Raw genomic sequence first — 126470 nt, 5'->3', positions numbered from 1 at the left:
GGGCATTGTCGTGCATCAAGACGAAGTTTCGCTAACAAATCCCGCGTAAGGAACAACGTGGTCAAGGAAAATGTCAGTTATGTATCGATCGGCTGTAAGCCCTCCTCTTATGTCCTTCCCCGAGCACGAAAAGTCCAAAGATATACCAGCCCACATCATGCAAGAGCAACTGCGTCGTCTCAGCGAAACAGCACTGCGCAAATCGCTCGTCTGGACGCCCGGTAGACCCGGCCTCTCCTGTCACTGCCATGTAGGCACATTCTGCATTCGTAAGTGAACAAGACCAATGTCATTGTGCAACGGTCTGCTGGGCTGCAGGCAATTTCGGGCCCGAGGCAGGTCGTTTTGAAGTGAGGTTAGCTTCCCTCAAACGTCTTCTTACTGACAGTCACCTCCCGAAAACGTTTCCTGCTGCACATCAACGCCCGTCAGGTGCCGGTTTTGCTATGAGACGCTAGTTTATCTCTGAAGTATACCGTTAGTCTCTGAATAAAGGCTCCAGTCTCTTGAAACCTGTACCTACCCTTGATTCAGAAGACTGGCTCAAGTGCTGAGCAGCGACTGTATCGCTGACTGAGGCCTTGTTGTAAGAGGGCAACAACTTGAGCAGCTTCTTCAGGCAGTATTCATAGATTATATTCAGTACCTATAGTTTTGTCTAACCAATTAATGAAATTCCTGGAGATGTGTACAGGTCAAGAATAAGTTCAGGACAGGATAAAACCTCGAGAAGAGTCGAGTTTGATGCCAATGAGATCAGCGATAGGCCTGTCTCACTCCACATGTAGATATTGAAAACGTAAGTAGGCCACCCGGCAGCCACATCGGTGTGGCTATGCAGTATCCACGAATGCTCTCTAGCGAGCAGTGAGGCACGCGCGACCTTTTTCCGTCACCTACTTCACAAAAATGGAGAAACAAAACTAAGTAGGTCATTGTGGTCTAAATTTAATTTTAAGGCTTCATAAAGACACTAAAAGTTAATCTTTTTTAAAGTAGTTACTATTATTATTATGAAATTACCATTAATGAACGGTACCTATTAGGTATACTAAGTAGGTTTAATGGTCGTGTTTCGTTTTTCATTCTTAAACCAAGATCCGATCACGAAAAATTGTATTACGCCTAAAGAGGTGAGCAAGTCTTGCTCGCGTCATGATTCTGTTCAAGCTCATACTTTTTACCAGATTTTGCACTATTTCAATAAACGGGTGAACGTGTTCTCTACTTTACTTTCTTGAATAAATACTCATAATCACAATATAGTGATAAAAATAATTATTATTAATGCAGATGGTGAGGATGATATCCTAATTTGTGTCGTGCGAAGATGGTATATAGCGGCAGGAATCAGGTGAAATAGCTCTTCGGAACACTCCGTGATAAATGCGGTAGAAGACACAATGAATTCGAACAGCAGAGTGACTTCTACAAGTTATTTGAATTAAGTTCTAGATAATATGCAGAAGGGCACGGAATGAACCCCTACTCCAAACGTCTGCTGCGTCGAGGTTGTTTTTATGCTTTTATCTATAGTCGTATTTGGCGTAACATAAGCTCACAGATAGGTATATAATTTACATATGTAAGTACTATAAAAACACTAAACAGTTCTTCGACATTTGTTTGAAGACAACATGATGAATCACAACAGATAAAAGACATACTTACCTACTTGCGAAACCTGAATTGAAGGTAATTGGAACCACGAATTCCTACATATTATTGATCATATCGTAACATAAGAATTATGCTTAAACTTGTTTGCATATTTCTAGCTGACTTGGCAAACATTATTATGCTGTATAAAAATTAAGTAGCTAGGTACCCCGCGCCCATTCATTGTATGAATAATTGTGATAGGTAATGAAATGTCATTGGCTGAATTATTTGTAATGCGTAAAATGGTTTATCTAATTCAAAAAATATAGGTTCCGGATAAGCACTCACCAACATATCCGACCGGTTCAGTAATTTTTCGCAGTAAGTACCTAAAACAGAACAAAAAACTGGCTTCAATTTATTAGTAGGATGTCTGTGTTTGTGAGCGGGCCTCCTACTACAGGCATTTCATGCATAAAAGAAGATCCTAACAATGATGTTGTATCATGTATGTTTTTATTTTCAAGCATAAGACAATTTTCATTTATTCTCTGTAAGTGATACAAGAAAATACTCAAATAATATAGAAATAGCTGCCAGCGTTTGGGTTTTTAGTAGCCTTATTGAGGTGTGAAGATAGTAGGTACTTTGTACATTATATACCAGTGTCTCTACACCAAATGGCACAAAGATTTAAGGCTCACTGAGACCGACATATTTGCGACGTTAGCTGTCTTTGGCAGTCAAAGCAGCAGCCCTAGCACCAACTGTTGAACTTGGACATGAGAAGGAGCCAGAGTGTTGACGAAAGTCGCGCCCCACACCAGCTAAACCCGTGCCCAAGCCACCAAGATCATTCATTAAATTAAATTTAAAATAGCCCATAAAAGAATGCTGGGAGATTTTCTTGCGCCGCTTAATCCCTCTCAGAGTGCCATTTGTTTCCGAAGCGGTGGTATTGTTAGAAATGACATCAACAATACTTCTAAAGGAATCAATTTTAAGAAAATAAAGGCCTTTTATGGCTTTCAAATTAAATTGGTTTCGCTAATAGCCTAAACACATGTTCGGATTTGGTATGGCCGGATCATCGCACGGTCCGGAGGCCACCTTGCGCCAATTGGTCCGGCGTCAAACACGGTTCAGTCCGTTAATAATAATAATTTTCTGTAATGGGCAATGTGCCCATACCATCGAATATAGTCCGCTACCGGACCGCGTTCGTTCAGCCGTATCAAATGCGACCATTTGTTTAAGCTTTAATGAGTCTGACCTATTAACCCAATAGGTACATTCATTAATAAGTATTAACAGCCATTTAGGTTTACAAAACTAGCGTCGTAATACCTAATTCAGAAACTCTAAATGATATCTTTTATGTTTTAGTCTATTGAATAAATTTGGGTTAACATCCATCCGTAACTTCCATTAATTAAGGAAGTTACAACAAACTTAAGATAATGGAATGCATATATATAAAATAAAAAAAAACTTATCAGTTCGGTGGATTGTATTGACAATGGAACACTTAGGATTGTTCTTAAGGTAGGTGATAATAATTATAAAATCGAAAAAAAAAAAAGAAAAAACAAAAGCAACTCTAATTGGGTATTTGACACAATATTAATTCTAAATTAATAAACTATCATGTATCTACACTTTCAAAATTTCAAATTCAAATAATTTTTATTCAAAAAAGAATTCAAAATCACTTATTGAACGTCAAAAACTACCAACCATTCAAAATAGACTGCCTCAGACCTGAGAAGAACGGGCGCAAGAAACTTAGCGGGCTTTTTTTTTATAAAAATATGGTTGACAATGTAATATCGTACAATAAACATTAATAATTAAAGAGCCTGAGGGTGCCCGCTTCATTCCTATAACAACATCAGTGACCTAACAGTAACGATCATTTTGATAAGTTTGAAATGAAAAATTAGTTCGTATTGCTGTGTCCAGTTCAAAAAGTATAATATGCATGTTACCTATTGTTGACAGTATTCTGATAGTGGGCTGTGGCAGCGTTCAGTTCCCACCAAACTTCAAATTCGGGGCTGCTATATCTTCGTACCAGGCTGAAGGCGCTTGGAATGAAGATGGTAATATCTTTATCCTTTTTACACACGTCATCATCCGGAAGACGTCCACTGCTGGACAAAGGCATCCCCCAAAGATTTCCACGACGATCGATCCTGCACTGCCCTCATCCAACGTATTCCGACGATCTTGACCAGATTGTCGGCACACACGTACGCGCAAGAAATTAATCAATTTTTGTGAGTTTGCTAATAATCTAGTCGTAAGCCTTCGGAAGGACCTAGCCTCTGCAACACAGGGTATCCTTCCGCAGAGAGTAGGGCATACAACTTTCTGTAACCATATATTTTCAGACTTGATTAAATGATTATTAGGAATACATAGAACATTGATATAAAAAAAAAAATAAAGCCTAATGCCAAGCGTGGCTGACTGTTTACGACTTCTTAATGAAAATCGGCTACTGGAGCCATATTATATTCGCTGTATTTTTCTATCTTGCAGTATCTTCGTTAGATATTGTCTTCTCACTCGCTAACTTTGTTTATATGCTAGTATATTGTCAATTGCTGTTGGGACAATAAAGTCCTCGAATGGCGACCATGTACCGGAAGACGTAGTGTTGGTAGTCCTCTTACAAGATGGACCGACGATCTGGTTAAGATCACCGGCGGAATACGTTGGATGAGGGTAGCGCAGGACCGATCATCGTAGAGATTTTTGGGGGAGGACCTTGTACAGCAGCGGACATCTTCCGACTGATATGGCGATGATATTGTAAATGTATGTTCCAAACCAAATTTTGCAATATCAAATCCGACATTACATTGTATGTTTCTGACTTAATTTGTTAATATTTCTAGCACTTTATGGTAAAATAAACTTAATTGGCTGCCTACATACATACAAGATGAATCATGACCGCTGGTCTGTGGATTGCTCATTTAAAAATAATTCCAGGTAAGGGCGAAAGCATGTGGGACAACTTTGTGCACAAAATGCCAAGCCCAATAGCTGATAACGCGACTGGAGATGTAGCTGCTGACTCCTACCATCTGTGGAAAGAAGACGTTAGGATTGCTTCGGAGTTAGGCCTGGATTACTATCGGTAATAATATTGTTACGTGTTAGGACTGCCAGGTCCGGAATACACCAGTATAATTTCGCAAATACTAAATAACATGTGTACATATCGCAGCAGTCAGTAATTTACTTCTTACTACGTACCAATAACTTATTACACCCTAATACTCATTATCAATAATAACGATGTTAATACCAAACTTATACCAAGATAATTTATACGTCTAGACGTAGAGATAGTAGATACTCTTTCTTCTAGACATCCAATGAAAACAGGCCAGGTCTGTTACTTTAGTATGCGTGTCAAGCTGCGTTCCACTCGCAATTTTATGTCACTCTGTGTTAGTGTCCATGCATTGGTAAATTTTTTTTTTATATGAGAGGGGGCAAACGGGCAAGAGGCTCACGGGATGGGGAGAGGTGAGGTAACCGCCCATGGACATCCGCAACAACAGGTGTGTCAAGAAATGCGTTGCCGGCCTTTAAGGTAGGAGTATGTTTTTTTCTTGAAGGTCCCTAAGTCGTATCTGTTCGGGAAGACCGCTGGCGGTAGTTGATTCCACAAAGTGACTGTGCGAGGCAAGAAATTTCGGACAAAACGCGCGGTTGTGGAATGCCAGACGTCTACGTGATGCGGATGGTACTTCGCACGTAATGTCCGGTGGTGGAATTCGGCCGCTGGAATCAACCCGAACAGCTCCTCTGAGCACTCCCCGTGATAAATGCGGTAGAAGATGCAGAGAGAACCCACATCTCTACGCAATGCTAGAGAATCAAGCCGGTCAGAGATGACTTGATCGTCGATGATTCGAGCCGCTCTTCGTTGTATGCGGTCAGATGGAAGAAGCTGGTACTGGGGAGCACCCGCCCAGAGGTGAGAACAGTACTCCATGTGAGGCCAAATTTGCGCCTTATAAAGTTGCAGGCGGTGGCTTTTAGGAACACAGAACTGAAAATCTGTAACCATTTGGATATGTTCGAGGAGCCGTTCAGTCTCTGCGTTACCACTATGGGACCTATACAGGCATGCGTAGATTCGCGGATGGTCATCGCAGTCTACACGCAGCCAGATGACGGATAGGATCCTTCAAGAAAACTCAGGCGTCGAGAACAGACATCCTCCCTGACGTAAACGCACATGCCAGCCCGTGGTATAAAGGAGTGTTCCAAATTATACCCCGGGTATGAATGGTGAGATGAATCAGCCAGGGAGTATATCTGTGTCTCGTTTAAAAAGAGCAGGGCCGGCTTCGCCGTCTCCAGATGAAAGTGGACGGCATTTAAATTTGAGCGAAGCCCCCTCATGTTGCAAAAGTCCACAGCGAGTGTTGAGGAGGGTGGTTTGAGCCTCCTGCTCGGTTTGCCCCGAGTCAGCGCAGATTTGCCCCCTCAAGAATACGCGGGACAGCCTGGGCAACCACTATTAGGTACAGGCCCTAATTGTGGACGCCCAGGGACGGATTCTTCAGGGCTGCATAGCCTGGTACCGTCCTGGAGTAATCTATTTTTAGTCCGTGCTGCCATTTGTATTTGGGAGGGGGGGTGTAGGCATCCGGATACGCCACTCACCGGACGAAACACTGCGGCATAGCCGCTATTTGACGCCGGTTTCGAGTGGAGGAGTGGTATTTCTCCGGGCGTGCCGGCCCAATTCGGTTGTGTTCGTGAGGACCCAACATGGCACTACCACTCCTAAAATTACACGTAATTCCAAATTTTTTTCGACGTTTTCACAGTTGTCCATTATATCTAGACGTACAAGCGATCTAAGCCTATACCTATGTCAGACATACATACCTACTTTTATTTTCCAGGTTCTCAATCAGTTGGCCTCGAATTCTCCCGAACGGCTTGCCAAATGAAATCAATGAAGCAGGAGTCGAGTACTACAATAATTTGATAAATGGTCTTCTAGAAGCGGGCATTGAGCCTGTGGTGACTCTGTATCATTGGGATCTACCGACAATGTTTCAGGATTTTGGTAAGTATTCTTCTTTCCTTATTGCACTGTCAAAGTGGTTTCCTGAAGATGACTGCCGCAGAGCAAAAAGTGCTGATACCTCCGAACATACATATCTGTAACATCAGAGCTTTACTCAGTCCCATTTATAAACAAGGGGATAAAGGGGACGTAAGCCAATTTAATGTAGTGAGTAAAGTTGATAATAAATTAAAATTATAGAAGACCTAAATCATATTGTATATGGTCAAAAACTTACTTGAATTAAACCCGAAAAAACAATATATATGAAATTAGAAGTATCATCATCAAGTACACATAATATTATCATTAATCAATCGTAATTTTTTTATAAATAACAAAATACTGTCGTGCGTGCTGGACAACATTTAAGCACACGCTGTTTTTTTTATTAGATTTTAACAACATGACATATCTCAATTTCAGGTGGATGGATGAACCCTTTGATAGCAGACTGGTTCGGTGACTACTCCAGAGTAGTGTTTGCTCTGTTCGGTGATAGAGTCAAAACGTGGCTAACAATTAATGAGCCATTGATTATTTGTGAAATGAGTTACGGCGCGGGAGTGATGGCCCCTGCTATTAAGGAAGATAAAATAGCGCCTTATATATGCAATAAAAATATACTGTTAGCTCATGCGAAGGCTTATAGAGTGTATGATCGGGAGTTCCGAAAGTTTTATGGAGGTAAGGCACGCAAAAAATTTTTTTTTCTAACGCTCAACAAAGCGCAGGTCCGGTGACACATAGACTATTTTTCTTTTTATTTTATGAAAATAAAGAACGAGACGAGCAGGACGTTCAGCTGATGGTAATTGATACGCCCTGCCCATTACAATGCAGTCATGATTATTGAAAAACCCCAAAAATTCTGAGCGGTACTACAACTGCGCTCGTCACCTTGAGACATAAGATGTTAAGTCTCATTTGCCCAGTAATTTCACTAGCTACGGCGCCCTTCAGACTGAAACACAGTAATGCTTACACATTACTATTTTATGGTAGAAATAGGCGCCGTTGTGGTACCCATAATCTAGCTGGCATCCTGTGCAAAGAAGCCTGGTGTATATCATCAGATATTATTGATATCATCTCTCGTCTGATGCGCCCCAAACCATTTCTCCGCGCGCAACGCAGAACTACTCAAATTGCCTAGAATCTGCGAACCACTCGGTCATTTGTTTATAGACATCGCTTCATTTCTTTTCATATAGCAAACGGTGAAGATGCTTACGTGATGGAACGTGGTGAGGCCACGCTTCCACACGAGTGCCAAGGGACGCGTTAGCTGCCTTTAAGGTGGGAGTATGCTCTATTCTTTAAGATCCAGTCTTGGATCCAGGGAGTGTTCCGAAGAGCTGTTTCACTTGATTCCGCAAACCTCGCACAACGCGCTGCGAACGAAACAGTGCAAGAATAGGCGCGACATCGAACTTATCTTATTTACCTCTGATTGGTCTAAATCTAGTTATACACTGATTCAAGGCAAGCAGACATCAGCCATTTCAAATATATAGTATTTTAAGTTGTAATCATTTTAGTCGGTTGCTAATTAAATACCATGTATATTATTATGTTCACTTTTCTCATCAGGACGTGTATCCATTGCAAATAACATTGCCTGGTTTGAGCCACTCACTCCCGCGGACACTTATTTGGCAGAAATGGCAATGCAAAATGCAGTAAGTAAATGCAACAAAATCCATAAGTTACCTTGCAAAGACCATAACATTTTATAATCGACAAACAACATGTTATTTATAAAAAGCTACTATAGCTACAAAGGAATTAAGAATCTCCTCCTATTTTTGGAGTCGGTTGTATAAACATCTTAGTAACACAAAATCTACCCAATATATGGTGCGCTGATCTATGACATCCTGATACCAAAGTTGTAACCAAATAGCGGTAAGACAACAGAAGCGTTTTTGATTGGTTATCATTTTTTTCAAAGGTTTCTCTCTAAAGGTTGATGCATCCAGTATACGATAATTTATATTTTTACAGGTTATTAATCTTTATTACTTTTTATTAAATATTTGACATTATTTAAACACGACTCAATGGATGCAGCACCTTACAAACTAATTTGTTAAATTTATTACAACAATTGTAAAACACTATATTTCTTTGCAAATAGTGGCCGTTGAGTTTCTTGTAAGTTCTTCTCTCGAGCTCTACTTTTTCCGAACATATGGTTGATTCAGTAATTTTAAAGAAATATTTATAGTGACGAGTTTAAGCCTAATTGAATAAAGTTTATTTGACTTTCACGAAATTAGTTAAGCTTTATTAGAGCTCAAAAATAAATATTAGGATAGTTTCTTGTGCCTTTTCTTCATCCCCAAAGCGCCAGATGTTTCTAAAGCGGTGGCAGCGAAACAACACGTCGAAAAGAATTCTGAAGGATTCAATTTTAAGAAAATAAATGACATTGCTTTTAAATTATTACATTGCTGTATTATTAACATTCACAGGCCGGACGATATGCACATGCCATTTTCTCCAGACAAGGGGGCTGGCCACCAGAGATAGAGAAGTTAATGTTTGAGACGAGTATCCGTGAAGGGTACAGTTCTTCCAGACTCCCAAAGTTCACGCGGGCTGAAAAGGTTTTCGTCAGAGGTAATTATTATTGTACTTGGTAGAGCAAAAGGAGTATTGTACTAGACCAAAGTTATGTTGAATTATTCCAATGCCCACAGTAGTAGTGGAGATATGGAGGACTCTTGGAAAGTTGTCGACCAATGCCCGGAAGGATATGATTTAAGACTGAAAGATTCAAGAAGACGAAGTCTCAAGATTACGCGTACAAAACTAAATTAACCCATTATTTCAAAACTCTGCCCTTAATGCCTCAGCTAGTATTGGAATATTAGGTCTCGAGCGATAGCCAATGTCAATTGTCTTCTGAGTGGTAAAGAAAATAGAAAGTCCGTCCTCAAAAAGGAAAATAGGAAGAGACGATACTTCAAGAACGCCCTTTAAGGACGGTAACTACCCGGGCTTTAAATATCGCTGCACTGAGTGATTTTATCCTATTTATAACGAAGAAAGTTCCGAAGACATGTTTGACCTGATTCCATCGCTCAATTAATTCCTGCACAACGCATTTTCTAAAGAACTTCCTTACAACAATACTATGGAATGAAATTCTTTGGCCACTACCCCTTTGCAGGTCGATACACTAAAAAAAACGCAACAGTCACCTAAATAACCGAAAATGCTCATGAGATTCCTCTGGTCTCTTGTGTAGCAAAGGAGTATCGCCCATTTCTGTACCATCAAAAATACATATTGATTAGAAAAAAAATTATTAAATTTTCAGGCACTGCAGATTTTTTTGGTCTCAACTACTACACGGGAAGAACTGTTAGAAAAGCTGAGCCCGGTGAAGAGGTTGGACCATGGTTTAGTTCAGGTTACAAAGAGATTAATGCGATCATGGAAGTACCAAATGATGCTTACTCAAGCTCTTCTGCGGTAATTCCAGTAAGTAGGACAACCTAGAAGTTTATCGCAGGGAGTTATTTTGCTTTTTACTTTAAATAGTGATACCGTAGATAGATGATAGACACCAGAGGTACCTACCAAAGAGGTGGGAAGAGATTACTGGCTTCCGTTTGCTCTGAATTGCATCTGCTCGTAACGTCGTCATAGGGCGGTCGTTAACTACCCTAAGATATGTCCTTGCGATGGCTGGTCCATGCGTCATGCTCGTCAACGGACCCTGCTTGTGGTTCCTGGTAGGTCCTGTTTTCGGCTATTTTTTTATATTGAAAATAGGTATACCATTTTAAGTTATTAGTTAAAATGTATAATTGCTCACGGAATACCTTTACTTATTTGCGGTGTATCATTATGTTTTGATTGGCTTTTTATGCGTACATTGTATAAAATATAATGTTATAAATAAATACTGAAGCTGTAAATATAGAAATATATATTTACAGTATTTTTCATTATATTGTTGTATCTCTTAAATAAGAGAGTAGCAATAAGTTTCTTGCCACTTCTTCTAAATATAGCTCAACTTTTCCGAAATAGTGGTATTTAGAAGTGTCATTTCAACATAGTTAATAAATGTTTTTTTTTTCCTTGCTAGGGTTTAGACTTCCTGGGTTCTTCCAAAAGCATTAAATTTAGCGTAAAAAAAAACAATATTATTATCAAGAACAACGATATCAAAATAATAATATGTATTATAAAGAGGTAATATTCTGAAATATGGCATCTGTATGTGGTATCTGTATGAATTTCAAAACAAGAACATTTTCGTTTACGCGCGTTCCACACTACCAGAACGTCGCGCGCCGTAAAAAAAAAAGTAGGTTATTCGAATCCCCGCCATTTTTCTTCGATATTTTTATTGTTTTGTTTACAAAAAATGAGCGATTCATTTTAAACGCTGCAAAAGAACATTATATTCGAGTGAATTTTAATTATTGCACTATACTAAATGTAAATTACTACTAAAGTAAATAATTGTTTCATTTATACTTAGTTTATTTGTATATAATCAGTAATAAATGATATTAGGTTACTACTAGGACTGGTGTTTTAATGTTAGCGGAAAGCTTATAGTAAGAATAGTAATGTTCCAGAATCTTTTAGAGGATTCATATTCTGGGTGTAGATAAAGTCTTGTATGCAACTGTTGATAATTAGGTATTAAAACACTCATGTTATATTAGTATCACATTCGTGTTTTAATACCCCTTATTACACAACAGTTGCATAAAATAAGTATTTTAGATTGAGAGGAATGAAAACTTTTTCTTTTGGCATTCTTAATAATATGTCATCCTACCTTTTCATGAACGAATAAAATAAGAAGATGAGCTCAAACAAACTCATCTCCTATATTAAAACTCATATGATTAATTCCAGGTTTACTCCAAAGGTCTCCGCTCATTATTATGCTGGATAAAGAAGGCATACGGGAATGTCCAGATCTTGATCACGGAGAATGGTTTCCCTGGTAGTAATTCAGGACTCAATGACTATGATAGGATTAAATTTATGAAGGAGCATTTAGAACAGGTAAGTGAAAAAGACAGTAAATAAACCCAACTTGTTACTGCAATCTCGTTAAAAAAATTAAAAGCAAGTGGGAATGATATGTCAATCCCAATAGTGCTGGGAGAATACAACGATCATAATAAAATGCTGCAACTTCGTAAATAGCGCAATACAAGTAACAGTTATTTTAAGTATGTACATCTGATGCTGTCATGAAACTAAAAAAGTACAAAGTAAACATATTTTGCAAGCTGAACAAAACAAAAATCCTCCCGATACTTAAAAGATTCCTTTATGAACGACCACACTGTGCCAAAAGAGTTGTGACTGGCGGTTCATACTCGTATTGAAGTGCTTCTCCCCACGTGGATTTATAGAAGTAAGAAGTGGCAGAAAAAGCATAAATGCAGAATTAACCCAGTTGAGATGCAATCACTGCTTAGTATGTATCGGGTGAGACTGATTGATAGAATCTCGAATGTCATGGCAAGGATTGACAAACGAATGCTGTAATGGTTTGGACATATGAAGCGAATGAGTGAAGAAATAATGACGAATTAAATATGTGTCCCAGAATATATGAGACATGGGCAAATGGGAATGACTTTGGTCTATGAGCTTTCAGATAAGCAAAGATGGAGTGATGAGGCTACATGAATGATGGGCATGGAATCCTAAACATGCATATTTTTACGTATCCATACATGCACAATACACACAGTTTGCAAATATGAATCCCTATGACATGCTCCGACTTAAATCCCATAAGCGCTTGGTGTCCCGCAAGGCTGCGTGCTATCCCCTACACTGTTTCTTCTACATATCAATGATATGCTGCAAATCAGCAGTATTCATTGCTTTGTAGACGACCGCTAAGGGTATGCTTCCTACACTGGCCGTGCCTACATGTCCCGGAATTCCGTCGACGAGAACCGGAACAAACTTGTGTCTGAAGTCGAGACTATTGTCGAGGCTTTGCTTGTGCTTTTTTCAAATTATGGTCTTGACGACAACGCAGCGGTAGTCGTTTCCAAAATAGGAGTGACGTTTAAAGCAATCAAATAACCATACTGTGAAGTCGTGAACGCACCCCTGCTAGAAGCTTGGACAATTATTTCTCGACTCCTGTCTAACTCAGTGGTCCGCAACTATGTTGTACCTTCTGTATATAGTCAGTGAAACGAACGGGAAAAAGTTAATTTCTACTTATTTGCAAATGCTGCGTTTTAATTCCTTAATCTTGTTTACCATACCACGGATGTTAAGTGACCAACGCCGCACAAACTAAAACTGCGCGAGGTTAGAAAATAACGCGTCTTTTTAAAGTACCCATGTTGTATCGTCCTGGTAACACCCCGTAACTGTAACTAAGCACTTGAAACACTTCCAATAATATTTTGAACCTACCAAAAATTTTATATTTCAGGTCAGTTTGGCAATACACGAAGACGGTGTCAATGTGATAGGTTATACATTTTGGTCATTATTTGACAATTTGGAATGGTTGGATGGATACACGTAAGATTCTTGCTTTTTTCTCCTAGATTTTTGGTATTATTACTATTACGTACTAGCTGACCCGACAGACGTTGTTCTGTTCATAATAAAAAAACCCTTGCGGGTGGAATTTTGGAAAATCCTTAGCTGACCTCTACTCGGTGAAAAGAATATTCCTACCAAATTTCAAGTCTTTAGCTCTAGTGGTTCCAGAGATATCGCGATGAGTGACTATATACTTGGAAATCTCTTATATATATAGATTGAACTTCGGAAATGGATTGTCTTGATACATATCACAAACTTTCAAGGATTGGCCTTAAGATTTGAATGGTCAGGGCGAATGTGAGACGGATCGGAAATTAAAGATTTGCGGGCTAACTCGTCATGCAAAATGTTCAGTAAGTAGTTGCTTCAGATCTGAAGAATTGCTATTATTGCTGCATTGATCTCTTGACATCGATCAATTTATTTGTCCATGTTGCCCATGAAGTATAATTGTTAAAAATTTAAGCTGTGCATCTTCGAGAGGTTGCAGCGATCCAATACGATGGTGAATCTGTCCTTATATCTACAATATCAAAAGCAAAACCCGTAGTACTGATTTATAAACACTTTTTTTAGAATTAGCATACACAATACATAGGAATAAGTATAGTACGTATGTTATTCTTTTACTGTATTGTGTGTAAGTATATAAATAAATAAATACCTTGAATGTTGGATTAAATCCTCGTTCTTAGATGTCTGCCCCAAATGAGGTCATTTGGAAACAAACATTGTATTTTTGAGTGTTTTCTAGAACATGGCAGCACAATTCTTGCGTTTCTCCGCAGAATACTCGCAAACAACGTCCATCGGCCCAAAGCGAAAGCTAGTATGCAAGCAGTACTACAGTACAGTATAAGTACTGCAATAGTATCGAAACGCTGCTCGATTCTAATCAGTACTTCATAAACTTCTTCTTGTGCGTCGAAAATTATCTATAAGTTGTTGATCTCTGAGGTTTTACTGGACGATTTCGTATTGCCAGCCGATTCGTTTTACGGGCTGCTACGCTTTGCTCTTGTGATTCATTGCACGAAGACGATCCATACTAACGCGGTTCTTTTCACCTGCAATTTCTTGTTCTTCTTCAGTCCTTTCATTCGCAATATTTCGAATCCTAGTTGCATTACGTCTTTGTCGGGAATAATTTGATCGTCTTGGTCGTGACATTGTTAATGATAATATCAGCAGAATAAGCTAATAGAAACTCGAAACAAACACAGCAACCGGTCAACTTGAATAACATGACGTGCACTGTCAGTTGTATTTTATAACTCATGTAGCGTGAAACTAACAAAAAACTTTATTGAATTCTTTCTATTCTCGAGATGTCATTAAAATGTCAATCCATACAAAATGTATCAGAAAATATTTTTTTTTATAATAATATTTTTTCGTATTTTTTTTTGATATTTTATGACTTATTATCCTATGTCCGTCTCCTGGCTCTAAGCTACCTCCTCACCAATTTTCAGCCATATCGGTAAAGCCGTTCTTGACTTATAAATAGTGTAACTAACACGACTTTCTTTTATATATATCGATGAGTTAACAATTTTATTCGGGAGCTATGTTGTATATATATGCTATTTTGATTTTTTACACTTTTACCTTACTTTTACCCGGAAGAGGTCACTCGTCGAATCCAACTGGCATAGGCGGTGTTCGGGAAGCTCCCCGTAAAATCGTGCCAAATACCACAGTGTCTTCAGACAAAGGTTTTCAACAAGTGTGTGTGTTGCCAGTGATGACTTACGGTACGCAGACGTGGTCGCTAACTATGGGGTTTATGAGTTGCTCAGCGGGCAATGGAGAGGGCTATACTCGGAGTTTCCATAGGAGATTGAATTAGAAATGAGGAGATCCGTAGGAGAACCAAAGTCACCAACATAGCTCAAATGATTGCGAAACTGAAGTGGCAGTGGGCAGGGCACATAGTTCGACGGACACATGGCATTTGAGGCCGTAAAGTCTTCGAATGGAGACCACGTACCGGGTGACGTAGTGTTGGATCTAAGATCTGGTCAAGATCGCCGAAATACGTTGGAGGGGGAGATGAGAATTTTATAATTATTATATTTTGTTATTTTTCTGATATGCAACACTCAATAAATGCCGTTTAACTTATATCCATTTAAATTACTGTTTTAACCATAAGAGATATAATGTGAGATGTGATGTGTGATCGAGCTTGCTTTCATTTTCAGAATAAGATTCGGCCTCTACCAAGTAGACTTCAATGATCCTGAACGAAATAGGGTTGCCAGACTTTCTGCCCAGTTCTACAAATGCGTGATTATACAGCACAGTGTTGATGTGCCTGAGACTTGCTTCAATCCTGACACTAGAGCCAGAAGACAGACATCACTTCCCTCGTTGCCAAACTTGTCAAGAACCATCAGCAATGACACAAAAGATCTCAAGAAGGAAAGAAATATTTGAAGAAGACTCTATTAGACTGAGTATTCAAGTTTTAAAAGATGATAATAAATAATATTTACCAAATAATATTTCATTAGTTTGTAATAACCTTTTTTAACCCAATTCAATTTCATCCATTCGATTTAACGTATCCATGGCTGGTCCTTCTGTCATGATCGGTTTTTAAAAGCGTCAGTGGCGCTATTGGTTGACTAACGTCCGTTCCCAATATACTATCTACAGATAGAGGTAAATTACTACCATTTACTTTCAGTAATTAGCTTTCAATAATCTAAAGCTGTCCCAATATAACCGATAAGTCATTCTAATCGCCTTATATTGGGACGCGTGAATTGCAATTTCCATACAAACTTCTATCTCTGGTAAGCTAAACGTCCTCCCATTGACACGTGTGTAATAAGGTGAGTTAGCGACGATAAGTTTATTGGGGCAAAAAAGTCAACGTTAATTACGATATTTATCTCAAGTAGGAAATAGACTGAATATTGGGAACAGCCGTTAGGAATATTATTGTTTTTACCAGTATTAATTTAATCAAAGTAATACCGAAATACATAATGCGCAACGCTACATCAAGGAACTGCTAAATCCTCATGAACAATCAGAGTTAGCTGTTACAGGAAGTGCAGCTGTATTTATGGACGACGATGCTCGAGCACACTGAGTGGGCGATATAGACGCTCACTTAAGTGAAGAAGATCTGCCATTTAGATTCATCATCATCATCATTTCAGCCGGAAGACGTCCTCTGCTGTACAAAGGCCTCCCCCAAAGATCACCATGACGATCAGTCCTGCGCTGCGCTGCCCTAATCCAACCTATTCCGGCGATCTTGACCAGATCGTCGGTCTATCTTGTGGAGGCTTACCCACACTACGCCTTACGGTACGTGGTCGCCATTCGAGGACCTTACTGCCCCAACGGCCAACTGTCCGTCGAGCTATGTGCACTGCCACTTCAGTTTCGCAATCATTTTGGGCTATGTCGGTGAGTTTGGTTCTTCTACGGATCTCCTCATTTCTGATTCGATCTTGTAGGGAAACTCCGAGCATAGCCCTCTCCATTGCCCGCTTAGCAACAATTTAGATTGGACAGGACGAAATACCAACCTCAGTTAGAATCTATTGTGCTTTCTAAAACGAAGTAACATGTTTCGTCATGCTGACTAAAATGGCGTTGTTTGCTGCGTCGTGTACCGGGTCGTCTCCTTCCCTCAAATATGTGCGAAGGGAACAAAAGCTGGTCCATCTGCTTGGGGTGCCAGGTCGACCTGTTGTAGTTAAAATCAGGGTATTTCTCGGATGCCATTACTAAGACAGTCATAAGGATCATTATGTTCACGAAGCATCCTTAGACAAACAATGAATTCAAGCTCTAAAGGTTGGTGCATCCAATATACAATAATTTATGGTATTTAAAACGCTTTTAAGTAAAAAAATTCATATATTGGATGCAGCACCTTACATTCTAATTTGTTATGTATTTTATCTACGCCGATGCTTAAAATCCTCTATTAAAGATTCTGAAACAGTTAGCTTATTGCCAACATTAAAACACCCAATGTTCTCATAACCATTACACCATTCAAAAGAGTGTTGTACTGAATTTCATAACAACACTCCTATTATTTTTTTCATTCTCTTCATGCTCAGAGTTTTAACAGACAGCCACATTCTTATTGGTCGATACAGGGCATCTGTATGAATTTCAAAAAAAGAACATTTTGGTTTACGCGCGTTCCACACTACCAGAACGTCGCGCGCCGTAAAAAAAAAGTAGGTTATTCGAATCCCCGCCATTTTTCTTCGATATTTTTATTGTTTTGTTTACAAAAAAAAAATCCAAAAGAACACAATATTCAAATGAATTTTAATTATTGCACTATACAAAATGTAAATTACTACTAAAATAAATAATTCTTTCATTAATACTTAGTTTATTTGTATATAATCAGGTATTAAAACACTCATGTGATAATAGTTTCACATGAGTGTTTTAATAGCTAATTATCAACAGTTGCATACAACTTTACCTACACCCAGAATATGAATCCTCTAAAAGATTCTGAAACAGTTAGCTTACTGCTAACATTCAAACAGCCAGTCCTAGTAGTAACCTAATATCATCCATAACTGATTATATACAAATAAACTAAGTATTAATGAAATAATTATTTATTTTAGTAGTAATTTACATTTTGTATATTGCAATTACTAACATTTACTTGAATATTATGTTCTTTTGCAGCGTTTAAAATATCCGGCGGTGTGCTGTCAAAACTTGAATCGCTCATTTTTTCAAGAAAAATGGCGGGGTTTCGAATAACCTACTTTTTTTACGGCGCGCCACGTTCTGGTAGTGTGGAACGCGCGTAAACGAAAATGTTTTTTCTTTGAAATTCATACAGATACCACGCACCGAGCAATAAGAATGTGGCTGTTTGTTGAAACTCTTTGCGCATGACGGGATCGAAAAAAAAAAAAAACATAGGAGTGTTGTTATGAAATTCAGTAGAAAAAGGGCGGGAAACTTAAGATCGGTCGCACGTAATTTTAATAATTTTTCATTTTATTTTTAATTTCATGTAAATATTTAGATATTTTGATCAGATAAGTTGTAGTTTGTATATATTTTAGTAGTTAGTTTTTTTTAAAGTGTTAATTTATGTAAATTTCATCCTATTGGTAAGTCTTCTTTTCTTCACTTTTCTATAATATGATGGACCCCCCGGATGATCCTGGGGGGACAGCCCCTGATATAGGTCATGTAGTGACAATTTCTAATAATGACGAAGGTAGCACTATGGATACAGATGGTTCTGTGTCTCAGACATCTAGTGGCCGTAAAAGAGTGTCAGCTCGACCCAGAATATGCAGACACTGTAATAAAAGACGACGAAAACATCGTGGTGATAAGAAAGATATTAAGGAAAGTGATTGCAAATGTGTAGACATTACTGACAAACAAAATCTTTCCAAAGTCGATTCCTGCAATAATTCTTCTATAGTAGTAGAGACAATACAAAAAAATAACACAGACACTCCACAACAGCCACAGCCCCCTGTTGCAAGGCTGTTATATAACTCATTAGATGCTGCTCCTTTTGTTGTACACATTCAGAAACAGTATTCATCTCCCGATGATAATGTTACTTTACATCCAGTTACATTTGGTCGTTTTCTCAAAAGAAATTCTATTAAAAATATTGTGAATGGAAGTTTAAAAAGGATAGGCCGGAATAGGTTATCTATTTCTTTTTCTAAGTACCAAGATGCAAATGACTTTGTTGAAAACAAAAATTTAGAAAATGAAAAATATAAGGCTTTTATTCCATCATTTTCTGTGAGTAGAATAGGAATAGTCAGAGGAGTACCAGCTGAGTGGTCTGAAGAGGAAATAAAAGATAATGTTTCTGTTCCTATTGGCTGAAAGATGATGATTGATGGACAAAACAATCTTAAATGTACTGAGTCTGTGGTATTCACTTTTGATGGACAGTTTTTGCCTAAACGAGTATATATGTGCTACACTTCTCTTACTGTAGACTTGTATATATATCCTACTATTCAATGCTACAATTGTTGTCGGTTTGGTCATGTGAAATCTCAATGCAGATCTAAACCAAGATGTTTTAGATGTGGTCAAGGACATAGTGGTTATAACTGCTCTGTTCAAGATAATTTTATATCTTGTTGTTTATGTAAAGGTTCCCATATTGCAACTGATAAAAAATGTTTAGAATATGAAAGACAAAGAGCTATAAAGGAATCAATGGCTAAAAACTGTATTTCCTATTCAGAAGCTTCAAAGATACATCCATCTGTCTCTCGAATTTCATATGCAGATACATTACTCTCATCACCTAACATCACTCCTAATACTTTTCCAACCCAGCATCAACATTCAACACCTAAAGCTATAAACAATACTTCATATAAAAAAACTGTTTTTGTTAAACCAAAGCCTCCACCTACACTTAGCAAAGGATATGACAAATCTGCTCACCAAGAAATTTTAAGGGATTTTAATATTCCCCAACCCTCTAATGGATGTGCATTAATTAACAAAGAAAATGAAAATCCTTTGGAATCCTCAGTAATTGATTTAATTATTTCTCTTATAAAATCTCTTAGTCAATCGAATGAATTTTCACCGTCCAACGCTGCCTTATTAGTTTCTGCAATTACTCAAATTTATAAACCAAATAATGGACAAAGTTGTTCAATGGAATTGTCAAAGCATCACTCCTAAAAAAAGTGATCTTATTTATTTATTAAATAAATATAAACCTTATATCTGTGCTCTTCAAGAGACATGGTTGAAACCAGGACCTTTATTTAAGATTCGTGGTTATTCATGTCTCAGAGAAGATCGTGTGGATGGGCATGGCGGAGTAGCCATGCTTGTGAAACACCCTCTTTCCTTTTCTCTCTTCTCTATTCCTTCTCACAGTAATGATTTTTCTATTATTGCTGCTTTAGTTGAAAATATCTGTTATGTATCTATTTATATACCTCATCCTTCTTCTGCAATCTTAAATGAAATTAAAGATATTATTTCCATTCTTCCGAAGCCTTTTATGATCCTTGGTGATTTTAACTGTCGCCATGAATCCTGGGGTTACTTATCTTCTAATAGTTATGGTAACACATTAATAGATATATTTGATTCAGTGAATTTGTGTATATTAAATGATGGTCGTCCAACACGACGTTCTCATCCTGACGAGGGCCCAAGTGCTCCAGATATAACAGTCACTACACCTAATCTTGCTTCTTCTTTGTCCTGGGATCCATTACGATCTACTTTTGGTAGTGATCACTTCCCACTATTATTATCATTTCCAACCTGCAATAATAACAATAAAGTATTACATAATACTTATTCTCCTCGTTTAAAATATAAGCTTAATGATGTTGATTGGGATTTATATAAAGATCTAATAAAAAACAAAATTATTACACTTCCAAAAATTAATCCAGGTACAGAATCTCAGTGCGCAGATTATTTAGCAAGAATCTTTATTGAGGTTGCCAATGAGATATTTCCAAGTAAAAATAGCTCTTTGGGTTTTATTCCTTCTCCTCCTTGGTGGGATAACGAATGTACAGAGGCAGTAAAGAGAAGAAAATATGCTGAAATTACATACTGTCAATGCTCCACTGATGAGAATTTTGAAATTCTTACAAAGAGTATCTCAGAAACTTCAAAATTTCTAAAGAAAAAGAAATTTGATGGCTGGAAAAATTTCTGCTATTCAATATCACCTGATGTCAAACCATCTCTTGTATAGCAAAATATAAGAAGGTTTAGATCTGCATACAAAGATTCATCTCCAAAATCAATCCCTTTTCATTTAGTTAATAGCTTTTTAGATAAATTGGCTCCACCTTTCGTTCCTGAAGACTTAATAATTGGTTACCCTGTAATAAATATAAATAATGATAACTGTTTTGGTTTAAACAGTATATTTTCTCTCACTGAACTAAAAGGTGTATTGTCTCATGTTAAGGATTCTGCTCCTGGACTGGACGGTATTCCGTATTCCTTTATCTCTCATTTAGATGATGATGCTTTATTTTATTATTTATCTCTTATAAATTCCATAGTGACATCTGGTAACATCCCCTCCACGTGGAAACGTCAAGAAATAATTCCCGTACTGAAACCTAATAGGTGTTCTTCAGACCATTCTGCCTATCGCCCAATCGCACTTACTTCTGTTTTGATGAAAATTACAGAACATCTTATAAAAAATCGTTTAGAATGGTTTGTTGAGCATAACGGTCTATTATGTGAATCCCAATTCGGTTTCAGACGTGGGAAAAGTACTATTGATAGCTTAAGTATATTCATTTCTGATATTCAATTATCATTTTCAAATAATAAATCAGTAATAGCTGCGTTCTTAGATATAAATTGTGCCTATGATAATGTCGTTATAAGTATTTTAAAGAGTAAGCTTTTACAACTTAATATACCTCTGCTATTAACAAATTTTATCATAAACATGCTTTCCGAAAGATACATAATCCTGAAACTAGATGACAGGAATTCAATTACTCGACTTGTTTCAAAGGGCCTCACCCAGGGATCAGTACTTAGCCCAATATTGTATAATATTTATACACACGATTTAAAATCATCACTTAATAGTGTAAATGTTCTTCAGTATGCTGATGATCTATTAATTTACTGTCGTGATATTTCTATTGAAAAAGCTAGTTCTTCTATAACACAACCGCTGATAAATTTAAAAACTTGGTTGGACTTAAATGGCCTTGATCTATCACCTGAAAAAAGTACAATAGTTTTATTCACGAGATCAAGAACTCCTCCTCCTATTTCTATTTTATTTTATGAGGGTTATCAGATTCCAGTTAAAGATAATGTTAAGTTTTTGGGAATTGTCTTAGATTCGAAACTAACTGGTATCCCACATTGTGATTACCTAAATGCTAAATGTGAGCGTACTCTTAATATTTTAAGATGTCTGTCAGGTGTTTGGTGGGGTGCGCACCCTTTTTGCATGAAATTGTTATATAATGCTCTTATAAGAAGTATATTAGATTATGATACATTCTTGCTGGAGCCTGGTAGTGTTAAGGAATTTAAAAAACTAGATCTCATACAGTCCAAAGCTTTACGAGTAGTTTCTGGTGCTATGCGGTCAAGTCCTATCAATGCTCTTCAAGTAGAATGTGGTGATCCTCCACTACATCTACGTCGTCAATATTTAGCAGACAAATTTATATTCCGATCTTTTCAGTTTCTTAACCACTCTCTTTATAACAAACTTCAGAAACTTTCTCATTATATAGATTCATCTGCATATTGGTCAAATAAAAAACCACCTTATCTAATCAATAGTTTTAAGAAATTTATCAAAATAAAAGCTCCTATTCATCGATCCATTAATCATCCTCTTTTCAGTACTAGCTTTGAAGCATAAATGTTGCTTCCAGAAATTAATTTTAACTCAGATTTAAATAAGCACGATATTAGTACAAATTTTTCGTTTAATCTTCTTAAAAATACTGTTTGGGTTGATTACCATCATATTTACACAGACGTGTCTAAACATTCCTCCTCGGATCCCGTTGGTGTAGGTGTCTATCACGCTCAATTTAAAATATCACAGAAAATTAAACTACCTCCGGAAACATCGGTGTTTACTGGGGAATGTTATGGTATTTTTAAGGCTATTGAATATATTATTCTATTTAAACTTCCAAAAACAATAATTTTCTCTGATTCAAAAAGTGCCTTACAGTCTCTCAATAGGTTCCCATTTAAATCAAAAAACATTTCTTCTGTTGTCATAGAATTAAGAAATCTATTAAATAAATGCAATCACTTTGGTCTTTCTGTGTTGTTTGTATGGATCCCCAGCCATAGCGACATTCCTGGTAATATAAAAGCAGACCAACTAGCTAATGAAGCCGTGGTCGATGGCGACATTTTCCCTTATAAAGTTTTTTGCCAGGATCTAGGTGCTCTTCCTATAGTTCACCTTCAGTATTGTTGGAATAGACTTTGGACTGAAACTGGGCAATCAAAAGGCAGGAAATATTTTAACCTTCAGCCACTTATTTCATTTAAACCATGGTTTTTCCGTGCCAAATGCAATAAGTTAGTATGTTCTTCTATCATAAGAATGCGTTTGGGTCATGTTTGCACTCCTGTTCATCTTAACAGATTAGGCATTGTATCTACTGACATGTGTGAATGTGAATCCGATAAATGTGATCTAGATCACATTTTCTTTTCATGTTCTCTATACGACCGCTCCTCATTCCTGAATGATCTAATATCTCTTAATGTTCCTTTTCCTACCTGTATATCCTCTCTAATTATGTATCCATGTAAATTTTATAAAATATTGTCATCTTTCATTCTTCAGAATCATATCAAAGTTTAAATATTTGTAATGTTGTGTAAGTAGCAAGTATATATGTATATTTATGAAATTTTTAATATCCGTTTCAATCCTCTTTCTACTTATCTGATCCTTTTTCGTGTTCCGTATCCTTTTTTAACTTAGTTTCCCAATCTTTTAATTTACGTTATTGGCAAAAAGTAAACGCTATTGCCAAAAGAAGAAAAAAAAAAATTCAGTACAACATTACAACACTCGTTTGGATGATGTAATGGTTATTACGACATTGGGTTTTTAATGTTGGTAATAAACTCATCTGTTTCAGAATGTTTAATAGAGGATTTAAAGCATGCTCAGTGATTGTGGATAATCAAAGATGCAGAGTTCCTTTATATGGAATTAATTCTATATGTCACGTCATATAAATTGTTTTTAAAGTGAAACTTTTATTACAATATCGTCTCAAACATTTTCGTCTGTGTGTTGCATGTCGCGTGACGGTCAGGCGGTGCCTATAGTTCGCAGCGGCTGACCGTGAAGTGTATAGACTATTACTAATTTGTGCCAATGCTCCACGTTATTTTGTTTGTTTTTGGCAGTGTGTAATGTAAATGTTGTTTGTCAGTGCTTAATGTAAATGTTGTTATTTATTATTTCCCATAATCATTCCAATTTTCCAAGCATAAAATTAAGATTGATAAAGCGATCTTTATACCCTTAAATGTTATTTCAAAAATTTTTAGTTAAATGTCTATATGTGAAAAAAAGTTTCACTTTTACCGTGGTTTCATAAAACCACAAAATCCTTTTTTTTATTTATACAAGAAGAGGCAAACGGGCAAGAGGCTCACGTGATGGGGAGAGGTGAGGCAACCGCCCATGGACATCCGCAACAACAGGTGTCAAGAGATGCGTTGCTGGCCTTTATAGTCTATTAAGGCGTTGAGTAAGCAGAAAACACGCAAACATGGTGTTTTTAGACAAGTTTTGTGGTGAAAGTTTCGAGCTATGAACACTATTTAATCCTGTTACACAAATCCTTAAGTCTTATTTGTAGGTTGCTAATGCTTGCTGTTGGTTATAGTTAACATTGCCGAGCCTTTTTGAACTACCACTTTTCTTTGAAGTTAAACAAGTTTTTTGGCATGGATTGACGCATTTTTTGGTACATCTCTCAGAAAAGTTATTCTTATAGCTTGTACTTTTTTGTGTAGATTCATTTATTCAGATTAGTAGTGAATAACGAGGATTGTAAGCATATAAACTGTTTTCCACCCAAAAATTTTGGAAATATTGGCTTTGTTACATAGATGGCGGGCCGGCAGCCGTGAACTCATATCGCTCAAGGTCGCTGGCATTTAGCGTCGCTCGCCTTAAGGCTGATGACCGAGCCAACGGCCTTGAGGAATCGAGCTGAGCTGGGTTACCTATCTCGCACAAGATGCACATAGTTTTTAGAAGCATTTTTAATTAATTACATATATAATACTATTTTCTTTACAACTATACGTACAAAACAGTGTCATGTTAAATACCAAGTATGTGTGTACAATTAATAAATTTTCGTACAATTTTTATCTAGATTGAATGATAAGCATGGCTGCAACTGTATAAGTCAATGGTATACCTATTGGTAATTTATTTTTGGTGTATGAATGAATTATCGTCTCATATTCTGTAGATATACAATTATTTTTTATAAAAATATAAGCTTTATATAAACCGCCAAGAAATGGTTTCAATTATGTGCTATTTTGACGATTTCTTGGGATAGCAGCTTTTACTAATAAATATAAATAAATTAACTATCTAATCGGTCATAGTTGTCTTGTACCCATACAGGCTATGCCTAGTTTAGGGCAAGATAATTTGTGTAAAATTGTGTAAATCTTAAATCTCTCTTTAAAAATGTGTCAATTATATTTTGTGTAAGATCTTTATTGTATGGAGAAATAAGCAGATATTTTAATTGTTGTTTAAAATAAATATGTTTTAAAAAAGCTTACTACTTACAATAAACGTCCTTTTGATATTCGGTTAAAATTATTAAGCAGTTATTGCATAAGTCATAAACTTAATGCCTAAAGATGAGACAATTGTAAAGATTACGAGTCTAGACCTTGAATGTGTGTTATTTAAATAATACATTGAGCTCTGTCGCCCTTTTCACGGCCGCCACAAAAGTATTTGGTGGAAAAAGAATCCTTGACTTAATTAGTTTGATTAACCAGAGTTTAGTTAATCAGCACATAATAATTATGTCTTATCACCTGTGAAGCCGGCATTTAAAACTTACTTTGATATGGATAATGTTTGTTTGACATTATTGTTGGTAAAGTGGCTTTAATACAGGTTAGGTTAGCCCTATTTCACTGCTACTGTTGTGATCAATAACGTTAATAATAGACAAATCACGTCGTAGTAAAACAAATCCAGAATATGGAAAATGCCAGAAATTACTATACACTGCAGCATTTATTCTGTTTAAATATTCTTGGTCATTATTATTATTTTTTGGCTTGATGGAGCATCCTTTTTAGATTTCACCAATGTATATTAATCAACTCCTTTATTTATGAATGAATGAAAACTTTATTAATAACAAAAACAAACCACACAGAATAATACAACTAAAAAAGACTTAGAGGTAAAAAAAAATAATTAAAAACTTATAGCATAAAAATATACAAATGATAAAAAAATAAACAAATGTATGCATTATATTATAGTGATTATCTTAATTTAAAAGTACTGTGTAGCAGTTATTGTTATCAAAAGGAACTGACGCAGCGTCATGCTGCATTAGAATAATACCAACACAGCGCTGATTTTCAGCAGCCCCCAGGTGACCCATTGAGTAACTACTTTTTATTAAAGGTTCCATAATATTATTTTTAAAGATGATAATTTGAAATTAGGTTCTACTTGTTCAGAATATTACATAAATATACATACATACATAAATATTAAAATAATAGCAATTTTAGAAATATTTGCAGAAACAAACTAAAACTTCGATCCCATTATGTTATATTAATAAGATATATCTTATAATGTAGGACTTATGCACATAATTTGTGAGCAGATACTTAATAATTCAAATAGACATAAGGATGAGATTTTTAACTTTTTACTGGAAAGTTCCAACAGTCTTAAGACTGCGAAACGGTGGTGGTATATCATTCCAGCACTTTTGAAGCGGGTGTCGTGAATGAACAAGGTCTTGATCAGAAACTAAGCACTTTTTAACTGCTGATATCATCATCTGCTGATCAGATCATCATACCGCAAAGAACACTGTATCTAAAACAAAAAAGACTCACACAATATATACAAAGGGTTAGTTGGTTAAAAGACAAACAAACTGAAGTTTTATGAATGAACATAAAATATAAACAAAAGGGGAATTAACAAAGTAAAGTAAGGATCTGAAATCAGTGGGGCGAGGGATATGCGTAGGAAGGAGATCATAAAGACAAGAGAGTCGAGGGAAAGAAAAAAAGATGTGATTAGAAGATCCTTCATCAAGTCCACACTCACAAAGAGAGCTGTCTCTTATATGCAGCTTAGCCATATGAACGGGGGTACACGCATGCCCTAGCCTTAATCTACAGATTGTACTTGAAACGCGTTTATGTGTATCTTTGAAATTGCAAAACCAAGGACGAGTAGGAATTGAGGATTGAACATCAGCGTAGTATTTCCCTTTAGAAGAACTAGTCTTTTGCCAATACATTTTCCAGGATGATAAAAGTCGCTGATCTGTAGATCATTGGGATAAACTGTGTAGTGGTCCATACTTCCCGTTTTTGTTGCATCTTTGGCGCAAAGGTAGACCGTTTCGTTGCCTTGAATACCACTATGGTCAGGAACCCAGGCGAGAACAACTTGAATATTTTTAGAGTGACAGCGGAATAGGGCATATTTTATTTTTAATATGTAGGGAAATTTATGTTTCGATTTAAATTGGTAAGTTGCGATAGCCCGTAGACAACTCTTAGAATCAGTGAGAATAACAGATTTATCTACCTTATGGGACTCAATAAAAATCAAAGCTTCCAGGATAGCTATAGCTTCGCCAGAGAATACTGATGGTTGGGAATCCATACAGCCGCACCAACACAGCCAAGGTCGGACAACTTGGAAGCATCAATGTAAATGTGGACCCAATCAGGCTAATGTTTAGCTCATCAAGAAATAAAATCACTATTCCGAAATAATAGATATCATCATCATCATCAGCCGGAAGACGTCCACTGCTGGACAAAGGCCTCCCCCAAAGATCTCCACGACGATCGGTCCTGCGCTGCCCTCATTCAACGTATTCAGGCGATCTTAACCAGATCGTCGGCCAATCTTGTGGGGGGGCCTACCGACACTGCGTCTTCCGGTACGTGATCGCCATTCGAAGACTTCACTGCCCCAACGGCCAACTGTCCGTCAAACTATGTGCCCTACCCACTGCCACTTCAGTTTCGCAATCATTTGGGCTATGTCGGTGACTTTGGTTCTCCAACATGAACAAAAAAACATGTTAACTTTTGCCTCTCAATATATTCTTGATAATGTTATATATTTACATAGGCACTATGTAACATAATGATTCTGATGAAATTTGGTACAGTGATAGACTAGAGCTTGGGAAAGGACATAGGCCACATTTTATCCCGGAAAAATCCATGGTTCCCGCGGAATTTGTAAAAAATTTAAATTCACGTCGATGAGCTTTAACTATACCAATGGTAAGTTTACATTGCGATAGCTAGTAGAAATCTTCGGAATGAGATTCATATAATATTATGTTGGCAACGGGAACCGGAACTGGAATAGGACATCTAAATATATACATATAAATTACGTGTCACGTTGTTTGTCCGCGATGGACTGCTAAAATTAACGGATTTTAATGGGGATTACTTCATGGAGTGCAGTTTCGTCCAATTTGAGAGACAGGATAGTTTTTATTTTGATTTGGGACCCATAATTATTTTTATTTTCAATATTTGTTTTGTATAGACGCATGTGACGCACTGTTTGACAGTTTCGCTGTGAAACAATTTCATTATAACAACAGGGAGCATATTATGTTACGAAATAATTCTTGATGTTATGAAATATTATTGATAATTTCATAAAAAACAGTTATTATTTATTATGTACAGAACAACGTCTGTCGGGTCAGCTGGTAGTTAAAAAATATATGAATAATGATTTTTTCTATAATAACAGAAATTTCGTAATTGTTTGAAATTTTGGAAAAAAATCTCATTTATTTATGTTTAAAACGGCTTACCTCTTTGTTTGTAAAACGTATCTACCTATATTCAATACTTCAAATCATTAGTAGAGAATCCTAGCAATTCGATTCGAATTCAAAACTGATCGAAGCAATATTCCGTTTTTTTTTCCTACTTTACTTTTTTGTGTACCATTCTGATGTGTAGATCCTACGGTGTAATCCGTTTATTATATATTTTGATTTTTATTATGAAAATTAGGGACAAGACGAGCCCGACGTTCAGCTGATGGTAATTGATACGCCCTGCCCATTATAATGCAGTGCCGCCCAGGATTCTTGCTGCGCTCGTCACCTTGAGACATAAGTTGTTAAGTCTCATTTTCCCAGTAATTTCACTAGCTACGGCGCCCTTCAGACCGAAACACAGTAATGCGTACACATTACTGCTTCACGGCAGAAATAGACGACGTTGTGGTACCCATAATCTTGCCGGCATCCTGTGCAAAGGAGCCTCCCACTGGTAAGATTGCTGTTTGATAATTACAAAAACGACATTGCTATCATATTAACGCTAAACGCTAGAGCCTGTGGAATGAGGAAACAATTTTATTTATACTCGTACAAAGAATGCGATTAATGCATGTATGTGTTAATTAAAGATCAATTAACATTTAACATTCGGTTTTTTTAAATAATTACATATTGATGTTGTTCGGTTTGCAATGAGGAGATAATATATCAAAGTAGATTTTATTGGACTTTATAGAGCTTATGTCAATATTGTGTTTGCACACTTATATCGAGGTGAATTCCACGATCTTTTTTTTAGGTCAAACTAGGGCTTAGATTCTAATTTCACCTTCGCACGACACGCCACAAATTAGGATATCATCCCCACCATCTGGATGTGTGGCGGTCCTCCACAGTGCGGTTTTCAAGGAGCTTTCTTCCTCGTACTACTAAGCTGTGGAATGAGCTTCCTTGTGCGGTGTTTCCGGGACGATACGACATGGGTACCTTCAAAAAAAGCGCGTACACCTTCCTTAAAGGCCGGCAACGCTCTTGTGATTCCTCTGGTATTGCAAGAGAATGTGGGCGGCGGTGATCACTTAACACCAGGTGACCCGTACGCTCGTTTGTCCTCCTATTCTATAAAAAAAAAGACATGGTCATGAAAATCTCTGTCACACACGTGAATTTTTCACGATTATTCTCACTTGAACTTAATTATTATAAGTATTTATCATAATAACTATGGGCCTTATGAGGAAGCACATTGTTGCTAAGAGGGCAATGGAGAGGGCTATGCTCGGAGTTTCCCTGCCAGATCGAATAAGAAATTAGGAGATCCATAAGAGAACCAAAGTTACACAGTGGGCAGGGCATAAAGCTCGCAGACAGATGGCCATTGGGGCAGCAAAGTCCTCGAATGGCGACCACGGATCTGATAACGCAGTATTGGTAGGCCCCCCACTAGATGGACTGACGATCTGGTCAAAGACACGTTGGATGAGGGCAGCGCAGGACGGATCGTCATTTTGATTATTGGGGGAGGCCTTTGTCCAGCAGTGGGCATCTTCCGGATGAAATGATGATGAACACACATGCGATAATTTATGCCTCGGACCTGTGAAGAACAGACGCAAGAAACTCAGCGGGTATCTTCTGTTTTTTTTTTATAAATTTACGCTACAGTAAAATTTACTTTTTAAATATCCCGAGGGCGGTCGCTCCATGCCCAGTCGGTGGTATCATTACGAAATTTATTTAATTTATAGTAATTTTTACGGCATAACAGTCTTCTAACAATTCAAGTCATTCTATGCAATTTCCAGGATTATCTTGTAAAGGCATATAGATCGCCCAATAAAAGACTTACTATCTGGACTTAGCCGAGTAGTAGGCATAACAACATATCATATACATAGTAAAATTAACAAAATAAAAATAGGATGTCATGAAAATTATTAAAATAGCATTATTGGAATTGAAATTAGGATCACCCCAATCCCAACAATGATTTTCAGTAGGTACCTACCAATTCGACCTGTTGACAGTGGCCGTAGACAATACGGTTATTTTTTTTTTATGGTTCTTGAAAGAGATCGTCTCCAAAATAGTAGATATTATGATCTCGTGTTTGCATCATTAATTTCACAGTTCTAGAAAATTCACTTATGTGCCTATGTAAATATATAACATTATCAAGAATATATTGAGAGGCAAAAGTTAACATGTTTTTTTGTTCACTTTAAAAGAACTTTAAAAAATAGAATATATTCATGTCTTGAATACCCCTATATAGTACCCCCTGTAGTATCACCAGCAATGCAGCTCTTGCAGGAAAGTCCCAACAGCCTTCTTGATGACCACGAAACTGTCTCAATGTCGTCAATGTCTAAAAGATTCTGAAACAGTTAGCTTACGGCTAACATTCAAACAGCCAGTCCTAGTAGTAACCTAATATCATCCATAACTGATTATATACAAATAAACTAAGTATTAATGAAAGAATTATTTATTTTAGTAGTAATTTACATTTTGTATATTGCAATTATTAACATTCACTTGAATATTATGTTCTTTTGCAGCGTTTAAAATATCCGGCGGTGTGCTGTCAAAACTTGAATCGCTCATTTTTTCAAGAAAAATGGCGGGGTTTCGAATAACCTACTTTTTTTACGGCGCGCCACGTTCTGGTAGTGTGGAACGCGCGTAAACGAAAATGTTCTTTCTTTGAAATTCATACAGATACCACGCACCGAGCAATAAGATTGTGGCTGTTTGTTGAAACTCTTTGCGCATGACGGGATCGAAAAAAAAAACATAGGAGTGTTGTTATGAAATTCAGTACAACATTACAACACACTTTTGGATGATGTAATGGTTATTACGACATTGGGTTTTTAATGTTGGTAATAAACTATCTGTTTCAGAATCTTTAATAGAGGATTTAAAGCATGCTCAGTGGTTGTGGATAATCAAAGATGCAGAGTTCCTTTATATGGAATTAATTCTATATGTCACGTCACATAAATTGTTTTTAAAGTGAAACTTTTATTACAATATCGTCTCAAACTTTTTCGTCTGTGTGTTGCATGTCGCGTGACGGTCAGGCGGTGCCTATAGTTCGCAGCGGCTGACCGTTAAGTGTATAGACTATTACTAATTTGTGCCAATGCTCCACGTTATTTTGTATGTTTTTGGCAGTGTGTAATGTAAATGTTGTTTGTCAGTGTTTAATATAAATGTTGTTATTTATTATTTCCCATAATCATTCCAATTTTCCAAGCATAAAATTAAGATTGATAAAGCGATTTTTATACCCTTAAATGTTATTTCAAAAATTTTTAGTTAAATGTCTATATGTGAAAAAAAGTTTCACTTTTACCGTGGTTTCATAAAACCACAAAATCCTTTTTTTATTTATACAAGAAGAGGCAAACGGGCAAGAGGCTCACGTGATGGGGAGAGGTGAGGCAACCGCCCATGGACATCCGCAACAACAGGTGTCAAGAGATGCGTTGCTGGCCTTTATAGTCTATTAAGGCGTTGAGTAAGCAGAAAACACGCAAACATGGTGTTTTTAGACAAGTTTTGTGGTGAAAGTTTCGAGCTATGAACACTATTTAATCCTGTTACACAAATCCTTAAGTCTTATTTGTAGGTTGCTAATGCTTGCTGTTGGTTATAGTTAACATTGCCGAGCCTTTTTGAACTACCACTTTTCTTTGAAGTTAAACAAGTTTTTTGGCATGGATTGACGCATTTTTTGGTACATCTCTCAGAAAAGTTATTCTTATAGCTTGTACTTTTTTGTGTAGATTCATTTATTCAGATTAGTAGTGAATAACGAGGATTGTAAGCATATAAACTGTTTTCCACCCAAAAATTTTGGAAATATTGGCTTTGTTACATAGATGGCGGGCCGGCAGCCGTGAACTCATATCGCTCAAGGTCGCTGGCATTTAGCGTCGCTCGCCTTAAGGCTGATGACCGAGCCAACGGCCTTGAGGAATCGAGCTGAGCTGGGTTACCTATCTCGCACAAGATGCACATAGTTTTTAGAAGCATTTTTAATTAATTACATATATAATACTATTTTCTTTACAACTATACGTACAAAACAGTGTCATGTTAAATACCAAGTATGTGTGTACAATTAATAAATTTTCGTACAATTTTTATCTAGATTGAATGATAAGCATGGCTGCAACTGTATAAGTCAATGGTATACCTATTGGTAATTTATTTTTGGTGTATGAATGAATTATCGTCTCATATTCTGTAGATATACAATTATTTTTTATAAAAATATAAGCTTTATATAAACCGCCAAGAAATGGTTTCAATTATGTGCTATTTTGACGATTTCTTGGGATAGCAGCTTTTACTAATAAATATAAATAAATTAACTATCTAATCGGTCATAGTTGTCTTGTACCCATACAGGCTATGCCTAGTTTAGGGCAAGATAATTTGTGTAAAATTGTGTAAATCTTAAATCTCTCTTTAAAAATGTGTCAATTATATTTTGTGTAAGATCTTTATTGTATGGAGAAATAAGCAGATATTTTAATTGTTGTTTAAAATAAATATGTTTTAAAAAAGCTTACTACTTACAATAAACGTCCTTTTGATATTCGGTTAAAATTATTAAGCAGATGAGACAATTGTAAAGATTACGAGTCTAGACCTTGAATGTGTGTTATTTAAATAATACATTGAGCTCTGTCGCCCTTTTCACGGCCGCCACAAAAGTATTTGGTGGAAAAAGAATCCTTGACTTAATTAGTTTGATTAACCAGAGTTTAGTTAATCAGCACATAATAATTATGTCTTATCACCTGTGAAGCCGGCATTTAAAACTTACTTTGATATGGATAATGTTTGTTTGACATTATTGTTGGTAAAGTGGCTTTAATACAGGTTAGGTTAGCCCTATTTCACTGCTACTGTTGTGATCAATAACGTTAATAATAGACAAATCACGTCGTAGTAAAACAAATCCAGAATATGGAAAATGCCAGAAATTACTATACACTGCAGCATTTATTCTGTTTAAATATTCTTGGTCATTATTATTATTTTTATTATTTTTTGGCTTGATGGAGCATCCTTTTTAGATTTCACCAATGTATATTAATCAACTCCTTTATTTATGAATGAATGAAAACTTTATTAATAACAAAAACAAACCACACAGAATAATACAACTAAAAAAGACTTAGAGGTAAAAAAAAATAATTAAAAACTTATAGCATAAAAATATACAAATGATAAAAAAATAAACAAATGTATGCATTATATTATAGTGATTATCTTAATTTAAAAGTACTGTGTAGCAGTTATTGTTATCAAAAGGAACTGACGCAGCGTCATGCTGCATTAGAATAATACCAACACAGCGCTGATTTTCAGCAGCCCCCAGGTGACCCATTGAGTAACTTTTTATTAAAGGTTCCATAATATTATTTTTAAAGATGATAATTTGAAATTAGGTTCTACTTGTTCAGAATATTACATAAATATACATACATACATAAATATTAAAATAATAGCAATTTTCACACTCACAAAGAGAGCTGTCTCTTATATGCAGCTTAGCCATATGAACGGGGGTACACGCATGCCCTAGCCTAAGGCTAAAGATTAATCTACAGATTGTACTTGAATGTACGCGTTTATGTGTATCTTTGAAATTGCAAAACCAAGGACGAGTAGGAATTGAGGATTGAACATCAGCGTAGTATTTCCCTTTAGAAGAACTAGTCTTTTGCCAATACATTTTCCAGGATGATAAAAGTCGCTGATCTGTAGATCATTGGGATAAACTGTGTAGTGGTCCATACTTCCCGTTTTTGTTGCATCTTTGGCGCAAAGGTAGACCGTTTCGTTGCCTTGAATACCACTATGGTCAGGAACCCAGGCGAGAACAACTTGAATATTTTTAGAGTGACAGCGAAATAGGGCATATTTTATTTTTAATATGTAGGGAAATTTATGTTTCGATTTAAATTGGTTAGTTGCGATAGCCCGTAGACAACTCTTAGAATCAGTGAGAATAACAGATTTATCTACCTTATGGGACTCAATAAAAATCAAAGCTTCCAGGATAGCTATAGCTTCGCCAGAGAATACTGATGCTGGGGGGGGGGGGGGATTTATAATTTAAAATAACATTGTATTTGGGAATCTATACAGCCGCACCAACACAGCCAAGGTCGGACAACTTTGAAGCATCAATGTAAATGTGGACCCAATCAGGCCAAAGTTTAGCTCATCAAGAAATAAAATCACTATTCCGAAATAATAGATATCATCATCATCATCAGCCGGAAGACGTCCACTGCTGGACAAAGGCCTCCCCCAAAGATCTCCACGACGATCGGTCCTGCGCTGCCCTCATTCAACGTATTCAGGCGATCTTAACCAGATCGTCGGCCAATCTTGTGGGGGGGCCTACCGACACTGCGTCTTCCGGTACGTGATCGCCATTCGAAGACTTCACTGCCCCAACGGCCAACTGTCCGTCAAACTATGTGCCCTACCCACTGCCACTTCAGTTTCGCAATCATTTGGGCTATGTCGGTGACTTTGGTTCTCCAACATGAACAAAAAAACATGTTAACTTTTGCCTCTCAATATATTCTTGATAATGTTATATATTTACATAGGCACTATGTAACATAATGATTCTGATGAAATTTGGTACAGTGATAGACTAGAGCTTGGGAAAGGACATAGGCCACATTTTATCCCGGAAAAATCCATGGTTCCCGCGGAATTTGTAAAAAATTTAAATTCACGTCGATGAGCTTTAACTATACCAATGGTAAGTTTACATTGCGATAGCTAGTAGAAATCTTCGGAATGAGATTCATATAATATTATGTTGGCAACGGGAACCGGAACTGGAATAGGACATCTAAATATATACATATAAATTACGTGTCACGTTGTTTGTCCGCGATGGACTGCTAAAATTAACGGATTTTAATGGGGATTACTTCATGGAGTGCAGTTTCGTCCAATTTGAGAGACAGGATAGTTTTTATTTTGATTTGGGACCCATAATTATTTTTATTTTCAATATTTGTTTTGTATAGACGCATGTGACGCACTGTTTGACAGTTTCGCTGTGAAACAATTTCATTATAACAACAGGGAGCATATTATGTTACGAAATAATTCTTGATGTTATGAAATATTATTGATAATTTCATAAAAAAACAGTTATTATTTATTATGTACAGAACAACGTCTGTCGGGTCAGCTGGTAGTTAAAAAATATATGAATAATGATTATTTCTATAATAACAGAAATTTCGTAATTGTTTGAAATTTTGGAAAAAAATCTCATTTATTTATGTTTAAAACGGCTTACCTCTTTGTTTGTAAAACGTATCTACCTATATTCAATACTTCAAATCATTAGTAGAGAATCCTAGCAATTCGATTCGAATTCAAAACTGATCGAAGCAATATTCCGTTTTTTTTTCCTACTTTACTTTTTTGTGTACCATTCTGATGTGTAGATCCTACGGTGTAATCCGTTTATTATATATTTTGATTTTTATTATGAAAATTAGGGACAAGACGAGCCCGACGTTCAGCTGATGGTAATTGATACGCCCTGCCCATTATAATGCAGTGCCGCCCAGGATTCTTGCTGCGCTCGTCACCTTGAGACATAAGTTGTTAAGTCTCATTTTCCCAGTAATTTCACTAGCTACGGCGCCCTTCAGACCGAAACACAGTAATGCGTACACATTACTGCTTCACGGCAGAAATAGACGACGTTGTGGTACCCATAATCTTGCCGGCATCCTGTGCAAAGGAGCCTCCCACTGGTAAGATTGCTGTTTGATAATTACAAAAACGACATTGCTATCATATTAACGCTAAACGCTAGAGCCTGTGGAATGAGGAAACAATTTTATTTATACTCGTACAAAGAATGCGATTAATGCATGTATGTGTTAATTAAATATCAATTAACATTTAACATTCGGTTTTTTTAAATAATTACATATTGATGTTGTTCGGTTTGCAATGAGGAGATAATATATCAAAGTAGATTTTATTGGACTTTATAGAGCTTGTGTCAATATTGTGTTTGCACACTTATATCGAGGTGAATTCCACGATCTTTTTTGAGGTCAAACTAGGGCTTAGATTTTAATTCCACCTTCGCACGACACGCCACAAATTAGGATATCATCCCCACCATCTGGATGTGTGGCGATCCTCCACAGTGCGGTTTTCAAGGAGCTTTCTTCCTCGTACTACTAAGCTGTGGAATGAGCTTCCTTGTGCGGTGTTTCCGGGACGATACGACATGGGTACCTTCAAAAAAAGCGCGTACACCTTCCTTAAAGGCCGGCAACGCTCTTGTGATTCTTCTGGTGTTGCAAGAGAATGTGGGCGGCGGTGATCACTTAACACCAGGTGACCCGTACGCTCGTTTGTCCTCCTATTCTATATAAAAAAAAGACATGGTCATGAAAATCTCTGTCACACACATTTTTCACGATTATTCTCACTTGAACTAAATTATTATAAGTATTTATTATAATAACTATGGGCCTTATGAGGAAGCACATTGTTGCTAAGAGGGCAATGGAGAGGGCTATGCTTGGAGTTTCCCTGCCAGATCGAATAAGAAATTAGGAGATCCATAAGAGAACCAAAGTTACACAGTGGGCAGGGCATAAAGCTCGCAGACAGATGGCCATTGGGGCAGCAAAGTCCTCGAATGGCGACCACGGACCTGATAACGCAGTGTTGGTAGGCCCCCCACTAGATGGACTGACGATCTGGTCAAAGACACGTTGGATGAGGGCAGCGCAGGACGGATCGTCATGGCGTTTATTGGGGGAGGCCTTTGTCCAGCAGTGGGCATCTTCCGGATGAAATGATGATGAACACACATGCGATAATTTATGCCTCGGACCTGTGAAGAACAGACGCAAGAAACTCAGCGGGTATCTTCAGTTTTTTTTATAAATTTACGCTACAGTAAAATTTACTTTTTAAATATCCCGAGGGCGGTCGCTCCATGCCCAGTCGGTGGAAATTTATTTAATTTATAGTAATGTTTACGGCATAACAGTCTTCTAACAGTTCAAGTCATTTTATGCAATTTCTAGGATTATCTTGTAAAGGCATATAGATCGCCCAATAAAAGACTTACTATCTGGACTTAGCCGAGTAGTAGGCATAACAACATATCATATACATAGTAAAATTAACAAAATAAAAATAGGATGTCATGAAAATTATTAAAATAGCATTATTGGAATTGAAATTAGGATCACCCCAATCCCAACAATGATTTTCAATAGGTACCTACCAATTCGACCTGTTGACAGTGGCCGTAGACAATACGGTTATTTTTTTTTATGGTTCTTGAAAGAGATCGTCTCCAAAATAGTAGATATTATGATCTCGTGTTTGCATCATTAATTTCACAGTTCTAGAAAATTCACTTATGTGCCTATGTAAATATATAACATTATCAAGAATATATTGAGAGGCAAAAGTTAACATGTTTTTTTGTTCATGTTGGAGAACCAAAGTCACCGACATAGCCCAAATGATTACGAAACTGAAGTGGCAGTGGGCAGGGCACATAGTTCGACGGACAGATGGCGGTGAAGCCCAAATGATTACGAAACTGAAGTGGCAGTGGGCAGAGCACATAGTTCGACGGACAGATGGCGGTGAAGCCCAAATGATTACGAAACTGAAGTGGCAGTGGGCAGAGCACATAGTTCGACGGACAGATGGCGGTGAAGCCCAAATGATTACGAAACTGAAGTGGCAGTGGGCAGAGCACATAGTTCGACGGACAGATGGCGGTGAAGCCCAAATGATTACGAAACTGAAGTGGCAGTGGGCAGAGCACATAGTTCGACGGACAGATGGCGGTGAAGCCCAAATGATTACGAAACTGAAGTGGCAGTGGGCAGAGCACATAGTTCGACGGACAGATGGCGGTGAAGCCCAAATGATTACGAAACTGAAGTGGCAGTGGGCAGAGCACATAGTTCGACGGACAGATGGCGGTGAAGCCCAAATGATTACGAAACTGAAGTGGCAGTGGGCAGAGCACATAGTTCGACGGACAGATGGCGGTGAAGCCCAAATGATTACGAAACTGAAGTGGCAGTGGGCAGAGCACATAGTTCGACGGACAGATGGCGGTGAAGCCCAAATGATTACGAAACTGAAGTGGCAGTGGGCAGAGCACATAGTTCGACGGACAGATGGCGGTGAAGCCCAAATGATTACGAAACTGAAGTGGCAGTGGGCAGAGCACATAGTTCGACGGACAGATGGCGGTGAAGCCCAAATGATTACGAAACTGAAGTGGCAGTGGGCAGAGCACATAGTTCGACGGACAGATGGCGGTGAAGCCCAAATGATTACGAAACTGAAGTGGCAGTGGGCAGAGCACATAGTTCGACGGACAGATGGCGGTGAAGCCCAAATGATTACGAAACTGAAGTGGCAGTGGGCAGAGCACATAGTTCGACGGACAGATGGCGGTGAAGCCCAAATGATTACGAAACTGAAGTGGCAGTGGGCAGAGCACATAGTTCGACGGACAGATGGCGGTGAAGCCCAAATGATTACGAAACTGAAGTGGCAGTGGGCAGAGCACATAGTTCGACGGACAGATGGCGGTGAAGCCCAAATGATTACGAAACTGAAGTGGCAGTGGGCAGAGCACATAGTTCGACGGACAGATGGCGGTGAAGCCCAAATGATTACGAAACTGAAGTGGCAGTGGGCAGAGCACATAGTTCGACGGACAGATGGCGGTGAAGCCCAAATGATTACGAAACTGAAGTGGCAGTGGGCAGAGCACATAGTTCGACGGACAGATGGCGGTGAAGCCCAAATGATTACGAAACTGAAGTGGCAGTGGGCAGGGCACATAGTTCGACGGACAGATGGCCGTTGGGGCCGTGAAGTCTTCGAATGGCGATCAAGTACCGTTATTCTTCTTATTACCGATTATTCTTCTTTAACGTAACAAAAGGCATAAACTACATTTATTTTCTCAAAATTCATTCCTTTCGATTTCTTTTGATGTCATTTCTAATATATTAGATACTACTACCGCTTCGGAAACAAATGGCGCTCTGAGAGAGAAGAAACGGCGCAAGAATCTCTCCCAGATTTCTTATTTGTTTGCGCTCTTTTTAATAAAATATATAATATTGTACTGTCATTGTTATTGCTATAAAATTATCATAATCAAGTCCTAGGCTGTCCGATCACTTAGATAATCAGCTGTGGAGTAGTAGTAGTACTTACGACAGAGCCATTTTTTAATAAAACATTTAAATTTATTTATACATAATGCCTGAATAGTGGCTGGGACTTTATTATAAAAGTGTATCCATTTACCCTTAAAGCTATAATGTATAAATAAAACAAAATTCCTTAAAAATATATTCTTCGTACAAATTGTCTTCTTGACCAGCTAACGTCAGGGTGTCAAATTGGCGTGATGGTATATGCCCGCGTCGTTAAAATTCATTTTGATATTTTTTCCCTTACGCGCCAAAAGGAAGTACTTATTAAGAACTTTAAAAAATAGAATATATTCATGTCTTGAATACCCCCTATATAGTACCCCCTGTAGTATCACCAGCAATGCAGCTCTTGCAGGAAAGTCCCAACAGCCTTCTTGATGACCACGAAACCGTCTCAATGTCGTGGCCTTTCCGGCTTCTGACAGTTTACATCTAATTACGAATTCAGTTTCGTGACAGATTGAATTATTGACTGTATTTCTTTGATTGCTCATTGAAAAGCCATGAATAATGACAACTTAAGTAATTTTATATTTAAATAATTATTGAGAATTTATTCGTCACAGATTGCTATTTTAAAGTGATACCCCTCACTTCTGGGATTAAATAAACAGATTTAATTTGCACCAACATTTATGTACGATGCGGTACTGGAACTCGCACTTCTCGGATTCCGTTCGAACGGTTCTTACCAACTGAGCCAAACATCCGAGTGACGCATCGATAGTACATGTCGGTATGTCTTGTTCAACTCTCAGGTTGTGGCTCCATCTACAGGATCTATTTTACAGTTGATAACCTGCTCAACCCCAATAATTGCATATTAGTGAAATTGACTTAATATGTCGCTCTTTCAAATCGAAACAATTTGTTATTTTAAATTTAAGTGATTCTTCTAGGAATAAATATACAAATTGAATTTGTGCTCCGGGGGCTTAAAAAAATTAAGGGTGTCGTAAGAGTCGACTAAGAGTATTTACTAGTAGGAGGCTCCTTTGCACAGGATGCCGAGCAGATTATGGGTACCTCAACGGCGCCTTTTTCGGTCTGAAGGGCGCCGTAGCTAGTGAAATTACTGTTAGTAATGGGCAAACTAGACTAAAAATCTTATGTCTTAAGGTGACGAGCGCAATTTTACTGCCGCTCAGAATTTTTGGGTTTTTCAAGAATCCTGAGTGGCACTACAATTGATAAGATTGTAATGAGCAGGGCGTATTAATTACCTTTTCTCTTGTCGTACTTTAGTGTCATAAAAAAACCTAGCAGGAATCCTGTCAAATCGCATAGAAACAAAGACAATTAACCTAACTCAATCAAATGCAAATAATTCCCATGTTTGTGTGAACGACTAGACATTACCATGTTAATAATATCAATATACAATGTAGTTGATTAATTGAGTTATTTCCTGTATAGTTAGGAATCAGTTATTACTAATGGATGATACTAATGTAACAGAATGCTGTCTTACTTTTCAAATGACTTCAAAAAAGCTTGGCAGTCTCTAGTCATCAGGAGTGTTTGTAATCGCCTCTTTTGCGTGCGATTTTGTCCCACTTTAAACGGCCAGATTTCGTTCAAACTTCGTAGATTTATCGAGGACCGATGACAATACATTAATTTGATAAAATAATGGTTGTGTTATGTGGTGCCGATCAGAATCCTGAGTGAATCTACATTGTAATGGACAGGGCCTATCAATAACCAACAACTGAACGTCATATTCGTCTCGTCCTTTTTTGTCATAAAAACGACTCCTATGTGGTAAAGACAACTATAACATAAATGACTTTGTTAATGATACTACAGATTAAGAATGAAGCGACCGCCCTCAGGCTATTAAATTAGTAATTTTAAGTTCTTAATTAATTAAATTAGTAATTTTAAGTGATAAAATTTTCTTCTTGTTCTTCTCGGGTCTGATTTTATCGTCGGCTTATATTTTCGAACGGTTGGTAGATTGTGACGTCCAATAATTGATTTAAAAGGTCCTATTTTGAATAAAAATTTATGAATTAGAGTTCGAATATTAATATATAATTTTTATATAGATACCTATTGTATTACATGCATAACCCATTATGTTTAGATAACTTATAATTCTAGATACAGTCTCTTGCTCTTAGGAAACCGATAAAAACAGGCCAGGAATATAAGTTTAGTGTTCGTGACAAGCAACGTCTTACACTCGCGATTTGTATGGCACTTTCTGTAAGTGTGCTAAAGTGAAGGATCTCAATAGAAGAAATTTGATCACTGATCATAATTGACCCACCATCATTTGTGCCCTGTTCTAAACTCCAGATGGATCATTTTGTATGATACTCAGAATACATAAAATGCATTTAAAATATAGACATAAATTACTCAAAACAGTCTTTCTGATATAGACATGGTGTACTTTTGAGAAGCGAAGATGGTTTCATGGCATTAAGGACTAGGTATGCTGTGCATTTGATTTATAAATCAATTGGATCATTTCAAAATTATGATGTTTGCATTTTGCTATCTGATAACTTTAATTGCTTTTCTTCTAGATATTATTATATTTCTTTTGAGCAACGAAAATGGTTTCAAGTCATGTAAGGCAAGACGTAGGTATGTTGTTCATTTGGTTTTGTGTTTGTATAAATCAATAGAATCATTTTAAAATGATGATATTTGCATGAAACAGATCAAATAATGCGTATTTTATCAAAAATATCAATATAGTTTACCCAAAACCGTCTTTCTGATCACTTAAATTGCTTTTCTTCTATACATGGTGTACTTCTGTGAGAGTGTATTTGGTTTTGTGTTTATTTAAATCAATAGGATCATTTTAAAATGACGACATTTGCATGAACTAGATCGAATAATGTGTATTCTATTAAAAATATCGATATAGCTTACCCCAAACAATCTTTCTGATAACTTAAATTATTATTTTTCTATACATGGTGTTCTTTTGAGCAATGACTGTTACTGAAACTGATTGTGTTGTTTTGTGTTTGTATAAATCAATAGGATCATTTTAAAATGATGTTTGCATGAAATAGATCAAATAATGTGTAAATAAAAATATCGATATAATTTACCCCAAACAGTCTTTCTGATAACTTTAATTGCTTTTCTTCTACACATGGTGTTCTTTTGAGCAACGACTGTTACTGATACTGATTGTGTTGTTTTGTGTTTGTTTAAATCAATAGGACCATTATAAAATGATGATGTTTGCATGAAACAGATCAAATAATGTGTATTGTATCAAAATATCGATATAGTTTACCCAAAACAGTCTTTCTGATAACTTTAATTGCTTTTCTTCTATACATGTTGTACTTTTGAGCAACGGAAATGGTTTCAAGGCATGTTTGGTTTTATATTTTTATAAATCAATAGAAACATTTTAAAATGACGACGTTTGCATGAAAGGTTACATAGATTATTATGCCTCAGTGTTGTCAGAATATGTTCGAAAAACAGGGACGAACCTTTGTTCAAAATGATAAAATTTTCAATACCAGTTTAAAAATTTGCCTTACACCAGTACAAAAATTGTGATATTTTAAACGACACATGAAGAAAGCGACCCTTTAATAGGGACAGCTTAGTTTAGTTTATTTAGCTTTAAGTTAAAGTAGAATAACTTATTAAGCTAAGTTAAGGCGAAGGGTAAACAGAAAACATGCAAACAAGATGTTTTTAGACAAGTTTTGTGGTGAAAATATAGGATTTGGAGCTATGAACACTACTTTATCCTGCTACACATAACCCTTTAGTATTACTTGTTGGTTGCTAATGCTTATTGTTGGTTAAAGTTAGCATTCCAGAGCTATTATGAACTACCAGTTTCCTTTGCAGTTAAACAAGTTTTTTTTTGACTTAATGCATTTGTTTAGTATACTACCATCATGAAAATTGTTCTTATAGATTTTACTTTTTTATGTAGGTACATTTATTCAGATTAGTAATCAATACTGAGGATTGTAAGCAATTAAGCAGTTTGCGCCTGTTAAAATGTTACATTTTCGACCCAAGAATATTGAAAATATTGGCTTTGTTACATAGGAGCCGTGAACTCATATCGCTCAAGGTCGCCGGCATTTAGTGTCGCCTTAAGGCTAGATTCTTATACAAGTGGGGCAACATTATAATAACCATATTTTTATGTTATCTTGAGAAAAAAAAAGTTTGGTCGAAATCAAATCAAAATCACTTTATTCATGTAGATAACGGAAATAACAATTATGAATGTAAAAAAAAAATATTTTTTCTTATTGACTCTACTGCTACTTCGTAAAGCGTTGAGCTAATGAGAAGAAGTTGCAAGAAAATCATTGCCACTCTTTTAAATCAAGATTTACATTTTCATCGTTTTACAAAATCGTTTTGTAAAGTATTTAAATATATAAGATATTTACTAATATATCGATTGATACACAAACCATATAAAAAGAAATGGATTTGTAAACTTTTGGTTCAAAAATACTTTATGTATTGTTTAATAGGTACATGTGTTCCAAAGAGCTGTTTAACCTGATTCCTGCCGCCGAATTCCACCTTCGCACGACACGCCACAAGGTAGGATATCATCCCCACCATCTGGATGTGTGGCGGTCCTCCACGGTACGGTTTTCAAGGAGCTTTCTTCCACGTACTACAAAGCTGTGGAATGAGTTTCCTTGCGGTGTTTCCGGGACGATACGACATGGGTACCTTCAAAAAAAGCGCGTACACCTTCCTTAAAGGCCGGCAACGCTCTTGTGATTCTTCTGGTGTTGCAAGAGAATGTGGGCGACGGTGATCACTTAACACCATGTGACCCGTACGCTCGTTTGTCCTCCTACTCCATAAAAAAAAACAAAAAAAGGTACTAAAATAAACTTAAATGTAATCAAAATCACTTGACTCATGTAAGTCAGGCCACTTCGAAAGGGTTGAGCTTTAATGTGAAGAAGTGAGAAGAAACTCTTAAATCAACATTATCATTTCTTAACAAATCATTTCAGTAACAATATCTCAACTCGACTCAACAAAAATACTATTTATTTATTTATTTTACACACATAGCAATAGCCTAATGCGACAGTTACAAACAAACACAGCAAACAACAATCAAATCAAACTAAAACTAAACATACAATCAAACATTACATTACAAAAAATATATCACACCAGAAAATAGAACAAACTTAAAAGTTTAATAAACAGTTCCTTACACGATTTTATTAATTAAGTAAAATCAAGAGTTATTGTATACAGTAGAGATGCGTCAATCCACACATATCGTAAATAAATAAATGTTTTTTGCGAGAATTTTGTTAGCTACAATATAAATAAATATAAAATAAAATAAATAAGAAAACATGAAGCAGACTTCCCGGTGAGAGGATCATGCAGCCACCACAAGTAGCGGCCGTTTACGAGCATGACGCATGGACCAGCCATCGTCACCCTCAACCATATTTTAGAGAAGAGAACGACCCACCTCACGTCGCCGCCACAAGCAGTGACATTAGGCGAGCATGACGATGCCTGTTCACTTAATGCCTTTACTTACAATTTGACCATTTGTTCATTATCTCGCCATAATTTAATATATAACCAGTGGGAGGCTCCTTTGCACAGAAGGCGGCTAGATTATGGGTACCACAACGGCGCCTATTTCTGCCGTGAAGCAGTAATGTGTTAGAATAACTGTGTTACAGTCTGAAGGGCGCCGTAGGTAGTAAAATTACTGGGCAAATGAGACTTAACATCTTAGGTCTCAAGGTGACGGGCGCAGTTGTAGTGCCGTTCAGAATTTTTGGTGTTTTTTCAAGAATCTTGCGTGGAACTGCATTGTATTGAGCAGGGCTGAACGTCCTGCTCGTCTCGTCCTTTATTTTCATAAAAAAATATTTCAATTAAATCCGTTACATATATTGAAGGATTCGCGAATATTTTAAGAAAATTGGATGGTTAACTGACATAGATACGGCGAGATTAGTATACTTTAGTTATTTTCATAGTATTATGTCCTATGGTATATTGTTATGGGGCAGTGCGGCCGATATTAATTCCATCTTTGTGCTGCAGAAGAGAATCTAGGTCCTAGAGAATCATTAAGAGAAAAATTAAAAGAAATAAACATTTTGACTGTTGCTTCTCAATACATTTTTGATAATGTTCTGTATGTATTCATAAGCACATTGAGGAATTCTCTAGAAACTGTGACATTCATAATGTTAACACGAGGAACAAACATAAACTTTTTATGCCTACTACTCGGTTGGGTCGAGTTAGTAAGTCTTTTGTTGGGCGATGTATATGCTTCTACAATATGATCCCAGAAAATGTACAAAACAAATGTGTTACGAAATTTAAAAGAATTGTTAAAAAACGTTTGTGTGGGAAAGGCTAATATAGCATAAACGATTTTCTTAATGACACCACGGACTGGGAATAAAGCGAACACCCTCAGGCTCTTTTATTATAAATGTTTATTGTACGACGTTCAATAAGTGATTTTAAATCCTATTTTGAATAAAAATATTTGAATTTGAACATAAAGATGAAGTTAATATAAAGCATAATATTATATATATTATACAGGTATAATGAAAGCCCCGCCATCTTTGACGTCAGTTGATAAAATAGAAAATGGACGCCTGAAAATATTCACGCTGTATAGTGATTCACAATTAGTTAAATACGTTATAGATTAAGTTAATGTGACATTAATATTGTTTGCGCAGGCGCAACTTGCTGTACATTAGAAACTGAAATATTTGTATGAAGTGTAGTTCTGACAATGATCGCGAAGTTGTTAGTCGTGTTTTGGTGAGGATTTTTTTTAATTATTATTTGTCTATGGTAAATTTTAATTTCGAAATAATAAAAAAAAAATTGAAGTTTGTGTACGTGCAAGGTAATACAGTTAATTATATTAAATATTTTAAAATTAATTAAGTATTTTACATATTATTATTATTATTAAGCATAACAGTTTCGTATAGCATTTTGATTATTTTAAATTTATTCCAATTAATCTCTAATATATAAAATTCTCGTGCCATGGTGTTAAACTTTGCAATCCACCGAGAGGCTTGACTGATTCACATGAAATTTTGAGTGCATATTGGGTAGGTCTGAGAATCGGACAACATCTATTTTTCATCCCCCTAAATGTTAAGGGTTTTTACCACACGTAATTTTTTTTTAAATATTTTTACATTTTTTTTTAAATTTGTTTGATTATGAGTCAGCTTTAAAAAATACATACAACTTCAAATATTCATCAATCTACGGTCAACAGTTACTTTTGTATCGCGATTTTAATATAGGCACTACAAAGTTTGCTGGATCAGCTAGTGATTATATATAATTTAAGGGAGCAAATTAAATATTACTGTAGTTTTGGTAGTAATATACTTTTGATAGTAGGTACCTATTATATTTATTATCTATTATTATATTATAAATAATATTCGCTTTGAGAATATATTAATAAATATTCATATTATAATGTATAATTCCCGCCAATAATAATCGTTTCAAATTTCATTAAAATCCATTCAGTCGTTTATACGTCATTGCAACAAGCATTCATACTGTGATATTTATGATATGTGTATATAAATACAAAATACAAATATTTATTTATTACAACAAACTACAATCAGTGTTGGGGTCTCCTTTTAAGCAAAGAGTTGCCTGTAGTAGGAAGCCTCGCTCTTCAATAGCAAAAACATAATAATAACGTGTAATAATAAACAAGTTAATTAACTAAGGGAAACAAATCTATCAACAATAATAACATACTAAAAATTGATTTATTTGTAATCTAAACTTAATATGCTGTGTGTGTGTGGGTGTGTGTATGTATGTATGTATGTGAACGATTGTATATTGCTGTAAAGAGTACTAAACCGAATATTAATAATTATGTAAGTTTAGCAAGCTTAAGACGGAAATAATGCTATTAATACTTCATGAAACATAATAACAAGGGGAATCTTAAGGACTGCCTCAAATATAAGGACTAATTCAAAATAATGTAATTTAGGTTACACATGATTTATTGCTCTACCAGTGGGAGGCTCCTTTGCACAGGATGCCGGCTAGATTATACTGCCGTGAAGCAGTAATGTGTAAGCATTATAGTGTTTCGGTCGCAGCGCCGCAGCTAGTGAAATTACTGGGCAAATGAGACTTAACATCGTATGTATCAAGGTGACGAGCGCAATTTTAGTGCCGCTTAGAATTTTTGGGTTTCTCATGAATCCTGAGCGGTACTGCATTGTAATGGGCAGGGCGAATTAGTTACCATCAGCAGACCGTCCTGCTCGTCTCGTCCCGACAGTAAAAAAGAAACCAAATAACTAATTCATTCGATACTTATAAATAATTTTCATTCAAATCATATCAGAATTACTTTATTCATCTATGTCAAGAAAATTACACTTTCAATTAATGTCAAAAGTTTTTACTTACCATTCGAACTTCGAAAAAGGTTGAGGTTTAATAAGAAGAAGTGGTACGAAACTCAAAATTTAGGTTTATCATAATAACTCAAACCTTAAATAATTTATACGTCTAGATGCTATTCTTGCTAGACAACCGATAAAAACAGGCCAGGAATATTAGTTTAGTGTGCGTGACAAGCTACGTCTTACACTCGCGATTTGTATGACACTTTGTGTTAGTGTGAGTGAATTGCTCAAAGTAGAGGTTCGTTATAAACTCAATGTTTTTCGACGTTTTCACAACTGTCACAGTCTATATCTAGACATATTGACGACCCCTATAGCCCAGTGGTTGGTGACGCTGCCTACTGAGCTAGAGGTCCCGCGTTCTAATCCCGGTTGGTGCAATTATTTATATGATGAATATGAATGTTTTATATGTATGTTTAAGTAAGTATATTGTATTAAATATATCGTTGTCTTGCACCCATAGTACAGGCTATGCCTAGTTTGGGGCAAGATAATTTGTAAGAGCACGTCAATATTTATTTATGGAAATAAGGGATGAGACGAGCAGGACGTTCAGCCGATGGTAATTGATACGCCCTGTCCATAGCATTGTAGTGCCGATCAGGATTATTGAAAAACCCAAAAATTATGAGTGGCACTACAATTGTGTTCGTCTCCTTGAGACGTAGGGTGTTAAGCCTCATTTGCCCAGTAATTTCACTAGTAACGGCGCCCTTCAGACCGGAACACAGTAATGTTCACATATTACTGCTACACGGCAGAAATAGGCGCCGTTGTGGTACCCACAATCTAGCCGCCATCCTGTGCAAAGGAGCCTCTGATAATGGTGTTATTATCTAGACGTATAAATGATCAAAACCTTAAACGTCAAACGTCAAATTCTCAATTTATTATTTTTCACTTTGTAAGTCACACGAGTATGTCAAATAAATGTATACTAATCAATAAAAACGCAAGAGTTATTGAGTACAGTATATGCATCAATTCACACACACCGTAAATAAATAAACATTGTTTATGCTAGCATTTTGAATCACAAACAAATGATATAAGCATTACTTGTTAATTGTTTATTAACAACTCATTTTCAATAATTAAAAATCATTCACTTAACAATGAAATGCATGATGTTTTGCATATATCAAGTAAAATATAAGACTGTGATGCGAACACTTAAGGCTGATCTTCTTCAGGCCTCATCTTTGGTTGGCAATTTTGTTGGTAAAGGTTTGCAACGTTAGATGGGAGATTTAATAAAAAAAAAATAACAGAAAATCAACCGACTTCAAAAACAATAGATACAATATGCACTAAAAAGTATAAAAATTATTGCGTATTTTAATACAATGTAATTAATTAATCTAATTATATTTACGATTATTGTTATTTTTGTTAAAAATATTTTTAAATTTTGATTTTTAGTGAATTTGAAGAACACTAACTAACAATTTGTAGATATACTAAATTTTTCATTGCAGCAATGAACGTAAGCGCTTTGCAATTTGATTACAGACAGTTAGAAATTCTGCCACAGATCGCACCCTTACTGTGAGTCGTTATGGAGTTGATCATCATATTCGAATACGACAATTACTTGACTATAACTATGTTATGGTAGATGACTTAAATATCCGGATAGCATAAAAAAGATTCGGCCGAGCATCGTTAGTTTGCTCCTAAGAATTGGAGAGTTCCGTTATTTTGTCATTGATTCCGTAGTCAGAACCTAACCAAACTCTCACCAAACTACCTTTGAAGTATATCCTTTCCAATAAAAAAAAAAAAATCGAAATCGGTTGGTGCGATATTGAGTTATTCGTAAATTTAACATAACAATATAATCCACTTTGCTATACGTATGTATAGCAAATTTAAGACTTTCATGGTTTTCTCATGGATGCCATTGTCAGAATTGGACCAAATTACAATGGGACCACACGGGAAGCACCAGCTTTAAGGTTATCAAAATTTACCCGGTTTACTCAGTCGAAAGTTTTGCGGTAACAAACATAAAAAATATACCGACGAATTGAGAACCTCCTCCTTTTTTGAAGTCGGTTAAAAAGAATATACGTTAGGGACAGATATGTAATGTTCAATACAAACGTTTTAAAATTTTATAAAACGTAATATATCATGTAATAAAAATGATTGTAATGAAGCCGTTTCAACTTTAAATTTGCTTCTAAACTGGTGGTGATATTTTTATCGCTCTAAGAAGAGAGAATAGTTATTTTATTTATGACTTTTTTTTTCTTTATGGAAATAAGGGACGAGACTAGCAGGACGTTCAGCTGATTGTAATTGATACGCCCTACCCACTACAATGCAGTATTCCGCTTAGGATTCTTGAAAAACCCAAAAATTCTGAGCAGCACCACAATTGCGCTCGTTACGTTGAGACATAAGATGTTAAGTATCATTTGCCCAGTAATTTCACTAGCTACAATCAATAAACTTTCTTCCACGTACTACAAAGCTGTTGAATGAGCTTCAACATGGGTAACTTTAAAAAAAGCCCGTACACCTTCCTCAAAGGCCGGCAACGCTTCTGTGATTGCTCTGGTGGGCAGAGGAGATCACTTAACACCAGGTGACCCGTGCGGCAGTCTTTTTGTAGACTAATAAAACGTATCGGGAGCCCTGATTAAAATGTCCATAGTAAAATCGTAAGCATTTTGTGTCTATACAGCATACAGAATATTATACTTCAAATATAGTTTGGTGAGAGTTTTGTTAGGTTGTGATTATGGGATCCATGACAAAGTAACGGATCTCTTCAATAATTAGGAGCAAATTAACGATACGTAAGGTCGAATCTTTTATATGCTATCCGGATATTTGAGTCACCTACCGTCACGTCGTTATAGTCAAGTAAGAACTCCTTAACAACATACTGTAAAAGCACTTACGTTCATTGCTGCATTGCAAAATTTAGCAGATCTACGCATATTTAGACAAATTATCAGTTAGTGTAGTACAGATTCACAAAAAATTAAATAAAATTAACAAAAAAACAACTGACTTCAAAAATACTAATCCAAAACAATAGATATAATATGCACTAAAAAGTATAAATATAATTCTGTTTTATTTTCATATTGTAATATATTAAGCTTTGGTTAGGTATAGGTTTTATATTTTATCAGTTTATTTGCATTTAAAAACATATTATTTTATTTAAAACACAGCACTCACATTATAAGTATTAAGTAGTTTTAAAATTATTTTATGGAACTATAGGTCTTCATTAAATAAAATAGTGTAAACTTTTTGAATTGTGACCGTTTGTATCCTGTATAAATGAAATAAATAAATATAATTGCGTATTTTTATACAATCTAATTAATTAATCAAATTCTAGTTATTGTTATTTTGAGAATGTCAGGCGCATAACCTTACAATATACTAGTGTATAAAAAGTAAAGTAAGTCTCTAAATGATACAGCAAGACAGAAAAAGGTGACCCTGAACCCTTCTGTGGTGTCCCAAGGAGTCTTGTTAAATCAATTATTGATACATCATGTTCACAAGAATGCAAAACTTTACCAGTGGGAGGCTCCTTTGCACAGGAAGCCGGCTAGATTATGGGTACGACAACGGCGCCTATTTCTGCTGTGAAGCAATAATGTGTAAACATTACTGTGTTTCGGTCTGAATGGTAACATTGCTAGTGAAATTACTGGGCAAATGAGATTTAACATCTCATCATAAACATTTATGTCTCAAGGTGACGAGCGCAGTTGTAGTGCCGCTCAGAAATTTTGGGTTTTTCAAGAATCCTGTGCGGCACTGCATTGTAATGAGTCGGACGTATCAATTACCATCAGCTGAACGTCCTCCTCGTCTTGTCCCTTATTTTCCAATGCACCGATCTGTGCGGACAAAATCATAGGCGTTTGCTAGTATATAATGTTTTCAAAGTATTCCAAATGATTTTTAGCTTACTTGCGAAATTTGAGCCAATCGCCCTAAATTTTATAGCAAAAAAAACAACACAAGATTTATTTTAGCAAGAATCGCAAAACTGCAAACTAATTCGATTCAATCATTGAATTCTAGCAATACTATGTTATAAAAATATACTATACAATACGATAATATACAATATGTTACAGATTTCTTTCTATGTATTAGGTCATCACTCCAGTACCATAAAGCCCAGAGATTTGAAACTTGCCTTTCGTGGAGTGGAATGCCCTCTGCATTTGGATTTTTAAAGTTATACTTCTTTAGGCGCGTTATGAAAACATGATGAGATTGAAATTTAAAGATGCGCGCGCATCACAATAACACAAAAGTAACAGGGTGAAGTTGGTTAGTAAAATTTTCTGACGTTAGCGACATTCGTTTTTTTTTGTGTCTTCGTCCATTATTAGGGCAGGCAAAGAGTTCAAGCCCATACAGCCATGTTTATTATTTAATAATTAACTGTCAAAGCCATCTTTGCAAGATTTTTACAAAATTTTTCTTTCTAAAAACGTAGAATAGCACGAGGAATAAATCATTTTAATGATTTTTGCCTCGTTAGGCGAAAGAAGTAAAACTTAGTGTCACCGATTCTGTAGCACACACACCCTTTTTTTTATTATTAACGCTTGTCTTAAATAGTCTAAGTTGTTATATGATTTATAATATCGGCTGGGAGTTTCTTATCAGTTCTTCTCCCCATGTCATAGCACCTTTACGAACTATGGTAGGTTCATGATGTTTACCAAGTGTTGTTGCAATATGTTATGATATTGTCACTTCCTATTTAAAGTATATAATATGGTAGATAAATATATTTCTATTGATTTCGGCATTTCATTTTAATTAACTTTTTTTATGGAATAGGAGGACAAACGAGCGTACGGGTCACGTGTTGTTAAGTGATCACCGCCGCCCACAATCTCTTGCAACACCAGAGGAATTGCAGAAGCGTTTAAGGAAGGTGTACGCGCTTTTAATGAAGGTACCTATGTCGTATCGTCCCGGAAACACCGCACACGGAAGTTAACTTTTTTATTAGTGAACCAAATGCAGAAAGGAAGCAATGTTACAAACCGAATGCGAATCGATGTAGCCGTTTCTGAGATTAGTTTGCATAAACAAATCCACAAAAATTCTTATAACTACTCTTGACTCCGGTTGCAGAAGTACAACGTGAAGCAGTACTATGGTAAATAAATATATTTCTATTTCTAGCCTGCTACTAGACCAGTGGGAGGCTCCTTTGCACAGGATGCCGGCTAGATTATGGGTACCACAACTGCGCCTATTTCTACCGTGAAGCAGTAATGTGTAAGCATTACTGTGTTTCGGTCTGAAGGGCGCCGCAGCTATTGAAATTACTGGGCAAAAGAGACTTGACATCTTATGTCTCAAGGTGACGAGCGCTATTGTAGTGCCGCTCACAACTTTTGGGTATTTCAAGAATCCTGAGCGGCACTGCATTGTAATGGGCAGGGCGGATCAATTACCATCAGCTGAACGTCCTGCTCGTCTCGACCCTTATTTTCATAAAAAAAAACCCCACGATGACCCCGTCCTATGGTTCGGCCGTACCGAATCCGATCATGTGTTTAGGCCATAATGTCTCAAAGTGATGATCACAATTGGACGTAGTTCCCGTAAAACGTTCCAAGCCACACTCATCACATTCTAAGGAATTCGTGTTTAAAGTTTAATCAATATTAGTGTGTTACATACATGTGGTTTGCGCTACTAATTCATGATGTCATTTAAAGAGTGACAGTAGGGCTGCCATTATTTATCAGTCCGTTAATCACATGACCAGTTTTGTGTTCTTAACTCAATTTCGACATGATTGTGGCTTGGAAAGTTTTTCTGGAATTACGTCCAATTCCGATGTCACTCCGAACTTAAGGTCACGTCAATTTTTCTCATAATGTTACCGTTAGTTGAACTTGTATCTCGTCACTTTAATTCTTAATAATCATTGAAAGACGAATAAATGAATGAAATTATCATCGAATGAATACCATTAATTGTAATTATACCCGTTTCAATTTCAAAGGAAAAAAAACAAAGAATTCCAAGTATTGTTGTGCCTATACTTCGTGTTGATTATCACAATAATTCGAAGGCATTTTAAGTTCCTACTTCCCAGGTAATATGAGGATAATTGTGAAGTATTTAAAGAGAACTTATAGGTATATTATATTTGCAGTCTGTTTCTGTCTTAGGAACATGACGAGTTTGCGAATTGGTTGAAGATAATATTATGTAAATTTAAATACCTCGCCATTTTTGAATTACCAAATAAATCAATTTTTTTTAATGAAAATAAGGGACGAGACGAGCAAGATGTTCAGCTAATGGTAATTAATACGCCCTGCTAATTACAATGCAGTGCTGCTCAGGATTCTTGAAAAGCCGAAAATTTCTGAGCGGCACTACAGTTGCGCTCGTATCCTTGAGACATAAGATGTTAAGTCCCATTTGCTCAGTAATTTCACTAGCTACGGCGCCCTTCAGACCGAAACACAATAATGCTTACACATTACTGCTTCACGGCAGATAAAAGCGCCGTTGTGGTATCCATAATCTAGCCGGCATTCTGTCCAAAGGAGCAACCCACTGGTAAAATTATTATTACTAACATATTATTACTAAATATAGAATCATTGTTAATATATAAGTAATAATTCATGAAAAATTCAGCAAAATTCGCCTTTTTCTTCTCGTGCAAAGACACAAACGAAATGTTGTTAAATAAATTATTCTTTTTTGGTGTATTAAAACTAAACTCTTTAAAATCTTTTTCCTCGTGCTATTTGGCGGTATTTCGTGACGACCCCTATTAGCCCAGTGGTTTGTGAACCTGCCTACTGAACTAGAGGTCCCGGTTTCCAATCCCAGTAGGTACAAACATTTACATTATGATGAATATGAATGTTTGTTTCTGAGACATGGATGTTTATAAATATTTATGTATGTTTAAGCACCATAGTACAGGCTACGCCTAGTTTGGGGCAAGATAAGTTGTGTAAGAGTGTGTCAATATTACTATTATTATATTACGTTTGAAGAAAAAACAATATTGTAATAAAGAAGGTGTTAAATACAACCAATGAATATATTATTATACCGCATAATTTAGTTAAATAACTTGTAATTAAATATCAAAATTATTTTTATAAAAGTGAAATTATTGTTTTTTATTTTAACACTTGTTTAAAATTTAAATTAATTTATTTCTCTTCCATTGGTTGTGGTTCAGTAGACATATGAGTTACAAGAGGCTTGGTAGCTGAAGTATGATACAAATGGTATAGTTGACCAGCTAACGTCAGGGTGTAGGTTTTGCGCGCATCGTAAAAATTCACTCTTATAATTTTTCCCTAAAACGCCAAAAGTACTAACTTAAAAAATTTAATTCCTTCAATAATGATTCTTATGAACATGTCTTCTGATAACCATTATCATACCAATTAGCAATTAATTTTAAATAATTACAACTGGGTTATAAACTTTTATTACATGTTTTATACAATTGTGTTACTACAAGTAATGAATGAGAGTGAAAAGATATGAATAGCTATATTACTATATATTATGTGAACATAGTTTTATATGTTACTAGCTTTTAACATCTTGACTGTTGCTTCTAAATATATTCTTAATAATGTAATACATGTTCATAGGCACATATTAAGTAAATTTTCTAGAAACTGTCATAACCATAATGTTAACACCAGGAACGATAACGTATCTCTAGTTACGGATACATTGCTGTCACCGTTTAATGACAAGATCTTATCTCTATCTATAGTTATGTCCAATATAGTTATAGTTCAATGTTTTATGTCGATAGGTTATTCAAATGTAAGTAAACGTAAAAGGATAGATTTGTCTTACCTCTAGTAAGTTAAACTAAGGATAGATAGGTTATTGAAAACGGCCGTAAGTCGAGTTAGTAAGTCTTTTGTGGGCGATGTATATATATGCTTTTACAACAAGATCCCAGAAAATGTTCAAATCAAAAGTTTTACGATATTCAAAAGAATTGTTAAAAAACGTTTGTGTGGTGAAGGTTACTATAACATAAATGACTTTCTTAATGATACCACAGATTATTAATTAATAAGTTTAATTGTATAGTATTACTTTGTAAACATATTTTTTGATGAAAAAAAAAGCCCGCTGAGTTTGAGGCGTCCGTTCTTCTCAGGTCTGAGGCATTTTTGTAATGGGTAGTTTTTGACTTTCAATAAGTGATGTCACATACGATTCTGAACAAAAATATTTGAAATTAAATTTATCCGCGACTTTGTCCGAGTAGAAAAGTTACTTTGAGCATTTATTTTTATTTTTTATGATACTTTTCTAATAACACACATACAAACTGCTCTTTCCGCTCGCAGCCTATAATATATAATAATATGCATCATAAAAACGTTTCTGCATTTGTTAAATTAATATTTGAAGCGAATTAAATCACCTGTGACGGCGTCTCACATTTTGATAAAAAATTCTCACACACATATTGTAATATGAACTTTTAATAGTATATTTTGATACAAGTAAGCTAATTTATATATGCGGCGCCTATTTCTAGGGTGAAGCAGTAATGTGTAAACATTATTGTGTTTCGGTGTAAAGGGTGCCGTAGCTAGTGAAATTACTGGGCAAATGAGGCTTATCATCTTATGTCTCAAGGTGACGAGCGCAGTTGTAGTACCGGATTTTTTGGATTTTTCAATAATCTTGAGCGGCACTGCATTGTAATGGGCAGGGCGTATTAATTACCATCAACTGAACATCCTGCTCGTCTCGTCCCTTATTTTTATAAAAAAAAAGTTGCTAACTTGCATCATACACGAGGCCGTGGGTTACAGCCCCAGCCGCAGGCGAGGGCGTAAGTCTGCTGAGTGTCTAGTTAGCAAGTTACTCACGAGTTTCATACACTTTTGCAATTTTTCAACACACTTGCGAGGAAAAAGCAAACATGTATTGAATATATCGTTCAAACAAAATATCAAAATTATGAGGAATGGCGCGCATAATTTTTTTTACGCGCCAAATTTAAGATGATTCATTACATATAGCCATACAGCCTAATTCAAAATTATAATTTTAGTGATAAAATGCGTATATTTTAGAACAAATTATTGAAGTAATGCTCAGGATTCTAGAAAAATCCAAAATTCTTGAGCGACACCACAAATGCGCTCATCACCTTGAGACATAAGCTGTTAGGTCTCATTTTCCCAGTTATTTCACTAGCTACAGCATCCTTCAGATCGAAACCCAAAAAATGTTTACACATTACTGCTTCACGGCGGATATAGGCGCCATTTTGGTACCTATAATCTAGCCGGCATCCCGTGCAAAGGAGCCACAGTAAAAGTAATTATTTAATTAAAACCATGAATGATAATATTAAAATGAGTAAGAAAGTAAATTTAGTAAGAGTAAACAGTATATGTAGGCAATGCATTTGACCCGTGGAGGAGCTACGACGAATACGAGTGAATTGTATGCAAATAAGTGTAGAATGTGTTACAGCGCCATGATAGATTGCTTGCACCGCGTCGCAACATCGCTTTTCAATGTTCAAGTTCATTGTATCATTGACCTAATATATCCATATCATCATAAACATATAAGCCAATTTAAAAAGAATAGTGATGTACATAATGTCAATACTTGAAACAAAAATAAACTCGCAATTCGTTCTACTAGGCTCCGTAAAATTGGTAAATCTATTAAAGAAATGACATCAAAATGAATTCTAAAGGAATCCATTTTGAGAAAATAAATGCCGTTTGTGCCTTTTAAAGTGCATTGTGTTATATTTTATAATAAACTCCCAAATGATAATCAAATATTACCTATTAAAAAAATTAAATAGATCGTAAAAAATAAATTACATCTAAGGCCTATTATATTGTGAAAGATTATTTGAATGATAAAGATAGTTGGGATTAATGTTTCTAAATTTTGTTAATAAATATTGTTATACTCATTTGAATATTATTGTAACTTATGTACTTCATTCTGCCTTGCACTCAATAAATTATAAAGTATTACAGTCAATAAAGATTTTTTTGAATTTGAAATTGAATTATCTAAATAAACCTAAACGGGATAGCTTATACACTACCTAAGAGCTTACGGCAACTTTTAGATGCTTGTATGCGTGGCATCTTGACACTCAATGGCATCTTTCAAATCTTGTAAATTAATAAAATACTCACTGATGATATGTGATCCCAGTGTCTTTCTTGTTTCTTGTAGTATTATTTTTACAATGTTTTACTACGCAACCTGGTATTTTAGTTTCAACTCTTAGCAATGCTAGACAGAACATGTATCACGAGTACGCCCATTTGGGTGTAGTATTCGTTGCCGCACTTTGCGGCTACGCTTGCGGTATCTAACTGGAGCGCAGCGGGGACCAATCCTTAATATAATTAATTGACTAACGGCCGTTCCCAATATTCAGTCTATCTCCTACTTGAGATAATTGTAACTATCGTTGACTTTTGTATCCCAATAAACTTATCGACGGTAACTCACCTTATCCGTACACGCTGTCTGTCAATGGGACGACGTACAGCTTACCAGCGATAGAAGTTTGTATGGAAATTGTAATTCACGCGTCCCAATATAAGGCGATAAGAATGACTTATCGGGTATATTGGGGCAGCTTCAGATAATTGACAGCTAATTAATGATAGTAGAAGGTAGTAATTTATCTCTATGTGTAGATAGTATATTTGGGAACGGCCATAAGTTATCTAAAAGGGGGTAGTTTATTTTTTGTGATTAGAAGTCTATGGGTTAACTTAGATTCTTTTTGCTTACGTAGTTATCCTGTCCGACTTCTACTAATTTCTCTATAATTATATATTTTCAGTATCCTCGTGAAGTCAGCTGTGAGTCATGGACTGTCATTCCCACCGCACTTCAAATTTGGCGTCGCCACATCAGCATATCAGATTGAAGGAGCATGGAATACTAGCGGTATGTTTATCCAGCTATATTTTTCTGTAGAATAAGAGGACTAGGGTCTCTTTCTGTGTTCGCTTCCTCATGGCTGAGGATTGTGGTCATCTTCAGCTGAGGGTGCTGATAATGTGATACATTTCTTTTATATATAAGGGACGAGACGAACAGGACGTTCAGCTGCTGGTAATTGGTATGCCCTGCCCATTACAATGCAGTGACGCTCAGGATTCTTAAAAAAACCCAAAAACTCTGAGCGTCACTAAAAGAGAGCTCGTCACCTTGAGACAAGATGTTATATCTCATTTGCCCAGTAATTTCACTAGCTACGGCGCCCTTCAGACCGAAACACAGTAATGTTGACATAATACTGCTTCACGGCAGAAAAAGGCACCGTTTTGGTACTCATAATCTAGCCGGCTTCCTGTGCAAAAGAGCCTCCCACTAGATGATTACTATTGCTTGCAAATTTGGATTTACCAAACTTTTTTCATATTTTGTTTGTTTAATTTTCTTATTCGACCTTTAAATCGTAGTTCTTATCATGATTAAGGTTATACGTACGAAATTACTTTGTGCAGCTAATTAGCGAACTTGTGATTGTCTCAATGTTAACCTCAAATTTACAATTCTAATGTCATCTTATTTTGAAAAGGAATCTTTTCCTTATTGTCTATTGTTTGTTTCAAATTGTTATTGAATTTGTTTATTGTAAAAATGTAATTATTGCAATTATTTAATTAACGATACCTACTAAGTAGATAGGAAATATCAGATGTCAAATTTTAATTATAATGTCTAATAGTAGACGTCATCATCATTTAAGTGAAAAAATAATAATCTATTGTTTTGGAATAGTGTTTTTGAAGTCGGTTGTTTTTTTGTTAAGATTTTTTTTGTTTAAACAAATAATATGTATAATGCATCATTATAATTGTAATTTTAAAAATAATAATAATGAATCTAATTCTAGTTACGATTATTGTTATAGGGGTCGTCATATATTTATAAACATTGCTAATTGTTGTAAGTGACTACTTGGCTTTAGTAAATAAATGAAAGAATTGACTTTATATGCGATTTATTCTTAAGGTTATATATATATTTATTGTTCAGTGTTATAATGGTAAAGTTATTAGAAATTTCAAGGCACGGATGAGACTTTAGATATAATATCAGAACAAATTACTGTTAACGCAAATGATTCATCGGATGAAAATGAAGATGAGTATGGGTGCGAAATATCTGGAGTTAATTAAGAATTAAAAACAGTGTTCAATATTAATATTTACTATTTTAATATCTTTATTAGTTCCATATAAAAATGTAAAAAGAAGTGTGTATACTTATGTATGCACGCTATACTTCTTTGGCTTAACGAAGCAAAAATCATTAAAATGATTTGTTCTTCGTGCTATTCTACGTTTTTAGAAAGATTAATTTTGTAAAAAAATTGCGAAGATGGCTTTGACAATTAATTATTAAATAATGAATACGGCTGTACGGGCTTGAACCCATTGCCTGTCCTATAAATGGACGAAGAAACCAAAAATAAAATAACGAATGACGCAGACGTCAGAAAATTTTAGGAACCAACTGTGTTACTTTTGTGTTACAGTGATGCGCGCGCATCTTAAAATTTCACTTTCATAATTTTTTCATAACGCGTCTAAAGAAGTATAGCTTCAAAAAATATATAAGTATTGGTTTATTTATTTATCTGCTGACCGTACACGTATACACACACAAATGCAAAAACATCTCGAAAGTAATTTACCTGTACTCTTATGTTTAAATTACTTATGTTTTGTCTTCAGGTAAAGGTGTAAATATTTGGGACACTTTCTCCCATAAAATGTTGGATCAAGTTGAGGACCACACGACTGGCGACGTGGCCTGCAACTCCCACGAGCTGTACAAGAGGGACATTGATATGGTGGAGGAAATGGGCTTACAATTCTACCGGTAAAATATTAAATCACGTCTCAAATCAAAATTACTTTATTCATATAGGTCAAGGATATGACTAATGAATGTCAAGTTTTCTTTTCTTTTTACATTAAAAGCCACTTCGCTAAAGGTTGAGCTTTAATGAGAAGAAGTAGCAAGAAACTCATTGCTATTCTTTTAAATGACCATTTATAGCTTCATCGTTTTAAAAATCATTTCAACTACAATATATTAAATAAAATGATGCAACAAACTTATCTCTCAGTGTACTCCAACCTATATTACTTAAGATATCTTCTTATAAAGCATACCCTTTTTCTCCCTCTATCTTTAAAGGGGCAAAATAATCACCATATTATCATGTAGGTACTAAAATCTTCTCCAAAGCACGCTGCATTTTATGGTTTAAGTATTATCGATTCCGATCTGTTCAATAGATTTTTGCAGTAGAACTGAACAAAAGAAACCGGTTCTCCATTTATCAGAATATTATGCCATTTATATTTTCAGGTTCTCAATATCGTGGTCTCGAATCTTGCCCCATGGATTCGCCACGAAAGTAAACAAAGCTGGTGCTATGTACTACCACAAACTAATAGACGAATTACTCAGGCGAGGGATCGAACCTGTGATAACCATGTACCATTTCGATTTGCCTCAAATACTTCAAGATCACGGTAAGTGCACAGAGCAACTTATATTTACAAACTTTAAATTTTTTTGTGACAAATAATTACGACAAATGATCTAGGAAGATTATAGAGCATCGCAATTACGCTTCCTACTTTGAAACATTAGGTGAATAATAATGACGTTATAGCTATAGGTAAACATGTAGACAAATCACGTCGTATATAAAAAAAGCCGAAATATGGAACATGCCATTGCCGCATTTACTCCAGTTGTAATTATTTTTGGTCAATAAGCAACAATATAACCAATATTCAGTTGCGTATGTTGAATTTAGAACCCGCGGAATTTCGGACAGTGACAGTTGACATGTGACCAAGGAGAAAAGTGTGATTTCATTGTTTTTAAACACACTTTTCGGACTGCAAATGGTGTGTCCTATTAAGCGTATAGAATAATACAGAACTTCATTGGTGAACAATCAAGAACTTACATTACTTCGGTAATTTTTGTTTACGAAATTGCTGTTTTATTAAATAAAATATACATTAGTGATAATTTTTTATTGCGAGATTCTTAATTTATCCGAATTGCCATCATTTTGGTACAAAGCCCATCAATAACCGGAACGTTGCTAGCGTGCATAACAAACAGCAATCAGACATCCCGCATGAATGATTTCTGTGCCTAAATCGATTGGGCTGATGTTTTACTATTTCACTAGTGTTACTGAGTCACTTCTTGTGGAAAATGTTAAATAATGTAAACAAAATTTCAAATTCAGTTTTGTTAGTCCAGCAGAAATAATTACAACTTTCAGACCTCTAGAAATGAAAAAAAAAACTGCTGATATATGTAAAATATCTGTAAAAATAGCAAGTTCAGTAATTGAGGTTATAGCACCATACCTTGCAATAGTTTTTTTATAGTTGTATTGAATATTACGTGTTTCATAACCTAAAATATTTAAATAGGAACACACTTCTGGCCCTTTGTAAAAATAATAAAATAATTAACAATTTTTTAAAAAATAATTTTAAGCTAAATGCTTCCTTACTTTGACACTCATAAGATACTTTGGATTTACATAAGACAATTTGGATTAACTAGGGCACCTTCGACTACGGATGCAGGTGTTGAGCTAATTAAGAATATCTTTGTGGCCTGGGAGAAATCACAGAATGCACTCCGTATCTTTTGTGATTTTATCTAACGCTTTCGATTGTGTTCAATATTCAACGCTGGTCAGGAAGCTTTGTCACTTAATGCAAATGGATCTGCGCTTGGTCTTCTGATCTCATATGAAGTTAATAGAATTCAGAAGATCGATGTGGATGGCAGGAGATCTCCTGAGACTCCTCTCGGTATGAGGTTACCAAAAGGGTCTATTCTTGGACCATTTCTATTCCTAATTTACACAAACGATCTACCTACCTAACCTTATAGAAAAAAAAACACAAGGAAATATTGTTTACGAATCACACTTCACTCACATATAAAGTGAAAAGATGCCAAGTTTATATGATCAAGTAAACAATGCTCTATATGAAATCTGACATTGATAGTCCTAAAACTAAATATATTAAATTTACCGTTACAAATGTTAAAAATGTAGATGCGGATGTTTTGTTAAACGGAGAGGTGGTAAAACTGGTGGAATCTGCTATACCTATTTCATGGCATTTCTCTTTATTTGAAATTGTATTGGGCCCCCCAATTATAATATATTATATAGATATTTTGAACGTTATGTTATTGACATCAGAACGAAAAAAGAAACTACGTTTAAAAAACCGACTTCAAGAACTGAAAAGTATCAAATAACTAAATATTTAATTTAATACACCTTTACCTTTAATATTAATAAAATGCTATTATTTGTGTGCCGAGCTCTAAACAAAATAAAACTTAATATTATAAACAGCTTACTTACTGTAATTATTAAGGTTGTCTGGCCACGCGTGTGTGTCCGCTTGGGATGTTTTTGACGTCTAGAACAGACGAAGCTATCCCGCTCAAAGTCACGCGTGTCGAGTGTAGGTACTTACTATTACATTTGGCTTGGCACATACAAATAATAGTATTTTATTAATATTAAAGGTAAAGGTGTATTAAATTAAATTTTTAGTTATTTGATACTTTTCAGTTTTTGAAGTCGGTTTTTTTAAACATAGCTTTTTTTTTACTTTTTAGTGACAGTTTATAATTATAATATATAATCAACATGAATGAAAACTCCTAAAAAAGCCGTACGTAAAAATCAATTATATCATCGAGGTAAACTAAAATTTTCATGAAAAATGTTCATAAAACAAAAATTACTGGGCCAAACTATTTAAATTTTTTATGCGACCAAATGGCATCTATTCTGCTTAAGAAAAATCTCTTTATAATCTGAATTAGTGTGATGACGTAGTCTTAACAGTGTATTAAGTTTTTATTAAATTTCATGGCAACAGATCTCAATAAGATGTATCTATATTATACAGATATTGCTGTCAAGATAGTACTTAATATGTCGTGACAATATCCATTTTTAATAACCGATAACCGAGTCAGCTAACAAAGTGGCACAATGTATTGAAAAGTCATCCTTCGAACAGAAGGCCCCTATATCAGACTTGTATCGTAAACTCTTTCACCAATGGAAAGAGTATTATTTTTCCAAAAGAATTTCTTTAATGCAGTCTTTTATTAATCTTTCAAGCTTTATAGTTTTTACAATTTTATTCACGGTCTCAAAAATTGTACTTAAGAGGGCCCTTCCCGGTCCTGTCTATCGTCCACGAGAACATGGTCAAACAGCATGTTGTTTTATCCAACACATACCAGCTGTTGACGACAAGCAAGAGAAAGCGATAACATCGAACGAGAATAATGTTCAAAAATTCCATGGAAGTTCTTCCAGGAAATTTTTACATACATTCATACATATCATCACGCCTCTTTCCCGTAGGGGTAGGCAGAGACCATCTCGAAACGCCCGCCCTTCCAACACTTTGATTCACACTGGCCTTATACTCTTTCTTCGTCAATCGTTCTTCATTCATTCTCTCGACATGTTCAAACCATCTCAGCAAGCAAGCAGGAAATTCGTGTTTTTCAGTTATCATTAATTTGTTACATCTATGTCATGTATTATGTTTATAATATAGAATCACGATTACATGCACGAGATTTCTATTGCAATGTTTTCTTTACTATTACAATTTATGAATACCTAGTACATTATGAACGGGCAAAGTTCGGGTAAAATTTGTGCACAAAAGCAGATATTTGGAGGGTTATACAGAATTTGTTAAAATAGATGTACAAGATGTAGGTATAGATAGATAAGTTGATATTTAAGAAGAATTATTATCAGAGTTATATGTAATCGTTATAATACGTAGGTAAATGGAAGGTAGTTCACATGAATATGAAAAACGGAAAAATTATAAAAATGTTATGAAAAACTATTAAAACGTTGACTTGTGACAAGTTCATTAAATAATGTATTTTACTTGAATTAGGTTGGTAAAACGACATATCACTAGCAAAATATTAGCATTTTGTCATATATGTTGGTAGGCCGGAATACGTTGGAAATCTTTGGCCTTTGTCCAGCAGTGGACGTCTTCCGGCTGATGATGATGATGATTATACAGAGCATCCTACGTATTATATCATAAATTTATATCTATTTTAGAACTGCTAGTTGGTGCTAGAGTGAATTTATCGCGTTAAATTTATATTTACAGGTGGCTGGTCGAATCCACTAATTGTTGACTGGTTCACGGATTACGCCCGGGTATTATTCTCTTTGTACGCTAAGAAGGTCAAGTCCTGGATCACGATCAACGAGCCCCTAATTCTCTGCGACTTCAACTACAATACCGGAATATTGGCACCCGCTGTCTTGGAGCCAGAACTGGGACCTTATCTTTGTAACAGACATATTCTGTTGGCGCATGCTAAGGCTTGGAGGCTGTATGATGAACACTACAAACCAAGATATGGAGGTAACTAAAATTTTTTTATATATCTCGGGGTAAGGCCGGACACATGGTCAGGATCTTCGTGGCAAGTAAAACACAGTCTTACAAACACACGGTATCATAATTTTCTTTTTAATGAAAATAAGGGACGAGACGATCAGGACGTTCAGCTGATGGTAATTGACACGGCCTGTCCATTACAATGAAGTGCCGCTCAAGATTCTAGAAAAACCCAAAAATTCTGAGTGGCACTATAATTGCGCTCGTCACCTTGAGATATAAGATGTTAAGTCTCATTTACCCAGTAATTTCACTAGCTACGGCGCCCTTCACACCGACTACTTCATGACAGAAACAGGCGCCGTTGTGGTACTCATAATCTAGCCGGCATCCAGGGCAGAGGATCCTCCAACTGGTAGCAATAAACTTTACAATTGTAACGGTAGGTACACTTCGCAAAGCCTAATGATCATGTAATAAGAACGTGGTGATCGCGTGCGACACAACCGACTCGCTCGATAGTTCTTCTCTGACAGCCTGCTCGGCGCTCACCCAGCGCCCGCTCTCGGCCACACTCGCACCGAAAGCCGATTTCACCCTAAGACGAATACTGAATATTCTTGTGCTCGACGTTCTTGATTACGACATATACATAAAAAGGCTTTATATTAAGCGCAAATTTTTGTTGCGGGATTGTTATAAATTTTAATTAACAGACTTTAAAAGTAAAAATATTTAATTTTAAAACTTTATCTGTGTAAAATACGACAAGCCATCAAAATGCGGTTAGCCTTAAAAATTATGTGTAGCAGTCGATTTAAAAATTATTTTTAGTATTATCTATGATGCTTTAGTAACTATTCTATTACTAATTAGTAACTTTGAAGTATGTCTTAGTTATAAAAAATTACTACATTCATTAGTAATAATCGAAATGTAATCTGTAGGTAAATCTAAAAAAATCGTAAAAAATGCATGACTTAAATACCTATACTTTAAACGAAATTTGTTTAAATTACGCAGTATCTATTATTTATGTTATCTAACAAAGCGATAGCTTGTTTAATAACAAAAGCATTGACGTTCGTTTTTATAAACAAGCCGAAACACTTCAAAAGCAATAAATTTTATTGTGTAACCCGAACCCTTGGCATAGACTGCCCATTACAGACGGGTTAAACTACTGGTTCAAAATGTTTATATACAACGCCTGCTTGGTTACTAAAAATGTAAAAATTCAAGCTTGTTGTTTTATACAAAACGAACTTATAGGGGGTCGAAAATGACCTGAACTGTTTCGAGAAAAGGATGGTATGTCCGTGTCAGCAAAAACAAGTTTTGCTCAACTTGGCGGGGCACTACTGTGCCCCCAGGACTTACCTGCATTCTCTTCATCCAGTACAATGAGTTCTTTCTGTATTTCCAGGGAAAGTAGGAATAGCCAATAACCCAGTGTGGATAGAGGCAAGTTCTCCTGAGCATGAAGAATTGGCTGAACTGGCTCGACAATTCGGTGTAAGTTTATTAATCATAATTCTATGCAATATCATGGCGATACCTGTTGATAAGTGATCACCTTACTACGCTGGACGAATCACAAGAGTCTTGCCTCTTCTTGCTCGAGTCATATACCTATCGAGCTGATTGTGGATTTGATATTGTTATGGCTACTATTCAGTTTGATGACGCAAGCTTATAAAATACAATGGCCTTATAAGCAATGCTCTTAAGAATATTGTTGAACGCTATATCTTTGTATAAATATTAAACGTAATAGTTCAAAATTAACCATTTATTCAAACAAAACAAATTTTATAATCTGAAGTTGGTACCAAGCCAAATGTAATAGCAGGTACGTACTCTCGCCATGCGTGACTTTGAGCGGGATAGCTTCGTCTAGAACCAAACAGCCCAAGCGGGCAGGCACCGACTAAAACCCTATCAATAGCACATACAAATAATAGTATTTTAATAATATTAAAGGTATAAGATTTTCATGAGAGGTGTATTTAGTTATTTTATACTTTCAGTTTTTTAAGTCGTTTTTTTTAAACGTAGTTTTTTTGTATATATTAACTAGCTGACCCGACAGACGTTGTTCTGTACATAATAAATAAAATTATGTTTTTTATGAATTTGTCAATAATATTTCATAACATCAAGAATTATTTCGCAAAATATGTCCCTAATAATATCCCTGTTGTTTTAATGAAATTGTTTCACAGCAGAACTGTCAAACCGTGCGTCAATAAATTCTCTCACAGAAAATATGTTTCTACAAAACAAATATTGGAAATAAAAATAATTATGGGTCCCAAGTCGAAATTAAAACTATCCTATATCTCAAGTTGGACTAAACTGCACTCGGTGAAGTAATCCCCATTTAAATCAGTTCATTAGTTTAGGAGTCTATCGCGGACAAACAACGTGACACGTAATTTATATATATTAAGATATGGTACTTTGTAGCAGGTTCTTACAAAGACTAAATTAGCAATAACTTTATATTTTCAGTTTATGTTTATACTTCTATTGTCTATGCAATGCGAGCTCAGCTTTTTTATTTGTGTAATGCGTTGCAATTAAAAGGTAGATCATTTAATTTAGCAGGTCAGTAATTTGACGTGAAATGGATAATAAATCGCGTTAGAATCGAGTGCTTTAAAAGTTACGATTAGACACTGACCTCTACTATTTACCACTGGACTGGCGGCTGTCAAAGTGCTTTTGTACCTGTTTAATATTCGCCATTATGGCGCTGTTGGCCTTGTAGCGAGAGTCTGCTGTACTAAAACTAGCGATGATGACACTTAGCAAACATGGATAGATGGTGGGAAACTATTTAGAAAAAAAATTGTGTATTTTATTAGGTTGATTCTCGAAGTATAAATAAAACGGAAAACGAACGAAATTAATTCAAAATGTGAAAATACTTCAGAGTATTGTACGTTCCTCCGCAGCCATTTGTATTATACGTCAAAATTAGTTCTCTGGACGCTCGCGAGTGGCGTTTCAAATAGGCACAAAAAATTTGCTGTCAAACATATGGAACAGCCTGTCCAGTGGTACAGGTCAGTGCGATAAGACCTTTAGGAAAAGTACGAATTTGGTTTTAACAATTACTTATTCCTTCTATTATTAATTTATGCTCTGAGTTTGGTTAAAATTATTGAAATACTTTCTAGATTTTTCAAGGTTCATAACTTTCAAGTAATTTAATATTTTAAAATTTGGTTTCTGTTACAGAGATAGATAATAATGACAATTTGTTACGTTTTAAAGTGATAATCCACACTTCTAGTGAGAGTTGAACAAGGCATACAAGATTTTATAACGATACGTCACTCGAACGGTTAGCTCAGTTGGTTGGAGCAGCGGCACGGAACGCGGAGGTCGTGGGTTCTAGTCCCGCATCGTTCATAAAATTTTGTTTAGGGTTATCACTTTAAAAACATAACAAATTGTTTAGATTTACAAGAGCGACATCTCAAGTCAATTTCCTAATTTGCAAATATTGGGGTTGAGCAGGTTATCAACTGTAAAGTAGATCCTGTAGATGAAGTCACAACCTGAGAGTTGAACAAGGCATACAAGATTTTATGACGATACGTATATATTATGTTTAACTTTGGACATACTGTTTGTATATAGAAAATGCCGACTAGCGCAACCTTAAGGCTGCTATCCCAAGAAATCGCCAAAATAGCGCATAGTTGAAACCATTTCTCGGCGGTTTATATAATCTAAAGAATTTAAGAAGAAAATTCATTTTTTCATAACATTCCTTTTTTTATAGACAGTGCGGAAAAATATCACCAAAATACCCTTAACTTTTATAGTTGGAGCCATACCAATCATTCAATCTAGGTTAAAACTGTGCGAAAATTTATTAATTGTCCACCAATACTATTTTACATGACAATATAGTTTTGTTAGTTTTGTAAAGAAAATTGTACTAAGTTTGTAATCAATTAAAAATGGTTCTAATTCTGAATTAAATCTATGGCGATCTTGTGCGCAAGAGGTAACGTAGCTCCGCTCGATTCGTCAAGGCCGTTGGCTCGGACCCCAGCCTTAAGGACTCTTGTCACGGAGTGACAGACCAACAGTCTGTGATGGTTTTGAGATTGCTTCCGACTTCGGCACTCAAAAATACAAATTGAAAGGGATCTAAAAGAAATCATACACAGCAATTTCACCGCGTCGATCAGCACCGGTACTTTTGGGTGTGATACGAGTAGTACTCTTTTCATCGTTAATTTTTAAAAGGTTGAGTCACTAAGAATGCTATTTTTATGTTCAAAGATCGGCCGTTATGCACATCCTATATATTCCAAAGCTGGCGGATGGCCTCCGAAGGTAATAAAATTGATGGAGGAGTACGGCAGGAGGATGGGATACGCTTCTTCACCTCTACCCCCATTTAGTGAAGAAGAGATTAAATTAATAAGAGGTAAGAATAATGCATTTGTTATATATGATACCGAAACTAGTTTTTGCTTTATATAGGTTACTATATTTAAATGCAGATCTGAATCTCCTACAGTAAAGATCTCCTCGATCTTAATTCACGAATTTTGTTCTTGCATAGATATATCCAGTTTATCGCAGATATATCTATAATGACGTTAGGCAACTTAGGACAAGTTCTTTTTGGTATTCCAATCGATAAATTGTGGTCAGGTTTGTAATCAGCGCATTGCCTTTTTGTTTTTGGAGTGAAAACTTCCTTCCAATCTTATGGGTTCGCGTTACCGACATGCTCATGACTGGAGCACGCGATAAATAAATTATTAAAAAAATATTTAAATATATATCGTTAAACACTTTTTGAAGGGGTGAAATGAGAGTGACCGAAATGCTTATAGCAGTGTACCTGTAGCTATACAGCTGACGTATTGTGCAAAATTAGTGCTGTGTATAGCTTTTAAGTGATATTGATAGATTTAGTGAAAAGTTCAATGCGTATATACCTACTATGCATTGTTGAAATGGTGTTTTTGTTTGTTTAATATATTATTGAAAATAGGTTTTAAAAATAAATTGACATTCATAATTTAATTGTTTTTAAACACTATGAAATTTCAAATTTTAATACACTAAAAGTTGTATATTTTCAGTTCTATCGGTAGTCTCAACACCTACCAAATTTTAATGTATCAAATATGTCAGGTACTTACGACTACTTCGGTCTCAACTTCTACACCAGTCGGCAGATTCGGCCATCCAGGCCAGGTGATGATCTCAGCAAGTGGATATTCGGAGGGTCACCAGTCCTCAATGCTCAGCTAGAAAATTCAGAAGACTGGCCACCGACTGCTACTGACGAGGTTTCAGTAAGTTATCTGTGAATCATCATTTTAATAAGCTTCTTTGACAAAGAAAGCTTACTATAGTATAGTAGATTATATAGAGGATAATGATTCATGGTTTTTGTCTGGTTCTGCGCAGACCACCTAAAATTGTATAATATTGTTTTAATGAAATAGGCATGTTAACAACTAATGTAAGTATATCATTTAAAAGGTGGGCTGGGAGTTTCTAATCAGTTCTTATTCTCGTGTTTTTGTTGTTTTTACCAGTGGGAGGCTCCTTTACACAGGATGTCGGCTAGTTTATGGGTACCACAACGAGGGCTATTTCTGTCGTGAAGCAGTAATGTGTAAACATTACTGTGTTCGGTCTGAAGGGCGCCGTAGCTAGTGAAATTATTAGGCAAATGAGACTTAACATCTTATGTCTCAAGGTGTCAAGCGCAATTGTAGTGCTGCTCGGAATTTTTGGGTTTTTCAAGAATCCTCAGCGACACTGCATTGTAATGAGCAGAGCGTATCAATTACTATCAGCTGAACGTCCTGCTCATCTCGACCCTTATTAAAAATAATGTCAAAGCCCCTTTACGAACTGATGTAACTTCATGACGTTTACCAAGTGTTGTTGCAATATATTATGATATTGTCACTCCCTATGGTAGATAAATATATTTCTATGATAGACTTATATTTTGTCCTATACCTTCTAGACTTCATTTTGTTGTGACAACTGGGCTGAAAGTGCGTTATTTATAACGTACTATGTGGGCGGATTTTTTTTATGAAATTCCATTATTAACATAATATAATAGATAGCCACCCTCTTCAAATAATAATAATAAGTAAGGCAGCGTTTAATAGGAAGCTTTTTCATTCAACCGTTTTTTCTCCGACTTACTTTGCAAAGTCGATTTGGAGACCCTACAGCCTCACAAACTTTACCTTTTTATATACGCTTTATATTAGCTTCACCTGTATGTTTGTATCCGACTTCTTTGGGCGCGATTTTGACTCACTGTAAACGGCTAGATTTCGTTCAAACTTTGTAGATTTATCGAGGACCGATGACATTACACTAATTTGATATAATTATTCAATTTTTCAATTTGAAAAATATGATTTTTGTTAATTTATATAATTTTCATCTATAGTCGATAAGGCAGCAATTGATGTTGAAATACTTAATAGTTTTAAAAATACGCTTTTATTGGAAATTGAACTAAAAAATTAAAAATAAATAATTGTTAAAAAAAACTATAAAACACGCTTTATATAAAATTCAACTAAAAAAATAGAAAAAAAAATTAAATTGAAAATAGTGTAAAAAATATATATTTTATTGTAAAAAAAGCGTGGGGTGCTTTTTTCTACACCCTACTAAAATATGGTCGAGGGAGGCGATGACTCGCCCATGCGTCATGGTGGTGAACAGGTGCTACTTGTGGTGGCAGGATGATCCTGTAGCCGGAAACTCTGTTTCATGGTTTTAAAATTAAAAATTATATTTTTTATAATTGCTAATAAAATGGTCGCTAAATACCTTTGTTTATTTGCGGTGTGTGTAGATTGACGCATCTACTGTACCATGGCCTACTATTATTGTTGATACAGTAGTGGTCGGCCATGAATGTACTCAATAAACTCTTGTTTTTACGTATTAATTAACATTTTTTTTTGAGTATTTGTAGTATGAGTATAGTTGTTATACTGAAATGATTTGTAAACCAATGAAAATGTAAATCTGGATTTAAAAGAGTGGCAATGAGTTTCTTGCTACTTCTTCTCATTAGCTCAACTTTCAATAATATAAAATTTTTTTTTGACATTCATAAGTGTCATTTCCTTGAGCTACTTGAATAAAGTGATTTTGATTTGATTTGATATAACGAAGTAAAACTTCATAAGGCACGACTTGAAGGTAACTCAGGTATAAATATATATCCGCTCTATAGAGCGGTCATCAAACTTAGGTACCATTCAAAACACTTTTCAGCAGGAGGACGAACAAGCATACGGGTCACCTAATGTTAAGTCATCGCCGCCGTTAAAATTTTCTTGCAACTCCAGAGGAATCACAGGAGTGTTGCCGGCCTTTAAGTAATAAGTTTTCACTTGAAAAAATAATTGTGTTTTCAGTTTTATCCTGCGGGGATCAGACATCAGCTCGTCTGGCTACGTCGAACCTATGGGAACTTATCGTTTTGGATAACGGAGAATGGCAGCGGAAGTATACATGATATTCACGATGAAGACCGAATTGAATTCATCAGGGAACATCTCAAAGAGGTGAGTTCTTATACCTATAATCTTATATAAGACCTGGAATTTCTAAGGAAATTTTAGGTCAAGGCATCATAACCATTGCGAGAATCAGATTTGGGTGTCTTAAAATACCTTTACTCAGAGCAGAGGACGTGCACTGATTTAAGTGTTTGTCAGCCCCAAATCTTAATAAGTCATGTCGTGATAACATATAATAAAATCATACAAAGGGTAAATGTAAACACTTCTATAATAAAGTCCCAGCCACTGTTCAGGCATTATATATAAATAAATTTAAATGTTTTATAAAAAAATGGCTCTGTCGTGAATCCTATTACTCCACTGCTGAATATCTAAATGATCGGACAGCCTGGGACTAGATTGTGATTATTTTATAGCGATAGAAATGTCTGTACAGTATTGTATATTTTTATTGAAAAGAGCGCAAAAAAATGAATGCTGGGAGAGTTTCTTGCGCCGCTTCTTCCCTCTCAGAGCGCCATTTGTTCGAAGCGGTAGTAGTTATTAGAAATGATATCAAAAATAATTCTAAAGGAATCAATTTTGAGAAAATAAATGCCTTTTATGCCTTTTTATCTGTAAGTAAAAGTAGTATAGAACCATAAAAATATAGATTTATTAGAAGTACACACCTAGTAAGTATTTATTAAGTATTAATCATAAAGTGGGGCACGAAACAATGCGTAAATATGATGTAAGGAAATCTTTCCACAAGCTGCAATTACTATACAAGTAAAAATTTTACATTTCATCTGTTTTCCTTTAACCAAATTGCTGTTTGTCATCTATATATATAAAAATGAATTGCTGTTCGTTAGTCTCGCTAAAACTCGAAAACGGCCGGACCGATTTGGCTAATTTTAGTCTTGAATTATTCATGTAAATCCAGAGAAGGTTTAAAAGGTAATAAATATGAAAATGCTCGGAATTGAATACAAACAACAAAACGTTTGTTTTTCCTTTGATGTGATGTGATACCAAGTGATACATATTATATTTCTATGAGAGAATTTATTGACGCACGGTTTGACAGTTCTGCTGTGAAACAATTTCATTATTACAACAAGGAGCATATTTTACGAAGTAATTCTTGATGTTATAATATATTATTGACAAATTTATATAAAAACATTATTTTATTTATTACTAGCTGACCCAGCAAACGTTGTATTGCCGATATTAAAATCGCGATACAAAAGTAACTGTTGATCGTAGGTGGGTGAAAATTTTAATTTGTATGTATTTTTTAATGCTGACTCATAATCAAACAAATTTAAAAAAAAATGTCAAAAAAATTAAAAAAAAAAATTCGTGTGGACCACCTTTAACATTTAGGGGTATGAAAAATAGATGTTGGCCGATTCTCAGACCTACTCAATATGCTTACAAAATTTCATGAGAATCGGTCAAGCCATTTCGGAGTAGTACGGGAACGAACATTGTGACACGAGAATTTTATATATAAGATATACAGAACAACGTCTGTCGTGTCAGCTAGTATAAAATATATTATGGCGATCATTTTTCACTACAAGATTCTTAATTTATTCGTGTTGCTGTCACTTTAAGCATATTACTTTAAAAATGGTACTTTTTTTAAATAGTACCACCCGGTCACATTATCTCTGGAACTGACGTCAATGACGTCACATCGTCGATGAGTTACGGTCGTTGCAAAACAAGCATCACTACTATTATTATTATTAATAAATAAACAACGATTTATTTTTTCAGAGTTATAGATTGATGTAAAAGTGTGATGTTTTGATACTAATTATTATCTTTATAATGATTTAAAAAAAAATAACAAAAAAACGGACTTCAAAAACATTATTCAAAAACAATAACACAGTGTACAATAACACAAAGTTTAATATAAATAATTGCGTATTCCTAGACAATATAATTAATTAATCTAATTCTAATTACGATTATTGTAAGTTTTGGAATCGGTGTCCTCTTGCCGCGGCCCCGCTCTCGCCTTATCACGTCGCGCGTGCGACTCAAGCACATCGCACCTATAACTATGTATGTAGTTACAAAACTACCGTGGCTGCAGTCGAAGGAGGCGATACCTGCACTGTCGCCCAAACTGATACTTAGACTTATCAACCTCAACAGACATGACATCCGTATAATGGTGGGCACTCTAACGGGTCACACATCACTAAACAAACACCTTTTCACAATCGGCGTAACGGACAGTCCTAAGTGCAGAGGCTGTCTGACCGAAGACGAAACGGTCGCTCACGTAATCCTGGAATATGCGGGGTGGCCAACCAACGGGCAAAAACCTTAAGGTCGCTCCAGGAAGTCTGCGAACACCCCAGGAATGTTCTTAACTTCTGGAAGGAGCTGGGCTGGTTGGAGTGACTGGCCATTACTGCACGCAAAATTGACCAATGCTAGTGGTCTAATTGCGGAAACAGGAGCCCCTATACCATACCATACTACCGTGGCTGACGTGGCTAATACCGACGAATTGATAACCTCCTCCTTTTTTGAAGTCGGTTAAAAACAACAAAGGAATCTGGGTTAAGTTAAAAAAGTATTTATTTTTCTAGCAGTACTGTTATAGCGACAAAGAACAACAGACACTACAGAACTATTAACAACTTATTCATAATAGTCTGCTAACTTAAAGCATTGCTAATTCTCACTCTGTCTTCTTCTATTGACCTAATTCAGAATGAGAAAAAGCACTCCTTAGCGGCTGTTTAAAGTTAGCGGACCATTATGAATAAGGGGATTAGACTTCAAAGCATTAGAAATACTTACTTTGTTTCCCCAAAAACCTTTTTAACACCAAACACCGGCTTAATGGCGGTAAGTGACTACTTTCAAATTGAATAGTCAGTAGTGACGTACAGAACACAAGACAATAGAATTTAAGATCGCGGGAATTTTTGAAACCAGCCTATAGAATGGTCTAGCTACACATAGTGCCAATGTTCAACAGTTAATAAAATATCTCTCAAATGAATTTCAGATAAGTCACGCTATCAGAGAAGGTGTTAATGTGGAGTGCTACACATTGTGGTCTCTAATGGACAACTTTGAATGGGCCCGAGGTTACAGGTAATGCCTTAAATTCAAATGTTTTTCTTCAACATAGATGCGATTTCAAATCACGTATTGATCGTCAAACACTGAACTAATATGAAAATAAGGGGCGAGACGAGCAGGACATTCAGCTGATAGTAATTAATACGCCATGCCATGGATTTTTTTAAAAACTCAAAAATTCTGAGCGGCACTCCGATTGCGCTTGTCACCTTGAGACATAAGATGTTAGACCTTCAGACCGAAATAAAGTAATGTTAACACACTGCTTCACGGCAGAAATAGGCGCCGTTGTGGTACCCATAATCTAGACGGCATCCTTCTGAGAAGAATATTTTTTAAAGCTCTGTTCAAACTTGATTGTGTCAGCTAACTTGTATGGGCGTGTTCAAATTAACGCGAATAGTCGCTCAAGTTGAAGCGAAACAAGAGCAAGACACCCGACGGGATTGTTTAATCGCACAATGCCTGATGTTTCTCCACTGAAGAACCAAAATTGACACGCGGGAAGTCGCGTCAGTTTGAGAGGCTAAGCGAGCGAGCGAATTACGCTATAACGCGTCCCGCGTTACTAATTAATTCCTGGCATAATTGACTTTTTGACGCTTTTGCGCACTTGTATTTGTAAACATTTTATGATTATTTACAAATGTTTTTATAAGTTTACGTAAATAAAAAACTTTTGTTTACATTTTTAGTAGCAAAAGCTCACTCATATTAATTACGTTACTGACATTTTCAGCGTCAAATATGGTTTATACAAAGTGGACTTCAATGATCCGGATAGAAGGCGGATACCCCGAGATTCTGCGCGTTTCTACGCTGATGTGGTAAAGTCCCATTCAATCATGAGTCACCACCACAACCGAAGGAAACCACCTCACCCCCACCAAAGCCCCAATAGAACCTCACAAGCGTACTTAGATGTAAGAACTGTTGTATTGTGTATTTTTGTTGCTTATTTATTAAATAAGTTGTAATGTTTATATTATAGTATAAAACTCGTCATATTTAATAAATTATTTGTAAGTCATTCTAAAATTTTATTCTGCCCGCTGCCCGCTTCTATATCTTTTCACTAGTCCAGTATCCGACTGAGCCTTGCTCGGATTTTTAAGAAAGTACAAAACTTGAACAAAAAAAAACTACTGGGACATCTGGATTCCAGTCATGTACATAGTGACCTAAATTTACCATTGTATTCTAATGTTATTGTAGCTGTTTCTCATTAAAACACGGATAAAACGATTTTTTTTTAAATACTATATTTTTTTTGCTCGTTTAAATATATAAGATAAGTTAAATGGATAGCAGATTGGTGATTAATTAATTAATTATTTATCTTTAACGGCCGTTTTCAATAAGCTATGAATCCTTAGTTTAACTAACTAGAGGTAGACAAATCTATCCTTTTACGCTTACTTACATTTCAATAACCTATCGACAGTCAGCATTTATTTATTTATTTATTCATTTATTTCAGAGAAATCTCCATATATATAAGTAAATGTATTAGTAACAATATTTATTATGAACTACGTTAGTATTATTAGTGAAATATATTTATAAACCTAGAGCTAACTGTATCCTTTATCTAACTGCATTGGACTGTAACTATATTGTATATAACTATGGATAAGATCTTGTCATTAAACGGTGATAACAATATATCCGTAACTAGAGATACGTTATTGAAAACGGCCGTAAATTGAAAATCTACCAGTTGAAGGTATTAGCTCAAATATTAAATTACTCACATAATTCCTTTACTTATTTATAGTGTATGCAAATTGATACTTTATCTACACCCATCCTTAATCCTCAATTAAAGATCCTACGAACATTAAAACACCCAATGTTGTAACAACCATTACATCATCCAAACGAGTGTTGTAATGTTGTACTGAATTTCATAACAATCCTCCTTGGTTTTTTTTTTTCGATCCCTTCATGCGCAAAGAGTTTCAACAAACAGCCACACTCTTATTGCTCGATGCGTGGTAGTTGTATGAATTTAAAAAAATAACATTTTCCTTTACTCGCGTTCCACACTACCAGAACCTGGCGCGCCGTAAAAAAGTAGGTTATTCGAAACCCCGCCATTTTTCTTAAAAAAATGAGCGATTCAAGTTTTGACAGCACACCGCCGGATATTTTAAACGCTGCAAAAGAACACAATATTCAAGTGAATTTTAATAATTGCACTATACAAAATGTAAATTACTACTAAAATAAATATTTTTTTCATTAATACTTAATTTATTTGTATATAATCAGTAATGGATGATATTAGATTACTACTAGGGCTGTCTGTTTTAATGTTAGTAGTAAGCTAACTGTGTCAGAATATCTTAGAGGATTCATATTATGGGTGTAGATAAAGTCTTGTATGCAACTGTAGATAATAAGGTATTAAAACACTCATGTGATACTATTCTCACACTCGGCTTCGTCTCGTTTGATAAACCCACATTCGTGTTTTAATACCCCTTATTACACAACAGTTGCATAAATAACTATTACTACACTCTTACTCTTTGAGATTTTTTAAGCCAATTTTTTTTTAACTTACACACAAGTAGTTACCTAAGTGAAAACGTGTGAGTATTTTTAGTGCATCACTTTATATACATTGTATATATAATATAAAAGTAAAATGCTGAAACTGTAAATATATATTTAAAAGAGTGTCAATGAGTTCCTTGCCACTTCTTCTCATTAGTTTCAACTTTTCCGAAGTAGTCGTAAAACATTAACATTCATAATTGTGTCATTTTGACGTAATTTAATAAATGTGTTCTTCTTATTTCTTTGTTGCAAAGACGTTAATCATTAATTTGAAATAACGACGGTAAATGATCATCGACATCCAAACTCTCTTCCAATACCATCCAACTTTTGCAGCGTATCTGATCAGGTCGAAAAGCCCATTCGGAATACTCCCGGCAGAATGACACACGATGTCACTTCACTACGCAACACAAAAAGCGCTTTTGCACTACGTCCGATCCGAATCTGATCCGAACCCTGACATACTTTCATGAAAATACGGTCCGGTGTACTCGTAGAACATTCATAAAAAAAAAATCAAAACCCGAAATGACGCCGACGCAAAGAGTCCCCTCTGGTTTTGGGGATGGAGACTCTGTATTACTCTGGCGAAATTTCAATGGGAAAATGGGAAAGTTTCGCGACATTTGTTCCGGGAGAAGTTAATACATTTACGTTTAAAATAAGGGTAAAGATTAACATAAAAAGGGTGCCGTAGCAAGTGAAATGACTGGGCAAATGAGGCTTAACATCCTATGTCTCAAGCTGACGAGCGCGATTCTAGTGCCGCTCAGAATTTTTGGTTTTTTTCAAGAATCCTGAGCGGTTCTGTAACGTAATAGGTAGGGCGTATTAATAACCGTAAAGACGTACTTCTATAAAATGAGAATTGGTTATTCTCACATCATTAGCAGGACAGGCTTCATGAAAGATAAACAAGACGTTAAAGTTCAATACAGAAATGAAAAAAGAACTTATTTTTGTAAAAGGCTTAGAGAAAACAAGATTCTAATATGATTTTTTATAATATTAATACATTATCGATAAGAACCGATACGACTAACGGCCGTTCCCAATATAGTATCTACAGATAGATATAAATTACTACCTTCTACTGTAGTAATTAGCTGTCAATAATCTGAAGCTAAAATATACCCGATAAGTAATTATTATCGCCTTATATTGGGACGCGTGAATTGCAATTTCCATACAAACTTCTATCTCTGGTAAGCTATACGTCCTCCCATTGACAGACAGCGTGTACGGATAAGGTGAGTTACCGTCGATAATTTTATTGGGACAGAAAAGTCAACGATAGTTACGATTTTTATCTCAAGTAACAGATAAACTGAATATTGGGCACGGCCGTTAAGGACCTTCAAGATTGATGATTATTTGCCCGTGATAGTCTCCAGTTTAAAATTTAATTTTCCATTGATATAGCTAAATTTCCTGCAAGGACATTCATCCAGCATTTTCCTTGGCATTTTTTTTTTATTTTAATACTGTCCTTTTATATTTTTATACAAAAAATTATAACCTCCTTCGATGAACATTTATAAAATAAAATTAACATTTTTACAAGCATGACGAGAGTCATCTTGCTAAAAATATGACAATAGCGCAACACGCACCCTATAAATCACAGATAAACAAGGGTTATCTCAAATTATAAATAAAACTATGTCATTTATTTATCATGTTTTATTTTTATTTTTAGTATAATTGATTTAATTTGTCTTAAATAAATAATAAAAAAAGACAATCTCATCAAAAATATTGAGTGAAGATGAGCAGGGCGCTGATACACATTCTATCTCATATACTAATTAGAGTGGTTCATGAAAAAAAAAATCACCGGAAGAACTATACACACCACGTTACCCAATTTAGAGGATACTTTCTGTTTGTTCGTCCGTCCCAACCGTGTAAAAATTTAAATAAGTACAAATTAGTCAAAACCTGTTATTTTTCTGTCATAATTAACGGCTCATTTTTATTTAAATGTTTATGAAATAAAGAGTTTTAATGGAGAGTTTCGACTAACAAACAATAATTCAAAATCTAAAGGTTGTCGCATTGTATATACGATAATTTGTATTTATACAGTTAATTATTTCTTTTTGATATTTGATATTATTAAACGCGATTCATTACTTACAAACTTATTTGTTATAACTCTATTTGTTTGAAAAGAGTGGCCGTTGAGTTTCTTGTATGTTCTTCCAAATAGCTCTACTTTTTCCGAACATCTACTATATGTTCGGAAAAAGTAGAGTAGTCAGTAATTATAATTACCTAAATATTTTTCATGACGATTCAAAAGTGCTTAGTTTTAGCCAACCTGAATAAAGTTTATTTAATTTTGACTTTGAAACATTTTTTAAGTTGTGTGATGGTTTTCGACACATCGAGATTCGCCTTAAGGACGCGTTCTCAAGACAGAGAGGTATCGAATCGCACCACTACACTGACACCGCTCAAACACATACACGTACTTAAAGTTAATAGCGGGAATCAAATGAATTTGATACTTTAGCAAGTTTGAATTTTGTTTTTTATTTATGTATTTTTGATAATTGGTTGATGTATTCGTTTAGTAGTTTTAACTACTAAACTAATATTTATATTAGAAGTTAAGATGGCAATTCTGTCGTATAACGTCGTGTGCGTTTTGAAATCCAAGATGGCCGCCGCGAAAAATTATGATTTCAGCAATATGGGTATCGTATCCGAGGTTATCGAGGGTGCAGAGAACGATTTTGAGATCATTTTTTAAATCTAAGATGGCCGCCGCGCAAAATTATGATTTCAACAATATGGGTATCGTATTCGAGGGTCTCGAGGGTGCAGAGAACGAATTTGGGATCATTTTTGAAGTGAAGCTTCTTTGCCCGCATGAGGGTAAAATTTTTACGGATGAAATGGAATAAAGTGTCACGAAAATGAAGGACGTTTTTATCCAAGAAGAGGGGAGGGAGATTGAGTCTGATTGAGATAAAGTGAGAAAATGTGAATGTACTATGAAGCAGACGGTACCGCTATGAAGTAAAACAACTTCACTACTAGCGTTGTATCATGCAGGATTAGCGCGCGGCCGCGAGTAAGTAGAACATCTTCCCTACTAGCTTTGTATTGTTATTTGTATTTGTTTGGTTTAATGAGTAATAATAATTAGTAAAACATCTAATAATTTCTAATATTTACAAAAATTAATTGGTTTAGAGAACAGTTTAGGATAATTATTAATATAAACGAGATATAAAAATTGGTTTTCACAAATAAGTTTCACTTCTGACATGTGTACTTTGTACGCACGCCATTTTTTGTGATGTTTGGTGCTTTGGACGTAGCTTCCCCCCTAAGGACACCTCCCCTACAAGTGGAGTTGAAAAAAATACTGGAGACTTACCTTGTGGGGTATCGTTGGATAGGTCTTTGAAAGTTACATTCAGGTTTGATACTTGACATTTCCTTTGGTCTTTTCAAAATAATGCGGAATTAAGGAAGATATACGTTACATTAATGTAATAGCTTATATCTTATGATTACAATATCTATTGAAACAACTCTTCTTGACATAATATGGTGGTAATAATTGATAAGAAGGGTAGAGCTTCTTGTGGTTAAAAAGAGGATGAAAATTTTTTTTTGTATGTAGGGTAGAGAGAGATAGGTCTTTCAAAATCAAGTCTTGAGATTTTTTAATTAGATTGATAACGGAATGTGTTTTGTAAATATTGTGGGTGAAAAGTGATAACGTAAATATTTATATATTTAGAGAATGAAGAATTAATTTATGAATGAATTTATGAATGAATTCTAATGTTGACGATGTAAATAATACCCATGAAGAAAAGTTTGTAGTTTTCATAGGCGCCATCATGGATTTCGATTTGACCCGAAATTCGTTATTGTTGACCCCGAAAACCATGAAAATGACATCCATGAAGAGAAGTTGGTAAAATTCATAGGCGCCATCTCGGATTTCGATTATGACCCGATATTCGTTATTGTTGACCCCGAAAACCATGAAAATGACACCCATGAAGAGAAGTTGGTAAAATTCATAGGCGCCATCTTGGATTTCGATTTTGACCCGATATTCGTTATTGTTGACCCCGAAAACCATGAAAATGACACCCATGAAGAGAAGTTGGTAAAATTCATAGGCGCCATCTTGGATTTCGATTTTGACCCGATATTCGTTATTGTTGACCCCGAAAACCATGAAAATGACACCCATGAAGAGAAGTTGGTAAAATTCATAGGCGCCATCTTGGATTTCGATTTTGACCCGATGTCGATTTAACATAGACCTTATACTTAGAGATGAACTTAAAAGTCACTAATTCTTCAAAAAAATACAGAAACATAATTTTTTGAAAATCGGACTGCTTACAAAATATATAAAGTATCAAAGACAGTATTGTAGAGCTTCTAAAAAATATTCATGATCGTACAGCGATCTTTCCGAGTACGAGCTGCTGATTACAACCGACATAGTGACTACCCACGACGGCGGCCGAGCGCGGACTGACGTTGTTTCGATAGATCTTTCTGTGCAATGCGTACGGAGTGACAAAATAAAATAACCCTTAATACCACACTTTAAAGCTCATGCTTATCAGAAAAGTATATGAATTTTAGACGATTCATTTATATTTTTTTCTGAGATTATTTATAACATATTCATTAATTTATTTCCCGTGGTTTTGAAAATATTATATCTGCACTCCTAACGTAATTTTTAAGAAACAAAATTATGTAAGTAGTAGCAGAAAACTGATCCTGAATGAAGCCCCATTTCGTCAATTTTGTGTGAAGAGGTAACGGATAATCGTTTTTATGACATAAAATATCAAAATTTCAAAGCAAAAATTTCCCGCTAATTAGAGATAAAGAAGTAATCTATTTGTGGCAGTTTTTAATTTTGTTTGATTTATCACAAACTCTACCGAAAAATATCTTATTTTTGTCGGATTCGTAAACGCGTCCTTAAGAAAAACACAAAGATATTGAGTAAAGAGGTTTTTTTCTGTTAATCAATATGAAGTATGTTAGATATTATGTATCTTGTGCTAATTTTGGTTAGCGTTCATTAGTACCATCAACTTTAAAAGCAATAAAAATACTTTTATAATACATTCTCGGTTCTCAAATATCGCTTTCATTGCTTTAATGTCGTTGGAGATACTTGGAAGTTTTGGTAACGAGAGAAATGATGCTTGTCTTTTGACTCTGGTGTCAGATTTGAAGCAGGTCTCAGGCACATCGACACTGTGGTGTATGATCACGCATTTGTAGAATTGGGCAGACAGTCTGGCAACCCTGTTTCGTTCAGGATCATTGAAGTCTATTTGATAGAGGCCAAACTTTGTCCTGAAAAAATAGCAGAAAATTTGTTTTATAATGTCCGAAAAGGGATTAGTTTTTATTTTGCCAATTATTTACATTTCATCCAACAACAATAAAATGAAATGTTTTCGGATTCAAATTCTCAAAATAACATTAAAAATAGGAGATGACAGTGCTGCAACCACAATATTTCCAAAAGGGCACATCTGGTTGTTCACCAGTGTTTGTAGATTCCTAAGCTTATTTATGGTAGCGGATGTTTTGCGTAGAAATGAGAGATTTGCGTGGTATGTGCGATGTTAATTTGAGAGGCAGCTTAAAAACATGACATAAGAATGATGTGCAGTTAAAGAAGAGTTAATGACAGTTATTGGTGAGATAAGTTCTGAGCATTTAAAAACATTGTTAATAAAAATGCAATGGGCTCCTGTTCTATAATTTACTAAACCCAATTATTAATCGAGTGCCCGTTTGCACTAAACTTCTTAAAGCGCCTAAAAACTATTATTAATTGACAATTTTAGCATTATTGCCTTAGCAACATTGGCGATTCTTAAGTGCAATCGGGTTTCTTCAATTCCAAATCATATAGATTCTTTCGTTTTTAAAATAACCGTGTTTTTTTTAATTTAATTATTGAATGAGTTTGAGTTTTAGCCAGTTAAACTATTACCGTTTTCACCACGTGGAGCTACTCCCGGCTTATGTTGTGTTTTGATTCAAAGTTTATACCCAGTGTCACTCTCACAGTAAATATGAATATAACGACACGTCTAAAGCTTAAATTTATCAGACGTTGTTAGCAAAGATGGCGGATATTGAAAAATTCCGTAAGTATTAATATTATAATATAAAAAATATTGTGAATATTACCTATAGCCATCATTCCACTCCATGTTGTCAGTCAGCGACCAAAACGTGTATCCTATGACGTTCACTCCATCCACGTTCATTGCCAAGCTAACCTAGAAGAACAAATAATCAACAATACAGATTTATATAGTAGATATAAATATATAGTACTAGATATAGATACATAGTAGTGGATATAGATAAAAGGGAAAAAAAGGCGTTTATTTTCTCAAAATTGATTCCTTTAGAGTGCATGGCTAACCTCGTCATCAAGATCTGCACGTCATTTCACTTTAAAAATAAATGAAGTCATCATCTATATATATATATATATATATATATATATATATATATATATATATATATATATTATAAGAAACAAGAAAGGACCGAGAATAGATCCCTGCGGAGCACTTATTCCTACAGGTTTTTCCGGAGACCGTTTGCTGTTTACGTCGACTATCTGAACTCTTTTGCATAAATATGATTTTAAAGATTTAGGGCTGTAGTTTTACTCCATAATGCTTTAATTTTAGGAGTAAATTTTCATGGTGGACGCAGTCAAATGCTTTGGACAAATCACAAAAATAACCTAACCCGCTCTTTACGTTTTATATATTTGTGGTTAGTATTCATTTAAAATTTCATTCAAACCCTTTCAATCTTTTTTTTTGTTATATAATAATTATTATTATATCTGTTCAAACTTCAACTGGATTTTCAATAGACTTAGAATATACTACTGTAGAGGTCAGCCCCGATAATGTGGATCAATTTTTATTTGTCAATGTGTGATTTGTACTAAGAAGCTAATGCCAAGGCTGACTCTTTCTCTCTCACTGCGTCGTAATCCTCAGTACTGAGGGTCGTGACAACCCTTCTGTATCACTTTCTCTCGTATGATCGCTCTCCATCTATTTCTGTCTCTGGTGTGAAAGGCATTGTGAACCGGAGAGTCGAGGGCGGAGCGGATCTGGTCGGACCATCGTGTTGGACTGCGTCCACGAGCCCTCTTCCCACTTATTTTGCCGACCATAATGAGCCTCTCAAGGTTTCCATCGTCCTTCCTTGCGATGTGACCGAAGTATTCTAAAACTCTACACAGACATTCGGAAGACAATCGCGAGGAGATCCTGAGCTCATGCAGTATGGAGAGATTATACCGAAATGCTGTGCAGGGGATACGGAGCATCTTTCTCCAGCACCACATCTCAAAGGCGTCAATGCGTTTGCGGTCTGCAGCTTTCAGTGTCCAAGTCTCAGGCTGTTCTTTACGACTTATTTATCAAAATTGGTTACAGTAAAATAGATTCGCTTTCCTTTTCTATCTAGCTGTATCTCCGTTACATATATTGTTCTATTTCGCACGCTTTTTTTGTATATGTAATACTATATTATTGTTAGTCTGTGGAATGGTCATACTCCCTGATTATAAATATTTGTAGTTGATACCTGTTCTAAATGGTCCTTTATGTATTTTATCCGATTGAAATCATTTAGCTCTAATTCGCTGCCGGGGAAACCATTCTCTGTGATCCAAATCGGAACATTTCCGTATGATTTCTGAATCCAACATAACAGTGAGCGAATACCTTTGGGGTAAATCTGCAATGAAAAGACAAATTACATTTTGTTTGCAACACCATTTTGTTCAGAAGATTACGATACATTGTTAGCAATGTATGGTATAAATATATAAAGTATATTTATTTAATTTAGTACAATATGGTTCCGTTATTCTATAACCAAACTTTTATTAAACTCAGTAAGATTTTTCTTACACAAAAACCTACGTTATTTAGTATCCACTTGGCATATTCAAAGCATGCAGTGTTCCATACAGCTTATTTAGAAAAAGAATAGACAAAGTAATGCGACCACAGAAAAAAGTGCGCTATCTGTACTTGTAACGTTCTAAAACATGACCTTCGCAATTTAACAGAGCTATGTAAGCAAGCTTACCTTGCTGAACGAATTTTGTAGCGAGATAAAACGAAGAACCTCAATCTATATTATCTGGCTCAATCGCTTAAAAACGCAAATATTTCAGACTTTCAGAGTCACCGCGAAGCCGTTTTTCATGAGAAACAGTAACCAACGAGAATGACGTTCACCTGTTGGTAAGTCATACGCCCTGGCCATTACAATGTAGTGCCACTCAGGATTCTTGATTTAACTCAAAATAGTGAGCGGCATCACAATTACGCTCGTCATTATAGACACCGACGCAACATGACGTTCTATACATTTAAAGACATATCAACACATAAACTAAACCTTAACAGAATGTAATAAGGTTGAATATTGTTTATGACATTCCGATAACTTTGTATTCCCGAGCACAATAGTTAAGCCACTGACCTGTATAAATACGACTGGACAGGCTGTTCCATATGTTTGACAGCAAATGTTTTGTGCCTATTTGAAGCGCCACTCGCGAGCGTCCAAAGAACTAATTTTGACGCATAATAAAAATGGCAGCGAAGGAACGTACAATACTCTAAAGTATTTTTTCATTTCGAATAAAGTTCCTTCCTTTTCCGTGTTATTTATACTTTAAGAAAAAACGTAACACAGTAAACAATTTGTAATAATTTTTTGTAAATAGTTTCCCTCCATCTGTGTTGTCTACTAGGTTGTCATCGCTAGTTTTAGTACCTCAGACTCTCGCTACATGGCCAACAGCGCCAAAATGACAAATATCAAACAGGCACAAAAGAACTTTGACAGCCGCACGTCCAGTGGTAAATAGTAGAGGTCAGTGTGTTAGCACATAAGCTTACTGATCCCCCAATTTCTTGCACTTCTATTATATTCAACGCGGTATCTAATACATATTTGAATAGAGAGGTTGCCATATTTACTTGTACTCTATGGCGATTTTAAATAGATGCGCCTTTACAAAGTGCTTGAACAATTACTAAACATCGAAAATTTTTAGTTGAAAAATTAGAAATATGGTAAAATATATGAAACTATCATTATACATACTAAGATCTGGAACTGGGTCTTTAGTTCTCAACTTACTGCAAGAGCAGACGAGGCGCTAAGGACCGCATCAGATGGTATTTCCAATACCGCGTTCGCATCTTTATAACCGTTGGTAAACCAGGGTCCTATATCTTCACCGGGTTGCGCATACCTGACTTTTCGTGCGGTATAATAGTTGAGACCAAAGAAGTCTGCGGTACCTGTGAATTGCAAAATATTTAATAATCTTATATTATAATACTTATAACAGAATTCCACCTATATAATATTTATCATCACGATATCTGTAATCAGGCGTAGAGACTTGAAATTTGGTAGGAATATTCCTTTCGCCGAGTAGAGGTCAGCTGAGAGGAATTTACGAAATTCCAACCAAAAGTGTTCTTTTTAAACTATGTATAGAACAACCTCTGTCGGGTCAGCTAGTAATTTCTATATTGTTACATTTTATGTAGCCTTAATAATTTGGTAATGTTTATCGTAGTCTGACCAGCTGAACAATTTAATTAGACTTTTAAAACTTCATGACTTATAGAGCGAAGCTGACCGGAGCTCCCACCGGGTGACTCCAATTGATTTCTGTGTTAAATTGTTTCTCGGCCATTTCTGGGTAGATTTTAAAAAATTTTGAACTCATAGAAAGCTTTTAAAATTTTCTAGGTTATTATCGAGACGGAATTTTGAATTTCAACTTGATTCAATTTTATAATTAAAAACAAACCTGATTTACACTATATTCAAAATTAGCACGCGCTATTTATATTTATTTAAAAATTGAGCCGATTGATCAAATCTTGTTTGATTCAATTTGTTTTGTTTTTGTACACAGACTTAGTTTCCCTAGTTTCGCCCAAATATACGTCGCAGAGAAGCGGTACGACGAGCGACTGCGGCATCCTAGTATTATCATCTTCTCTTTATTAACCAATGCATTCCATAAATAACAATAGGTATAAAACAATATACATCAAAATTGATAACTAAGATTATAAAACAAACAATTAAAAACTATACTATTAATTTATCTAATATGATGTTATATTAAACACATAATCAATTAAAGTCCGTGTTCAACATCTGATGCTTAAGTTTAACTCTTCCTCCACACTACAAGGGAAATTGACTGAAGTGAAAAGTGTGGAGTGTGGACGGGAATTAATACGAATTCCAAAAGTTATCTTCGTCTTTACAGCTTGCACTGCAAAGTACTGCCTTCCGCATACTGAAGTGAGCAGTATGCAAACTGCTAACACCTTACACCACCGTACGTGAATGGCACTGCTATTTAAACATATGCTTTGATCGCACTCTATATATATCAAAAACAGTCGACCGTCTAGACCAGGGGTGCTCAAACGGTCGATCGGGATCGACTGGTAGATCGCGAGTGCATTTGAGTCGATTTCGAGAAAAAAAACCGGTATGATAAACTAAAATCGGTAATTACGTACCATCTTATGAAAAGTATGCTCAGGACATGCAGTGTCATGCAAATTCAACATCCAAAGTCGCTCTTTAGTTAAGCTTAGAACCTTAGAACGCGTTTGTTTTGTAAGAACCAATAAACTCGCAATTTTGAATAATAATTATGAGTTTTTTCATTGACATTTAAGAGCAGACCTACGCTTACCTTGACTAAAAAAATGCATATTTTGCGCAAAACTAATATCTATGTCGTCGTGACACTCTACCTAGCCGGCAATCCTTCATCACACATACTTGAAACCTCTCAGAGTCGATCGATTGTAGTCTAATAATTTTGAGGTAGATCGCCAGCAGTTCAAGCTTGAGCACCCCTGGTCTAGACAGGATAATCGTGCGGGGTAACCGGGGTAAGACGCGGATTGGCAAGCCCGAGTTGCATACAAGTAGTTCTTATCCGCATATAAGAACTCATTTAGTTTACTCAGTTAAAGAATAATTAGATTATATTATAAATTTTAATATTGACGCGGATGAGAAGGCAAACGAATGGAAGACAGATTATTATATATCATGAAGTAAAGTATGAACGGTTGGCTTTCGGCCTTATATTTAATATTTATAAATATAATTGACGACCTGTATAGCCGAGTGGTTAGCGATCCTACCGACAAAGCTAGAGGTCCCGGGTTCGAATCCCGGCAGGAGCAAGCATTTATATGATGAATATGGATGTTTGTTTCCGAGTCATGGTTAAATAAATATATTAATGAATGTTTAAGTAAGTATATTGTATTTAATATATCGTTGTTTTGCAACCCATAACACAGGCTAATATATGCCTAATTTGGGGCAAGATAATTTGTGTAAAAAAGGGTGTCAATATTATAATATTATAATTTAATATGTTGAATAGAAAGTGAAAGTGAATATAGAAGTATTAAAGATGTTGTTGAATTGTTTTAATTCTGCAACGATCCTGCGTGTGAGGGAGGAATGACGCGTTACAATACGCTGCGGACGCCCAATTAGTTAGTAATTCGGGACACGACTTTAAGGGCTGTCGCACGTTTGTTTTAATTTGAAAGCCATCGAAATGGTTCACACTACTGTGCTGTGTTTTGATAATATTTTTTTTATATATTATTTAAAATAAATACTTTTTTAAAACACATTTTTGAAATAATTTTATTTGAAATATGTTATCTCATATGGGACAAAAGTTGAAAAAATTTCCAGCTTATGTTGTAAATAACAGTTCAAAAACCTTCCACAAAGGCGCTGGTGTAGGCACTAGATATGTTTTTTTTTTATGAAAATAAGGGACGAGACGAGCAGGTCGTTCAGCTGATGGTAATTGATACGTCCTGCCCATTACAATGCAGTGCCGCTCAGGATTCTTGAAAGACCTCAAAAATTCTGAGCGGCACTACAACTGCGCTCGTCACCTTGAGACATAAGATGTTAAGTCTCATTTGCACAGTAATTTCACTAGCTACGGCGCCCTTCAGACCGAAACACAGTAATGCTTACAAATTACTGCTTCACGGCAGAAATAGACGCCGTTGTGGTACCCATAATCTAGCCGGCATCCTGTGCAAAGGAGCCTCCCACTGGTAAATGGTATGAATGTAGATACTGAAGCATGCCGATTTTTTTATCTTTTTATTTATTAGCATCTCCAACACAATAATCACTAACAAATTACTTTAAATATAATTCAAAAAAAGCGTAAGTCTAAGTGTTATTGCACTTACAGGCAATTACCACATGCAAGTAAAACATAATTTTAATATAATTGTCATTTAAAGTAGTGAATTATTGAAAATTTCAACAACTCAGGTTGTACAAAATAATGTAGTCAATATAACCTTGCAGAATTTTTAAAGGGAAACGTGCATCTAGACTCTAGAGTCATTAGTATTATTTTATGTTTGGCGCTTCTTTTACTTGCCAGAGAAAAAATCTTTGAATATCAAAATAATTTTCATATGGCGTAATATTTATAACCCAAAGATGCCTAGAAAAATGATGGATTTGGTAGTGTGTACTACGAGATACATCCCAAATAAACATAAAACTGGCTTGGCAATGTGCACGGCGAGATACACCCATTTAAAATGTGAATAAAACCACCAACCAGATGATTATTTATACTGAAAATTATTTAATTTATTAGAAAAACAATGATATTTTATAAATTCACAAAAACATGCACATAATAACCATAAAATACATTATTTTTCAAATTTTTCTTACCTGTTTGCGCGGGAGCATGTCGTCCGTTGAAATTTAAAGGGGTTTTACAGTTCACTCGTGTTGCCTACTTTAAAAAAATTTATTATTTATTTGTTGCATTTTGACGGATACTTTTTCATATACACAGATGATTCTCCTTACCTTCTTACCTCCATAGTTTTTTGTAATATTTGTTTTATAATATTTTTTTGGAAAAAGTCTTTTTGAAACATTTTTAAATAACATTTTATTTGAAATATGGACGGAAATTACAAAATGTTTCTAAATATTAACGGCACGTAAGTGTAAGTCTTATTTAGTTGTCTTATGCTGTGTGGTTTGTTATTAATAAAGTTTTCATTCATTCATTCACATACCTAATATTGGATTGGATTACTTGAACAATTTTAACACTGCACATTTACGTCACGTCTATTTTGATAAAATAATATACTTCCTCCTGTAAGATGAGCAAAATACGTCCTTAATCTAAATCAATCATGATTTATATTTTCCAAAAATTCGAATATTCGTAACCGAAACTATCGGCTACAATCGAATAATCCGACATAATTTCAAATCGGTAGCCGTAACCGAAACTGATAAACAATTTTTGATTATCCATATTCGATATATTTATTTTCTTAGTAGGTACCCTACACACATTCTATCAACAGATAGAAATAAGGAACAAAGTAAAAAATAAAATAAATGTGACAACCCTGACATATGTTTGGACGGAGGCGGCATTTCTCCAAATATCAATGGCGTCGGCCCACTGAAAGTATTTACGCTCTACAATGAGTACACGACTCTTTTTAGACGTATAATTAATTATCTCAGAAAATAGATTTAATAATATAAATTATTAATATGTATTTTTATAAAATATTCAAGTCTTACTTACGGTTTGTGTAGATGATGCAGCTACTGTACTCAATAACTTTTGTTTTATATTAATTTATTTACTTTTTTACTCGTGTAAGGCATTAACTATTTGACGATTGAGTATGTTTATTGTATCAGTTTACATATTATATTGTAATTGAAATGATTTGTAAAACTATGAAAATGTACATCTTGATTTTAAAGAGTAAGCTACTTCTTCTCATTAGCTCAACCCTTTACGAAGTAGCAGTAGATTCAATAAGAAGAGATTCTTAAGTGTCATTTCCGTGACCTACATGAAAAAGGTGATTTTGATTTCATTTTATTCTTATAATGTTGCTTATCAACAAACCTCTGATTAATTTTTTCTCAGCTTGAGTGAACCTTGGCAGTCTGGAATATCTGTATCCTTCCCGGATACTAATCTCCAACAGTAGCTGCTCTATCTCTGGAGGCCAACCTCCTTGTCTGGAGAAAATCGCATGTGCATATCGCCCGGCCTGTGAATACAAAAATTATTAATACGATCAGTCCAATTACACACACCAAAGAATTCATCTACCACATCACAAAGGGCAGTGGATTTAATTAATGGATGGAATTAATTTTTAAACACACTTGCTTGTAAATTGAGCCTTATTTCATTGTTCTTAGGGCCATAAACCGAACTATAACACACACGTGGTTAACAATATTACACACTAGTCACTAGTTCATAAGGCCTATCGCACATGACACACTTTTCGTGCGATCGAGTCTGCGGCATACAAAAAGTCTGCACTGCGCACAAAATATCTTTGGCAGATACTGGCATACTAAGGCCGGCAACGCTCCTGTGATTCCTCTGGTGTTGCAAGATATTGTGGGCGGCAGTGATCACTTAACAACAGGTGACCCGTACGCTCGTTTGTCCTCCTATTCCATAAAAAAAAGGGAATTTGTTCGAATTTAAGTGCGTTTTTATTACTACGTTTAGTCTTGATTTTATAATTTTATCAACCATTTAATTAAAGTTAGCGACAAAATTAAATTGTTAGATATTCTTTACGTCATAGAGCGACGTCATTTGACGGCAAATGAAATGCAAAGAGCTGTAGAGATGTTGCAAGCGGGAAGTAATCAATCTCAGCTATCTCGGCATTTTAGCATTCATAGAAGTGTTATTTGTCGTCTTTGGCAGCGCTAAAATAATACAAGAGAACCCGCTGAACAGCATTCAGGCCGTAAAAGGAGTACAACCACTCGGCAAGACCGGTACATACACTGACTGCAAGACGCCAGCCGATGTTAACCGCTCGAGAGATAAGTTTGAGGCTACAAAATTCAAGTGGTGTTGATGTAAATCTCCAAACTGTGTGAGCTCGAAGCCCAATTAGGTGCCCACCGATACCGTGAATGGTGTAGAGAACGCAGAACATGGACCCAGGAACAATGGGATAAAATTATGTTTTCCGATGAGTCGCGATTCGGGTTTAGGCCTGATACAAGAAGGGTGCGAGTTTACCGTCGGCCCAGAAATACTGAAAGGCTCAGGTGTATACAGGAAGTTCAACTATACAGCAGATGAACAGTTATGGTATGGGCGGGTGTTATGAAGAACAGGAGAACTGAGCTCGTTTTTATAAATGGATACATGAACGCTGAAAATTACGTTGAGGATATTTTCAGACCTTATGTCCATCCATTTGCACAAACCTTTGGCTCCGATTTACGTTAATGCATGACAATGCGCGTTCACATACAACTCGGCGAACCAGTCAATACTTGGCACGGAGAACTTCCGGGTATTGCCCTGGCCTGCACAATCACCACACCTCAACCCCATCGAGCACGCATTAGATATGCTCCATAGACGTGTTTTGAAGGACTTGGACGGAGTGACAACAACCCAACAGCTGAATGATTTGCTACAATTCCATTGGAAGCGAATACCGCAAGATAACATAAACAGTCTCATTAATTCAATGAATAATCGTTGCCGACAAGTTCTGAATAGCAGAGGAGGCCATACTTTGTATTAAATTATCCTATTCTTTCACAATAAATACATTTTCCTTTGAAATTTCATTTTGTTAAAAAAATGTTTAGTTGCTTATGTACCTTAGTTTCTGCAGTATATTCTAATATTGTTAATTTCTGTTATTAAAAGAACTTATAAAGACAACAGCTGTTATTTTTACATCATAGGTCCCTAAAAATGTTATTTTAAAAATAAAATACAACGTTATAATGTGAAAAACCATCCTAAAATTTAAATTAGTACATGTTGCTTAGACTTTTTTGATGTGTGTATTTTATTTTCCAGATTACGTTAATATTATAATCTAATATATAAAATTCTCGTGTCGCGGTGTTTATAGTTAAACTCCTCCGAAACGGCTTGACCAATTCTCATGAAATTTTGTGTGCATATTGGGTAGGTCTGAGAATCGGTTGCATCTACTTTTTATACCCCATAAATTTTTATTACTTTATATGGTAATACAACGTTTGCTGGGTCAGCTAGTCTAATATATAAAATTCTCGTGTCGCGGTGTTTGTTACCAAACTCCTCCAAAACGGTAAAACCGATTTGTATGAAATTTTGTGTGTATATCGGGTAGGTCTGGGAATCGGCCAAAATCTATTTTTCATACCCCTAAGTGATCCAATCCAAGTTTTTTCTTCCAAAAGATAGATTACATCTACAAGGAACGCAAAAAAAATCGATGTAATAAATATATACAATTCTTAGGCTGGATGCAGATGTATCGAATAACAATGAAAGAAAGCTAAACAAAAAGTTAAAACTAAGAAAGAATTAATAGAGAGTGTCAAGGCGATTGAAAGAGAAGATAAAAGGGAGAAGAAACGATGGCTTTCGCCTGATGTACACTTACTGCGTTTTGTCGTGTTAATTCTGCTAAGGATTCGTCTGCCGGCGTAAGAGGCTCGTACCACACTATGTGGTTCGAAATTGACAGGCGACCTGTTAACATATAGCTACATATAATATTAATTTGTTCAAAACTAGCCTAACTAGGCCGGTTCAATTCACTTTACCGCCTCTTCACTTAAGCTTTTTTTTTAAACAGGCATGAAAAGGCATTTATTTTCTCAAAATTGATTCCTTTAGAATTCTTTGTGATTTTTGATAATATTCTAGATCAAACTGCGGATATAAACGAATAAAAACCACTATCTCGTCCATTTAATTCAATCCATTCATCATCATCATCATCAGCCGGAAGACGTCCACTGCTGGACAAAAGCCTCCACCAATCGCCATGACGATCAGTCCAGCGCTGCCCCCATCCAACCTATTCCGGCGATCTTGAACAGATCTTATGGCGGGCCTACCAACACTACGTACTCCAGTACGTGGTCGCCATTCGAGGACTTTACTGCCCCAACGGCCATCTGTCCGTCGAGCTATGTGCCCTGCCCACTGCCACTTCAGTTTCGCAATCATGTGGGCTATGACTTTGGTTAAATAATTATAATAATTCAATCCATTAATATATCTTATTTATCGTAAGCGATAAATAAGATATATTATGAAAAAAGTCTTAACTTTTATGATAAATAATAATCTATGCCTTACCTCCATAAAGCCTTCTGAACTCCCGGTCGTACACTCTATAGGCCTTCGCATGAGCCAACAATACGTTTTTATTGCAAATATACGGTGAAAATTTGTCTTCCACGACAGATGGTGGTGCGACGCCTAGGCCATAAGTTACTTCACAGATGACTATGGGTTCATTTATTGTTATCCAGGTCTTTACTCTGTCAGCGAATAGGGAGAAAACGACCCTGGAGTAATCAGCGAACCAGTCTGCTATTAATGGATTGGCCCATCCACCTGAAATTCAAAGTAATTTAAGACCATTGACATTTTCGATTTTTTATGGGACTGTTACTGAGATACTTAAAGTGACAATTTATTTTCCGATTCAAAACGTATCATCGTACGTATTCCGTATACCTATGGCATAACGAATGCCGATACAAAGCGAAAATAATTATAATCGTCAGATTTAAAGTAGGATTATTACAAGTGCCTATAGTTACAGCAGGTTTGTTCTTTAAATTTGAATATAACAGAACAATTGCAAGGCATGCCATTCTGCTACTTTGAGTATCTACGCCATTTTTTTCTATACGATGATAGTGCTTCATTGACACCATAAAATATAAAAAAAAAAAATCTTTATTGCTTCTTCGTTTTATTCCGTTAACACAATATATTCATATTTTACTTTATATTGTCTGTCGATTCTCAACATGTGTCTTTTTTATGTCTTTCGGGAATAAGTAATTTTTATTTTTGTAATTTTAAGGGTTTGTCCAATTTAGTAAACTTGTGGAATGATATTTAAGTTGGCAAATACAAACAGCCAGTGCCAGCCAGTCAGATGTGGCCAGTTATTACGTTAATTGGGGCTACGTAGTGCTTAAGGCTTAGGTACCTGTACTAAAGTGTGCTCACTAGCTCAGTGTGTGGCTAAAGTTGAAACTAACTGTGGATCACACCAGTGCCATACCTACGGCCTCGTTTTTACATTCCCGATGAAAATATAAACATTGGATAAGATATTTATCACGAGGAGTGTCCCTAAGAGCGGCTTAACCTGATTTCTGACGCCGAACTCCACCTTCGCAAAAATTAGGATAACATCCCAACTATTTGGATATCTGGCGTTCCTCTACAGTGTAGTTTTAAAAGAACTTTCTTCTACGTACAAAAAAGCTGAAAATGACTTTTCTTTCGTGGCGTTTCCAAGACGATACGACAAGGGTACCTACAAAAAACGGCTCAGCTGTTGCAAGACAGTACGGTACGGGCAACGGTGATTACTAAACATCACATATTCCGTGCGCATATTTTTTCTCAAATCCACCAAACATATGAAGCTCCAGTACGAATGACAGTATGACAGCATGACAGAACTTTGACAGACCGTTAGAGAGAGTGTTAAAAAAATACCACTTACCCAATTCTTGCAATATTGTCGGTAAATCCCAATGATACAGAGTCACCACAGGCTCAATGCCTGCTTCTAGAAGACCATTTATCAAATTATTGTAGTACTCAACTCCTGCTTCATTAATTTCATTTGAGAAACCATTTGGAAGAAGTCGTGGCCAACTTATAGAAAACCTAGCAAATATATATTCAAATTAAGCTGATTTAATTTGGGTAATAATATAAAATATTGCTAAATATGAGGTTATATTACAACTATAGTTTAAGTAGGCAACACATGTCTCAAAAACTAAATTTATAAAAAAAGGAGACTTAAAACTAATATTTCACAAAAGAAAGTAATTAAAAATTAAAGAACAAAGATGTGGTTGAGAAGCTAAGCATGAATATTAGGTATTAAAAAAGATGAAAAATGAGAGAAGCTAGTTTACCTAAACGTGCCTAAACTCTTCGAATAAAGTTGCATATACATGGGGCACACTAAAAGTTTTGAACTTCTAGCTAATCGGAACTATTTGAATTTCGAATGTTCAAAATTCAAAAATGTTATATTTTTTGAGACGTTGTAACCTTCTTAGTAATAAAAAAAAATTGGCGGGAAATCATTTGTCAATTGTTTTTTTATCACACATCAAAGTTCTACGTACGCAACGAAAATGGAATTAGTCGAAAAGATTTTAGAGCGATGATTTTTTACGATTTTAAAAGTTCTCTCTCTCCGCGTGGATTTATTGTTTTGAACCCGAAAAAAGACAGCAATCTTGTGAATGGGTGTTTAGAAATGTGAACAGGCCAACAAAAGTGAGGCAGGCGAGAAACGTTGTTTTTAAGATACGCAAAACTTTTAGAGTGGCCTACGTACATAGCAATTTGTTCAAACAAAATAAATCTTATAACTATATTTATAATACAATGACTAAAGTTGCATATATGAATATAATTACCAAATTTGCAGTAACCTACCTGTAGAAATTCAGGCCTAACTCCGAAGCAATCCTAACGTCTTCTTTCCACAGATGGTACGAGTCCGCAGCTACATCTCCGGTCGCGTTTTCAGCTATTGGGCTTGGTATTTTGTGAACAAAATTGTCCCAGATACTTGCAGTTTTTCCTAGAATGTTAAATTAATGCATCACAAAGGCTTATATAAATTTTCAAACCAAATGAGAAGGTGCAAGTCTCTAGAGTGTAAAAACGTGCAAAGTACAGGTATAATAATTAAAACAAACTAAATCAATCGATATAAGTATCTAAAATTAAAATTCTTAACGTAGGCTTGCTTGATTTTGAACAAGCTGGAGCTGTTTCGGTAATTTGGTAAAACTGCAGATCATCCAATCCACCGTTATTGCCGAAATAAAGGTGGAGTAATAAAAAATAAATACATGTTGTATTCTTTTATTATTTACACTCAGGATCATTGCCCTCGAAAGGAGGCTTTCGAAAACTAATTCTGAGCGGCAACCACTCGCTGTCACCTTGATAAATAAGACGTTATTTTACTTACTACTTGTTCTGCTGCCTAATCTGGTGTCATGTCATTATAATTCTTGAGTATATATGACAAATTAAATCGACGATCAAGTCATCTCGGATTGGATCGATTCTTTGCGTTGGGTAGAGATGTGGGTTTTCCCTGCATCTTCTACCGCATTTATCACGGTGAGTTCTTAGTCGAGTTGTTCAGGACTCAGGTTGATTAGATTGAACTCTGGAGATCACGTCAAAATGCGAAATTCTACCTACATCATGTTAACGTGTACCTAATATTCTAGAACCGCGTGTTTTGCGCGGAACTTGTTGCCTCACACAGCTAATTTGTGTGATTACCGGCTGCGATTTTTCCAAATCGATATGACTGAGGGATCTTCAAGCTAAGAGCATACTCCCAACTTAAGGGCCGCCTACGCATCTCTTGACACTTGGCATTAGGGTGTCCATGCTCCTTACCTCCTACATCCTAATATCATCACCTGAGCCTTTCCCTGTTTGCGCACTCTCATATAAAAAACTGGGACTTAAGTAAATCGCTTTTGGACGGCTTTCCGTATTCATTCACTTCATCATCATATCAGCCTCCCACAAAAATCTCCGCGATGATCGGTCTTGCGTTGCCCCCATCCAACCTAAACCCGAAATATTGACCAGATAGATTATCGGTCCATATTGTGGGGGGACTACCAACACTGCGTCTTCCGGTACGTAAACGCCACGTTATTGCCCCAACGGCCATCTATGCCCTGCCACTTCAGTTTCGCCATCATTTGGGCTATGTCAGTTATTTTGGTACTCCTACAAATCTCATCGTTTCTGATTCGGTTTCACAAGGAACTCCGAGCATAGCCGTCTCCACTGCTCTCTGACTTACCATGAGCTTTCTTATCATTTATTCACTGATTCGTTTGGTATTGGTTTGAAAAGGATTACCATGTGATTAAGTTACACCATACCGTATCAATCTATTTTGAATGTATTCTCTTAACTATCAGTAAGTAGGCCAGCTATTTTACTACCTACGAGAGTTGTAGGTAGTAAAATAGCTGGCCTGGCCTTAAAGCTGAAAGCTTGCTTGCACCAGCTGCCAGTAGATTATTAGTCCCGCTGTGGTACCCATCTGGCATCCTGTTCAATAGAACCTAGTTCTGACTCTGGTTAAATTCTAAAATACTTATAACATCAATTGTACAGGAAACCCTTTTAAATCAAACACTCAGTCTATTAGAGAAATCCACATGAAAATTATTTTAGTAGTGTTTGAGCTCAACGCGAACAGACAAAAATAATTAACACGAGAAATTGTTGAAGTATATACAAATAAAATTTAAAAACAAAATTTTTATGAACCATGCTTTGTTCAACTCTCAGGTTGTGGTCGGAAGAGCACTCGCTCGGAACGCCAGAGGTCGTGGGTTCGAGTCCCGCACCGTTCATAAAATTTTGTTTTAAAATTTTATTTGTGTATTAATCCCAGATGTGAAGGTTATCTTTAAAAACATAACAAATTATAATATCGCTATAGCTAATTACCATCTTCATTCCAAGCTCCCTCGACTTGATAGGCGGAACTTGAAGCACCAAACTTGAAGTACGGCGGGAAATCATTGTAAGCACTCGTTGACACCGCAACACTGAACAAAATATTTTATAAAACAAGAGCCATTTGTATTGCTGACGACTAAAACCCTGGTAGCTTGGACATGGGTAATAGTGCTGGTGTAGGACGTCTATACGTCACTCTGGCTAGACTTACAACCAAGCTGTGGACTGGATGTTTCCCTTTGCGGTGTTTCCTGGACTATACGACATTGGTACCTTCAATAAAAGCGCGTAGACCTTCCTTAAAGGCTGGCAACGTTAGTGTGATTCCTCTGATGTTGCAAGAAAATATGGGCGGCGGTGATCACTTCACTTCAGGTGAACAATGACGCTTGTTTTACCTACTCTTTCATAAAAGAATAATAAATATATTAGCGTATATACAGCCCGATTATGCGTGACCGTAGATAGATTTTGATTTATCAATGTGTATGTTAGCTTAAACCTAGTAAGGTAAAACTAAGGACCAAGAAGCTAATGTTCAAACAATAAATTCAAGCTCTAAAGGTTGATGAATCATCATCAGCCGGAAGACGTCTACTGCTGCACAAAGGACTCCCGAAAGATCTCCAAGACGATCGATCCTACGCTGCCTTCATCCAACGTATTCCAGCGATCTTGGCCAGATCGTCGGTCCATCTTGTGGGGGGCCTACCAACACCTCGTATTCCGGTACGTGGTCGTCGTTCGAGAACTTTACTGGCCCAACCATGATGCATTCAATAGGTATAGGATAATATTTAGGTAGGTACTGGCATAGGTACAATTTATTCTTTAATACTTTTTATAAAAATTTTAATATTTCAAACGCTTCTAACACTTTGTACACGATTCATATATTGGATGTAGTACTCAGGGTAGTAATCAGGGTCACTAACCATTCAGCTATATGGGTCGTCGAATCAGAAATTTAATATATAATATATTTAATAAGAATCAGTCATTTCAAAGAAATATTTATAGTGACAATTCAAAAGCGCTTATTTTAAGCATAACTGAATAGAGATTATTTGTCTTTTACCACTCTCTCGCATTATGTAATTGTAAATTTAACACTTAGGTACCTGAATAGTAGGCTGACAGGCAGCAACATGTTGAATGAACTACATATCTTGAATTAGGTTTAGCTTTCTAGATATAGTACCTAGCATTTTCTTTATCTTATTTTTAATTTTGGATATTTCCGTTGTAAAAGACCGGATGGATCCACCCAAATTGATCGCAATAAACATTAACGCTGTTGAACTTCATTAGAGAGTTTCTAATGTGAATTTTATGGAGAATAAAAGATATCATTTCGATCCTCAGTTCTAAAGTGTAACAAGTCGGAGTTAGAGTTACATTCAGTAAGTTTGAGATATGTAGAATATTTTCGTTTCATACAGTATCAACTCGAGTTGTTTTGTTTTGGAACCCTTTTCTCAATTGTTACTCTTTTGAACAGGGGTATCGAATTAATCTTGGGGAAATGACAGATTTGCGTACTTATTTTTTATGAGTTTTTATTTATAAGAAATTGTGACGAGATTTCAGTTTCTATCACAAACACTCTTGCCTCCTCTACCAGCGTTGCTGAGTCACTTCTTTGGACATGTTGGAAAGAACACAATTTTAAATTAAGTTGTGTTAAAAAAGTCAAACAGTCTATAGAATTTTTGTGAGTTTGCCTGTTTGTCTTCATGTATGGTCCGACAAAACGAAGTCGGGACAACACAATAGTTATTGGCACGGACGTGTAAAATAAATAATCTTTTTTTACTAGTCCGTGAGTTATAGGCTACATCTTAGAATAATAACGCTCAGAACGATAGTTTCATTCATAGTTCCTGTCAATACGCAAGTAATATCAGGATTAAGGTTGCTTGAGCGTCGCGTAAGCACATAGACAGCCAAATGATGTTGCAAGTGAATAGACATTTCCCTAAATCAGTAAATTGTGAGAAATAGTAGATTAAATGTAATAAGAAAGAAGAAATAAAATATAAATTTAGGATTTAATAAAAACAACACGTATAATTTTTGTTTGCTACAATTTTCGAAGTGAAACTTCTATAGAATCGTTGTGATTTGAAACTCGATGAAATGAAAAAGCGAGACGATAGAGGCGCCGCCCGTTGCCAGCTTTTATTTAAAGAAACCATTATTTTTAACTATTTAAAAAATATGGATATCATATCCTAGGTTCACTAGGTACACTGCATGTGTACGAATTTGGGATCATATTTGAAATCCAAGATGGCCGCCGCGCAAAATTTATGATTTCAAAAATATGGATATCGTATCCAAAGTTTTCGAGGATGCACAGTACGAATTTGGGATCATTTTTGAAATCCGAGATGGCCGGCATGAAAAATTATGATTTGAGTAATATGGATATCGTATCCGAGGTTCTCTAGGATGCAGAAAACGAAATTGGGATCACTTTTGAAATCCAAGTTGGCCGCCGCGTAAAATTATGATTTCATCAATATGGATATCGTATCCAATGTTCTCGAGGGTGCACAGTACGAATTTGGGATCATTTTTTAAATCCAAGGTGGCAGCCACGCAAAATCATGATTCAACAATATGAATATCGTTTCCGAGGTTCTCGAGGGAGCAGACAACGAATTTGAGATCATATTTGAATACCAATATAGCCACCGCGCAAAATTATTTTTGGGCTATACGTATGCGTGGTGGTTATAATAATAACCCTAATGCCAAACAACTAAAAGGCATCTTTAGGAAATTGTTGTGCCACATGGAACTAAAATCGTTGAAATCAGGAAACTTTGTGCTAATGAACACGAACCACTAGAAAACGTCAGTATTTTGATTCTTGTTCTTCTTCACTGTATAATATTACCTAATACAGCTGCTCCTTCTTCACGGACTGATCAATCAAATGAGAATGAAAGTAAAGGTTATATTATTATAAATAATTTAGAAGAAAATGAAGGCATAATGTCTCGTTTACTAGATTATAACCAAGCTTGAGAATATTTATAGCAAATGGTTATGAAGCTGTTTTTGGTGAGATCTCTATGTTACCATTTAAAATGCGCCATGCGTTTCCAGTTTACACTTTATTCTTTATTGCTTTTTATGAAATAATTATAATATGTAAGCACGACTCATAGTTTGGATGCAGCACCTTACAAACTAATTTGTTATGTAAAAATGTATGGCCGTTGAGTTTCTTGTACTATGTTCTTCTCACGAGCTCAACTTAGTATGGTAAAATCAGTAAAATAAAAGAATAAATATAGTGTAAATTTTTATAATGACTATTCAAAGTGCTTAGATTAATATTATATAAATTGTTTTTTCAGATTTTTCCAATAAAATGCCTAAAAATAAAAATATACGCATAAATAAATGATGTGATTATTTAAAAAACATGCGCGTTTTTTAGCTCTCCAACAATGTATAACAACTAGGAACTTACTTGAAAGAAACAGAAAAAAAATGATCACAAATGAAGCAGGCGGAAATTCGTGTTCGAACTAAACTGAAGGTAATTCTTTAAAATTGCCATAAAATAAATTAAAAACAATTTTTCCATAAAATAAAAATAATAAACACAAACAACAACAAATACAAATATTAAATAAAATTTAGAACCAGAAACTACTTTGTAGTAATTAACTTAATTAATAATAAGTAACAATTATCAGTTTTGTAATATAGCCTGGCTTACCTACGACATCTCGCCTGTATCATCTGCGGAAGAACTCAATACAAGAATTATAAACGCAGCAAATGGGACGTGGAATAATCACCTTGAATAAGAACGTTAAAAAGTTTAATCTCTGGCCATTAATATAAAAAAGTAGATACATAATACTTTAACGAGATAACGAAATTGAGGTTCATTTATGGCTGTATGGGCTTGAAGCTTTTGCCTGTCATAATAAAGGACGACGAAGAAAAAACCATAGTAATTAGTAAACAAAGTACAAACATAAAAATTATAGGAAGTAACAAGTGACGATATAAGCGTGTTGAAGACTGCAGTAAACTTGTAAAATATTATGGGTGAAGAAGAGCAACCAAGCGTTGAAGAAACCAACAAGAAAAGATATAGAAAAAAGCGTAAGAACTTTCTGAGTAACGCCAAGAAATATGCAAAGAAAGGCCAAATGGGACGTGGTACAAAAATATCTGAAGAATTGTATCAATATTTTGTAGGTATTCTAGACGTTATTAAGCAAGGTGTCCAAGATCCTGATGAAAGAGGTAAATGCTCATTCTAGATATTATGGAAAGGGACATAGAAATCCTTTAAATGAATAGTTTTACCTTATCATCATAATGTAAACAATCACATAACCTAAAAAAAAGAACACGCGTTTGAAAATAGTAAAAATTTCCTTTTATTAGTTAATAATAATTTCTAAAAGTAAAATATACTAAGTAATTTTTTCGACCAGTATTATAAGAAACCAACTCTAAAACCTTAACTTCAAGAAATATTTTTGAATTTCAGAAGCTTTAGTAAAAAATGTCCTTGAAAGGACAAAAGGAGAGGAGTTAAATGTTGTTGGTAATCAACTTGGATGCCGTTTAGTTGAGCTGCTGCTACCATACTCATCATCTGAAGATTTGGAAAGGTTTATTGATGTGCTTTCACCGGAACTGCGTAGGCTATGTGCTGACAACTTCTCTAGTCATGTAGTTGAAACTCTATTGAGAGTTTCATGTGCCAGGGCTACAGAGCACCTTCAAAACGAGTCTGATGAAGAAGTACCAAAGAAGAAGAAGAAAAAAACTGATGCAAAATACACAGATGAACATGTACAAGTATGTCATGAATTCACACTTAAAATTTGTAAATATGCACTTAACAATTTGGAAGATTTCGTTTGGGATAATTATGCAAATCATATTTTGCGAAGTGCACTCAAGTGTTTGAGTGGGATCACCTTATTGCCTGGAGAAAAACCAAAAGTTAATATGTTTCGTGAACCTGTCCAAGCAAATAAAGGAGTGCCACCACATTTAACGGATTTGGAATACAAAATGGTGCCTGACGAATACAAAGATATTGTCACTGAGTTTGCAAATAGGTTAATTGCATGGCCCCAGTTTAAAGATATGGCATACCAGAGTATAACATCAGGGCTTCTACAAGTGTTGTTGTGTGCTGTGAAAAATGTAGATAAAAAGATAACAAAGAATCTTTTGATTAAATTGCTTGACGAAAGTTTTGCTCCGGAGAATTGGATGAATAATGATGGTAATGATGAAAAAAGTGAAGAAAAGAAAATTAATGTTGATGAGAATACAGATGTTACGGAGAATGATGAGACAAACAATTTGCCACCAGTTTTTACATCAGAGCCTGCTGTGAGGTATATTGTTTTTGTTATTTAATTATTAATTACTACGGATGGGCCGAGCTACCTTTGAAATTATTCGGTTTATCCAAAAACAACAAAGGGTTGAACAGATGTTCGTCTTATTTGGTACAAGAAGAAACTATACTATTTCTGCACTGTTTTGATTGAAAATAATAGAACCAAAAATCTGTTTTTCATGTTACCTAAAGCAACCCCTTTAACACTTGCTACAAGAAAACATTAATATTTCCCAACTTAAACATTGTTAAAACACCTAAGAACACATAATAATATGTTAATTGTGAAGGAAATCGCGATGCATTGCGATGCGGCCTATCACTTGAGAAATTGTGATTTTTTTATTTTAACTGTATGTTCACATGTCACATCTTACTAATGATATTGACAGTACAGTACAATCTCACTTATCCAGCACCCTCACCAGCGCCATCTCACCTCTCCCCCATGCAGTAATAGCATGCATATAAACTCTGTCTTAAGGATTATTTTGAGACAAATTAGTTATGTTGTATGTGTCCTGCATTTTATTTTATAATTAAATAATATTCAATAGTTAATTTGATTTTTCTACATAATAAATCCTATAATCGTTTTTAATAGAGCCTGATTAGTGAGATTGTACTATTTTTTTTAATTATATTTTTGTTATCTTTACCGTCAACCCTATGAAGAAATTAGCTAATGTTTAAAATTAAATTATTTTAGGTTATTAGAAGTGGCATTGTTTGTTGCTAAGAAAAAGACATATACACAGATCTACGCCCGGTGCTTCATTAACTGTCTCGGTCAGTTGGCTACAATGAAAATGTTAAATTTTACAGTTCAAAGGTTAACTGACAACTGCCAGATTAAAGAAGAGGTGAGATTTAATAATAAATAATTAAGAAAGTAAAATATAAATTGCCATCAAAAATTAAAACTGCAAAGGATATTGACCGAAGTGGTCTTGCATTGTTTCATGTTGCAAAATAAAAATAATATACAAATTATTTTCTTATTTTTTATACTCTTCACTACAGGAATTTTATTTTCGTATCCGAGAGAATATCTAGCAAAAAGCAGAACCAAAGTCACAGACACAGCCCAAATGACTGCGAAACTGAAGTGGCAGTGGGCAGGGCACAAGTTTGACGGACAGATTGGTCCACGAATGGTGACCACATACTAGAAGTTATAGTTGGAGATCTTTGGAGGATGCCTTTGTCCAGCAGTAAATGTCTTCCGGCTGATGATGATAATAAAAATTGCTACATATTATTTCCGTATAAAGTCAAAATATTCATGTTACGTTTTCAGGTGGGACTTTATTATAAAAGTGTACATTTACCCTTAAAGCTATTATGTATCTTATGAAGCCTACTAGAATTACAAGTGATCCCTTATTTCTAGTGTTATAATTATGAAAAATCACTATTAAGAGCGAGCAAGGAGCCCACTGGTATGTTACTGCATCATTCGACGTTTTGACAGCTGTCACAGTATCTAACGAATATATTCGCCGCGTCTTCTCTCTCAGAGCGCCATTTGTAGCCATAGTAGTATTAGAAATGACATCAAAAGGAATCAATTTTAAGAAAATAATTGCCTTTTTACTATGCATTTAATTGAAATTTGTTGCTATTATTTCAGTTTGAGCCAATGTTCGATGAGCTGAGTCCAAAGTTTGGTGCATTGCTGTCTTGTGGGAACACCGGAGTCCTAGTTGCACTCGCCAAAGCCTGTCATAGGATGAAGACCAGACAAACACAATTTGTAAAGGTATGTTGTTTCGGTGAAAACTATATTCTATTTGCACCCACAGCACCCTAATCACTACATATAAAACAAAGTCCTCTGCTGCTTCTGTCTGTCTGTCTATTTGCAGTAAACTCAAAAACTGCACCGAGTTTCATTTCATTTCGTTTTAACCAATGGATAGTGTGGTTCTCGAACAAAAGTTAAGTATATAATTTGTTAAGTTTTGTATACATATTTGTATATAGTAACGATATTTGTTGGAGGTGTCGGAAAAAATAAGCCGTCTGGTAGCTTTCGACCTTTTGAGATATTACACAATAATTTGTGGTGAAATTATGTATCTTATATAGGTCTACTATAGAAAAGTCCGTGATAGCATCTGACAATGTGTTAAGGATAAGTAACTATATCAATTTTAATATTAATGATGCCTACTACTCGGCTAAGTCGAGTTAGTAAGTCTTTTGTGGGGCGATGTATAAGCTTTTACAACAAGATCCCAGAAGATGTTCAAAACAAAAGTATAACGTCAAAAGAATTGTTAAAAAACGTTTGAGTGGTAAAGGTTACTATAACATAAATGATACCACAGATTGGGAATGGAGCGACCACTCTCAGGCTATTAAATAATAAGTTTAATTGTACAATATTACTTTGTAAACATATATTTTGATGAAAAAAAAAGCCCGCTGAGTTTGTAGCGCCCATTCTTCTCAGGCCTGAGGCATTCATTTTGGAATGGGTGGTAGTTTTTTGACTTTCAATAAGTGATGTCACATCCTATTTTGAATAAAAATATTTGAATTTGAATTTATTTGAATATGAAATACTTAAAAAAATTGGAAATTATATTGCGGTACTGTAGAAGCTGTTAACACAAATACCATATTAATACTTATCATTTTATTACTACATATTATAAAATCATTCAGAAATATGTCTTTGTTCCTTTTTAATTCATTTACTTACATACCTTCAAACAATTTTAATGGGGAATATTGCTGGGAAAGAAGAAAAGAGAAGTCTTAACTCAGAAATATAAGGGAGTGGACTGACATCAAGACACTCCAAGAACTATTCCACTTAGCCATGGATAAGGAGAAGTTTTAAAAGCTGACTGTTGACCTCTAGTAATGGAGAGGCTCGTGAAGAAGACGAACTTTGATAACACATATCCGATGGCTTTAGACTATATTTTTTAGAGATGAAACGGATAGCAGTTTGGCCGAATACCGGATACCGGATATTCGGCAAACCATATGGCCGAATAGCCGAATATCCGGCGGAACTTAGCCGTTTGGTGTATCGCACACACAAACACAGACTTGCGTAGGCGGGGCGCGAACTATCGAGTAGACTCGGTTAGATTCGGTTCTTTTCGTTAATGAGCGAAGTTAGCAACCTCTCAATGTAGAGAAATTAGTATTTATCCACCATAATTTGCCTTTAGTGCAGTATGAGTACTAAATAATTATTTTTTTTCTATTACATTCATTTACTATGGTGTGATTAAAAATTTACAACTAAAACTAATTATATTTCCTAAGTGATACTAAAACTAACTAAATAAAGCAAATAATTACTTAAAAATTTTTTTTTATACAGATTTTTTTTAATTCGGCCTGATGGCTATCCGGCCGAATAGTAGGTAGTTATCCGGTATTCGGCCGGATAGTGTTAAGGCCGCCGGATAGGCCGGATACCGGATAGTTACCGGATATCCGTTTCATCTCTAATATTTTTTCCGTTTTTTTTTTCTTTCTACAGAACAGCGTCTGTCGGGTCAGATTGTTATTTTTAATAAATTCATGCTACTACTATTGACATGAGCTCCACCAGTGATAGTACATATTATAGGCAGGTTCGGCCACCCTTTAAAAAGTGGAATGGAAATATTATTCTTTTCGATGTCAATTAAACTATTACCATCGGAAATGGCCATGGAACAAGAAGCTGCACCCATATTCAAATATCTATTATACTTAAATGAATATTACAAACAGTTGCTTTGACTTTATTTATTTAAAACCGAGCAACCTTAACCTTTATTTTTGGAAATATAATGTTTCGATTATCTTAACTTTTTTGTATGTGAACCGTTCAGAATGAATAACCACCAAATATTACAGGAAGCTTGCCACAATACATCATGACAATTGTTTAAGCCGTTTCTGAGACTACCATACATAAACAAACAGAAAAAAAAATATTTTTTTTTGCCTTGGTAGCATAGTATAATGTGTAAATTTATTTTTAATTCTAAATAAATAACCTCACGATTTTCCTTCCTTTAACATTTAATTAAAAAAATATAGTATGTTCATCATCAGCCGGAAGACGTCCACTACTGGACAAAGGTCTCCCCGAAAATCTCCACGACGATCGGTCCTGCGCTGCCCTCATCCAACGTATTCTGGTGGGCGGGTGGGCCTACCAACACTGTGTCATCCGCCGCTCGAGGACCTTACTACCCCAACGGTCATCTGTCCGTCGAGCTATGTGTTAAGTAGGTATACTATTTTCTTTTAATTTTTTAGCATCTTGAAGAAGCCCTGGGTTGTTCAGAAGCGGACAAACAGACACATTTAGCAAGACAGTGCCTGATGATGACTCCCCTGACAGAGAAGGAGACATCCAGAGAAGGATACTTCATTCATGTACACGGCTCTGTTATACTGCAGACAGTACTAAAGTTCCAGGTATTATTTTTCTATTTATTTATTTTCTAAAGAAATGGCTTTTGTGTAAATTCGGTTTACAGACGATAATTTTACGTGCTAACATCATAAGAAAACACTTTATACGTTTATTTTAGTCAAAATTGTAACATAACCTTTTATTACTGCACTCTAAGAAAAAAGCGATTCACTTGGTTCTATTCTATTCTTCCTACTATGGCTCCTGTGGAAGGTATACCACAAGTTTGCCAATGTCACGATAAGGTAGACCACCAAGCTTAGAGTATTCTTTTACTAATTTTAATGGTGTGATTGGTGCTTAAGATTGAAACAAGTTTTATTTTCTTATACCTGATATAAATATACATGCTGTTAGGACTATAAAGAACATACACAAATATAATTACTTAAATTATTTGATATAAGTACTTAGTGCTATTTACAACTTAATCTTATTTATTTTAATATATTTACACAAAATATATACAAAAGGAGTGAAAACTAGGGAGAATAGACATTTAAAGGAAGTTGGGCGGGGAATTTCAGGAGGTATAAAATTGTACAAAGAAGGTTGCGTTTAAGGGCATTTAAAGAATAAATGATCCATATTTCCCTCATCTAGATAACATTCACACAAGGAATTAATCCCTAATTCTTAGTTTAGCCAAAAATACTGGGGTACAAGCATGATTAAAACGTAAACGACAAATAGTTGAAATCACTGACTTGTTGGGAATTTTAAATTTGGAGAACCATGGTTTCTGAGGCATTACGGGTTGTAGATCTTCATAAAATTTGCCTTTAGAGTTTTTGGAAACTTGCCAAATGTTGGACCAACTCTCATGCATCTTAGGTTTCAGGATGGTGCGCAAGTCATGGGAGAAAATTTTTGAATATTGAAGGGAAGCTGTTGCAATAGCTGTCTTTCTACAGGCATCTGCATTTTTGTTACCAAGAATGCCTGAATGACCTTGAATCCATGCTAAAACAATGTTAATATTGAGGTCATAGCATTCTTTCAAAGATTCCCTTATTTTAAATATAATTGGAAAATTTCTTTTAGACCTAAATGGATTTGATAGTATTGATTGAAGGCAACTTTTGGAGTCTGAAAGAATAATAGAATTGTTCATGCCATGAGACTTAACAAATAAAATTGCTTCAAGAATGGCAATTGATTCCCCAGTGAAAACAGAAGTGATAGATGGGCAGCTGTAACTGAGTATAATTCTTGTTGAAGGAATCCATGCTGCAGCACCAACAGGGCTCATGTCTGTTTTTGAAGCATCAGTGTAGATTTTATGCCAATTTTGAAAATCAGAGATTCACTTGGTTGTATGAAACGTGCAGTCATTGAAAGATTGACAGATGACGGCTATAATCTTGTAAAATCGGAGATACCCGAAATCCTCTACGTTTTATGCAACTGTTCGCTTTCAAACTTAGCCGGATTATACTTCGTCACCAATCGCCATACTGTAATTACTTATTTCAAACTTATGTCAAATCATTGCACATTTCATACTAAACTAAATTTCAATTATTACGTAGTATTTACATTCTCTTTGCTGTTTTTTAATAATCAAGGAACAACTCTATCTCTTGTTCCTCTCTTGCACGCTCGGTTCAGGCGTGACGTGCAGCAGTAGTTTCATCGATTTATAAGCAAATGCTTAATAATTATCACGAACAGACTTATAAAAAACGCATTATTATAATAGAAAAAATAATTATCATAAATTATTTAGACAACATCTGTTAAACCGATATTACAGGAGAGTTTCTGGCGCCGCTTCTTTTCTCTCAGAGCGCCATTTGATTCCGAAGCGGTAGTAGTATCTAGTATATTAGAAATGACATCAAAAACAATTCTAAAGGAATCAATTGAGAAAATAAATGTTTTTTTTTACAGACAACCAATTTTTTTTACACTGTACACTTTGCTTCCAGAGACCAGCCAAAGTTGTCAACAGCCTGTTGGAATTGAGCCCAGAGTCACTTTTATACATATTTTGTGATGCTAAAGGTTGCCATGTTAGCGATGCACTGTGTACTGGAGAATTTGTTGGAGTGAAGTCGAGAGATAAACTTATATGGAAACTCAAGGTACTTACACATTTTAGACAATTTGTTATGTTTTTAAAGTGATAACCCTCACTACTAGGATTAATACACAAATAAAATTTGAAAACAAAATTTTATGACGATACGTCACTCGAACGGTTATCTCAGTTGGAAGAGCACTGGCACGGAACGCCAGAGGTCGTGGCTTCGAGTCCCGCATCGTTCATAAAATTTTGTTATCAAATTTTATTTGTATATTTGACATTTTATATCATCATCATTTCACAGTCCACTGCTGGACAAATGCCTTCCCCAAAGATCGCCATGACGATCGGTCCTGCGCTGCCCTCATCCAACCTATTTGGGTCGGTCCACCATGTGAAGGGCTTACCAACGGTGCGACTTCCAGTACGTGGTCGCCATTCGAGGACTTTACTGCCCCAACGGCCATCTGTCCGTCAAGCTTTGTGCCCTGCCCAATGCCACTTCATTTTTCCAACACTTTGGGCTATGTCGGTAACTTTGGTTCTCCTGTGGATATCCTCATTTCTGATTCGATCCCGTAGAGAAATTCCGAACATAGCCCTCTCCATTGCCCTCTGAGTGACAATGAGCTTCCCCATAAGGCCCATAGTTAGCGACCACATTTATATAAATAGGTCAATCCATAGACTTAGTATATTGCGAGATCAATTTTGATTTGTCAATGTGTGTTTGCCAGTTTAATATTTAAAATACTATGGAGCAAATTTCATTGTGGCTGACTGTTTACGACTTGTCAAACAAAATCGGTTACAGTGACAATAGATTCGCTATCCTTTTCTATCTTACTGTATTTCCGTTGGATATGTTCTTCTCTCTCGCACACTTTGTTATTCTACTATATAATCTATGATCTCACGTAAAATCCTAGTTCTATTTGATGCCATTTACCTTCTTTTAATTAATACTTGCTACAGGTTGTTTTTTATGATAATAAAAGACGAGCAGGACGTGCAGCTGATGGTAATTGATACGCCCTGACCATTACAATGAAGTGCCGCTCAGTATTCTTGAAAAACACAAAAATTCTGAGTGGCACTACAACTGCGCTCGTCACCGTGAGTCATAAGGAGTTAAATCTCATTTGCCCAGTAATTTCACTAGCTAGCGCCCTTCAGACCGAAACACAATAATGTTCACACATTACTGCTTCACGGCAGAAGTAGGCGCCGTTGTGGTACCCACCCTAGCCGACATCCTGTGCAAAGGAGCCTCCCACTGGTAACCACTGGTCATTTTTGGATGGCCCCTTATCAAGTATGAGCATTTGTATGAAAAATATAACAGGTTTTCCGCTCTTAAGGTAACATCGCATCACACACAAATATTCAAATTAATTAATAATTTCAGGGTTACTATCAAAGTCTGGCACTATCCCAGTACGGATCTCGTGCCTTCGAGCAAGTATATCAAGTGGCGTCCAACGAGCAGAAGGTGAAGATAATGACAGAGTTATCAGATAAGAGCAACCTGTTGAACAGCAGCAGCTATGGCAAGTTACTAGCAACTAAGTATGATGTTGCCATGTTCAAGCAGTCGCAGACAAAGTGGGAGAGTGTACATTTGAATAATAAACAATCTGGAAATTAACGATGTTTTTATTATTATTTGCGTTTCCTCGTGAATGCTGGCAACATTTTTACACAGAAAAGTTGGATAGCCTCTTCCATTCCCTCGACTGTAGCTAATCAGTGCTGTGAGCCTAGTAGGCGCCACTTAAAGTCAATGTCACTGATGTCCCAGGAGTCATGTATAATATATACAAATTGTGGGTTAACTCGTTTTCTGCCGCTAATAATAATAGTATATTTATTTGCATAAAATATGGTAACACCAATGTGTTATAATAAAATATTGAGCTTATTACATGTTTTGCCAAGCCCAAATGATTGCGAAACTGAAGTGGCAGTGGGCAGGGCATATAGCTCTAGCGGACAGATAGCCGTTGGGGCAGAAAGTCCTCAAATGGCGACCACGTACCGGAAGACGTAGTGTAGTAAGATAGTAGTATAATAAGATGGACCGACGATCTGGTCAAGATCGCCGGAATAGATTGGATGAGGGTAGCGCAAGACCGATCGTCATTGCGATCTTTGGGGGAGGTTTTTGTCCAGCAGTGGATGTCTTCCGGCTGAAATGATGACATGTTTTGCTAGCACTATTCCTAGCATGCAAATGTTTAACTAAAGCTGGGGATACACATGCCCGTAGCTTGCACACTAGCATACCAGCTGCTTCCACGTGCCAGCTACTGTTATGTGTATACGCTAACTGGCACACATGTCGCTAGCACAACATTTGATTTACTTGCATGCCCGTTGATGGAGGTGACACAGGGTTGCCAAATAGGCACGTGTGAACAGTCGCGACAGCTACGGGCATGCCAGTAGCTGACTCATTGATTTTGTTTAATTCACTTCGATTGTTATCCATTTTAGCGCGCAATAATGAAAGGTACGAGTTCTCTCACGAACTGTCTGTATATACACGATGGTATTACTGGCATGCAAAGGCACAACTTGCATGCCAGTATTACTTGCAAATGTATCTGAAGTATGCTAGTTACTCGTATATGCCAGTAACTTTCATGACAGCTACTTTCCCGATTTACTGGCATGTGTGTCCCTGCCTTTAGTACAAATAACATTTGAATTTCTTGACAGTAAATTCCTTGATAAATTATAAGTATCAAGACAATTAAATACAGTTTATTCTTAAATGTAGCGTAGTACGTCAAGCAGCGTTGGTAACATAGGCCTCATTTAGTAAAGTTTAGGTTCTGAGTCTCGAAAAAATAATAAAAGTTAATTTCTTTAAAATCCAGGCAATCTTTTAATATATTTTGGAGCACCATGACACATTAGTATAAACGACCAACATGTCTTAAATAAGTAGAAACTTATCCGGACGTTTTATTGTTTTATCAGGCGAGATAAAATTTAAGCATTGAAATTTTATTTATTTTTTTAGAACTAGAGAATTTAAGCCATCATACTCGATGAGAAAAACCAAGCACAGTAGGGCACACACCGGAAACATCACATAGGTCATCACTTAAAACGTCACAGCATTTATCCATTAATCATTCATCAACATCACATCAAGCCATATGCTAATAAACATATTATGTTTTATTTTTACTCGAGTAATGGAAAAAATTAAAATAATTCATATAGATACGTGTTTATTATTGTTTCCTTATGAGATAGGACCAGTTCATACGAATTGGTCTGTTCCACATGGGTCCTTATTTATTCCTCAGTAATACCTACTTGCACAAAAGTTAAAACCGACAAAGTTTGTGAGGTAGAAATGAGTAGGTATGTTTATGGCCGTAAAGCAGATTGACTAAGAAACAAAACCAGGAAAATCTCAACTAGTAAACGTTACATAGTTGTATTACAAAACAAAACAAATGGAGATGGACAGGCTATGTACACTTCGAGATGGAGAATAATATACCTAGGTAGTCTACTACTGGTACATTCATAGATTGAACTGAATGGAAGAAGCCTTAGAAAATAAATAATGACGTTAAATTATTAAACGCTGTTTATATAGAAAAAAGTAATTAAACTACCACAATGTGTATTTTGTGCATTTATGATTCAAAAATCGAATAACAGAAATATCTCACTTCTCATCTCATCGCACACTTATTAAGGACCGATTATAATGCAATAATTTATAAAATCAGTCCCATTATCATGTAGCTCTGTACCATTATCTTGATGCTTAGCGTTTTTTTTTATTTATCATCGTTCAAAGACATCAAGAGAGCAAAAATAAAAGTTAAACAAACTAAAAAGACACGCCATAATAGAAATCTAAAAAGTAGAAAAAAAATTAAATACGTTTAAATTCGGAATGACTCAACTGAATTAATAGGAAAGAAAGGAGTACTAAAAGAATTAATTTTATTGTTAAAAGCGTGAGGTTGTTGAAAATAGAAAAACGAAGAATATTGCAAATAGATGATTTGCCTCGAAGACCGCTATGAGATCTAGCTAGGAAATCGCGGCGATCGGCTTTTGTATGCTCAGGATGATCTACATTCATCCGGATTTACAACTCACACTCGTTTGGAGAGCTCCAGGCAGATTCGGCCAATATGTTTACGGAAAAAAAGCATAATCCATTAGAATTGTTCGTAAGATCTATCCCTAGATTTTGTTGATGCGTGTACTTAGGTACTTCCCTATGACAATGACAATGAGGAGGTACCAAGTGGAAGCAATCTCATCAACAGGTCATATAACTGGTTATTTCTCGGACAGAATTTTCCAGCTTCACAGCGATGAGGATAACTGTGAGTTGTTGTTGTGTTTATTATTATCTCTAGATATTATTATAAAGTTTTTTTGTTTACCATAACTTCAATAATTATTTATCAAATTTTAAGATTGAAGCACCATTTTAAAACTTATTTTTTTTTTAATGTGTGCTATGTGTATTTAAATAGTGTTTTTATTCATAGGAATTATTTTTTAAACTCTTTTATTTCTAATTTTGCGATTACGAGTAGGAAGGTCATTTTGCAGTGAATTGTGAAATCAACTTATTTGTTGTGTTGTTTGTATAGAGAATTTATTAATGATGCCACAGATTGCAAATGGAGTGACCGCCCTCAGACTGTACTTACTTAATAAATTTGATGACCTATAACGAAATTTTATAAAAGCCTGCTAAGTTTCTTACGCCTGTTTCTCAGACCTGAGGCATAACTTGTGGGGTGAGACATGAATGTGTGGTAGTTTTTTGACGTCCAGTAAGTGATTTCACAAACCAACCATTTACCAAACAATGATGACCAGTTATTAAATTAGGATATAAATAAAAGTGCTAAGTTATATTTTTTCCAATCATTAGCATTAAAAGCTAAATATTTAAACAACTATAAACATAACTTATTTTAAAAATAATAATCGAAATTGCATCTGTTCCCTTTGTCCCTTTTATGTATTGACTGACGAGATTATTTCTTATTTTATAATATTATTTTCATTACAGATAATATTATGTCTTGGGCTTTCGTTGGCATACTTGGTCACGTCAGCACCAACAAAGTATGATGAAGGCAAAGGCCGCTATCCACTTCCACAAGTCAACGGCGGCCATAGCAATGTAAAGGTACAATCAAGTAAGATTAAAGGTATGGCTTTAATGTATGTAAACTATATTTATCTACAACCATGCTTTAAATCCTCTATTAAAGATTCTGAAACAGTTAGCTTATTGCCAGCATTAAAACACCCAATGTTCTAATAACCATTACATCATCCAAAAGAGTGTTGTAATGTTGTACTGAATTTCATAACAACACTCCTATGTTTTTTTTATCCCTTCATGCGCAAAGAGTTTCAACAGACAGCCACATTCTTATTACTCAATGCGTGGTATCTGTATGAATTTCAAAAAAAGAACATTTTCGTTTACTCGCGTTCCACACTACCAGAACGTCGCGCGCCGTAAAAAAAAGTAGGTCGAATCCCCGCCATTTTTCTTCGATATTTTTATTGTTTTGTTTACAAAAAATGAGGGAATTATTTTAAACGATGCAAAAGAACATTATATTCGAGTGAATTTTAATTATTGCACTATACAAAATGTAAATGACTACTAAAATAAATAATTGTTTCATTAATTCTTACTTTATTTGTATATAATCAGTAATGCAGTAAGCTAACTGTTCCAGAATCTTTTAGAGGATTCATATTCTGGGTGTAGATAAAGTCTTTTATGCAACTGTTGATAATTAGGTATTAAAACACTCATGTGATACTATTATCAGATGATAAATCCACATTCGTGTTTTAATACCCCTTATTACACAACAGTTGCATAAATAACTATTATTACTTTACTGTAACAGCTTTTGGTCTATAATACTTAATCTATAGCAAATTTGCTAGATAATTTTATATGTAACATAAAATAAGTGATTTTATATAATATAAGCAAAAATAGAACCCTTAAATTGTTGAAAAAAAAGATTCGGGAGAAAAATAGTACCCACTTACGCATATTATTATGTTTACTTATATTATATTAGTGTGTTTGAGTGTGCTCCCTGCACATGGAGATATATATTGTGTGTGTGTGTGTGTGTGTTTGGGAGTTATTTTTATATCATGGTGTGCGTGTGTTTATATTACGATAGGTATGTATTTTATCTATAAATAAATTCAAATGTTTTGTAAAAAATGGCTCTGTCGTAAATCCTATTACTCCACAGCTGAATATCTAAATGATCGGACAGCCTGGGACTAGATTGTGATTATTTTATAGCGATAGAATTGACTGAACAATATTGTATATATTTATTGAAAAGAGCGCAAAAAAAGAATGGTGAGAGTTTCTTGCGCCACTTCTTCTCCCTCAGAGCGTTTGTTTCCGAAGCGGTAGCAGTATCTAGTATATTAGAAATGACATCAAAAATAATTCTAAAGGAATCAATTGTGAGAAAATAAATGCCTTTATGCCTTTTATGTATGATAAATATGCAGTTACAATATGAAGGAGTACTATGTATGTAGTTTTTTCTAGAGTTGCATTTTAATGAATGGATTACTGTGCGCCTTTGGTATGCCCGGACTAAGTCCTCATTTCTTCCCTTTTGACTTGACGTCGATTCACTTTCCTCTTGCTCGGCCTTATACATTTACCTTGGCGCGTTCTCGAAAGGCACTTGTCCTAAGGCGTGGGACACTAATGAGGTTCCTTTAGTGTAAAGGGACATCCTCTTCTTTGAGTCCAAGCCCTTTAAGACACTCCAATTTACATACGTAATTGATTATATCCATGTTCCCTAGACAAAAACTAAATGATTATTTTTTAAATGATCCACAAGTTTTAGTAGAAACAAATTTTTGTGTAAAATAACAAAATATGATAGTATTTTATCTATATAATACTTACTCTAAACACAAGAATCGATTTCTACATATAATATATACAAAAAACCGTTTCTCTCGATTGTATGAAACCTGCAGTCATTCATAGATTGACAGATGACTGCGCGTTTCATACTAAACTAAATTTCAATTTTAACTTAGGAAGTCCCGTCTCTAATTACGTAGTACATCCTCTTTGTTCTATATTTCTAGAAACCAGGCGTGGTTGATGGTAGAAATAAAAGACATGGAGTACTTACTAACAGTAATATAAAATTATTCTCTTTTAGGCCACATTCCAGAATTGGAATTGCAACTAAGGAAAGGAGAATTTATTTGTAACGGCAAAATATGTGAGCTGCGTCCCGGAGAAATACCAGATGGCTGTAATGGAAAATGTCAATACAAAATATAATAAATCTTACAAACAATATTTTTTATAAATTCTCAATTATAATTAATTAATAAACAATTAAATAATACCCTCGTTTGTTGTTTTATTTATTATACACATTTATAATATGAATTAAGTACCCCGCGCCCGCCCATTATATGAATTGTCATTGACTGAATTATTTGTACTGCATATTTTGAACAGAATAGAAAAATCATTATTATCAATAATTTAATTTTAGGTAGTTTAAGTTTCAGCAGTTTTCGCAGTACCTATAACCAAAGAAAAATCTATTTATTAGTATTTTCAAATTCAAATTCAAATATTATTATCAAAATAGGATGTGACATCACTTATTGAAAGTCAAAAAACTACCACCTATTCCAAAATGAATGCCTCAGGCCTGAGAAGAATGGGCGCTACAAACTCAGCGGGCTTTTTTTTCATCAAAAATATGTTTTACAATAACATTTACAAAGTAACATTGTACAATTAAACTTATTATTTAATTGCCTGAGGGCGGTCGCTCCATTCCCAATCTGTGGTATCATTAAGAAAGTCATTTATGTTATAGTAACCTTTACCACTCAAAGGTTTTTTAACAATTCTTTTGAATAACGTAATACTTTTGTTTTGAACATTTTCTGGGATCCTGTTGTAAAAGCTTATACATCTCCCCACAAAATACTTGCTAACTCGACTTAGCCGAGTAGTAGGCATTATAAGTTTATGTCTGTTCCTGGTGTTAACATTATGTTTATGACAGTTTCTTACAAATTCACTTATATGCCTATGAACATTACACTATCAAGAATATATTGAGAAGCAATGGTCAAAATGTTAATTTCTTTGAATTTTGCTCTCAATGATTCCTTAGGGCCTAGGTCATATAAATATACCTACCTACTCTAATTATTAGAAGTCAATAGAGAAAATAATCCAAAACGGCTTGGCTTATTGTTTCTTCTTAGTTTTTCTTCATACCTGCAGACACTGACACTAGCGGCAGTATATACTGCGTGTAAAAAAATCTGTGTTAAAATAATGACAGAAAGTAATTAGGCTAATCGAATAGCTAGTCTATTATTCGAAACACTAAGGAGCTAATTCCAAGCATGGCTGACTTTTTACCACTTGATTCACTTTACTTTAATCAAAATCGGTTATAGTAATATTATAATCGCTTAGATGCCTCTCCATTTTGCTGCATCTCCGTTTAAGTTAAATAAATTGGGCTAACGATTGTAGCCTGTTAAGACCTATAACACGATTAACAAAGAGACGCGTGTAGGGTTGTCGCCATCGCATCTACGAACAACTCTCCGATTGGTCTTTTTTTGTAGCTTGGCTAACATCAAATCTATCAGACACACATAAACTTCTGTGATTATTTGATAGCTTTCTACTAAAAAGCCACTAACATTTTAAAATTTTCACTAAACATTATAATATTTAAAATAAAATGGACTTTTGAATGTGTGTCGTTAATCTATGGTCAGTTCATTGTGTTCATCATGTCAACTGTCAAGTTTGAAGATACGTGAATCATAAATGGTGATTGGTGACAGTCGACCTTACTGTGTTTTCCTTCGATTCGATAATAATTGTATTTAGATATTTGTTTAGATAACCGTATCACAAAATACATATGTTTACGAAAACAATACAAAATTTTAAAAGAAAACATCTTCCTACGTAAAGTTTAATGCATATACATACTTTCAAATTCAGATGGCAAAAATGTCTAAGATCAAGAAGCTCACAGGATCATTTCGATATACGCAATGGGATCCCTGCCTGATTATATCACAAATAATTGCAATGCAATTTATAATGTATCTCACCCTATGCATTTTGATTGCTATAATGCAGGACCTGACGGGTTCAACGAGGACACTGGACCATATATTTCAATACCATGTAAGTCCTACATATATTTCTTATTTAACTCCATTAAAAAAATATTATTCTTAAATAACTTTCTGATAGGTACTCATTTTCTGCCAGTATATAACCTTGGATTCGATTCAATTCTTTGCCGTTATAAAATTAAATTTTGAAAGGGTACAGCTGGTGTCTTATAGACTACTTTTTGCAATAGACAATATTGCAATTCAAATTAGTTTTACATTCTAACACACAGACCTTGTTATCAGTATTTAAATACAATAATTATACAATACAATTAATTTGTAAAAACAATTAAAATTAAAATAACAATTTGACATAGTTCCTGCAAAATGTTCCAAGCCACAAACATCATCACATTTTAAGGAATTCGTGATTGTTTTATAAATGTTAGTGTATTCCATACATGTGGGTCATTTAATGAGTGACAGTAGGGCTGCCATATTTTTCAGTCCGTTAATATGAATCATGTGACCAATTTTGTGTTCTTAACTCGATTTCTACATGATTGTGGTTTGGAATGTTTTTCTGGAATTACGTCTAATTGAACTTTGTAAAAAAAATCATTCATATTTTCAGGAAATACATGTGAAAGACAATGAAGGAAGAGCTGTTATATTAGCATTTGTTATAAATGCAGTCATAGGAGCATACTTATTATGGTTACTAGTTGGACGAACAAAATTATGTTTAGATTTCAGGTATGTCTTCTAAATTCAAGGATTGTTTTTTTATTTGTAACTTTTGAAGTAACTGAAGCATATCCCTGTAGTGTTGTTTTACTGTTAAAAAAATAGCTTTATGAGGGCCGGGTTTTTACTCTGAATAATATAAAGAATATAGTAGAAGTATATGAGCAGTAAGCAAGATATCTAAAGTCTATAGACATAGCTGCTGAAATAACTTATTAGTGCTTAGAAACTGTATCATTTGATGTTGAATAAGTGTATTATGAAGAGATTATTATTTATTTAGTAGTAAAATACATGACAATAATTTCCTTATATGGTAAAAATATATACTTGTTCTAATTAATAGAACAAAAATCTAGTGCTAAAAGTATTACAATGAAACAATAACATAAATGAATAAAAGGAAACAGAAAATTATTTGATGTAAATAATTCTTAGAGATATAATATAAATGCTCTTTTTTTCCAAGAGTTTTTGAAGTTACATGTCTTTAGGCATGTTATGAAAAAATGATGAGAGTGAAATTTTAAGATCCACACGAATCACTGTAACACAAAAATAACAGGGTGAAGTTTATTCGTAAAATTTTCTGATGTTTGTGACATTTGTCATTGTTTTTTTGGTTTCTTCGTCCATTTAATAATTGTGAAAGACATTGTTGCAAGATTTTTACAATATTGTTCTTTCTACAAACATAGAATAGCATGAGGAATAAATAATTTTAAGGATTTTTGCATTAAGTTGATATTCACCCCCAAATATAATTTCAGTTGTACATTCTACGGCATTCACCTAGTCAGCTGTTGGATGTATAATGCGGCGCCTCCCACCACATTTTCCTGGTGGGTTTTGAACATAGCCTGTACAGCCATCACATGTGTAGCCGGCGAATTCTTGTGCTTACGGACAGAATTGCAAGCAATACCGCTGAGTAATATTGGTGCTAAAGTAGACTTATGAGAGTAAAAGTGTTGATAGTGGTGACTTATTTATTTGTTTATGTCGCAAGTACATTATTAACATCAGCAAAAAAAATAAGTACTCATTATGCAATTTTTGTGAGTATGCTTAAAGGTGTTAAATATTTTAGGTCTTGATAGCAACATGGTTCGCCACAGTTGGACCATGTTATGCCAAAATGTACCAACTACTGTTGATGTGTGTTAAACAAATAGGTATGTTTTAAGTGTGTTAATTGATATTATTATTAAGAAATCAGGATATGACTACTACACCTTGAGACTTAAGATCGAATGCCTCATGTGTGTGTAATTACATGGTTTTTGACAACCAAGCCAATGTAACAGTTCAAATTCACTGCAGAAAGGCAATGTTTTAGTTATGGGTGATCAAATTCAAGACATGATTGAGAATGATTATGAGAAACTTTGGAAGAACACAATAATAGTTACTTATTATATTATAATAAATACTCCTTATTGGGTTTATTTGTCTTTGAATTCAAACATTAAGTAATTGTGTCGTAGACCTAATGTGTTAATACTATAAAAATATATTTATTGTTTATTTTTTTTAGCCATAATAAAGGTTATGGTTGTCATAAATATTGTGTCATTTACTTCCATGTATGTTAATTGGATACTTAATGTCTTATTTCTAGTGGCGGCAAGTAAATATGTAATGTCAAAACATATTCAATAGGGATCATTAATTTTGAGACATATTTTTTTTTTAAATAAGAGGAGGCATTTGGGCAAGAGGCTCACGGGATGGGAGTGGTGAGGTAAACCCAAGGACCTCTGTAACAAAAGGTGTCAAGAGATGTGTTGCCGGCCTCGGCAGGTGGGAGTATGCTCTTTTCTTGAAGGTCCTTAAGTCGTATCGGTTCGGGAAAACAGCATCTGGTAGTTGATTACACAAAGTGGCTGTGTGAGGCAAGAAATTTCTTGAAAATAGGCGGTTGTGGAATACTAGACGATAACGCGACTTGATTAAGAAGAAAATGCAGAGAGAAACCACATCCCTACGCATAAAACATCACAACGTAACAATAATCTCTTCAAAATTATGTATTTGGATACAAACCATGCTGTGTTGTTGGGCTTGCTCTTTTTGTCACAGAATTAGTAGTACCACATTTATGACATAACATAACTCACTAGACAGAGCAACTATGAAGTGATGTTATAAAGAAGAGAGGTGGCCTCCTCCTGCCCGCGCCATCTGCGGTCGTATCGATTCATTCCATTGCAAATCAGTACCCATATTAAGGTTTATCACGTGTACAAAATCATTGCTCGCTCTTGGAGGAACAAAGTACCAATATGGCTAGCATTTCTCTAAAATAGCAAGAGTATTCTGGCATCATATGTCCACTGTATCTACTATTCAATTAGTAAGAACATCGGTTTTCAATTTTGTTTTGTACAAATTTATTTCCCGCAATAATATTAAATTGTAATTTCTATCCTCCATACTTTCTACGCTTCTATTAGACACATATTCCCACTTACATTCACACATTTCTCCATTAAACTTAGATTAGATACTAACAAGGTAGATAATAGTGTGGGTGTTTATTACTAACCGTACTAACTCTTGTTGCCTATTCTTCAGTTCACAAAAAAAACCACAGCTATTTCAACCGATCATTTCCTTTTAAATCAGCTCTTTTTACTTCAATCAGCTAAATTAAAATAAAAAATCTCTCCACCTTGACGTTGGCCGAATCGTCGATATTCAGTCGACGGAGCCAGTTAATATAAAAAAAAAGTTTTATCTTTTTATCACCGTGCACCCATTTATGAAATCCCTGGGCATAGCTAATCGGTGAGCAGACAACAATGGTACTTAAAGTTTATTTCTGTATAATATATTCTATTTTTCTCTTACAGAAGAGAGCTTTTCGTGCCGTACTATTAACTAGCTCTTACGAGATTTTTTTTAAGTACCTAACTGCTTTATGTTTTTATTATTATTTTCACCTTAGATTACTACTATTTATTACTAGGATTAGTCTCCGCTGCGCTCCAACGGTGTAGTCGCAAATTGCGGCAACTAATACCACGGCCAAGTGTGCGTACTCGAGCTGACTCGAACAATGACTTGCGACATATTCTGTTAAACTTTGCTAATAATTTGAGAACTTTATAAAAATAATACTACAAGAAATAAGAAAGACACTGGGATCACATATCATCAGTATTTCAATGTAATATAACACGAAGCGTATGTTACAAAATTTGAAAGATGCCATTGAGTTTCAAGATGCCACGCACACAATAGCATTAGCATCTAATAGTAGCCGTTATAAAAATTATTTCTCCATCGATACTCTATCACACTCATCTTTATAGGATGAAACTTGTCCATTATTATTAACGGTATTAGAAAAACACAAAAACTATTCATTGATTTATTCAGAACAAAAACAATACAGACTTAACACAAACAAGTATAATATATCACAAAAGATCACAACATAATTTATTATTTCTAAATGTGAGCATTATTTACGACTGGAGACTCTTCTTACGAACTTCAATAATATCGTAATCAGTATATTATACCATGACCACAACAAAATCAACACAAAAAGC

The 126470-nt window shown here is 35.3% G+C and overlaps 5 protein-coding genes and 2 long non-coding RNA genes across 9 annotated transcripts; 5 read left to right on the top strand and 2 right to left on the bottom strand.

The window, feature by feature from the left end:
- The first annotated feature begins 3114 nt into the window (after positions 1-3114).
- On the top strand, positions 3115-15783 carry LOC126970989 (myrosinase 1-like). The gene is made up of 11 exons (XM_050817156.1): positions 3115-3147; positions 3604-3704; positions 4603-4750; positions 6540-6706; positions 7133-7393; positions 8300-8388; positions 9184-9331; positions 10035-10198; positions 11597-11749; positions 13155-13246; positions 15481-15783. Exons 1-11 carry the CDS (start codon positions 3122-3124, stop codon positions 15713-15715), a joined length of 1584 nt encoding a protein of 527 aa, XP_050673113.1. The 5' UTR covers positions 3115-3121; the 3' UTR covers positions 15716-15783.
- A 2645-nt stretch (positions 15784-18428) lies between these two features.
- On the bottom strand, positions 18429-20889 carry LOC126971043 (uncharacterized). 2 transcript variants are annotated; one of them, XR_007730794.1, is made up of 3 exons: positions 20005-20713; positions 19721-19892; positions 18429-18594 (listed from the first exon to the last, which is right to left on the bottom strand). It is a non-coding gene; the product is annotated as an uncharacterized LOC126971043 (long non-coding RNA). The 2 variants fall into 2 exon arrangements; XR_007730793.1 differs by lacking the exon at positions 18429-18594 and having other exon boundaries at positions 19805-19892; positions 20005-20889.
- A 25990-nt stretch (positions 20890-46879) lies between these two features.
- Positions 46880-77826, top strand: LOC126970988 (myrosinase 1-like). The gene is made up of 11 exons (XM_050817155.1): positions 46880-46967; positions 59490-59596; positions 61396-61543; positions 62039-62205; positions 65899-66159; positions 67562-67650; positions 70441-70588; positions 71308-71471; positions 73584-73733; positions 76720-76808; positions 77536-77826. Exons 1-11 carry the CDS (start codon positions 46939-46941, stop codon positions 77771-77773), a joined length of 1590 nt encoding a protein of 529 aa, XP_050673112.1. The 5' UTR covers positions 46880-46938; the 3' UTR covers positions 77774-77826.
- A 6533-nt stretch (positions 77827-84359) lies between these two features.
- LOC126970987 (myrosinase 1-like) lies at positions 84360-102273 on the bottom strand. The gene is made up of 11 exons (XM_050817154.1): positions 102222-102273; positions 101089-101189; positions 99025-99172; positions 98069-98235; positions 96676-96936; positions 95972-96060; positions 93445-93592; positions 88581-88744; positions 87006-87158; positions 85575-85666; positions 84360-84725 (listed from the first exon to the last, which is right to left on the bottom strand). Exons 1-11 carry the CDS (start codon positions 102248-102250, stop codon positions 84425-84427), a joined length of 1653 nt encoding a protein of 550 aa, XP_050673111.1. The 5' UTR covers positions 102251-102273; the 3' UTR covers positions 84360-84424.
- A 2698-nt stretch (positions 102274-104971) lies between these two features.
- Positions 104972-114613, top strand: LOC126970985 (nucleolar protein 9). The gene is made up of 7 exons (XM_050817152.1): positions 104972-105378; positions 105629-106493; positions 107208-107361; positions 108132-108260; positions 110777-110938; positions 112868-113023; positions 114374-114613. Exons 1-7 carry the CDS (start codon positions 105174-105176, stop codon positions 114611-114613), a joined length of 1911 nt encoding a protein of 636 aa, XP_050673109.1. The 5' UTR covers positions 104972-105173.
- A 2702-nt stretch (positions 114614-117315) lies between these two features.
- On the top strand, positions 117316-120403 carry LOC126971042 (uncharacterized). Of its 2 annotated transcripts, none has more exons than XR_007730792.1 (3): positions 117316-117332; positions 118034-118153; positions 120207-120403. It is a non-coding gene; the product is annotated as an uncharacterized LOC126971042 (long non-coding RNA). The 2 variants fall into 2 exon arrangements; XR_007730791.1 differs by lacking the exon at positions 117316-117332 and adding an exon at positions 117629-117791.
- Positions 120404-121901: 1498 nt separating this feature from the next.
- LOC126971020 (protein SYS1 homolog) lies at positions 121902-124475 on the top strand. The gene is made up of 3 exons (XM_050817190.1): positions 121902-122230; positions 122798-122919; positions 123681-124475. The coding sequence occupies exons 1-3, from the start codon at positions 122042-122044 to the stop codon at positions 123868-123870; spliced, it is 501 nt and encodes a 166-aa protein (XP_050673147.1). The 5' UTR covers positions 121902-122041; the 3' UTR covers positions 123871-124475.
- Positions 124476-126470: the final 1995 nt, after the last annotated feature.

Source organism: Leptidea sinapis, chromosome 22 (assembly GCF_905404315.1).
Source record: "Leptidea sinapis chromosome 22, ilLepSina1.1, whole genome shotgun sequence".
NCBI classification, from domain to species: Eukaryota; Metazoa; Arthropoda; class Insecta; order Lepidoptera; family Pieridae; genus Leptidea; species Leptidea sinapis.
The sequence above is the reverse complement of the archived record's forward strand: the minus strand, read 5'-3'. Positions and strand labels throughout refer to the sequence as shown.

Bases quoted from the DNA above. Each gene is read 5' to 3' on its own strand.
- LOC126970989 (XM_050817156.1), top strand. From the start codon at position 3,122: ATGGAACACTTAGGATTGTTCTTAAG. The intron at 4,751-6,539 runs GTAATAATATTG...TTTATTTTCCAG, and splicing joins TTAGGCCTGGATTACTATCG to GTTCTCAATCAGTTGGCCTC. The intron at 9,332-10,034 runs GTAATTATTATT...TTAAATTTTCAG, and splicing joins TGAAAAGGTTTTCGTCAGAG to GCACTGCAGATTTTTTTGGT.
- LOC126970988 (XM_050817155.1), top strand. From the start codon at position 46,939: ATGATCGCGAAGTTGTTAGTCGTGTTTTG. The intron at 61,544-62,038 runs GTAAAATATTAA...TTATATTTTCAG, and splicing joins ATGGGCTTACAATTCTACCG to GTTCTCAATATCGTGGTCTC. The intron at 73,734-76,719 runs GTGAGTTCTTAT...AATGAATTTCAG, and splicing joins TCAGGGAACATCTCAAAGAG to ATAAGTCACGCTATCAGAGA.
- LOC126970987 (XM_050817154.1), bottom strand. From the start codon at position 102,250: ATGTTGCTGCCTGTCAGCCTACTATTCAG. The intron at 101,190-102,221 runs GTACCTAAGTGT...TATTTTGTTCAG, and splicing joins CCTGTCAGCCTACTATTCAG to TGTTGCGGTGTCAACGAGTG. The intron at 84,726-85,574 runs GTAATATTCACA...CTATTTTTTCAG, and splicing joins GAGTGGAATGATGGCTATAG to GACAAAGTTTGGCCTCTATC.
- LOC126970985 (XM_050817152.1), top strand. From the start codon at position 105,174: ATGGGTGAAGAAGAGCAACCAAGCGTTGAAGAAACCAACAAGAAAAGA. The intron at 107,362-108,131 runs GTGAGATTTAAT...CTATTATTTCAG, and splicing joins ACTGCCAGATTAAAGAAGAG to TTTGAGCCAATGTTCGATGA. The intron at 113,024-114,373 runs GTACTTACACAT...TAATAATTTCAG, and splicing joins AACTTATATGGAAACTCAAG to GGTTACTATCAAAGTCTGGC.
- LOC126971020 (XM_050817190.1), top strand. From the start codon at position 122,042: ATGGCAAAAATGTCTAAGATCAAGAAGCTCACAGGATCATTTCGATAT. The intron at 122,231-122,797 runs GTAAGTCCTACA...TCATATTTTCAG, and splicing joins ACCATATATTTCAATACCAT to GAAATACATGTGAAAGACAA. The intron at 122,920-123,680 runs GTATGTCTTCTA...ATATAATTTCAG, and splicing joins AAATTATGTTTAGATTTCAG to TTGTACATTCTACGGCATTC.